The following is a 144,179-nucleotide window of genomic DNA, read 5'->3' as shown; positions in this document are numbered from 1 at the left end:
CAATTTGAGCCGTTTGAGAGGTCGTACCGGGCCGAGTTTCTTTTTCTCCCGGTTTTTCTATCACGCGTCCGAGGTCATTTCAGAAGTTAACCTATTCGATTCAGCCCCTAAGAACGAGCATTAAACGAGCATTAATCCATTTTTCATGATTATCCAAGGTTTGAGGAATGCTGGTTTATGGCATACCGGCACCCGCAAATGTCTTCCGTTGCTACTCAAATTTTGTGTGGCTGCTTTATCTGACCCGAGTAACTTTCTATGTAATTTCCGGAGAATTTTGTCCCGGGACCCTGGAATCCCGAAAAACCGTGTATTATACACTTCAATTTGACCGTTCGGGAGATCGTACCCGACCCAGTTTCTTTTTCTCCAGGTTTTTCTATCACGCGTCCGAGGTCATTTTAGAAGTTAACCTATTCGATTCAGCCTCTAATAACGAGCATTAATCCATTTTTCACGATTATCCGAGGTTCGACGAATGCTGGTTTATGGCATACCGGCACCCCCAAATGTCTTCTGTTACTACTCAAATTTTGCGTGGCCGCTTTATCTGACCCGAGTAACGTTCTATGTGATTTCTGGAGAATTTTGTTCCGGGACCCTGGAATTCCGAAAAACCGTGTATTATACACTTCAATTTGAGCCGTTGTTCGGGAGGTCATACCAGACCCAGTTTCTTTTTCTCCGGGTTTTTCTATCACGCATCCGAGGTCATTTCAGGAGTTAACCTATTCGATTCAGCCTCTAATAACGTGCATTAAACGAGCATTAATCTATTTTCACGATTATCCGAGGTTCAACGAATGCTGGTTTATGGCATACCGACACCCCCAAATGTTTTATGTTGCTACTCAAATTTTGCGTGGCCGCTTTATCTGAACTGAGGAACTTTCTATGTGATTTCCGGAGAATTTTGTTCCGAGACCATGGAATCCCGAAAAACCGTGTGTTATACACTTCAATTTGAGCCGTTCGGGTGGTCGTACCGGACCCAGTTTCTTTTTCTCCCGGTTTTTCTATCACGCGTCCGAGGTCGTTTCAAGAGTTAACCTATTCGATTCAGCCTCTAATAACGAGCATTAATCCGTTTTTCACGATTATCCGAGTTTCGACGAATGCTGGTTTATGGCATACTGGCACCCCCAAATGTCTTCCGTTGCTAATAAAATTTTGCGTGGCCGCTTTATCTGACCCGAGGAACTTTCTATGTGATTTTCGGAGAATTTTGTTCCGGGAGCTTGGAATCCCGAAAAACCGTGTATTATACACTTCAATTTGAGCCGTTTGGGAGGTCGTACCGGACCCGGTTTCTTTTTCTCCTGGTTTTTATATCACGCGTCCGAGGTCATTTCAGGAATTAACCTATTTGATTCAGCCTCTAATAACGAGCATTGAACTAGCATTAATCCATTTTTCACGATTATCCGAGGTTCGACGAATGCTGGTTTATGGCATACCGGCACCCCCAAATGTCTTCCGTTGCTACTCAAATTTTGCGTGGCTTCTTTATCTGACCCGAGGAACTTTCTATGTAATTTTCGGAGAATTTTGTTCCGGGACCCTAAAATCGCGCAAAACCGTGTATTATACACTTCAATTTGAGCCGTTCGGGAGGTCGTACCGGACCCAGTTTCTTTTTCTCCCGGTTTTTCTATCACGCGTCCGAGGTCATTTCAGCCACTAATAACGAGCATTAATCCATTTTTCACGATTATCTGAGGTTCGACGAATACTGGTTTATGACATACTGGCACCCCCAAATGTCTTCCGTTGATACTCAAATTTTGCGCGGCCGCTTTATCGACCCGAGGAACTTTCTATGTGATTTAGGAGAATTTTGTTCGGGACCCCGGAATCCCGAAAAAACCAAGTATTATACACTTCAATATGAGCCGTTACGGGAGGTCGTACCGGAGCCAGTTTCTTTTTCTCCCGGTTTTCTATCACGCGTCCCAGGTCATTTCAGGAGTTAACCTATTCGATTCAGCCTCTGATAACGAGCATTAATCCATTTTTCACGATTATTCGAGGTTCGACGAATGTTGGTTTATGACATACCGGCACCCCCAAATGTTTTCCGTTGCTACTCAAATTTTGCGTGGCCGCTTTATCTGACCCGAGGAACTTTCTATGTGATTGTCGGAAAATTTTGTTCCGGGACCCTGGAATCCCGAAAAACCGTGTATTATACACTTCAATTTGAGCCGTTTGAGAGGTCGTATCGGGCCCGATTTCACGCGTCCGAGGTCATTTCGGGAGTTAAACTATTCGATTGACCTCTAATAACGAGCATTAAACGAGCATTAATCCATTTTACACGATTATCCAAGGTTTTAGGAATCTTTGGTTTATGGCATACCAAGCACCCGCAAATGTCTTCCGTTGCTACTCAAATTTTTTTGTGGTCGCTTTATCGACCCGAGGAACTTTCTATGTAATTTCCGGAGAATTTTGTCCCGGGACCCTGGAATCCCGAAAAACCGTGTATTATACACTTCAATTTGACTGTTCGGGAGGTCGTACCCGACCCAGTTTCTTTTTCTCCAGGTTTTTCTATCACGCGTCTGAGGTCATTTCAGGAGTTAACCTATTCGATTCAGCCTCTAATAACGAGCATTAAACGAGCATTAATCCATTTTTCACGATTATCCGAGGTTCGACGAATGCTGGTTTATGGCATACCGGCACCCCCAAATGTCTTCCGTTACTACTCAAATTTTGCGTGGCCGCTTTATCTGACCCGAGTAACTTTCTATGTGATTTCCGGAGAATTTTGTTCGGGACCCCGGAATTCGAAAAACCGTGTATTATACACTTCAATTTGAGCCGTTCGGGAGGTCATATCGGACCGATTTCTTTTTCTCCCGGTTTTTCTATCACACGTCCGAGGTCATTTCAGAAGTTAACCTATTCGATTGACCTCTAATAACGAGCATTAATCTATTTTTCACAATTATCCGAGGTTCGACGAATGTTTGTTTATTGCATACCGGCACCCCCAAATGTCTTCTGTTGCTACTCAAATTTTGTGTGGCCGCTTTATGTGACCCGAGGAATTTTCTATGTAATTTCCGGAGAATTTTGTTCCGGGACCATGAAATCCCGAAAAACCGTGTATTATACACTTCAATTTGAGCCGTTCGAGAGGTCGTACCGGACCCAGTTTCTTTTTCTCCCGGTTTTTCTATCACCACCCGAGGTCATTTCAGGAGTTAACCTATTCGATTCAGCCACTAATAACGAGCATTAATCCATTTTTCACGATTATCTGAGGTTCGACGAATACTGGTTTATGACATACCGGCACCCCCAAATGTCTTCCGTTGCTACTCAAATTTTGCGTGGCCGCTTTCTCTAACCTGAGGAACTTTCTATGTGATTTCCGGAGAATTTTGTTCCCGGAATCCCGAAAAACCGTGTATTATACACTTCAATTTGCGCCGTTTGGGAGGTCGTACCGGACCCAGTTTCTTTTTCTCCCGGTTTTTCTATCACGCGTCCGAGGTCATTTCAGGAGTTAATATATTCGTTCAGCCTTTAATAACGAGCATTAATCCATTTTTTCACGATTATCTGAGGTTCGATGAATTTGGTTTATGGCATACCGGTACCCCCAAATGTCTTCCGTTGCTACTCAAATTTTGCGTGGTCGCTTTACCTGACCCGAGGAACTTTCTATGTGATTTCCGGAGAATTTTTTCAGGGACCCCGGAATCCCGAAAAACCGTGTAATATACACTTCAATTTGAGCCGTTTAGGAGGTCGATCTTTGGACCGTGTTACTTTTTCTCCCGGTTTTTCTATCACGCGTCCGATGTTATTTCAAATAGTTAACCTATTCGATTCAACCTCTAATAATGAGCATTAAACGAGCATTAATCTATTTTCACGATTATCCGAGGTTCAACGAATGCTGGTTTATGGCATACCGACACCCCCAAATGTTTTATGTTGCTACTCAAATTTTGCGTGGCCGCTTTATCTGAACTGAGGAACTTTCTATGTGATTTCCGGAGAATTTTGTTCCGGGACCATGGAATCCCGAAAAACCGTGTGTTATACACTTCAATTTGAGCCGTTCGGGAGGTCATACCAGACCCAGTTTCTTTTTCTCCGAGTTTTTCTATCACGCGTCCGAGGTCATTTCAGGAGTTAACCTATTCGATTCAGCCTCTAATAACGTGCATTAAACGAGCATTAATCTATTTTCACGATTATCCGAGGTTCAACGAATGTTGGTTTATGGCATACCGACACCCCCAAATGTTTTATGTTGCTACTCAAATTTTGCGTGGCCGCTTTATCTTAACTGAGGAACTTTCTATGTGATTTCCGGAGAATTTTGTTCCGGGACCATGGAATCCCGAAAAACCGTGTGTTATACACTTCAATTTGAGCCGTTCGGGTGGTCGTACCGGACCCAGTTTCTTTTTCTCTCGGTTTTTCTATCACGCGTCCGAGGTCGTTTCAAGAGTTAACCTATTCGATTCAGCCTCTAATAACGAGCATTAATCCGTTTTTCACGATTATCCGAGTTTCGAGGAATGCTGGTTTATGGCATACTGGCACCCCCAAATGTCTTCCGTTGCTAATAAAATTTTGCGTGGCCGCTTTATCTGACCCGAGGAACTTTCTATGTGATTTTCAGAGAATTTTGTTCTGGGAGCTTGGAATCCCGAAAAACCGTGTATTATACACTTCAATTTGAGCCGTTTGGGAGGTCGTACCGGACCCGGTTTCTTTTTCTCCTGGTTTTTATATCACGCGTCCGAGGTCATTTCAGGAATTAACCTATTTGATTCAGCCTCTAATAACGAGCATTGAACTAGCATTAATCCATTTTTCACGATTATCCGAGGTTCGACGAATGCTGGTTTATGGCATACCGGCACCCCCAAATGTCTTCCGTTGCTACTCAAATTTTGCGTGGCTGCTTTATCTGACCAGAGGAACTTTCTATGTAATTTTCGGAGAATTTTGTTCCGGGACCCTGGAATCCCGCAAAACCGTGTATTATACACTTCAATTTGAGCCGTTCGGGAGGTCGTACCGGACCCAGTTTCTTTTTCTCCCGGTTTTTCTATCACGCGTCCGAGGTCATTTCAGGAGTTAACCTATTCGATTCAGCCACTAATAACGAGCATTAATCCATTTTTCACGATTATCTGAGGTTCGACGAATACTGGTTTATGACATACTGGCACCCCCAAATGTCTTCCGTTGATACTCAAATTTTGCGCGGCCGCTTTATCAGACCCGAGGAACTTTCTATGTGATTTCCGGAGAATTTTGTTCCGGGACCCTGGAATCCCGAAAAAACCAAGTATTATACACTTCAATATGAGCCGTTACGGGAGGTCGTACCGGAGCCAGTTTCTTTTTCTCCCGGTTTTCTATCACGCGTCCCAGGTCATTTCAGGAGTTAACCTATTCGATTCAGCCTCTGATAACGAGCATTAATCCATTTTTCACGATTATTCGAGGTTCGACGAATGTTGGTTTATGACATACCGGCACCCCCAAATGTTTTCCGTTGCTACTCAAATTTTGCGTGGCCGCTTTATCTGACCCGAGGAACTTTCTATGTGATTGTCGGAAAATTTTGTTCCGGGACCCTGGAATCCCGAAAAACCGTGTATTATACACTTCAATTTGAGCCGTTTGAGAGGTCGTATCGGGCCCAGTTTCACGCGTCCGAGGTCATTTCAGGAGTTAAACTATTCGATTCAGCCTCTAATAACGAGCATTAAACGAGCATTAATCCATTTTTCACGATTATCCAAGGTTTTAGGAATGCTGGTTTATGGCATACCGGCACCCGCAAATGTCTTCCGTTGCTACTCAAATTTTTTGTGGCTGCTTTATCTGACCCGAGGAACTTTCTATGTAATTTCCGGAGAATTTTGTCCCGGGACCCTGGAATCCCGAAAAACCGTGTATTATACACTTCAATTTGACTGTTCGGGAGGTCGTACCCGACCCAGTTTCTTTTTCTCCAGGTTTTTCTATCACGCGTCTGAGGTCATTTCAGGAGTTAACCTATTCGATTCAGCCTCTAATAACGAGCTTTAAACGAGCATTAATCCATTTTTCACGATTATCCGAGGTTCGACGAATGCTGGTTTATGGCATACCGGCACCCCCAAATGTTTTCCGTTACTACTCAAATTTTGCGTGGCCGCTTTATCTGACCCGAGTAACGTTCTATGTGATTTCCGGAGAATTTTGTTCCGGGACCCTGGAATTCCGAAAAACCGTGTATTATACACTTCAATTTGAGCCGTTCGGGAGGTCATACCGGACCAGTTTCTTTTTCTCCCGGTTTTTCTATCACACGTCCGAGGTCATTTCAGGAGTTAACCTATCCGATTCAGCCTCTAATAACGAGCATTAATCTATTTTTCACAATTATCCGAGGTTCGACGAATGTTTGTTTATTGCATACCGGCACCCCCAAATGTCTTCTGTTGCTACTCAAATTTTGTGTGGCCGCTTTATGTGACCCGAGGAATTTTCTATGTAATTTCCGGAGAATTTTGTTCCGGGACCATGAAATCCCGAAAAACCGTGTATTATACACTTCAATTTGAGCCGTTCGAGAGGTCGTACCGGACCCAGTTTCTTTTTCTCCCGGTTTTTCTATCACCACCCGAGGTCATTTCAGGAGTTAACCTATTCGATTCAGCCACTAATAACGAGCATTAATCCATTTTTCACGATTATCTGAGGTTCGACGAATACTGGTTTATGACATACTGGCACCCCCAAATGTCTTCCGTTGCTACTCAAATTTTGCGTGGCCGCTTTCTCTAACCTGAGGAACTTTCTATGTGATTTCCGGAGAATTTTGTTCCGGGACCCTGGAATCCCGAAAAACCGTGTATTATACACTTCAATTTGCGCCGTTTGGGAGGTCGTACCGGACCCAGTTTCTTTTTCTCCCGGTTTTTCTATCACGCGTCCGAGGTCATTTCAGGAGTTAATATATTCGTTCAGCCTTTAATAACGAGCATTAATCCATTTTTTCACGATTATCTGAGGTTCGATGAATGCTGGTTTATGGCATACCGGTACCCCCAAATGTCTTCCGTTGCTACTCAAATTTTGCGTGGTCGCTTTACCTGACCCGAGGAACTTTCTATGTGATTTCCGGAGAATTTTTTTCCGGGACCCTGGAATCCCGAAAAACCGTGTAATATACACTTCAATTTGAGCCGTTTAGGAGGTCGTACTGGACCGTGTTACTTTTTCTCCCGGTTTTTCTATCACGCGTCCGATGTTATTTCAGCAGTTAACCTATTCGATTCAACCTCTAATAATGAGCATTAAACGAGCATTAATCTATTTTCACGATTATCCGAGGTTCAACGAATGCTGGTTTATGGCATAGCGACACCCCCAAATGTTTTATGTTGCTACTCAAATTTTGCGTGGCCGCTTTATCTGAACTGAGGAACTTTCTATGTGATTTCCGGAGAATTTTGTTCCGGGACCATGGAATCCCGAAAAACCGTGTGTTATACACTTCAATTTGAGCCGTTCGGGAGGTCATACCAGACCCAGTTTCTTTTTCTCCGAGTTTTTCTATCACGCGTCCGAGGTCATTTCAGGAGTTAACCTATTCGATTCAGCCTCTAATAACGTGCATTAAACGAGCATTAATCTATTTTCACGATTATCCGAGGTTCAACGAATGTTGGTTTATGGCATACCGACACCCCCAAATGTTTTATGTTGCTACTCAAATTTTGCGTGGCCGCTTTATCTTAACTGAGGAACTTTCTATGTGATTTCCGGAGAATTTTGTTCCGGGACCATGGAATCCCGAAAAACCGTGTGTTATACACTTCAATTTGAGCCGTTCGGGTGGTCGTACCGGACCCAGTTTCTTTTTCTCTCGGTTTTTCTATCACGCGTCCGAGGTCGTTTCAAGAGTTAACCTATTCGATTCAGCCTCTAATAACGAGCATTAATCCGTTTTTCACGATTATCCGAGTTTCGAGGAATGCTGGTTTATGGCATACTGGCACCCCCAAATGTCTTCCGTTGCTAATAAAATTTTGCGTGGCCGCTTTATCTGACCCGAGGAACTTTCTATGTGATTTTCAGAGAATTTTGTTCTGGGAGCTTGGAATCCCGAAAAACCGTGTATTATACACTTCAATTTGAGCCGTTTGGGAGGTCGTAACGGACCCGGTTTCTTTTTCTCCTGGTTTTTATATCACGCGTCCGAGGTCATTTTCAGAATTAACCTATTTGATTTGACCTCTAATAACGAGCATTGAACTAGCATTAATCCATTTTTCACGATTATCCGAGGTTCGACGAATCTTGGTTTATGGCATACCAGCACCCCCAAATGTCTTCCGTTGCTACTCAAATTTTGCGTGGCTGCTTTATCTGACCGGAGGAACTTTCTATGTAATTTCCGGAGAATTTTGTTCCGGGACCCTGGAATCCCGAAAAACCGTGTATTATACACTTCAATTTGAGCCGTTCGGGAGGTCGTACCGGACCCAGTTTCTTTTTCTCCCGGTTTTTCTATCACGCGTCCGAGGTCATTTCAGGAGTTAACCTATTCGATTCAGCCACTAATAACGAGCATTAATCCATTTTTCACGATTATCCGAGGTTCGACGAATACTGGTTTATGACATATCGGCACCCCTAAATGTCTTCCGTTGCTACTCAAATTTTGCGCGCCGCTTTATCGACCCGAGGAACTTTCTATGTGATTTCCGGAGAATTTTGTTCCGGGACCCTGGAATCCCGAAAAAACCAAGTATTATACACTTCAATATGAGCCGTTACGGGAGGTCGTACCGGAGCCAGTTTCTTTTTCTCCCGGTTTTCTATCACGCGTCCCAGGTCATTTCAGAGTTAACCTATTCGATTGACCTCCGATAACGAGCATTAATCCATTTTTCACGATTATTCGAGGTTCGACGAATGTTGGTTTATGACATACCGGCACCCCCAAATGTTTTCCGTTGCTACTCAAATTTTGCGTGGCCGCTTATCTCGACCCGAGGAACTTTCTATGTGATTGTCGGAAAATTTTGTTCCGGGACCCGGAATCCCGAAAAACCGTGTATTATACACTTCAATTTGAGCCGTTTGAGAGGTCGTATCGGGCCCGATTTCACGCGTCCGAGGTCATTTCAGGAGTTAAACTATTCGATTGACCTCTAATAACGAGCATTAAACGAGCATTAATCCATTTTTCACGATTATCCAAGGTTTTAGGAATCTTTGGTTTATGGCATACCGCACCCGCAAATGTCTTCCGTTGCTACTCAAATTTTTGTGGTCGCTTTATCGACCCGAGGAACTTTCTATGTAATTTCCGGAGAATTTTGTCCCGGGACCCTGGAATCCCGAAAAACCGTGTATTATACACTTCAATTTGACTGTTCGGGAGGTCGTACCCGACCCAGTTTCTTTTTCTCCAGGTTTTTCTATCACGCGTCTGAGGTCATTTCAGGAGTTAACCTATTCGATTGAGCCTCTAATAACGAGCTTTAAACGAGCATTAATCCATTTTTCACGATTATCCGAGGTTCGACGAATGCTGGTTTATGGCATACCGGCACCCCAAATGTTTTCCGTTACTACTCAAATTTTGCGTGGCCGCTTTATCTGACCCGAGTAACGTTCTATGTGATTTAGGAGAATTTTGTTAGGGACCCCGGAATTCAGAAAAACCGTGTATTATACACTTCAATTTGAGCCGTTCGGGAGGTCATACCGGACACGGTTTCTTTTTCTCCCGGTTTTTCTATCACACGTCCGAGGTCATTTCAGGAGTTAACCTATCCGATTCAGCCTCTAATAACGAGCATTAATCTATTTTTCACAATTATCCGAGGTTCGACGAATGTTGGTTTATTGCATACCAAGCACCCCAAATGTCTTCTCGTTGCTACTCAAATTTTGTGTGGCCGCTTTATGTGACCCGAGGAATTTTCTATGTAATTTCCGGAGAATTTTGTTCCGGGACCATGAAATCCCGAAAAACCGTGTATTATACACTTCAATTTGAGCCGTTCGAGAGGTCGTACCGGACCCAGTTTCTTTTTCTCCCGGTTTTTCTATCACGCGCCCGAGGTCATTTCAGGAGTTAACCTATTCGATTCAGCCACTAATAACGAGCATTAATCCATTTTTCACGATTATCTGAGGTTCGACGAATACTGGTTTATGACATACTGGCACCCCCAAATGTCTTCCGTTGCTACTCAAATTTTGCGTGGCCGCTTTCTCTAACCTGAGGAACTTTCTATGTGATTTCCGGAGAATTTTGTTCCGGGACCCTGGAATCCCGAAAAACCGTGTATTATACACTTCAATTTGCGCCGTTTGGGAGGTCGTACCGGACCCAGTTTCTTTTTCTCCCGGTTTTTCTATCACGCGTCCGAGGTCATTTCAGGAGTTAATCTATTCGTTCAGCCTTTAATAACGAGCATTAATCCATTTTTTCACGATTATCTGAGGTTCGATGAATGCTGGTTTATGGCATACCGGTACCCCCAAATGTCTTCCGTTGCTACTCAAATTTTGCGTGGTCGCTTTACCTGACCCGAGGAACTTTCTATGTGATTTCCGGAGAATTTTTTTCCGGGACCCTGGAATCCCGAAAAACCGTGTAATATACACTTCAATTTGAGCCGTTTAGGAGGTCGTACTGGACCGTGTTACTTTTTCTCCCGGTTTTTCTATCACGCGTCCGATGTCATTTCAGCAGTTAACCTATTCGATTCAACCTCTAATAATGAACATTAAACGAGCATTAATCAATTTTTCACGATTATCCGAGGTTCGACGAATGCTGGTTTATGGCATACCGGCACCCCCAAATGTCTTCCGTTACTACTCAAATTTTGCGTGGCCGCTTTATCTGACCCGAGGAACTTTCTATGTGATTTCAGGATAATTTTGTTCCGGGACCCTGGAATCCCGAAATACCGTTTATTACACTTCAATTTGAGCCGTTCAGGAGGTCATACCGGACCCATTTTCTTTTTCTCCCGGTTTTTCTATCACGCGTCCGAGGTCATTTCAGGAGTTAACCTATTTGATTCAGCCTCCAATAACGAGCATTAATCAGTTTTTCACGATTATCCGAGGTTCGGTGAATGCTAGTTTATGGCGTACCGGCACCCCCAAATGTCTTCCGTTGCTACTCAAATTTTGCGTGGCCGCTTTATCTGACCCGAGGAACTTTCTATGTGATTTCCGGAGAATTTTGTTCCGGGACCCTGGAATCCCGAAAAACCGTGTATTATACACTTCAATTGGAGCCGTTCGGGAGGTCGTACCGGACCCAGTTTATTTTTCTCCCGGTTTTTTTCTCACGCGTCCGATGTCATTTTAGGAGTTAACCTATTCGATTCAGCCTCTAGTAACGAGCATACACGGTTTTCAAGATTACAGGGTCCCAGAACAAAATTTTCCGTAAATCACACGGAAGGTTTCTTGGATTAGTCAAAGCAGCCACACAAAATTTCAGGAGTAACGGAAGATATTTGGGAGGTGCTGGTATGCGAAAAACCAACATTCAGAGAATCTCGGATAATATTGAAAAATGAATTAATAGTCGTTATTTGGGGCTGAAATCGAATTGGTTTATTCCTTAAATGACCTCGAACACGTGGTAGAAAAACTGGGAGAAAAAAAAAACGTGGTCTGGAACGACCTCTCGAATAATCCACGGTTTTCGAGATTACAGGGTCGCGGAACAAAATTTTCCGTAAATCAGACGGAAGGTTCCTTGGATTAGGTAAAGCGGCGACACAAAATATAAGGAGAAACGGAGGACATTTGGAAGGCTCCGGTATGCGATAAACCAGCATTCATCGAATCTTGGATAATCTTGAAAAATGGATTAATACTCGTTATTGGGGGCTGAAATCAAATTGGTTAACTCCTTAAATGACCTCGAACACGTGGTAGAAAAACTGGGAGAAAAAAAACGTGGTCCGGTATGACCTCCCGAACGGCTCAAATTGAAGTATACACGATTTTCAAGATTACAGGGTCCAGGAACAAAATTCTCTGGAAATCACATATAAGGTTTCTAGGATCAGGTAAAGCGGCTACACAAAATTTGAGGAGCAACGGAGGACATTTGGCGGTGCCGGTATGCGATAAACAAACATTCGTCGAACCTCGGATAATCGTGAAAAATGGATTAATATTCGTTATTTGTGGTTGAAATCAAATTATTTAACTCCTGAAATGACCTCGAACACGTGGTAGGAAAACTAGGGGGGAAACGTGGTCCGGTACGACCTTCCGAGCGGTTAAAATTGAAGTGTATAAATACACGGTTTTCAAGATTACAGGGTCCTAGAACAAAATTCTCTTGAAATCACACAGAAGGTTTCTTGGATCAGGTAAAGCGGCCACACAAAATTTGAGGAGCAACGGAGGATATTTGGGGTTGCCGGATTGCGATAAACCAGCATTCGTCGAAACTCGGATAATCGTGAAAAATGGATTAATACTCGTTATTTGTGGCTGAATTGAATTGGTTAACTCTTTATTTGACCTCGAACATGTGGTAGAAAAACTGGGAGAAAAAGAAACGTGGTCTGGTACGACCTCCCGAACGGCTCAAATTGAAATGTATGAGACACGGTTTTCGAGATTATAGGGACCCGGAATCATCGAAAACTGTCAATTTGAGTCGTTCGGGAGATCGTACCGAGTCACATTTATGTTTCTCCTGGTTTTTTTATGACCTGTCCGGGCTATGTTCAACAGGTACCTTATCCGATTTCATGCCCAAAAAACAAGTATAGACCGCTCTTACACGATGATCCGATTTTCGGTCGCGGCTGGTTTATCGAATAACGACCCCTTCAAATAACCATCGTTGCTTCTCAAAATTTTTGTGACCTTTTTATCTAACTCGAGGAACCCTCAATTCAATTTTTGAACATTTTCATTCCGTGACTCTGGGTCTCCCAAAACCGTTTACTCTTTATACAATTCAATTTGAGCCTTCCGGGAAGTCGGACCGACCTAAGTTTCTTTTTCTACTTGATTTTCAACCACGTGTCTCAACCACGTGTCCTGGGTCGCATAAGGAATTATGCTATTCGATTTATGCGGAAAATAAGATGTATCACTCCCTTTTTTTAGCGATTATCCGATTTTCGGTCGGGCCTCGTTTTTCGCAGAGAGACACCCTTAAATCACCTTAGTTTCTCTTCAAAATTTGTGTAGCTGCTTTATCTAATTTGAGGAACGCTCGGTTTTATTTTCGGACATTTTTGTTCCGGACCCTGAAATCATCGAAAACTGTGTATTATACAATTCAATTTGAGCCGGTTGGAAGGTCGTACCGAGTCATATTTCTTTTTCTCCCGGTTTTTTATCACGTGATCGGGGTCTGTTCAAGAGGTACGTTATCCGATTTCATGGCAAAAAAACAGTATAGATCGCTTTTACACGATGATTTGATTTTCGACCTAGGCTGGTTTATCGCATACGTGCACCCTCAAATAACCATCGTTGCTTCTCAAAATTTGTGTGGCCTCTTTATCTGAATCAAGGAACCCTTAGTCCATTTTCTGAACATTTTTATTCTGGGACTCGGGGATCTCCCAAAACCGTGTATTACACTTCAATTTGATCCCTCCGAGAGGTCGTACCGGCCCACGTTTCTTTTGCTCCCGGTTTTTCTACATGTGCCTAGGAGTCTCTTTTGCTCCCGGTTTTTCTACATGTGCCTAGGAGTCGCATTAGGAATTACCCTATTTCATTTCAGCCCAAAATAACAAGTATTAATCTAGTTTTTACGATTATCCGATTTTCGACCGGCCCTCGTTTTTCACATGTAGGCGCCCTCAATTCCTCAAATCAACTTAGTTTCTTTTCAAGAATTGTGTGGCCGCGTTATCTGACCGGAAGAATTCTCAATTAGATCTACGAACATTTTTGTCCGAGACTCGGGAATCTCCGAAAACTGTGTATTTATATACTTCAATTTGAGCCGTTCAGAAGGGTTGTAACAAATCATGTTTCTTTTTCTCCCGTTTTTTTTTTACCACGTCCCTGGGGTCGCTTCAAGAGTTACCCTATTTGATTTCAACCCCAAATAACAAGTATTAATCTGTTTTCACAATTATCCGAATTTAGCACCATGTTGGTTTATCGCATACCGACCCCGTCAAATGTCATTCATTACTCTTCAAATTTTGTGTTGCCGTTTTATCTGACTCGTGGAGCCGTCTGTGCGATTTACGGACATTTTTGTTATGGACCCTAGAATACCGAAACCTGTGTAGCACTTCAATTTGAGTCGTTCAAGAGGTCGTACCGGGTCACTTTTTTTTCTCCCGGTTTTTATACCACGTGTCTGCACTTCAAGAGTTACCTAGTCGATTTCAATCCCAAATAACAAATATTAATTCATTTTTCACGATTATTCGATTTTTGACCGAGCCTCGTTCAACGCATACCAGCAATCCGCAAATCACCTCACATACGAATCAGATCGGGTCAAGCCAGTCGACCTGCGCCATCGTCTTTAAGTCACGTGAAAACTTTATTTCAAGCATGTCAATCCCTCAAAAGTTATGGGTGCAAGGTGAAAACACAAATTCTCATGTATGACTTGTCACAAACTTGTAATGTCTCACAATCAATTAAAATAATATTAAAAAAGAAAAATTGTTGTGAAATGTCGTAAGCACATGTTCTTCATAAACAAGAATAGCCGGGTGAAAAAAAAAACTTATATGGAGAACAACCATTCTTATATAAAATCATTTTATATAAGCATAATTGAAAATCAAGTGATTACCGATTATTTACCTAAAAACTTCCACTAAAATAACTTCCGTCAATCTCTACTTCCCATGACAAGAGTATTTAGGTCATATTTTATACTTCCTCTGCCCCGGTCATTTGTTGTCCTTTTCCATATTGGGGTGTCTCGATGAGTTGTTTTCCTTTCTATTTTAAGAATGAACTTGATGAATAATATAATCATTCACCCTCAATTTGTTCCACTTGTCATTTGGTAATTGGCTCCTTCCTCTTTCCTTGGTCTTTGTGCCAAAACCAAAGGACAACAATTGACCAGAACGTAAAGAGTATGATTTTGTAATGCGATATTGTAAAATCGTTTTACAGAAGACTTAACCCTTAGACTATGGACAAATACACTCAATTGAGGAGCCGCCATTTCCATGTCCATGCAAACAATTAACGTCGAAACTATATAGGACGCGGTTTGGCTAAGATTGTACTAATTAGTCAAATTATTATTAGAAAAACCATTATTATTATTATTATTATTATTATTGTTGTTATTATTATTATTATTATTATTAGTAGTAGTAGTAAGACAAATGTATTCAATGTACCCAATAAAATCAAACAATTCCAACGTGCATGCCTTCACAAGAATTAATCAACAAAATTCATATAAATACAATTATTACAAGTATTATCCTCATCTATAAAAGACATTATTGTATATTATAATCATGTATTCCTCGTATATTCCATGATACTAATTACTATACTTTATACTCCATCAACGTCATTTCACACGTAATGATTCTTCCTTTTTTATTTTTTTTTCATGTTTTGAGAGCCTACTTGCATATATACTTCTCTTATTTCTTCAAAAATGTATGTGTTTTGGTCTCAATTTAAAACTTAATGCATAGTTATTTGCATTATTATTATTATTCATGGTTTATTGTTGGGTTTTCGATTTGTGGATATGACATTTTTACATGTCCACATTGTATGTTAGACCGTCTTACACATGTTCAGTATTTTTCTGCTTTCAGAGACTCAAAAGTCGGGTAAGTATTTATTTTCGCATTAAGAGACTTTATGTCATTTTTCAGATTATGTGAGAGGAATTTTGAAAAAAGCGAGTTAATAACATGTTTAATTCATTTGCATTGCAGTGCGATATATTTATTTTTGTCCAATTTTTGAGGATTATTATCTAAGAAAGAAATAATGGAGCAAAAAGATGATGGAAGACGTGTTATTGCAATAGCATTGAATGGAGGATCAAAGAGCTTACATATTGTAAAATGGGCTTTGGAAAAATTCAATAATAATGTTGAAATTCCAGTCAAATTCAAGTTAATACATGTTTTCTCTAAGATTAATGGGGTTCCAACACCAAGTAAGTCTCATTTTATTGGCTTTTGTTGTTTGATTGTTGGTTAAGATTCAAGATTAAAGCTGACAGAATCTAACTCGACCTGAATAAATACCGTACCGTAAGTATAATTGATATAATAACCGATGTTATTGTATCATTTGAGAGTTCAAGGACTCTAGGTGACCCGTGACTAGGTATTGATATGGTCCGGTTGATTAATTTTGATTATGATTCGAATGATATCAATCGGACATCTAACCTAGACATGAAATAATAATCAACCTTATTTCCAGTGAGACTACATTGACTCGAACCTAACATTTAGCCTAGTACCTATGATTATAATCGCAGATGTCACCTAGCATAGCTGATAAAGTTATAAAAGGTGGTACTCATGACCTAGGTTCAATTCCCGTTAACTAAACTAACATGATTTTTGTGTCTACTTTGATTGATTGTAGTGGGAAATTTAATTCCTTTTTCACAAGTAAGAGATGATGTGGTAGCTGCTTATAAGAAGGAAATAGAGTGGCAAAAAAATGAGTTGATTCTACCTTTCCAAAGAATGCTCACTCGATACAAGGTTAAACTCATATATCTCGTTCATCAGTTCTTTACGTTTACTTTTAATATAAAACCGAGAATAGAAGATACATATTCCATATGTTTCGAAAATTGAGAAAGGCGAAAAAATAACATGCACTTTAGATGGAAAAATCAATTATGAGACGCCCAAATAAGGAAAACGTAAAAAATTGACTGAGACGGAAGGGGTTCCTTTATGCAGGTTTTAGCAGAAGTGGTGTTGCTTGAGTCAGATGAAATATGGAATGCTATATCAATGGAGTTAGCTAAAGGAGAAATAAAAGATCTTGTGATAGGTGCTTCTTCAAACAGCTTGTTTGCTAGGTATGGAATAAAGTAAAATGACTCGTAAATTGTTTAGGTTTTAATATTTATTGTGAAATAAGAGTCGGGTGATGTAACTCACGACGCAATTTAAAATCTAGGTTGTCCAAAAACATCTTTTGCATGTTTTAATGCAAAAGGGTAAGATTGTATACGTCTGAAATACTTTGTACCCGTTTCTGACACACGTAAAAGATTGTATATATACCTGTTATTAGACGGCCCTCCTAGGCTCCTATAGCGAAAGCCATCGGGGAATTTGGCTAACAAGGAAGAAAAATGCAGGAAGTTCCGGGGACAGTCACTGTCCTCATTGATATCGGAATCAGCGCCGGGTTTCTGCACAATCTATGTTGTTTCCAAGGGAAAGTTGGAGGCTTTGCGTCCGTCACAAACTGATCAAACAAAGACGGCTTCTGTTGAATATGATAGTAGTGCTCCTGGATCTACATTCACTTCTGCAAGATTCACAAACAGCTCCTTAGGTAATCTACTTAAATATTACACTCTGTAGGTAAATAGAACGAGTCGTTCTTAGGGGTCAGATGTATGCAGTCTTACCTCTGCTGAAACGGGCAGATCAGTTTTACCTAGTTACCTATGCATTAAAACGAGGGCATTGTTTTAGGGGGGTCGGATGTAAGCAGCTTTACCCTGGTGTCGGAAAAAACAGACTATTCTTAGAAGTCAGATGTAGAAGTTTTATCCAGTTATATAGAAGTTTCTAATGCTAAGCTAATTTGACAGAATCTAATTCAACTTTCTCGGAGTCATCATTTGAACCACTTCCTCGTCTGTCAGAGAAACTTGAATCGGAATCTTATGTGAACAACGTTGTTAAACCCGGTCATCCAAGCAAAAATTCACCAGTGAACACTTCTTTTAAACCAGGTAATAATGCAAAGGTTGTCGATGATTCTGCTATTATTCTGAGAAGCCGAAGTCAGGACAGTTCTTTTAAACCAGCAGGTAATAATGCAAAGGTTGTCGATGGTTCTGCTATTATTCTGAGAAGCCGAAGCCAGGACAGTTCTTTTAAACCAGGTAATAATGCAAAGGTTGTCGATGATTCTGCTATTATTCTGAGAAGCCGAAGTCAGGACAGTGAATCGAGGTTTAATGATCAAGCATCTACCTCGAGTTGTCATTCGATTTCCTCCATTGAAGAACAGCAGGTCAGCCTTGTATACTTAAGCGTACACAAATTCTTGTTTAAGTCGACAATACTTTTGATATTTACTATTTAGACGGATTTTGAAGGAAATGCTTATGTTTCACAGAAATGTATCAGTTCAGAGCTAGAGAAGCTCAAGATAGAATTACGCCACATACGCGGGATGTACTCATTGTCTCAGAATGAAACCGAGGATGCTACACGTAAGCTGAGTGACCTAAACAGGCTGCGTCAAGAGGAAGGACTGAAACTCAAACAAATAGAAGAGAAAGAGGAAATAGCAAAAGTATTAGCAAAACTCGAAAAAGAGAAGTTTGAAGCTGCAAAAAGGGAAGCTGAATGCGCTCGGGAATGTGCCCTTAGAGAGGCCTTTCAGAGACGAGAAGCAGAACTGAAAGGCGCTCGGGATGTCAAAGAGAAACTGATGCTTAAAACTGTGTTTGACAGTCCTGTAGAGCAATATCAGACATTTACATGGGAAGAGATAGTTTCTGCTACATGTTCATTTAGTGAACAACTTAAAATCGGCGAAGGATCGTCTGGGACGGTGTATAAGTGCAGGTTAAATCATACTTCAGTCGCCATTAAAGTTCTTCACTCGAAAGTTGGTGTGAAAAGCAAGCAATTCCTTAAAGAGGTATACCTGTTTTCTCTGTTTAGTATCCTTATCCATATTTTTTATCAAAGGGCTCCCGTAAATGGCAGGGTAACGAGCGTTGGATGTACGCTAGACCTGGCAATACCGACCTTACCTGAATTGACCTGTCCTGACCAGACTGATAACCAAACAAACAAGCTTAAGATTACCTTAAACTCGAATTGATCTAATCCGACCTGAATTTTGAATGTCCCAAACTGACCCATACCTCTAAACGACTTGATAGTAGACCTGGCAAATCAGGTTAATGGGTCGGGTCGGGTCGGGTCATTTCGGGTTTCTGAAATTTTTGGGTTTGCTTGGGCCGGGTCGGGTCATTTCGGGTTTACGGGTCTATTTCGGGTTTGCTGGTCAGGTCTGTTTCGGGTCAAGCGGGGCATTTCAAGTCTTTTGGTGTCAATTAAAGTTATGTTTTGTCGGGTCATTTTCGGGTTGAGTAGTTTCGGGTCGGGTCATTTCGGGTCTATGAAAGTTGGGCCCATTTTCTGGTTGTGTCGGGTCAATTCGGGTTTCAGGTGTCATTCGGGTACGCCAGCTCGGGTCGATTTCGGGTCTCGGGTCAGTCTTTTCGGGTCGGACTGATTTTGCCAGGTCTACTTGATAGAAACACAAACACACACGGAACATACATCATGCAATTAACGCACTGATCTATTTTCCGTTATTCCATCATAATCCAAAACCAAAGAATGCTATACTTTCGACTCATTTGACTTATGGTTCTTTGAAACTGTAGTTGGAGATGTTGAGCAAGATTCGTCATCCCCATTTGCTGTTGCTTCTCGGAGCGTGTCCTGAACACGGCTGCCTAGTCTACGAATACATGGAAAACGGTACCTTAGAAGACCGTTTATTTCAAAAAAACAACACACCTCCAATACCATGGTATGAAAGATTCAGAATAGTTCGGGAGATAGCTTCAGCCCTCGCTTTTCTCCACAACAACAGATCCAATCCAAATACTACTCACGGGGCCCTAAAACCCGCTAACATCTTTCTTGATCACAACTTCATAACCAAGATTCGCGATGCTAAGTCCAAATGCATCAATCCAGAGCATCAACAGTTTAAAGCCTCAGTGAAAGACGACATTTGGGCTTTAGGCATTATCATATGGCAACTCCTGACTGCAAAACCAGCTCTGGGAATAACTCGGTTTGTCGAGAGTGCAATGAAAGAAGGACGACTGATGAATGTATTGGATAACGATGCTGGACGATGGCCGTTCAGAGAGACAGCTGAGTTGGCTCTATTGGGAGTGAGATGTGCCGATGTTAAGAGCCGTGATCGGCCTGATCTTAAAGATAAGATTCTTCCATTGCTTGAAAGAATTCAAGAAGTTGCTGATAGGGCTCGAGATCTCGCTGCTGGTGTTCTGGTTGCACCTCCAACCCACTTCATCTGCCCTATACTTCAGGTATTTCCATAATTGTAATATATGCACGGTATTTATAAATTTTTATTTTTTAGTGTATTATTTATAGAATTTAAATTGACAATCCTTAATGTATTTTGATTATAGAAATAAATAAAAATTTAATTCGTAAGAAGTAATAAAATGAGTTTTTTTTTTTTTTTTTTTGATTTTTTTTTTTTTATCGAGAAATTTATGATGCTAATTTACAAATATTTACTAATAACATATTTTTAGCTGCAAATTTTTATCATAAAAAGTCAATGAATTTTAACAAATACTAATACCATATTTTTTTAGCCGCAACTTCTTATCATAGAAAGTCAAAAAAAATTTATCAATAAGTTCTTTAAAAAAAAAAGAATTTTCTTATCCTACTTATCCTAAAAAGATCGGAGATAAATTTGTGCAGAATGTGAAATATTAAATGTTATAAATATTTAAATACAAAAAATTATATCCATTTATAACTTATCATGCCCACATCTATACTATATGCTAAAAATACCAAATACTATTCTAGGAAATATGTTTTAGGCGGGAAAAGTTGGAGTTTCGCTTATTCATTTACAAAAAATTATCTTGTGACTTTACCAGCTAAGAGACTCTTAACCGGTAAAGTCACAAAATTTGTCTGCTAAATCGCTTTGTCTAGGATTAATGTTCTCTATACATCAAAAATTGTTACAGGATGTGATGGAGGATCCTTGTGTAGCTTCAGACGGGTACACCTACGATCGTAAGGCAATCGAGTTATGGATAAAAGACAATGATACGTCTCCTACGACGAATTTCCCATTGGCAAACAAACACCTTATTCCAAACAATTCTCTTCTTTATGCAATCATGGAATGGAAGTCGGAGAGAAAACTACAAACTCGGAAACACGGAAGTGATTCGAGATTTTAGTGTTACAATTCAATTTTGTAGGATAATCTAATCTCTAATCTATGAAATGTTATACTCAGCAACTGACAGATGATCCATGATTGTGCATGGAGATGGTTGGATATTATAGTAACATGTTCTATGTATATTTTCGACGTAGATATGTTTTATACAATAACAAAATTGTACTCCGTATTATTTAGAGTTAAGTATGTTAATACAGTTACAAAATTGATTTAGAGTTCGAGCCTCTCTCACCCCCATTCTTTTTAAGAATGATCATCGTCCCACGACACAAAATTTCGACTTATCATCATGTTCATCTTGAATGAGGTTGAGAGTTGAGACGATATTAGACCTGCCGAAATTTGGTTCGGCTGAAAACCCGATTTCAATGTATTAACAGTGAAACAATCAAAGTAATAAAAACTACAGAAAATCCACAAACTGATTGCTAAAACAGAATTTGAAATAGGTAATCATTAATCAATTAAAAAAAAAAGAATGGGGTGAGAGAGGCTCGAACTCTCGACCTCAGGATCACTCAACAAAGCTATGAGACCTACGCGCTAGCCAACTGCGCCACCACCCCATTGTTGAAAGAACATCATGAACAATAATATTGTAATATTTAACAAGAAGTCTTGCTTAAAACGGATTTAAATACTAGCAAGAAGTCTTGCTTAAAACGGATTTAAATACTAGCAAACTAGTTTGAATGCCCGTGCGTTGCAACGGGGTAATTAACTTATTTATAATGCAAAAAAAAAAAAACATTATAAGAGTTTAATGTTTACATTTTATGTCTAATAATTTGTTTACATATTATTAAAATATCTCTTTCAAAGAAAAAAAAGATTAATATATACGTGGGTTAACTCTTATTTATAATCACATAATCACCCCACCTTATACTAATCTTTCGATGTGGGACAATTCTACTATTTATAAGTAATATATTCACCAAACTTGGATTATTTATGATGATAATAGACATAACTTTTGGAATTTTCTATGCAACTTTTCATGTCATTTGAAATCTATTTGACCCGTCTTAAACAATAATTTGTGAATATTTATTACTCGCTTGCTAGCTTCAAAATTTTCATATTCGCAAAGCAAAAACTATAACTCGTTTTATGATGTGCACGGATTAAATTTCGGGGATCCGTCATTGGCAGGTCACGTTACACATGGGAGTTAAATTGAAGGTACTATGGATAATAGCCAAATAGAGCCATGGCTAGCATTCCCTTCCTCGGTGTACTGCTCTTGCGACTAATTTGACACTATAAACATAATACGCATGGATGGTGCAACTTTGCAAAACCATTATATTCCGAATTCATCAGCTTATGATAAAGAACATCATGTTGCTATCCACGCCCGCTGATTTTGCAACGTCTTATGTTCGATTGCTCAAAAAAAAAAGGATCATCAAAAGGGGAGTGGTTAGCTCCAAAGTTAAGATATGTCGGCATTCCAACACGTCTTTTTTTACTCAAATAATCGGCTGAATTCTGATTGTCGAGCCCAACATTAACGGCCATAAATGTTTATATATATACCCTACTCGCTAAATCCCAACATGATTTGATCCCAAAAAAAATGTTGATCTACTCATGACGAGTAGTCGTGATTTATGAAGAAGCTCTCAAAAGAAAACAGCATTCAGAGCAAAGACTGCTAGTTCTTTATAACTTCTAACAGGCAAAATTACAGAAGTTAAAACATCGACGACTTGTAGTGCAGAAACTAAAAGATTGTAAAGAGTTACTATGGAATAGCAGGGGAAGCTCCAGCTTTGCTACTTACTCTACATAGCAGGGGAAGCTTCAGCTTTGCTCTCCGTAGCAGGGGAAGCTTCAGCTTTGTAACTTAATTCATCAATCCTCTCTGCTGATAATGGCTGGTATATACGTGCTTTCCTCAATATCTCAGCAACCACCCAACGCTTCCGCTTACTAAGAGGCCTTGAAGGATCCAACCTCACCTGCAAGCCAAGACATTTTCATGTGTAAGAACATCGAGTATTGTATGAGATAATCTCACATGTGAAACCAGCCTAAATACTAGCGGTTTCTTATTCATTTATACTAGTATTGGTGCCCGGCTTCTCCCGGGCTACCTCTATTTACCATTAAATTTTTTTTTCATTAAATAAAATTACTTAAAGTTGCATAACCCATAAATTTATCATTAATATATTTTTCTATGAGTCTATGACATCCTAAAATTACGATGAAATAAATTTTGAGACAAATTCACTACTTCCGCTATTAATATTTTACTCTTATTAATGAAACAATAGTAATAACATTTCACTACTTGCTCGTAATCATTATTACTTTCACTACTCATGCTGTAATTATTTTATTTGAAGGAAATTGACCATCTTAATTAATTAATTATTTTATTTTAAGGAAATTGACCATGTTTTAGTCTTTTACAAATGTTTAGGAAAATTACCAAGCTTCTATATAATTTAATTTTAACCCAAACTATATAATATTTGCATTGAGATCCCTTAATCGGGTCCATCACGCGGTGCTATTGATTTAAAACTATATAGTATAATTAATTTATATAACTTTCTTTAATTACATTGAAGTACCTTGGTTTCTGGATTTAATATATAGTATTGATTGATGGCTAATGGGTTGATCTCAAATATTGAACCGTCTCGTATAAGTTCTTGTGGATTAAAAGACGTACCATATTACTATGTACTCCGTAGTATTTAGTCTCATTATCTAACTACGGATTTAGGGAGTATAAGCACTTGACTGTTTGTTCATAAGGAAGAGGATAGTGATCCTAATTCAGTGCTGACTACTAGATACCACGCTACCATCAACTGATAGTCACACTGCTCGCAAAAAAACGCAGGTTGATTGTTGGAGAGTCAAGCAAACAACAACAGTGTCATAAAGCTATAGCTGAGAACAATGTAACCTAGAAGCAAGGGCAAGAGAGTCTTTAACATAAACACACCTAGTAGATCCTAACTATGGTAAGATCACATACAGCAGAGGCAAATCATGGGCATCTTCAACTAGATTTGCACCTTCTGAAGGTGACGATTGTCAACATAGGTACCTAGGTGGCTAGGATCAGAGCCAATGTATACTTGTGACTTTTTCATGCAATTTTCTCAATTAAGATGATCTCCCTGGCTCATATGCGGTACTGGAGGGCACTAAATACTAAATAATTCTTCCCTCGGCCTTGACTCCTAAGCAGTCCATTATGTGGTACCAAGGATCAGCGCCGATGTATACTTGAGACTTTTTCATGCAATTTTCTCAACTAAAATGATCCCCTTTGCTCATAATGTGGATACTAAAGGGAACTAACTACTAATGAATTCTTCCCTCCGCCTTGACTCCTAAGCAGTTCGTAATGTGGTACACCATTCATTTATTCACCATTGTGCAACCACACCCTAATTCACAAAGCAACACCTTCTGACTCGCTTGGGCGTAATTGTTACAGACTTACCGATAATAGAGAAAAACTAAATATTAGGAGGTCGTGATGGATAGAGATCAAGAGAAAATTATCGTCACTCAATTCCTAGGGTCTAGGGGTAACAATAACCCACCTCTCCCTAGGGTAATGCTTCGCCTTTATATGAAGGCACTAAACCTTCACCTTCCTTCGCCACCCCTTCATCTTCCTACACTGCCATTATTTTGCTTCTTTTCTCCTTCATATTTGAGCCTCATTTCCCCAATAAACAACTATCCCAAAGCTAAGTAAGCTCGAAGATGGGACAGAGGATTAATCCAATTAAGGAGCATATTAAACCCACTCCATGAAACAAATCAAATAACTGGGCAATGATCAGGACACCCAATTCAATTATTACAAAAACAAAGACAATTGTTCAACTAGCAATCCAATCCTTTTAAGACGGAAAAAGGATTAAGGGCAATGATCGTAACACCCAATTCAGTTATTACAACAACAAAGACAATTGTTCAACTAGCAAGTAGCAATCCACTCCTTTTAAGATGGAAAAAGGCTTACGTGCGATGATCATGACACCCAATTCAATTCTTACAAAAATAAAGACAATTGTTCAACTAGCAACCCACTCCTTTTACACAAAATCTCATTATAGACGGCACATATCCGTCTATAACTAAAGACGGGTCAAATACAATACCACATTCCTAATAGGACAAGCAACAAGTGGGGTGGTGGGGTCAAAAATGTCACCACTTTCAAGCTATTTGACCTGTCTTTAGCTATAGACGGATATATCCGTCTATAGCAAGACTAGCTGCTCCTTTTAAGACGGAAAAAGGCTCAAGGGAGATGAGCATGACACCCAATTCAATTCTTACAAAAACAAACACAATTGCTCAACTAGCAATCCACTCCTTTTAAGACGGAAAAAGGCTGAAGGGTGACGATCATGACACCCAATTCAGTTATACAAAAACAAAGAGAATTGTTCAACTAGCAATCCATTCCTCAGACGAAAAGAGGCCTAAGGGCGATGATCATGACACCCAATTCAATTATTACAAAAACAAAGACAATTCTTCAACTAGCAATCCTCTCCTAAGACGGAAAAACCCCTAAAGGGTGAGTGCAACAACAAGCATAACAATCCTACTAATTTATTTGGAGAACAACACAGCGAACAAAATCACCAATCATTAATCAAAACAGCCATTTCAATCATCAAACGACAATCAAGAAATACAATAAAGTAAGGGCAGGGAGCATACCCTGTCGCCAATACTGCACTCGTCTTTCTCATCATGAGCCATGAACTTGCTGGTTCTCTTGATGTATCGATTATACAGCTTATGATGGTAAAGACGGTCCACCGCCACCACCACCGATTTCTGCATCTTGTTCGATGTTACCATTCCTATTACCGGCTTCATTATTTCTCCTCTCTTCCTATTCTCTATCAATTCTACCAATCATCAAGCCAAAATCCTTATCACTATCATTATAACCCGTAAGTCTCCCTTAAGACAGCACTATCCGTCTTAAGCTGAAGACTATCCTTACAAAACCCGTATGATGATACTTGACCCGTCTTAAGCTTAAGATGGATAGTCCCGTCTTAGATGAGAATTTCAGAGTGAGTCTTGTGTAAGGCGGTTCTACACTAATATAACTGTAAAACGGATGCAAACACAACCCTTTATCCCCTTTTACGATAAATTTGAGTAAAACCGCCTTACAAGAGTATTTTTTGCACAATTTAAAATTAACATTTCAGGATCATTGAAACTAATTACTCCAATTTTAATTGAAACATTAAAATAAATATTAACAAATTTACAAAGCCAAATCAGTTTAATCACAAGCAAAAACACAAATCTATAATGAAAACGAAGAATGCGAAAGATCGAGAGAGACGAAATTACCTGGATAGAAAGACGATTGTACTGAGTTGTTTGGGAAATTAGGGTTTATCTGAGGAACTGGGTTTGTCTGTGGTTTATGGTTTATTTGCTTGACTTGGATGGACCGGACACGTTTTTTTTTTTTTTTTTTTTTTTTAAATTGTCTTTCTAAATTCTAAGCGTTTATATCTCTTCTGAAAATGTCATTTTATTTTGTTTTAAATGGGATCACAAAAGACAATTTTGATGCTGATGAGATTTGAACCAATGTCATGAACATCACCTTTTATTAGAGTCATTATTTTACCCACTAAACTAGTTGACAATTGTACTGTGGCGGGGTAGGAGAGTGCTTTTCGATCCGAAACGGAATATTAGTCTGGACTGAAATTGACGGTAGTGGAATCGAATTAAAAGTTTTTGGTCTATAGCCCAAGATTTTAAGAGATTCCGGTTTCCGGTCCGTTCGGGTTCAAACCTCATATTTCCCGGTCGGTCTCAGGTCCATCATTTTTTGCCATTCCGGTTTGGGTCCAATCCAGTTCTTGTCCAGTCCAATCGATGCACAACCTTAGCACCGGTCTGTGGGTACAAGTGGGTTACGCATTGCACCCGGCTGAGTTGGATGCGGGTACTGTCATACTGGTAAAGTTTTTGCGGGCGGTGTTGTGGTTATGAGAATAAAAATTGCACCCGTCATGAATGGTGGAGGGATGTATTTTGCATCATATTCATTCCACATTCGCCTGCCCGTCAACTATTAAAATTTTATACTATTATGACTATTTGATGACTATTATGACTATTTGATTAACACTTTTATTTACATCTTGCTGACAATTTATAAACATAAACCCAAAACTTTTGGAATCTTTAGTGAATAGAACTAATTTTTAGTGAAAAAAGTTACTCGTATTGAGTAAAATTATGGTATAATGAACTTCGAATTAGGTTTTAAATTTTCACCGGTGGAGCCATGGAGGTGACTTTTATCTGAAAATTTACATGTGGCATAGCTAATAAGGCGAATGAATACTAGATATGAGTTTTAATTGGTGGATCATTGTGGAGCACCCCGTCCCACCCTAATGACATTTTATTTCCCTATTTCTTTCATTTAAGGGGATCACAAAAATATTCATGGTATTAAAATTGTGGGATACCAAGATGGTGATTGTTTGGCTAAGCAAAATGTTGTGTGGTGGTTAAGTCAAGAGGGACTTGGAAGTTGGAATCCAAGTAATATTCGTAGCATCAACTCGTAAAGCTAGCATGGAAAATGGATAGCAAAATTAGCAATCCATCATTATCATTATTCATGCCAATATGACATCCATATGCTAGTCAAGTTGAGAAATTTCTTATTCATTTTAGAGGGCGTTTGGTTCAAACATTAGGTATGGAATGGAATGGATTCTAACTCCAAAGAGGTATGGAGTTAGAACCCCATACCTATTTAAAGTTGTTTGGTTCAATCCGGGAATGGGAATAATAATGTGTTGGATGGAATGGAGTTGAAACCTTGGGGAGAAAGATGGGTATGGGATTCCAAGGGGTTGGAATAGAGTTAGAATCCATCAGGTATCTAACTCCATTACAAAATGGTCCAACCAAACATTGGAATGGCTTAAATCCATTCCAATCCATTCCAAAAGCTACAACCAAACACCCCCTTAGTATATAGATATTCATATTTATTTTCTGCTCGTATTTTTTTGACAAATTACAATACAGAGTAAATAGAATCGATAGTATTTTTGCAGAAAATTATAGTTAAAGTATTGTCAAGCAAATCATTTAAAAGTAAAGTAATTAAATTAAATAAGTTGAAGTCCTCTATTTCATTTTCGTGTCTCATTTCATGTTGTTTATTATCCTTTTCACATATAAACAAATAAATATATATATACGGCATATTCGTCTATTTTCTATTTGATATTCTAGAAAGCAACTAAAGTGGAACTCAAGATGAGACACCAAATAATACGGATGATCTCCCCTCGAACTTAAACTATATCTTATTAATTCGCTTATAAAAGACCATTCCGAGATCTTATTATCTTATTAATGCTAAATTTAATTCATACTCATGTACTCATCTACAATTAATGAATTCGCTGTCTCTAGACAACATTATTTTATCATAAAAATGCACATAATTTGCCAGTTAATTAACATGCATGAGTTATGACTTATGAGTTATGACATGCCTATTGTTTAGTCATTAATTAACAATATATTCCGTTTAAACATATATCCTTGTGTTAATTTAATCTTCCCTCGTCTTTCCTTCATCCAATTGAATTGATCCATTGCTTCACTCCTAAGAATTCTTCAACAAAAGCTTTTCCAATCAAACAACACAAAGAAAACCCACCAAAATCTCCTTATTTATTCTCAGAAACTGCCACCGACCTTCTCTTTTCCAGTTTCTCCAAACATTTCCGTCTCACAAAATAAAAACATTACTTAAAAAATATATTCTATTTAATTGTTATATCGAAAAAAATAGAAAATTTCCAAAGACTATATCAGAAAAGAGAAGATTCTTAGCGAAACTCGATTTTTATTTATTCCCAAACAGGAAAAACCAAACAAACATCTCTTTTTTGTCTTTTACAAACTAATTTTTTTGGGTTTTCAATACCCAAAAAAATCCATCATTTTCCCTTCAAATTTATTCAATTTTTACAGAATTCTAATTACAAAAACAATAATCTAAAAAACCCATTTCCCAAATTGATCAAAAATGAAAACTTTATTAATTTCTGCCCTAATTCTTTCAATTTTTTCTATTACATTTTCTTCACAAGATTCATTAAATCATCACCAATTTCCAAGACCATTAATTTTAGAGTATACAGATGGAGGAATTCAACAAGATGATGAACTTTATTTAAAGTGTACAAGTTGGAGATTTGGTGTTGAAGCAAATAATTTAAATCCATGGAAATCAATTCCAAAAGAATGTGGTGATTATGTTAAGAATTATGTTTTGGGAAAAGGGTATAAATTAGACCTTGAAAATGTTTTTAATGAAGCTTCAATTTTTGCTAAAAGTGTTCTTGTTGGTGATGATGGGAAAGATGTTTGGGTTTTTGATGTTGATGAAACTTTGATTTCTAATCTTCCTTATTATGTTGATCATGGTTATGGGTAAGTTACTATATTTCCGTGTCAGTCGTTTGTTTACCTTTTATATTCTATGTGATCTATATTTTAGTCAAACCTAAACAAATGTTGAACATGGCTAAGGGTAAGTCTAAGTCCTTTGTTTACCTTTTATATTCTTCGTGAACAATATTTTAATTAAACCTAAACAAATATTGACTTTATATGGCTAATTGGCTATGGGGGTAAGTTACAATGTTTTACTTGGTCTATCCCAGTCGTTTGTTTACCTTTTATATTGATTGTGACGATATTTTAATCAGAGCTAAATAAATGACTACGGAGTACATTACAAATTACAATTGTTTAGAAATTTATGTTGTTTGAATTGGCTTAGGAATTTTATGGCATGGTTGCTTGTAAAGTGTAATCAATAGAATTAGAGTTGTTTGAAGGAATGAACATTGTACATTTAGTTGCATTAGACTTTGTTTTAGATAAGATCATCTGAATTTGAAGATGGGTGACTTTGGTATCTCATACACGAGTTAGTCTTGTGTGAGACGGTTATAAGTTTATGTATGATTAAGTCAAAAGGCCTGTTATGAGTTGAAATATGAAGCGTAGTAAGTGGATTATACATCAGATGTGATCTACCACATTAGATAGTGATAAAGTTTTTGAGTTTAGTTTTAAAAATTATGAGTTTTATTAGAAAGTTTTTGATCGACATATTTCAAAAATAATACTAGTACCTCCGTCTCATTCATTTGTTTACCTTGAACGGAGGAAGTAGGAAAAATCTAATCTAATGGGTGTTATAGAATTAGATTAGTCAAATTTAGTGTTGTAATAGGTGAAAGATTGCTTCTTTCCGATTTATTGATGATGGTAATGTTGTTTACGAAGAAATTGCTTTAACACCAGGCAAATATGTTGCATGATAATTGCAAGACTGTTACTTTCTGTTTCATTGATCAGTAATGTACTTGTTGGTGACCAATTGTAGTTTGGAGGTGTTCGATAGCACGGTGTTTAACAAATGGGTTGAAAAGGGCATGGCTCCGGCTATTGAGACAAGCTTGAAACTCTATGAGGAGGTATTGAGTTTAGGATTCAAGGTTATTCTGCTGACAGGACGCAACGAGAAACAAAGAGATGTTACAGTTCAGAATTTGATGAATGTGGGTTTCAGCAATTGGGACAAGCTTATATTGAGGTATGTAATGATCGGAGAAATTTATTAGAGCTTCATTCTCATTTTTATGCATCGTGCATTGTGATAGTTTGAATTTGTTAACTCGGTAACTCCCCTCTCGACTCCAATTTTAAACCTTATAAGTTAACTGCCTTTTGTATTATGTTTCACTCCCTTTTTATTTTTCACTTTTTCTTTTATGTATTTTTTCGCTTTTTGAGGTTTGCGTTCACCCATGGACGGTTCTAAAGAATGATTCATGTCAGCCGACCCCAAATCATTTTGGGATTAAGGCTCTGATGTTGTTGTTGTTGGTAACTCCCCTCTCGCTATCGTACTGCATTCTGAAGGAGACTGCCAACGGCCCTAGTTGTCGGTAGAGGTTTTTTACCCCAAAACAATGCTTAAATGGAACTGTCTCTAGACTGTCAACTCACTGGTAACATTACTCCAACCGGTATCAATGTCCCAGTGGGTGTTGGCCAACCCGTGTCATGGAATTCACACGCAGAACGATCAGAATTTTCTAATTTCGATTGCATTGCAGGGAAGCGGGTGATAATGAAAAGACAGCAACAACATACAAGTCAGAGAAAAGGGACGAGATGGTGAAGGAAGGATATAGGATAGTCGGGAACTCAGGCGACCAATGGAGTGATTTGTTGGGTTCTTCAATGTCGTTCCGCTCTTTCAAGCTCCCCAATCCCATGTATTACATTCCCTAGCTAAAGCCCATTACATAAACCCTTCGGAATAATGACGGAAATTGTACATTGTGGAAGTAAATGTATATGTCCATTTATTTGTAGTATACCATTTATACATGATATTTACTGACACAATACCTGAGTCGAACTATCAGATCTCGATTCTCATAGACTGAATACGTGGCTAGCGATTTCTGAACATTGTGAAGGTCGCTTCTGATGTAAAATGGTTTATGCACGTACGGCCACACTAAAAACAATTTCATCGTGATCTGTCGCTCTTTCATTAGCAATGGTTATTAATGTAAGGGGGCGTTTGGTACGGGAAAGGGTAAGAGAATGAAATCAAGAAAGGGTAAGAGAGGGAAATGAATGGGATCACCCATGTTATACTTGGGTGTTTGGTTGACAATTAGAGTGAAAGGGAATTAAAAGCCAACATTCACCACCTCCACCACCATTACCCACCACCTGCCACCATTATCTACACCGACACCACCACAAGTAGTGGCGCCGACGATCTTCCTCACGGTACCCCACGGCGAACCTAATCACCGCGCCTCACGCCCTCAACAAACACCACAATCCCGACCCCAAACACCTTATTCATTCTAAAAAATCCACCACAACCCTTCGAAAACCCCTCCCCCACCCCTTAAAACACCAGATCTGGTGTGGCCGGCGTCGGGCGGTTGCAGTGGTGTGGCCGAGGAAGGTGTTGGTGGTGGTTGGTGGGGTGGGAGAGTTAGTGAAGGTGTTGGTGTGGTGTTTAGTGGTTGAGGATATGAGGTAGCGTGGACATGCGGCGTCGCTGGTGGTGGTTGTGTCGGCGTCGCTGGTGGTGGTTGTGTCGGTGTGGTGGGTGTAGGGTGTAGGTGGCAGTGGTTGACGGTGTGAGAGGGTGTGATGGGTGTTGGTGGGAGTGGTGGAAATAGGGAGTAGGAGGAAGAAGGGATTATGGGGTTATGGGCTTACCCAAGGGGGGGAGGAGGGGTATGGATGAGAATGATTTTGGGGGTAAGGGGGGTATAGGTTACCCTTTCTTTGTGTCAAACAAACAACCACCAAAGGAATCAATCATTTTTATTCTCTTTTCCTTTCCTTATTTCCCCCAACCAAACGCCCCCTAAATGAAGAAACTTCAGATTATTTGTTTGTATTTCGTTATTTCGTGTACAACTAATAATGTACTTCGTTTATCATGTTTGAAATCGGAAGTAATTGTCTCAACTCTATTATTATTAAAAATATAATAATCCGTACAACATTGTTTAGGCGAATACAAAAATCTCTAAAGGATGAATAACAAACAGCGCCATCACTCTAGTATGCTTTCCGGCTTTTATGAATGAGTCTACAGAAGAAATTTAGCTGCGGCGATATCATTCAAAAGGTGAACGGGCTAACGTATGGAACCATGATACAACCAATTAACCCAGTAATAATACGCGTGGACAACATAAATGCCGAAAAACCCTTTGACATGGTGGGTAATGCTTTACAGGAGCAAAAAATAAAGACGGTTCACAGAACGAGCATTATGATCTGTAAACATGTCGCAACTAGATATCGAGTATCGACCATATCACATAAAGGAAATTGTGTATGATAATCAAACTAAAACCTAAGACTGATCAGGCCACGGTCTTTCCAAGAGGAATCTCGAGTGGCGTGAACATGAAGTTTCCAGAGAGCATGGCTTCCTTATCTGCAAAACCGGGCAATAAGCTCATCAGAACTATGATTGCTTAAATGAGTGAAAATTCATGAATTACTGAACATAAGATCACCTACCAGTTAGAGAAAGACAATTAACTTCATGGCGAACATACCGAGCCATAGCCTGTAAAAGATGGAAAACTTGGGTAAGAAATCAACCATACTGATTAGAGTCGTGCCAATCAGAAAACAACCATACTGGAGAACTACTGTAAGAAATTTGGCGGAAGTGATGCATCTAAAGTAATGACAGTAAACTGATTATGGGTATTAAATTTGGACCGGCAGTCGTCATAGCCCAGTTTCAAACCAAGTCTGAAATTTGAGATTTAATACTGAAATTCAAGTAGACGGGATCAATCATCTGAAATCTAAACCACTTTTGTCACTGAAAACCCAAAAGACTACTCGTATAAAGTATGAACCCACCTGAACAACATGTCTGGCAGCATCACTTGGCTCTGATTCAGGATCATCAGTAAACACATTCCTGCAATGCACAACAGCCCAAAATATGCAGAAATTAGAAATCTTAAACGTCAAGAATATAATCAAAGTATACCAGAGAGCAGTAGAACAATCGAGTTAGCAAGGGTTGTGCATTTCCGAAAAATTTAGATGACACAGTAAAATGAATAAAATGGAACCTAGAGTATCAACCTAGAAATTCAACGTAGAGTATCTAAATTTAGATGACACAGTCAACAACAACAACAACAACATCAGAGCCTTAATCCCAAAATTATTTGGGGTCGGCTGACATGAATCATCCTTTCGAACCGTCCATGGGTGAACGCACGCCTCAAAATGCGAATAAAAAAGGGAAGATGAAAAACAAAAAGGAAGAACGAAAATGTAATGGAAAGTCAAGGTAAACTTAGGGGTTTTAAAATCGAATTCCGTCTTTCTTTTATAAAAACTTAAAATTTAAATCGAGAGAAAAGATTAAAACGATTTAGATGACACAGTCAAATGAATAAAATTTAGATGACACAGTGAAATGAATAAAATGAAAAGTAAACTAGAAATTCAACCTAAAGTATCTAACTCGCATTGCACTCCATCCCAGATTATCTGTCAAATTCTTATATAAGAAAACAAGAACTGTCCAGCTTTAAATTTAAGGGTAAAGAGTAAAGACTAATGACCCAACGAAAAGTGTAATAGCAGACATTATCCCCGGTACTGGACAATCGCATTTTGTATGTGGCCCAAAGTTAGTCAACTACCTCCACAGCACTTTTACAAGATCGTCCTTTCCAGCTTCTGGAAGCAAGGCAGCATCATAAGCAACAATATTCCCGTAGAAAATTTTCTCCAAATCTTTCATCCATTTTGTTAATAGCAAGTTAACCTGCAAGAAAGATAGTAATCGAAGGTTTAATCAATATGGCGAAACTCCCTTTGTCCGTAACTAAACTTCCCAATGTCTTATGCACGAGAATTAAGGACTACACTAACTGACTAAGGTATGGATGAAAATGGCAGTTGAGTAAAGATGTTGGGTCACAAACCATACAGCCCACAACCAACACATAAAAGGAAAGATTTCAAGCAGAAACCTTATTCCATGAGGTTCTTATTCACGGACACCTCAAAAAGGAAACAGGAAGTTATTCATAGAAAGGCATGAACAAAGGCTAAAACTACTTATTTTCATCCTAAAAAGTCTTGGATGACTGTTTTTATAGTAAATGCACATTAATAGTAGATATCATAGACGTAAGATGACACTAACCCCAGCCTTTGATACTCTCAGCTCCAAGTCATGATTGTAAATCTCATACACGTATTGTCCAAACTCAACACCTTCTTCGCCTTCGCCTTTCAGCCGTCGCAAGCACAACCACATGTGAAGCACAAGAAGGGAATATGTAGTTTTGAAAGTCTTCTCCAAATTAAAAACTGCAGGAAATCACCTATTAAGCATCCTATAACAAAAACTTAACTGTTCTTTCAAAAAATAGAACTTTAACTGAAATTGAGTTACCTCAAGAAAACAAAAACACAAAAAAGGAGAAACAAGCAGGTGCAAAACCTTAAAATAATTTCCTAATTATAAACGAATCTATAAGACACAGTTTCCAACAACAATAAAGAGATGTCTGCATGTATCACCCACCAGCTTCTTCCTTTCTAGACAGCACAGATAAACCCTTAAAGTCAGAAACTTACAACACTACTATCCAAATTTCAAACATGGGCGTCGAGATGACGTACACATCTACAATAGCACATACAAGCGTGCAGGATTGAATCATGAAGTTGTTCCACAAAAAATTGCAAGTTCAAGAATCAAAATAATTCTTGAAATCTACATGACTTCTCTGCCAAATAATTAGATCAACCTAGGACTCTAGAAATGGTTGAACCCGTAGCTTTACAGCAGTATTATTGTCTAATGGCATTTGAACTGTTACTACGATTGTAATTTTCACCCCCAATCTTTCAAGATACAGTTTTTCTAGCCTGCAAGTGCCATGATATTTTACCATTTCACATCTTATGATTTAATATTTACAGAAAATCTAATGGCCATCTTTTGGGTTGTCAAGGTCATCAACACCACTGGAATGTATAAAAGAGTAGCTCTTATATAACCACCGTAACTTCACGAAAAAAGTGGACCTTTTCAAATAACAAAACTCCTGTCCTATAAGACTGATGAAAAGTTGCCATCAGAATTATTTTCAAGAGCTCTTTGTGCACAAAAACATGGATTTTTGAACACTGTAGAAACCCTGAAACCTGCGTTAGTTTCACTTAATTCGATCACTTCAGTTTGGCTGCCTGTCATATGTCGACGCGACATTTTCATCAACATGACACTTATCTACTTTTTTTAGGCTACAAACTTCAAGGATTATAAAAGAAAATGTCGGACACTCCAACACACAGGAGGTTTTGACACTTTCAATCAAGCATGACTCTATCTGTGTAATATAGCCCTAAAGAAACATTCTCTTCATTCTAAGTCTTGTCTCCAAAAAAGTCATCTATCAACAATGCAAAGTTAAGTTGCAAATATGAAAAATCATTTTTCCATAAAGCGCTGAAATCGAAAAAAGCACTGTAAGCTTACCATCATAGATAACAGGTCTTTCCACTTGTGTAAGTACACGTTTATAAACCACATTGGCACAACGAATGGACTTGCTTTGCTTACTATAGAAGAGCATCAGCTTGAGCATGAAACGCCGTATCCCCTCATAGTGTGGTTCCTCAATTCTCAAAGGTGAATCCTTGGCCAAAGCTAATGAAGAAGGGCTAGACCAAAACATCTTGTCCAGCTTAACCTGCATAAATGATTCAGTGACAATTTAGAAGAAACGAATCAGTAAAACCAGCAACAGTACACCATACATTATTCTAATAGCTATAGTTTTGAGGATAAATGCTTGCAGCGTAAACAAGCTCAAATAGAAGGTACAGTGCTTGGTTTTTTAATATAAGATGAGCAGCAGCTTTTGGCATACAAAGTATCTTCTGTTTTGAGCAAAACTTTCATAATGCTTACACTTCCAAGAAGTATCACACATCCAATGATGAAATCGTCCTCATAGTAGATGCATATCATAACATCCCCAAATTGTGTCACGGACAATCCAACAAGGCGCTTCCTAATAACTTCCTAATACTTGAACCCTACTATCTAAACATTGATGGACCTTTTTGATCAAGTACCTTGCATATTGCTGCCAACTAAACCTGAATTTTCTACTTTGCAAGTTGAAACATCAACCCCATATAAATTTGTCAAGGTAACCAAAATTCTTCAATCCCAAAAATTCACAAATACACGGCACCACATAGCCTTTAATGTCAATATGACAATGGTTGACACACTCATGACAAAGTGACAAACTAGGTTTATGTCAGCATAATAATATATGCAATAGCTTATTACTCCCCCTGTTCCGATCATTTGTTGTCCTATTCCAATTTGGGGTGTCTCGGACAATTGTTGTCCTTTCTATTTTAAGAATGCATTTGATGAAGAATTTGATCATTCACACTCAATTTGGTCCACTTGTCATTTAATAATTAACCCACTCCTCTTTTCTTGGTCTTTGTGCCAAAAGTCCAAAACCAAAGGACAACAATTGATCGGGACGGAGGGAGTAGTTGCCTAGATCTTCATTCTTCAGCCTGGAAAGCTTGTTTTGTTTCATGACAAAACCAGGATGCTTGCATTCCCAAACACTATTCCAATATTTTAAAGCACTCGATCCCTACTATCCTATACACAAACTACCTTTCAATATTACGCCCTATTCTTTTGGACTAAAACAAATGAACCAACATAAACAGAGTTGAAGTCCAAAAGAACCGGGCTTTTTTTTCTGTTTACCCAAAATGTACCCAAATATATGTAAACTCTACCAACTTCAACGAATAAAAGACCCTACCGGATCGTAAACCCTAACAACTATCATAATTTCCTAACTAACATCATCACTAATATCGAAAATCATAAAAATTTTGCTCTTTCGCCTGCGATTCCTGCAAATTCAACCTATGCAAATCATATACTACAGCATTTTACTCACCAAATTTTCAACAATTACAAATCAATTGCCAAACAAAACTCATACAACTATAAAAAACCAACAGAAATTCCTGCTTTTTCACGCGAATCCCACAAATTCACATATGCAAATCATATACTACAAAATTTCACTCAACAATTTTCCAGTAATCATAAATCAATCACCAAAACATAACACACACACAAAAACAAACAAACAAACAAACAAACAAAATTATACCTTGGGAACGCCGCCATTATCGAAACCTTTATCAACAGAATCAACCGATTCAAACGCTGCAACTTTGGCATAATTCCTCTTAATCAACCCACTTTCACCATTCATAAACCCTAAGATTTTACCTCGTGATTCCGCAGTAGAAATTCGAGCTACTACTCTACTCCATCTCGACAACATTGCTTAACCCTAAATTAATAAAAACAATGAAATTGCTAAAATCAATGAATCTTTAGTTTAGTTTCATTCCGCAATTAACAAAATTAATAGAAATACAGTAATTTGCGATAAATAGTACCGGAAAAAGTAAGGATGATCGAGAAATTCGCCGGAGATTTGCGCGAATTTGATGAACGAATAGTCGGAAATTTGGGGATGTTACTGATTTGAGAAGAGCACGACGGAGGTGTGGGCACTTCTCAGCCGGGCAATTAGATGAGTAATTAATTGTTTAGTTAAAGGTTTTCGGGTTCTTTTATCCAGTATCCACGAGTTTTTTCGAATTCTACTTGATATCGAATTCTACGTGATATTGCTCGTTTGATAAAAACACTGATATCATTAAAATTTAATGAAAATTTCTTAAAATAGCCTAATCAGGTAAATATATCTCTTTCAAATGTTTAATTTATGTACGTTTTATAGATGTTTTGTGAATAATGTCTTGAACTAGTAACATATTCAATGATAAACATGTTTTAATTACAAAATTTCAGTGTTTGAAACCTCGAATGTTTATAGTTTGGGTATTTCAAATGCGAGTACTGTTTATTGAGTTTAGGGGTATCGTTGATTTTGTGAAAAAACGGGTGGTACCGTATAGAGTTCCAAAAAAAAAATACGAGGATATAACGTAGAAAAATCTAATATTCTTTTAGCACAATTGGAGGATAAATTGGTAATTTAGTTAAAGAAATTGATGTACTTGGTTGTGAACTTTTTTAAATAAATTACTTTTGAAATATAACAAAGAGTTAATGTTTTGGTGAGACAAAAGTACATTTGTTAAATTAGGGTTGATGTAGGACATGAAAATTCAAATCGAGTGATTGTTTTAGTTTAAGATTTTTGAGCACATTTTAAGGGTAAATTTGAAAGTTTAGTTAAGGAAATTTGGTGAGAATTGTTTGAAATATATTGTGTTCAATATAAAAGGAGTTAGTGTTTTGGATCAAATTAGAATTAAAATGCGGCTTTTGGAGGTCAGGACATTGAAACCGCATAAAGTAAGACACATTATATTAGACATGTCTTATTAAAAAAATGAGATCAAATCATTTGTCTCATTTCTATCCTACAAACATACTAAATATTCCCTCTATCCCGGTCATTTGTTTGTCTTTAGTTTGGCACGAAAACCAAGGAATTGATTCAATCTAGGTAGCACCGAAGCAAACATTGACATGAAACGAATACTTGACACGACATCCCATAAAGTTTAGGACATAGGACACATTATTTAAATTTAATAATATACTATATATTTTATAGTTATATATGTACGATTTTCTTTTTGAAAAGTGTTTGATATTAAATTTAAATAAGTGAAGGTAAAACTTGACATTGATTATAAGTTATAACTCATTCTCATTTCCAAAACCAAAACCTAGCTTATGATCAATTTCTTTCAACAATTCATTACTCGTTTAAAGAACATCATTTACCCTCAATTCAACTTATTCCCCAAAGAATTTCACCATAAAACAACTCACACCATTCACCTTAAATTGAACTTGATTCCGTTTGAAGGTGTGTCCAAAATGTGTCCAAATACCATGGACATGTGTCCAAATACCATGAACACGTGTCAGACATGTGCCCAAATAATAGAATAAAGTTAGACACGACTTTATAGGTGTCCGACACGTTTTAACGCGTGTCAGACGAGTGTCGTGTCGGAGTGTCAAGACATGGGTATGTCGATTAGGAGGAGTGTCCGTGCTACCTAGGATTATTCAATTGCACATCAAAGACATTCCGAAATTAGAAAGACAACCAAATGATTCAAACACTCTAAAATGGAATAAGCAAACAAATGAACGGGACAGTAGGAGTATAGTTTTTTATTTGTTAAACACATATATTTGAACATCAAAAAACTTATTTATTAGGAGTTTTTTTTGTCATAAATTATTTATGACTAATAATTTTAGTATCATTATATGAATGTGTTTCTACTCGTAAAATGAATTTATGTTTTATAAAGATATTATATAGAAATTTATATATATTTTTTTTACGATAGAACTGGGTCGTAAGATCATAAGATAGTAGGGTTCTATTATGATCTCACTTCTGGAAACTTTCAAATGAATATGACCGTGACTCTACAACCATGAATAAAATTGTAGGATTAGGATCGATTAAGCATTTTTGGGTTGTAAAATTATTACATTGAAGAATCGGATCGAAATTATGATCACCGTGTTTAGAAGGATATATTTGGATCCTGATACATCTGCATTTATCGATTTTGAATATAACCGTTAGGTGTGAACTAACATATTTTTTTCCCCAGATCGTCATAAAAGCAATGTCAAACTTCAAAATTTCACGTTAAACTTATCCTCATTAGGTAAGAAAAACGTGAATTTGTTACGTTATTCCTTAAAATCTTAAGATATCAACACCTGCCCCTATACCCCAAAAGAAAAAAAAAGGAAAATAAAGAGAAATTGGTTTAGGCCATTAGTATAAATAGAGGATCAATGCAATCAAGGAAACACAAACTAAAATAAGTCATGAATACAATTATATCCTCTCAATGTTAATCTATATAATTAATACTTAAATCTTGGTCATCTTAAATTTGTTACTTCATCCCTTTAACAAATCTGTTCTCCGATTAACATTAGGCACATCAAAATAATTAACATTAAGCACAACATCCGGCAATGTCGAACCATGGCCAACACTTGTCCACAACCAATGATGTTACTAGTGCTAATAGTAGTAGCATTGATGGTAGTGGACAAGGACAACGTTCTTACTCTCGCCTCCAGAATGCGGATTGTTTGCACAATTTAGAACTCAATCAATTGGTGGACAGAGAACCAGACCAGACGAGTCCACCAAGTACTCGCGTGACAAATTCACGTTCGGTGCATGGCAAGAAGGAGTCACTACTGGAACAAGTCATGTGCGAACTTGAAGAGATCATCTTGTGGGCAAGACCCGGGTGGGCCCCGCCCTCAAGCTCGCGTTCCCATGTAGGTGTAAGTACAGATGATCCAGTCATGGACTCGATTAGGCAGGCATTTCTTGATCTTGACAGTGGAGAGCCAAGCCAGAACTCATCTGACCCGAAATCTTCAAATTAAAATTTTCTTGCCATCAAGAATTGGGTTTGGATAATGGTGGTTTTGGGTTTTGTAGACGTTGGTTCATTGTCATAAAATCGATGTCTACCTTAAACATGTTATTTAAGTTTATCTAAGCTTTGTTATCGAAATTAAAATATGTACTAGTTTAATAATAAATAAATCATGGTTTGAATTTAAACTAAACTGTATATGTTAATTCAATATCGATAAGCACAACGTTTGTTCAACCTTGCCATTTAAGGAATTATCAACAAGTTAAAATTCAACAAACATAGAATGTAGCAAATTTTGATCAAGATATATAATATAGAATGTAATGCAAGATCAAAGGAAGCGCGACGGGGTTGCAACATTTTGTAGTTGTAATAATTCTTGTCGACTTTCCTATCTACTAAAAGAATAAATAGGTGATCTCAAAAATTCTTTTCAAATGCATTTTCTTAAATAAGAAAACTAATGACAACTATGGCCATTAACAAAAATAAATAAATTAATAATTACAATTTAACAATGCTATTATTAGAGAATGAATTGACCTATACTCCGTATAAAACAAAATTGTACACTGATATTATTAGTTCCACGACAAGAAAATTGAGAAAATTGATAAATTGAAATCGCTAGATTTGTGGTATAAAAAATATTTTTATTAAAATATATTTCAACACATTACTCAAATTTCTTGATTAATTTTTAGTTTTAACTTTTTTTTTTTCTTCAAAGCAAAATACAATGATGGGAAATGTGAACAATTGATGAGCTACCAATTTTGTATAAATTTAATAAAATAAAAAATTCAATATTACCGTGCATGTATTATTAGTTCCACGGCAAAAAAATTGAGAAAGTTGATAAATTGAAATCATTAGATTTGTGGTGTAAAAAATATTTTAATTAAAATATATTTCAACACATTACTCAATTTTCTCGATTAATTTTCAGTTTTAACTTTTTTGTTTCTCAAAGCAAAATACAACGATGGGAAATGTGAACAATTGATGAGCTACCAATTTTGTATAAATTTCTTTAAAATAAAAAATTCAATATACCGTACATGTATTACACGGGGTCTAAACTAATTAAATATTAATTGAGAAAAAGAATTATAAAATAATACATTGCTAAATATAGGAAAATGAGATCACTCGGCCAATATTATACCATTCATTAAACACAAATTTTCATTTGTGACGGTCGATATCCGTCACAAACTTGTGACGGGTCAAAGTAAAACCACATGTGGGTAGATAAGGCAAATTATTTGTAACTCCATAGAGTATCTCCAATGGTTTTCTTTAGGGACTTGCTTGCAATATTTATAAAATTGCAAGCAAGTAGCTTACCATTGGAGTAGGAAATAATTGATGTAGCTTATAAGCATTGTAGCTCTACCAAGCATGTAGCTTGGTTTAAAAAAATAAAAATAAAATAAAAAGTAAAATTTTTCATTGGTGGAAATTTTATTGTGGGACCCATAAAGTTAGAAAATGTTGTAGCGAACCATTGGAGCGGTATGTAGTTGAAGAGCAAAATAGCTTAAAAAACCGAGTTGCAAAATCAAGCTACAATGCGTTGTAGCTGTCCACTGGAGATGCTCACTTTAATATTTGTCTTATCTACCCATGTGGGTGATACTTGACCCGTCTCAAGTTTACAACGGATAATACTATTTCTTACCCTTACGCTTCATCGAGATGACCAACATATATTTATTTATTTTACATGTTAAATAATTACTTTTTTAGTTTCATTTATTTATTTACCTTTTATATCTTTATGAATGATATATAAATCAATGATAAATAAATGAATCGGAGAAGGGCGTAAGTTTTCAAAAATATGCAATTAAGCCCAAATCAATTTTAAGGGTTTTAGATGTCAAATAAAGTTATTTTAGACTCATTGAGACTATAATAACGCCTATTCCACCAGTAAAATTTGAAAATATATTTCCATTGTGTTATCATAATTTTATACGGAGTATGATACAAAACTATGGTATTAAAATTAAGGAACTATTAGGGGGTTAAAGTTCAAAAACTTTCAGCAGTTAAAACTCAAAAGCTTTGGTTGGTTAACTGAACAAACCTTTTCACGGATTTTCATAAAAGTAATGTCAAACTTGAAAATTTTTACGATAAACTCGATGCAATTAAGTAAGAAAAACGTGAATTTGTTGCGTTACTCCGTAACATCATGAAAAATTGACACCTACCTATACCAAAACAATAGAAAAAAAGGAAAATAATAGTAATTGCTATCGAACATTAATATAAATAAAGGATCAATCCAATCAAAAAAACACAAATTAACAATAATTAAATCATCTATTCATTTACTCTATCTCAATGCTTATATTATCTACAAAATTAATACTAAAATTTAGCTCACATTTGCTACTTCAACTTTTTAACAAATCTTTTACCCAATCAATATTAGGCTCATCCAAATAATCTTCATTATTTGTGTTAACCTTGCCATAATTGTCACTAATCCTCAACTTCTTTAGACTCTCCAAAAACTCCAATCTTAATTCTTGAGGCCTTTCACGAATGATAGTACTTGTACCACTACTGAAGGGTTGTAATAACAACAGGTTGGACGGGTTGAACATCTGACAATGTTCAACCACGTTCAACCCTTGTCCACAACGACCTGTGCTTCTACTATTAGTAGTAGCAGCAGCACTGATTGTTGTGGACACTGTTCTTACTTCGGCCTCCGGCTCTAATAACGGATTAGGCTGGTTTGACATCCGACAATGTCCAACCAAGTCCAGCCCGTGTTCATAATGACTAATACTTCTACTATTAGCAGTAGTAGCAGCATTGATCGTTGTGGATAACGTTCTTACTTGGGCCTCAAACTCTCTTTGGGCGGAAAGGTGGGCCTAATTTGGAACGCGATTTGTTGGCACAATCCGAAGCTCATGTACTTCATGGGCAAAGAAGCAGACTGGCCGAGTACAACGGGTATCTGCATTGCAAATTTGTGTTCGATACTTGGCTAGGTGGAGCCAGTACTCGAACACACCATGCGCGTACTTACACGTCTCACCCCGTGGGCAAGTCCCGCCAGTCACCTGATAATCTTTGCAGGACACTGCGATGTAAGGCACCAAGCGTGGGTCCCGCCTTCGAGCTCTCTGTCCTATGTGGGTGTAGGGACAGATGGTCCAATCATGTGCCCGGTTAAGCGGACATTTCTTTATTTTATAGCTGTACATCTGGAACTCATCTGACGGCCAAAATCTTCGAATTCAAATTTGGTGTCATAATGCGGGTTTGGATATCGGTTTTCAGATTTGTAGACGTTGGCGCATTGCCTTAGAATGTTATTATCGACGTTCACCCTAAACATCTTATTTAAGTTTTATTATATTTTCTCTTTATCAAAATAAAAACATGTATTAGCTAGTAGAATATCGAAAGAACTCTAGTTCGAATTCAGACTAAAAAGAATATATATGTAAATCTAATATGGATAAACTCATCGTTGATTCGACCTTGACGATTGAGGAATTATCAACAAGTTGGAAAATAGATTTATATAGAATGTTATGTAATAAAATGTGATGAAGATATATAGAATGTAATATAAGGTATTATAATAAATGAATTTTTACTAGTTTATTTGCAAGTGGTACCTGAAGTAAGAGTAGACGGGTCACATTATATAGGTGGTGCATTTTTTAAGCTTGCGTTATCTTGTTACATCTGGACGTACACTACATATTATTTGACCAAAAAGAAGGATAAATCCATAAAATGTGGATGTCTTTTGCTTGGTGAAATTAACTTGATCTCTAATTTGGTTAGTGTTTGTCTTTTGTTATCTTTTAGCTTTTAATTCATGAGAAGCATGCATGTTAGCCTTAGAAGAGTGTAAGAGTGCATAACATAAAAGATGCATAAAAGCCCTATAATCTTATAAGTCATAAGGCATGTTGCTTTGATCAATTAGGACTTGTTATTTGGGATTTTAAGTTGTTGAATTGAACTGGAATAAATTTATAGGAGCTGAACTGAACTGAACTTAATTTATAGGAGTTGAACTAAATTTATAGGAGCTGAACTGAACTGAACTGAACTGAACTTATAAGAGCTGAACTAAACTCAACTGAACTTATAGAAGCTGAACTAAACTTATATGATGAGCTGAACTTATAGAAATCGAACTGAACTTATAAAATTTTTGCGTTTTATATAAGTTAATTTTTTATACAAGTACTACAATACATTACAATAAAAAATAAATTACATATTACATTTCTTTTTTCTAACCATCTATCCGGATTGCGAAACGTCGTCGACGTTTTATAACGAATCGTCGACGCTTTTCATAAAAAAGACGTAACATACCCTTGTATCTTTCTCCCTCTCTTGCTCTCTTTTTCACTCTTACCATTCAACCACCACCAACCCGGCTGGCACACCACCGTACCACTGCCACCCGCACCACCACTGCCCACCGCACAACCCTGAACCACCGCCGCACCACCGCCGCACCACCACCACCTCTCTTTCCCCTTTGCTCTCTTTCCTTTTTATCACAATTTCAAAAATCCCTTACCACTGCACCACTGCCACCCTGCAACACCACCGTCCACCACCACCACACACCGCACCACGAACCACCACCACTGCTCCTGCCACCACTAGTCCGTGCCATAACTGCCCCTTAATTTGTTATTTTATTGCTTGTTGTTCGATTCCAATTGGTTATTTCGAATTATACGAAAAAGTATGCTTTGTTTGTGACGGTCTTACTGAGATCGTTTGGTGGGTCAAACGATAATAAAAATAGGATTTCTTGGATGTTTTGGAATCGTGAGACTGCAAATTTTGTTAATATGGGAAGGTTTGGGGTCAAAGATGATCCCAAGTGGTGCTAAAATGGACGAGAAAGTTACTGGTCAAAAACTGTGTTTTTGCGAAAACAGGGGTTGGTTTGGACGTTGAATGTTCAAAGTCGACCTTGGCTTGAACGTTGGTATTCAACGTTTGTACATGGCTGGAACGTTGCTGTTCAACGTCTACCATGGCTGGGAACGTTGATGTTCAACGTCGTTGTTGGTGGTGGACGTTTTTTTTTTCAATTCTTGGGACGTTGATACTCAACGTTTGATGGCGGATGGAACGTTGATGTTCAACGTTTGATGGCGGGTAGGACGTTGAAGGTGAACGTTGGTGGTGGTTAGTGACGTTGAAGTTGGACGTTGATGGTGGTTAGTGATGTTGACAGTGGTTCGTGGTGCGGAAATCTGCCAAACAATGCTCTTTCCTTATTTCTCTCTCAATTTTTGCTTTTTTTCTTAAATTATTTCTCACCAATATTTATATCACACAATGACACAACCATATATTATTCAACAAGATTCATACACTAATTATGACATTAAATCTCAGTTGGGTAAAAAAGAAAGAGGAAGAGAGAGGAAGATAAGGGTAATGTTGTCTTTTTTATGAAAAACGTCGACGATTTGTTATAAAACGTCGACGACATTTCGCAACCCCCTTTCCATATTATCATCCTCCTCGCCACTTTCATCTTCATCTTCATTTTCACTGACATCATCGAATCCATTGTCTTGCCATGTCTTTTACTCCTCCATTCAACTTCACTCGAGCACTTTACTTTTTCACGTTTGTTAACGCGTGTTTTATGCGGTAAATATCGTTAAATACGTATTTGCAAAAATTATAAAAGTTAGATATTTTTAATGTAATCGTAAAGACGAATCAAACAAGATCCCACATGAATATATTTTCACTTATGTATTGAGAGAAAATCGAAATTGAATTCTCACATGTAAATAGTGTACAAAATAGAAAGTGGTAGAGTGGAGTTGAATGGAGGTAGTACTATGTTATTTCGTACCTTGTACATAGCTTCCTTACGCTTTGTTTCAAACATGTCTCAATCTGTTGAGATTAATGAGGTATATGTGAAATAAGGGTAAAAATATTAATGAGATAGGTGGACTTGTGAATAAATAATGAGTAGGCGGTTTACCATAAAAAAAACTATAAGGGTAATTTTTTTTTATTTAAGAATAATGTGTATTGTATAGTTTTAATATTGGATTTTTTTTGCATTGATTTAAATGAAAAGCGTACTATTTTTTTTTAATTTGTCAATATTAGAAAACGGGTATGAATTTGTAGTTAATATAAATTGTATGAACTTGTCTAAGCTGAGCTTATAGGAGTTGAACTGAATTTATAAGAACTGAATTGAACTTATAGAAACTGAACTAACTTATAGGAGCTGAACTGAACTTAACTTATAAAAGCTGAACTGAACGGAACTTATAAGAACTGAACTGAACTGAACTTAAAGGGGGTAACTTTAAGTCCAAAAGAACAGGGCCTTAGTCCCCATTAAAAAGAGGTATTCGTCTTAACTCTTAACATTAAAAACGGATTAAATATTATCCCAGATAATTAAGCATTTAAGACAAATATTTTACTTTTTTCTGTGCATTTTACTTTTGTTTTATTCATACTATTTGACCCGTCTTAAGATTAAGATGAATATGTCCGTCTTAAATAAGAATTTGTCCTTGAACGACAATTCCTACCGGAACAATAATGTACCCTCACTATGAAAAAGATGATCGATCAATCATTGGCGGAGTTAGATTTGATTTCAGCGATGGCGAAAAACTTTATGTGATCATTTATATAATTAACCTTATACTAGTATAGGACCCGTGCTACAACACGACATTTTTAAGATTAGGTTTATAAAGAGGAGAATTCAATAAAATTGTTTTTGGCATAAAATATATGATATTTTTAAGTTAATGTTATAATATAGTAGATATAATATTAGCAAGGAGGAAAAAAATAAAGTTTATTACTGTAAAAGTATAGTTGAAACTAAGTTAGTCTTGTTCAAACTATTAACAGTAATACTATAATGTTAAATCATTAAGGAGAACTAATTTATAAAATTAAGTTAGATGTAAATTATAATTAAAAAGACCTATTATCATTATAAAAAAACGGTAGAAATAATATACTACGCGTTTAAAGAGACGATTTAAAAATCAAAGGGAAATCAATTTGTTTCTAACGTTAGAATTGTTAGTAATGAGATCTGCCAAATCAAAGGGAAATCCATTTGTTTCCATATAGGATTGTTAATTATCAACGTCAGAATTTTTTTGGTTATACGTTAGAATGTTAGTAATAGATCTGGCAATCAATGGAAAATCAATTTGTTTCCATATAGGATTGTTAATTAGAAAAGTCAAAGATTATTTTTAAATAGTGGGTTCAACATAGAATGTGATTGTGGTGTTTTCAATCCATAAAGCAGGCCCATTAAAGTAGGGAGCACTTGGCGGGAAAATACTAAGAGAATTTTATTCTCTTAGTAGTAGGGGAGATTTGGGTTAATCTTAATGATTAACACCATCACGAGTTCTTTTCTCAAATTTAGACATTGGAGGTATGACAATAATTTTGTAAATATTTAGAGGTTGTTTGGTTGATCAAAGAACTTAATTTTCCTAGGAAAATACAATTCATGGGAATTAAGTTCCTTCATCCAATTCGGGTGAATTTCGGAAAAGTGTTTGGTTGCTCATGTAGGAATTAAATTCCACATGAACTTCCAATGACAAAGGGGAGAGTAGGTAAGCAACTTCCCACATCATGTAGGCATTAAGAGTTTTCTAAGTGACAACCAAATGACCTCTTACTGCAGATCATGCTTGATGCATCTGTGGCACTGGTATTGAATCTCATAGTCATCTTTTTGTTCAGTTCCCCTACACTCAGAAGTTGGTACTGTTGCTGAGTCGTAAATTGAATATCAGATTGCCTGCTGTTAACTTCTTGATGTGGATTCAATCCAAACCTTGGGCACAAGTGAAGAAAAAGGTCTTTATTGCTTGGATTCAAGTCTTATACTATGCTATTTGGCATCAGAGGAACAAAGCTAGCCTTGAAGGGTTGCTTGAACAACCGGATGTTGTCCTTAAACAGATTGGTAGCATGCTTAAAGTCGTTCTATTTTTTGGTTCAAATGTATTAAAAAGTGTAGTGATGAAGCTTGGGTTAAGTCAATTAAATATTGATTGACTAACTTAAGTTTCATGAATTGTACCATATATGATAGTGTGTAATTGATTATTTATGTGCTTAATGGAAATTACTAACCTTTCACCAAAAAAATAATTTTGTAAACAAAATCGTTTTTAATTGCACCATTACGTGATTTGTTTACCTTTAAGTCTAAAGTTTTGGCATTTCCCTTTTCAATAACCAATTGTAAATCTATCCTCTCTCTATTTCTTAACACAAATTCTCAAAGTTTTAAAATTAATTTCTACTCTTTGCCTCAATAATTAAGCTAAATTGGTGAATATTAGACTAAAAAAGTTTTTAAAATGATTTGTACATCTTGATTTTTTTATTTTCCAGCTTTTAATCATAGTTTTGAAAAGATAAGGGGATTGATTACCCCAACCAAAATTTAAAGAATTTACAATTAATCAAAATTAAGGGGTTAAATTATCACTTTTGAAAGTTACGTGCAAATGGAAAAGTAAAAAAGTTAACAAACTCCCTCATTTTACTTGATGCATAACAAGTGTAGATGGTACATTTTTATGAAGAAAAAATGGTTGGGGAATTGTAACTAAAAGACACAAGAAATTAAGAATCGATGGAATTATGAAAAGTTGAATATTATTGAGTTGAGAATTGCATGAATAATTGTACATTATAGCATGGGCGAACGGGTAATGGTTTAAGGAAAACCTGAAAAAAGTTGGAAAATTTTAAATAAAAGCTGGTAATTTCTGGTCACTAGCAGTGGAGACGATCGTCCCTACTAGTCTCCCTAAATCCACCATTGATAACACCTACTAGTATAACACAAATCATAGAATAAAATCGTGTACAATAGCATTAGATAATAAATACTGTATTTTGACTCCGTTAATGTGTGGGGGTAAGTTAATTGTAGATCAGTGTTGTACTGTTAATGTGTGGGGTAAGTTAATTGTAGATCAGTGTTGTACACAAATTCTCATTTGTGAGGGGTATATTCGTTGCAACGGGTCAAGTACTATTCATGTGGGTAGATAAGACAAAAATAGAGTGTCTAGGGAGTAGCAATCTGTTGAGTATTGAAGCACATCAGGATTGTTTGAACCTAGCTTTTGAACAAGTCAAAATCATCTCCATTTCCTAAAAAGAAATGGAAAGTCCATTTCCTATCAACGGACGAGATTGGATTCTATTAATATCGAATGGTTCACGATTTATGCATAGAAAAAAGGGTCAATAGAGTATGGAGAGGATAATATTATTATATGGGTTTATAAGAGTAAATGGAGAAAAATAAAATGGAGAGGATTCTAATTGCTTTTGAACCTAGCTTTTCAAGCTGGACTGATTGTTTGAACCTAGCTTTTCAAGTTGGAGGAGCTATTGAAGCACATCAGGATGTTCGTTCGGATTATTTTACAACTTGGGACTAGTAATGTGAAAGAGCGAGTGACGAAAAAGATAAAAACTACTAATATTGTGTTCTTTTAAACTTAAAGTAATAAAGTCTCACCTTTTAAGTTTAGTTCAGATTGTATAATTTTAATTTAAAAAAATTCAAATCTTATAAATTTAATATAGATTCAAAAATTTCAGTACAGATCTTATATATTCAAAATTCATACCTATATCTTATAAGTTCATTTCAAAAAAGTTCAAATTTATAAGTTAATTTCAGCTCTTATAGTTCAATTCAAAGAACTTATTAAGATCTTCTAACTTCAATTCGAAAAATTTAATTAAAATTAAGTCCAAATGAACAAATCCTAAAAGTTTCACATGGTGGTTTGGCGAGGTGAATGAAGGTATTATTCCCTACTTCCACCACTAATTTTACGATTACCTAATACCTACACTTAGAACAAATTTTTGAGCCTGTAAGGCTTTTCACCACGGTGGCCACTATAATTTTGATTATAAATCTTTTGTCTAATCATAATTGTGTATCATGTAGGAAGTTCAAAAGAAAATGTTTTTGTTAGGTAACTGAACATACTTTTTCACGGATATTCGTAAAAGTAATGTCAAACTTGAACATTTTCACGATAAAATTGTCCCAATTACGGAAGAAAAATGTGAATTCCTTACGTTACTCCGTAAAATCTTGTAAAATTAACACCTACCCATACCAAAAACAATAAAAAAAATGAAAAATTATAGTAATTGCTACACAACATTCATATAAATAGAGGATCAAGGCAATCAAAGAAACACAAATTAACAATAAATAAATCATCTATACAATTATTTCATCTTAATGTTTATATTATCTACATAATTAATGCTAAAATCTAGCTCATATTTTCTTCTTCAACACTTTAACAAATCTTTTACCCAATCAATATTAGGCTCATCCAAATAATCTTCATTATTGGTGTTAACCTTGCCATATTGGTCACTAATCCTCAACATCTCTAGACTCTCCAAAAACTCCAATCGTAATTCTTGAGGCCTTTCACGAGTTGTGGTACTTATACCACTACCAGAGGGTTGTAATAACAACGAGTTGGATAGGTTGGACATCTGGCAGTGTCCAACCATGTCCAATAACCCTTGTCCACGACAACCAATGTTTCTACTATTAGCAGTAGTAGTAGCATTGGTCGTTGTGGACAACGTTGTTACTCGAGCCTCCAGCTCTAATAACGGGTTAGGCTGGTTGGACATCCGGCAATGTCCAACCAAATCCAATCCTTGTCCACAACGACCAATGCTTCTACTATTAGCAGTAGTAGAAGCATTGGTCGTTCTGGACAATGTTCTTGCTGGGGCCTTCATCTCTCTTTGGGCGGAAAGGTGGACCCAATTTGGAACGCGAGTTGTTGGCATAATCCGGAGCTCATCTATTTCATGGGCAAAGAAGCAGACCGGACGAGTACATTGGGTACTCGCATTGCAAATCCGTGTTCTATACTTGGCGGGGTGGAGCCAGTATTCGAACACACCATGCGCGTACTCACACGTCTCGCCTCGTGGGCAAGTCCCGCGTGTCACCTGATAATCTCTGCAGGACACCGCGATGTAGGGCACCAGTCGTGGGTCCCGCCTTCTAGCTCGCTCTCCTATGTGGGCGTAGGGACAGATGGTCCAATCATGTGCCCGGTTTAGCGGACATTTCTTGATTTTATAGCTGTACATCCGGAACTCATCTGACCCAAAATCTTCGAGTTCAAATTTGGTGTCATAAAGCGGGTTTGGATATGGGTTTTCCGATTTGTAGACGTTGGTGCATTGCCTTAGAATGTTATTATCGACGTTTACCCTAAACATCTTATTTAAGTTTTTATTAGCTTTGTTTATCAAAAAAAAGAAAAAAAAATCTGTACTTCGTACTAGTATAATACCGAATGAACTCTAATTCGAATTCAGACTAAACTGAATATATATATGTAAATCCAGTATGGATAAACGCAACGTTGATTCGGCCTTGACAATTGAGGAATTATCAACAAGCTAAGTTGGAAGAAATATATAGAATGTTATGTAATAAAATTTGATGAAGATATATATATATATATATATATAGAATGTAAGTATTATAATAAATGAACTTTTAGTATTGTATTTTCAAGTGATACATGAAGTAAAGGGTAGTAGAGGTCCAATTTATATAGGTGCCATTTTATGCATGCATCATCTTGTTACTCCATGTGGACGTACACTAGCTATTATTTGACCAAAAAGAACGAAAACCCCATAAAATATGTAATTCTTTTGCTTGCTAAAATTAAATTGATCTCTAATTTGCTGTCTTTTTCTTTTAATTCATGAGAAGCATGCATGTTAGGATTTGAAGAGTGTTAGAATGCATATATAGCATAAAAGATGCATAAAAGCCATATAATCTTCTAGTCGATAGTTAGGCCGAACATAATGTATCTTCACTATGTAAATAAGATGCTCGATCAACTACTGATAGAGCCAGGAATTGACCTTAACGAAGGCAGAAAATTTTAGATGATCATTCATTTATTCATTACGAGCTATTTTGTTATTAGCCATCGACGATAAGACGTATATGTCAATAATTTTGTAAGCTAAATCTTTTTTAAATTAGTTTTACATTTTGATTATATATTTTCCATGATTTAATACTCCATAGTTTTGAAAGTTACATGCAAATAATGGGAAAAGAAGTTTTAACAAACTCCCTCATTTTACTTGATGCACAACAAGTGTAGATTGTAAATTTCTATGAAGAAAAATGGCGGGGGATTGTAATTAAAGTCAGAAGAAACTAAAAAAAAACTTACTACTTTTATCCGGACGGAGAGTATGTAAAGCCAACATTATTGAGAAGACTCATAAGAGTAAAATTGATTGGTTACGGTGTAGACTATAGACGATCCTCTGATTAGTTAAATACTCATTAAAATTACTTTCTTTTAAAATCAAGCTTTTTAAAATCAAGTTTTTTTGAATCAAGACTTTATGTTATTTTATTAAGAAAGTAAACCATAATTTAATTATTGTGTGTAACGGTCATGGTAAGACTTACAAAAATAAATAAAAAGAAAAAAAGACGAGCTCAGATGCGCACAATGCTTCCTCTCAAAGAATCAGAGAGCAGTGGCGGACCCCAAGGTGCCACAATTGGCGCAGAAATATCATTCACTGCTTGTATAATTGCACCAGCCGGGAATCGAACCCGGGTCTGTACCGTGGCAGGGTACTATTCTACCACTAGACCACTGGTGCTTGTTGGTTATGTTACCTATGTTGCTCTACTTATTTAAATTCCAAAACTGCTGCTTTCACATTTCAAGTTGTAAACTGGTAAAATACCGTAATTACTAATTAGCACCTTAATTAATATGGTTTGATTTGATGTCACTAACTCACTATGTTTTCCATCACATTTTTTTTTTTTTTTTTTTTTTTTTTTTTTGAAAAACGCCGAATAGGGTTACGATATTATTGATAAATCGGCCTTCACAATTTCAATGATAAATCGGCCTTCACAATTTCAATGTAGTACTTCACTAGTTTAGATCTCATGCAAATGCCTAGGTATTTTAGTTAGTAACTAGGTTTGTGACCCGTGAAATTCACGGGTTTATTTGTTTTAGTTTTGATATTTTTATCGTATTGTTAATATTTTTATCCAATTAAAAATATACAGTCTTGAAATACATAGAAATTAGTTAGTTAATACTTTATTTATTTGACAACTTTGGTTTATTTTTTTTAAATCAAATCCTGCAAGTGACAATGTGGTAATTTTGAGAAACTTGACAACGGAGCAATGACAAAGACGACTCATTATATAGACGACTCACCATGAATCATCTCCTTGAAGCCTTTGAGAGTGTTTGCACCATAAGGATGGGATGCTTGAGTCTGGTAGCGGTCTTAACGTCGGATTACTTTGTATAGGTATGTTGTTGTCATCATCATCGTCTCCCTTGATTTCAGTTTTGGTTATGGTAGTAGTAATAGATGGTTATGCTGGTTGTTATAGGTGGAATCCGCTGCTGTTTGCTAAAGGTAAGTTTTCCTACTCGGTATTGTTGATTGTCTAGAGGGCCTACTGTTGTTGTATAGTTGGTTTGGTGTCATTGTTGATGTTGGTTGTGGTCGATTGATTATTGTGTTGGAATAAGAATTGGTGATTGTTGATTGTACAACTGGTTGTGATTGATTGTCTGTGGTTCTCGAGGTGCGCCATCGGCTGAGTGGAGTCACTTGCGGGAGTGGCTTCACGCCATTGATTCGCCTTCTATGGAACCCGTCACAGAAGGGATGTGCACATTAAGAAACATGGGTTATCGCTCGGATAGATGAACAAGGCTTAGGTGGGAACGGCTGCGGTCCCCCACTGGCAGGACTGGACCTTCGGGCAGTCAAAGATGTGTGGTTGGTTGGAGAAGGTGGTGTGTATACATTGCTATAATTGTGTTGTGTCTACTTTTGTATTTGTTATCTCAGTGATTGACCTTGTGTGGTTTTGTTGTGTTGTCCTTTCTGTGTTGTGTCTGCCATGATCCACTATGGTGAGCAGTCAGTCTTGGCAGGTTGATGTATGGATCATAGCTGGGTGTTTGGAGGGACGAGTCTATCATGAGTCATGGCAGAGATAGTTTCACCTAGTTGATAGTTATCACGAGCTGTATCTTTTGTAGCAGTTGTTTGGTTAAATCACTTGTAATTAATATAATTGTTTTTTTATCGACATTTGATTATTACTGACCTCGGGCAACCAAGATGGTAACGCCCTTATCTACTAGGGAAGGTCTTGTTAAGGCTCATTAATAGATGAGGGTGTTACATTTGAGTCGAATTTAGCACTTGTTGACATCCAAACGGTGGATGGTGCTGGTAGCATCAACGTCGACGCCGTGGATCTGGATTCGAATCCAAGGAATGTCTATGTATTTATTTTGTTTGGAAAGACGAGAGGAACTGCGACGGTTAAGGAGCGAACTCTATGTGGTGACTGGTCTAAGTACATTAGGGCTGCCGACATTGTCACTAGGACGGGAGTTGAGTTCCGATTAGAGCAACATAACCGCCGCCTCACGCTGCAGGTTTATCACCGCCCGCAGCCCCACCAGCCGCCGCCGCAGCCTCACCACCCTCAGCCGCAGCCGCCGCGACCTCTATTGAGTAGATTGAATAATTTAAAATATCAAGGTAGTTGTGTGTGATTGGATTTCATGCGGGTAATGGTCGCCCAAAGGAAGTTCATTATTTGGTAGTTAAGGGTAGGGCTGGGCACCAGTCCAAAACCGGACCGGACCAGACCGGAACCGAAATCGTCAAAAATCTCGGACCGGGACCGAATTATAAAAATTCCGATCCAAAAATCTGGATCGGCTTGGACCTGTTAGACCGGATTAAGTGGGTCTACAATGTATTTTTAATTAATATTTTAAGGGAAAAAAAATAAAAATAATTTCGGTCTTTCCGGCCCGGCCCGGAAAATTCCACTCCAAGATCGGATAGAACCGGAAACCAGAATTTAAAAAAATGGTGTACCGGGGACCGGACCGATATGTTTAGTTTTGGTTCCGGTTCGGTAAATTCCGGTCCCGGTCCATTTTTCCGGTCCAGACCGGATGTTGTCCACCCCTAGTTGAGGGAGTGTCATCACAATTATGACACTCATAGTTATGCCCATAAAGTTTTTTAAGATGAATAAATCAATTTTAAGGTGTGGTGTGTGTAGTTCATGCGAAAAATGGTCGGTCCAAAGTAAGACCATTATTTGGTGAATTGATATACACTTCGGGTAATAAATATGTGACGATTATTTGGTTTTCATGTGATTACTAAGTCAGCCCAAATGAAGACTTAGTATTCGACATGAGTTTTTCGTCAATATTTGATTACAATTATTGAAGCCCTAGTTAATATTTATGTCTAACGAGTAACGACTAAATATTAATTTTACAAAGACATAATTGTTTGAATTTATTCAGGATATAGAATATTGTTTTGTTCAGTTAGTTACACACACATTTATGGTCGTTATTATATCTGTTATATTCATTACATTTTTCATTCGGATGAAATCATTTATTAAATGAATGGTAATTTGGTCGTGATAATTTTAGCTTGGCATTGAGAATGTATAACCCTACAATTCATAAGGATTAAGGTGTCGCATGGACACACGTTGCTTTGTTGATTAATTATCTAAGGTAACATTAAGGAAATGTTTAAGGGCATTATTTCAGTTAATTAAGGAGCTAATTAAGAAGTTGCAAAAGTCAAATCTCAAAAAAGTAATAACAAACATAAGGTTAGACTTTTTAGTCGTTAGTTTGTTAAGAGTTTTGACACATAAGAAAAATCTAGAGCCATTTTTAACGCCTTGCGTGTCGGTAAGGGTACACTTCTCATTTTGGGTTTGTCTAAGGTTGAAATTATTATATATCGAATCATGTTTAGTGGATAGATTTGTTTTCACAATGGAAAATGAGATGGCGACACCCGGTGTTATTCAAATTGAGCGACACCCGGGGTAATATTGTAATTTATTTGTGTATTTCGTTTTACCTCCATTAAAATCCAAATTTTAAACTAATTAGTGTTAAAGGGCAATTTAGGTATTTGACATTAATTAACCAAATCCAACAATGATGAGCGATTTTTGGCATGCGATTTTCGTGGAACGAACTGTGAAAGAATATACTCCGTATTCATCATCAGTGATCATTGTTGAAAGAGTTGTTGAGTAAGTCTTGCTTAAAACGGGTCGGATTTTAAGACGGGTCGTTGTGTGAGAGAAAATGGGTAGAGGGGACAAGGGTAGGACCCTCCATGTGCTTCTCCACTCACTCTAAATGGGTATTTTGTGAGAGAATATGGTATCCGTCTTATTAATAAGACGGATACCTTGGTCTGAAATAAGAATTGGGGTTGTTGAAAAATTATAACACACTTTTCCCATTTGTTATTTGTGAATACATCTTCCAATTTGTCAATACATTTTTCCAGATGTGAATTAATACATGGTAAATTCAATGAAAAATTCATCTTTTGTGTGTACAATTCAACTTTGAACATACCTTAACAATTATGAATCCAGTAGAGGAAATTTGTCGTTTCACATTTGACAATAGAATTATCTCTTTTATTTTTGTTAATTGGTAAACGTATGATTTGATGATGAAGATAAAGTGTCATAATTTTGATGTATAATACTCCGTATATATTAGAGCCGTTGTGATATGCACTGATGTATAATATTTGATATAGTTTTAATTAGTATTTTTTATTATATTTTATTTTCTTAATATAATAGATTGTGAATCACGGTTTTATCCTTATGATATTGGCACAAAAACGAAAATCAATTTTTTATTTTTTTTCTATTATTTTATTCGGGTGTTACCGAAACTCGGTAACACCCGGTGTTGCCCTAGCGCTTCCCTTTTTCAATCCATATCTAATAAATAATATGGAGTACTCTGTATTCTATTTTGAATAAAACAAATCTATAAATCCATCGATAACCAATAATTTAATGGGAAGTGTTAGGACGATACCGAATGATACCAATTTAAATAAATGAGTTATTTGTATTGGAAAATCTAACTCTAACTCGAACAAAATAATTTTTTATGCGTTCATATCAATCCAATCACTTATAAATTGATTACAATGTTATAGGTTTATTACTAATCCAATGATTTCGCGTCCGATTTTCGAGTTCGGATCAAATTATCGTCTCTTATAATTTGTTTAAAAAGTTGATTAGTGAGAACGCACGAGTACCCATTACACAAGTACATAACCATACGAAAATAATTAAATGCCAAATTGACATCATTCTATAATCATGCTTACGCAACATAATATAATCAATAAACCCACTATTTTGTACTGTTGGATTTGATCTACAACAGTGAAATAAAAATGAGGCATACACCACGAAGTAGATCATCTTATACAATAATTTATAAGCGAAACGGATACCGGGAGTAGTTAAAAGTCGAAAATATAAGCTAAACTAAAATAAAAATATACTCCGTATATATCAATTTGATAAAAACTCAAATAAGACCATTGTATAATGTAGACTGTTGTATGTACAACTGTCTTATCATCATACAACCATTCAACGATTTTACATAAGACCAAGTGATTCATTTTAAATTCTTTGATTTGATTGTATTTCATATGAAGGTCTTGAATCGACTCGTAAGTGAGAATTGAAGCAATTTTAGGACACATTATAATATAGTATTCGTTTTAATGATAAAACGGATTCAAATAGGTATCATATGATAAGGGTACATGTAGCTGTCTAGGTTATAGCAAAAGTTTAATGACTTAACCTGATGATAACTCTTTGTGCTTGAAGTGTGGATGCGACTGCAGGCTGGCTGGAGCTAATATTTCACTTTAGAATTGTTTTTTTTTTGTCTAAACCATCCGGTAATCCGAACCACATTGGGCCGACTAATCCGGATTTCGGGGTGTGTCCAAGGATTACGGTATTTAAACCCCTCCCAATCGCAGTTGTAGGAGATCGATCCGCAGACCTCCCTACCAAGCGCAGCCCCATGCTACCACTGCGCCAACCAACCAATTGTAGGGGGTGGGAATCGAATCCGTGACCTTTTGGTAAAGTGGCTCTAATACAATATCAAGAAACCATCTCAACAAAAAGCTTAAGCCGATGATTGGAGTATCAAGATCGATTTTTATATATATACTCTAACAGAATACGATGAGGTTTTACGAACCATTATAAGTTATAACAGATATTGTCGTTTTAAGCAAGACTTGCCGATTTTAGGAAAATCAAAAGTAACATCATAAGGGGGGTTTTGTGTTATGATGACAGTCAAAACGAGTAGGGTGAAAAAGAGGAAGAGTTAAGTCATAGATATGCTTTGAGAAGAAATTCAATTATGAAAGTGAAAGTTTCTTAAAGCTTTGAATATTCTTTGTTACTTCTTTCAAGTAATCTTATACTTCTCCCTTTTTATACATGCATCAACATGTTACACATTATTGTGTCACTATTTGCATGACCATGCATATATACTTACAAGTTTCATGCATGAAATTTGACTCATATACGGAAAATAAAATGGTGTCACCTTGTGGTAGACCTGGTAGCGAGATCGGTTTAAAGATATAATTTGAAGAAACAAACTACTCCCTTTATTCATTTCAATACTTATATGATGATGATGAAAATTTAAATGGCCGAATTGCAAGCTTGCATGCTTAGAATGCTAGTACATGTAATAAAATAAGTATGAAATGAATTGTTATGAAAATATGTACGAAATTAAAGAGTCATAATAGGCCATGGTCAACAATATATAAAGGGGTAAACCTGTAAAGAAAAACACACAAAGGGGTACATAGTGGTCTTTTAATAACTTAGAATGAAATCGAGAGAATTTGATACCATAAAATCGTCAAGTGAACTCTTGCTAATATCTTATCATATGACTCGATATGATATTATATTGCCTAATACGAGTAGGACGCAAGGTGTGCCCAAGACGAACTTTAACTACGAGGCCAAGGGTTTAAACCTTCAAGTCGTCACACATTATTGAGACCGATTTGAGATGGGCAATGATAATGTATTTACTACTCGTATTTCCTTGCTAACAGTATGCACATAACAACATAGTACAATACAAAGCACATTTATATACAATAATACAAGAGAAATAATAGGAATAGGAATATATTACATACCTAAACAATCTTATTATCACTTACAATAATGCGAAAAATTCGAGTCCTTGAGTGATTGAGTCGAACTCTATATTTGTTGAGGGGAATGAAGCCTGGTCCGAGATCAATCCTTCATATAAGAATGGTCTCGAACCAGACAGCATACCCCTCAACTATTTAGAACTTACATTAAAGAAATGAAGTACTTATACAGTTATACTTGTAGGCATACAATTGAAGAATGTGTGGATTTTGTTTTTTAATTTTGCCATGCAACATTTTCTCATGTTTCCCTTGTATATATACATACGTGTGATTGTCTGAACATGTACTAAGATTTTCATTTTGTGGGTCATGATTTAGGGGACAAAGGGGCAAATTCAACTTTTTGATAAACTAGATACACGTTGTAACTTTTTTTTTTTTTTTTTTTTTTTCTTGCTTATATAAAATCGTTTTACCTTATTATCGGAATTTTTTGGTTAATGAGCAAAATAATTAGGTAATAAGCGTTCATTTGAAACTATTTGGGTCCACAGTGTCCACGTCATCACTTTTTATTTTTTTCCAATTTTTATAGAAACCGCTAAGAAACTTAGCGGCTTCACTTAGTTTTTTTTTTTTTTATATATAAAAGGCAAAACCGCTAGGAATCTTAGCGGCTTATCATATCAGTACGGTCATTTTGTAGGGTAGCTAATAGGAAAAGTTGAAATTGTTGGAAACTTTGTAATAAGCCGTTGAAGTTCTCAGCGGCCTTGCTCTTCAATTTTTTTATTTTTTTTAAATAAAACAGATACAAATATTTGGACGATGACATTTTGTAAAGCCGCTAAGTTTTTTAGCGGTTTCATATAAAAATTAGAAAAAAATAAAAAGTGATGACGTGGACACTATAGACCCAAAAAGTTTCAAGTGAACCCTTATTATCTAATTATTTTGCTAATTAACACTCATTAACCAAAAAATTCTTATTATCGACCAGGATCCAGTATTTTATAATTCATCGCTTATAGATGCATCATAGTGTTACTTTTTCGACTGAAAGAGAATTCATATGTCAAGAATTTCGACTTGTAGATTAAACAGCGAATTAAGTTGATCCGATCATTACGAGTTGATCTTCCTAGTTTCACTACTACAAAACGCGTTATAGAGCAGTACAATAGTACATACATCACTTAATAAACATCAGATGTTATCCTGAGGTATGAACTTTAGACATCAGACTAATTATTAATCAAAGAAGACTGTTTTAATTTGGTTATGATTTTATGACTAATTTGCTAAAAAAAAGTGGAGAAATTATACCATAAATAACAAAACCTAATAATTTCCAACACCTTACTTTATGCTTTATATCTATCTTTTTCTTTATAGCTTTTCATTATTGGAGTTTACCATAATTAACCTAGACAAAGTTAAAATGAATACTTATGCTGTGTCACTTCATATTTTACACTACATTTTGCAAAAAAATAAATAAAAAAATGTTAAAGAATATGACTTTAATTCACTGACAATTAATCAGAAACTCAAAACCAAATCTTCATCATGCAGATATTAGTACTCCCAAATCATTGAGTTGTATAACTCAGCCACTCTTTAAGGCTTTTCTTGCCTTATCAAACAAAGTAGATCTCATTTTGACTAGACCTAGCAAACGGGTCCATTAGGTCAGGTTCGAGCCAGTTCATTTTCCGGGTTGCAAGAATTCAGGCATCAGATCAGATTGTCGAGTCATTTCGAATTCAGGTCATTTTTTGAGTTTTATCATTATCAAGTTCTTTAGGAATATTAGTTAGCTTGCAACAATAAACATTCGGGTCAGGTCACTTCGATAACGGTTCATGATCCGGTCCTCAGTTCGGATCTCGGGTCGTGTTATTCAAGCCTAGTCTACTTAAGACGAGATGATTTGGACACGTTTCACAGTAATAACCGTTATAACAGTCTTAAACGAGAATTTGTATAAATAGTTTCAGTCTTCAATTCCTAAAGAAGCTGAATTCAGTACAGTATAACTTTGAACTTACTGACCATAACGAAAACTTGCATAATAACTTAAGAAATCGAGTTACAAGAGATTTACATTTTTCACAACACACCAAACACTTGAAAGAGATGTCACACACAGATGTTAAATAACACATTTTCATTACAAATTCACAAACAAGATAAATAAATAAATTTAAACTTCAACAAAATCGTCACACCGATGCTAGTTCTTAAGTTAAAGTAGCAGATCATTCACCAAATTAATTACCAGTATGGTAGTAGCTCAAGACATGACAGATATCTCCATGTTCTTCTCTCCATTCACTGACGGTAAGAGTCTTGCATTGATTGGTTCTTGTTCTCGTTCATGTTCCTCGTCATCTTCATATGTACTAACAGTAAAAGTATTAAAGCTAGAACCGGAGTTGGAATCAGAGGTGCTAGGATCCTCCTTTAGAGTTGCAAGACTATGGCGATTTGCTTTGCTCGTTCTCTTCTTTGATAAACCGACAGCATCACTGCAACTCTTCCTTCTTCCAAGCTTTGGTGATTTTGCACGTGTTGGAGGCGACTGCCACCAACAATTGACATTAGAAATCCTCATGCCATTCAGTTACTCAGACGTATCCACGGATGTCATGCATGTATCCGAGTGTTAAGACTCGACCTGACTCTAACTTTTTAATCAACGAGTCTAGGAGACTTTATCGTAGAACAAAGATGGGGTTGCAGAAACACGTCTTCTAACACAAACTTGATTTATTTAGTGACAACTGAATTAGTCATATGTTCATCAAATATCGAATAAAATGATTCAGAGAATATATTCTGCAACTTTTGTCAAGCGGCTCCCCCTCGTTTACTCTTCAAAATGAGTAGTCCAATTTATCATCTTGGAGATAGGTAGAGTCCTAGAAGTGAAGACTGAAGAGTCGAAGTAATATAGCCCATGACATACGGTTTCTAATTTTCTATGGCGAATCAAATCAAGCATGTGAATAACAAGTGACCAGAATCAAGTGTTGTGAGATACCTTCTTAAGCTCATGCTTTGCAGGCTGTTCATGATAGAAACTCGGCATTGGGCTGGCCTTGAATATCATGCTCCTTCTTAGTTGCTTTATGGCTGCTTCTATCTCTTCCTGGATATACAACAGGCAATGAGCAAAAAGATAAAAAAAACGACAGAACTTTAGCATTCTAGTGCTATGTTGCTCGGACTCTTCAATATTACCTCACGTACCCCTATCGGATACTGGACACTCGGGCATAGGTAGGACACTTGAGACATTTTATTTTAGAACAAAAACATGCCAAATCCGACACTTGGAAACCTGCATGTGTCGGATACTTCTAAGTTCTAACGAGTCCGAGTAACATAGTTCAGTTCTAGTGTTTACTTAAGATACTTGGCACTGCTGATGCCTACAATCCTACATTCCTTGGAAGGGAAGTTTCTTTTATTCTTTTCCCGATGGCCTAACCGTCAAAGTTTGGGGGCCCAGATCCGGGTCATGCCAAGAGAGTAAGTAAGGTTCATGTGAAGCTCAGAGACCATTTTACGCAAAGAGATTGCTGGTAAGTGGTAAGAAAAAGTACCAGAAGACACCAAAGAAACACCATACCTTTGTCCTAGCTTCACTTTGAAGTTTCTCAGCCTCCAGAGCTTGTTGTTTCTCCTCTAGTTTAGAGTAAAACTGAAAAATGAGCATACGCCACGTGAGTAAAAGTTACTATTTCGCTCTGCTTTTACTGCAAAGATTTAATGTTACAGTCTTTCTAGGATATTAATTTGACATCTGATGTAGCAAGTGAGATACTGGTTTGAGAGGGAGGAAGAACTTTTTTTTTTTAGATACTCGTTTCACGAAAATATATAGAAAAAACCCAAATACTTGTGTAAGGTGGTTTTACGCAAATTTATTGTAGATCGGGATATTTTAGTAACCACTTTTACCCACTAATAGGGTTGTGTCTGGATCCGTTTTATAACTATATTAGTGTAGAACCGCCTTACACAAGACTAACTCATAAAAAAATATCTAGAAGCAAATAAGGTGAGCAAAGAGTACTAAAGTACCTCCTTCCGCTTTTCTGCACGTTCCATGGATTTAAAAACAGGAGCTGATGCAACAGTCTTCGACCTAGAAGCCCTCACTGGAGGTGAAGCGCTATTCATGGTTAAGGTCACCCTTTTCCATCAACAAAACATGACCAGAATATATGAAACCATAAGTTGCACAAAGACAAAGATACATGAAAAATATATACATCAATAAAATCATGTTGCTTAAAGTCTTAGGATACTCAGAAGCCACGGAGCTTGACTCTTCCTCATCAGAATGCTTTTTGTTTGCAGAATGCCTTGGTTTCCTTGTCAGATTTTGCTGCAAAGACATAACAAATATAAAAATGTTGATACACAATACCATACCCGAGTCGGCCAAGTGCCTTAATGGCTCCCGCCTATGGAAGGGTAAGGGGGAAGGCACAACCATAGAAGAAATGTATTAAATGACTCCTACTTCACGATAAAAATAAGCGCAACAAATTCATCGGGTCATATTGCTCTACTCCGCATATTTAGACGAATAGAATGGTAAACTATCCATGTCATTGGATGACTAAAAGTTTTATCTTTCATCTCATCAGCGAGGTAAGAGTTAGTTGCTGATAGGCTTACCTGATATCTCTTGCCACTGCTGGGTGCCAGGGTTGTCTTTGATTTTTGTGATGACTTTTTCACAACAGTTTCAATCTCTAGAGGTCGAGCTGATGCTCGCTTTTCAGTTGCCAAAGAAAATGGTTGTGGAATAGTGCAGCTTAAACGGCCTTTTGGGCTAAAGGTTTTTGAAGCGGATTTTGGTGAGACTTTCCCCCTTGTTTCACCCTCTTTTTTTATGCTTAAAAGTTTAGTCTTCTCCTGCAGATGATCATTTGCAACATTTACTCTAAGACAGCTTTGCTCCTCACCATTCTCAGCCTGGGAAGCTTCAGAAACCTTTACCGCATTTTCTAAGGTGCATTCCTTCACATCATTATTTTCAGGTAGTGCAACCACCTTTGGATGCTCAAGCGAATCCATGCCGTCACTACTAACTGGGGATACGCCATAGGAGCACGTTACGACATCATCAGGCTCTTTATCTGTACAACATTCTCTAACCTCCATTCCCATCGCACTGGAGAAGTACAAATAAGGCAATTTAGGAAACATTACACATTCTGTTTTGAATTTGTCACAAATTCCAAAAAAGTTGTCTTAACAAAACAAATTACATATAAGCATTTGCTTGAACATATTATTAGTAAACAACAAACACTACAAAGAACATTCGAGTTAAACGTATTTTTTAACAGGCTCTTCATATTATTAAATGGCTTATATTGTCAAATTTGGATCACACCATTATCACTGGAGGCTCAAAAAATATTTACGCAGTTTCTCATGATTTACATAAACACATTGCGCCTTAACAGCCTTTTTTCAGATGAGCAGTTGTTAGCCAGTGTTCATCTGAAACAAAAAAGACGATTTTTTTCTCCTCCTCTCAATTGATATTTTCACATTGTTACTTAATTACTACCTTCGTCCCAATCATTTGTTTACCTTGTATATTCCTTGTGAGGAGTATAAAGGTAAATATCTGATTGGGAGGGGGAGTATATCCCTATATTCATAACTCTCCTATTATGATTTTAGTAAGATGTTCTCTCGCACCCTTATTTTGAGACAAACGATCTCTATCTACAGCCCTACACCAAATTTCCTCCCAATAAACTGAAAACAGATATGGATTTTGCTTTAAGAAACTGCAAATTAGTGGTTAGCCCGAGATATATCATAGACACAGTAGATAACCATATATGGGGCTGACATAATTACGCAAACTGGGCCACGACCTAATTGTAAAGACTAAAAAATAAAGAACATAAGGATAAAAAATGAATTACTACAACACCGTTATCCAGCAAATGTCAACTAGCTTAGTTAATACGGAGTAGTTAGTAAAGTCATGAGCGGTGGTACTCATGACCTGCGTTCAAACCCATCAGCATCAAAATCGCCCTTGTTTCTCCCTTTACACCAAAAAAAAAATACATTATCCCAAGTCTCCTACCAATGGTGAAGGACTGGGCCATGGGGAGGGGATGAAGGGCTGATGTACGCATCTTAAGCCTGGGTTAACAACAGAGAGAGGTAGTATACACAAGTAAAATAAGACACAAAGATCGCGTTGTGCCTAGCATGAAAGATTTTACAGCTAGACAGATTGAAAATCACAAGGAAATGAATCTAATGTTCATCACTGTGCTTTATCAGTAAAGGGAGGATAATGTACTAAGCACAGTATTTAAAGTTTTAAACTGTTGAAACTTCCAATTAGTTCCTTCATTAGCGATCATTTAAGGTTTATAAACTTCTGACTGACCTTTTCAACCATCCAGGCACCCACTTACAGAAGGGATACTAAAGGCAATGAAGCCAGATACTCGAAACAGTAAGATTATTATTACTGCCACCATGGTGTGTACCGAGACATCTGTAGCCTTAATCCTAAATCAGTCTAAAACTGATAAACATACTCATTTCACACCTAAATTCATTTCTAACAACAACCAGTATCACTATTGGCAATTTGCCATCCCCATGGTTTAGGAAAACCATGGCTAGCCATCAATATGCACACCGCCTTACTCCTCCTTCATTCAAATAAAAACAGCATATACTAATTCCATTTTCAGAATTACCTCTACCAATTTCATCTCAAAAGATAACAAATTTATTACTGCCACCATGGTCTGTGGCCTTAATCCTAACTCAGTCTAAAACAGAACAACATACTAATTTCACCACTAAATTCACCCCTACCAACAACCACTATCACTATTGCCATTGACACGGTCTAGGCATACAATGGCTAGCCATTAGGATGTACGCCGCCTTACCCTTTATCCATTCAAGTAACCACAACATGCTAATTCCATTATTAGACTTACTCCTACCAATTTCATTCAAAAGATTAAACATTTACTCTATAAGATTTCGTAGTAGGCAAATTAGGCCGAAGTTATACTAAAAAGATGAATGTATCAACAACACTACTCCAAAATACCCACTATTTACTCCCTCCATCCCGATCATTTGTTTACCTTTTTTACTGTCTGTGAGACGGAGATTGAACAAATGATTGAGACGGAGATTGTACTAAACAAAAAAAGTCCCAGCTTTCCATAAGTAGAGCATGCAAATTACAAATTTCTTCTAAAATCCATAAACACCATACAAAATATGACAACTTTTGAATTCAATCAACATAAACAACAATTCAAAAAACTAAATCATACCCAGAAAACCCAATTCACCAAAAATCAAAAGGGTACTCTTAGATTAACATTTCACAATCACATAACCCAAAAATTCATCATCATCAACAACAACAAAAACAACAATTTAAGCTATAAATTAAACTACATTAACAAAAAAATCAAATAAAATGTGAGAGATTACATACATAAAGAATGTGGATTGATCAAAATCTTAAGAATTAATCTTAATTATACAAAGGTTTTGTGATTAAGAAAATGTAATTATGTAAGTGATGCTTATGTTGTGTTGAGTACTTGTGTTTGGTAAGGTTTTACAATAAATGGAGTGGTTAATATATATGTGATGTTTTAACGCCGTTACTTGACGGCGTATCTTTATTTTTTGAAAAAAAAAAATAATAAATATTTTTTTGAAATATTTAACCCACCATAAATGGAACATTGGAACCTTGTTGAAGTAGGAACCTACCTTTGTTGGTAGAGTTGGTCTTGCTTAAGACGGGTCGAATATTGAAACGGGTAGTTACACTCACAAAACAAATAGAGGGGACAAGGTGGGGACACCCCCATGTGCCTCCCACTATCCTCCAAATGGGCATTTTGTCTCACAAAATGGTATCCGTCTACAATTTCAGACGGATACTGCCGGTCTTAAGTAAGAATTTGTGTTGTTGGTAAAGGAAAAATTTGCCTTTTTGGTAAATTGTCTTTTGGAAATTCTTTGCTATAGTGGTTTCTTGATGTAGCTATGTACTCTGGATTGTAATCTATGAAGAAAAAGATTGGAGGATGAAAATGTAAATTAGAAGAAAGAAAACGAGTTTTATGTTATCGGATGTCACTCTTTTATGTGTACAATATAAGGTTTGTAATCAAGTAATTTGGTCGGTGATGTGTCGTGTTAAAGCAGACCGAGTCATCTTGCTTGGGCATAGATTGTGCCGCATTAATAATGGGTTGGGTCATTGTCGGGTCAGGTATCTACCGGGAGATAAATCGAGTCTGGACGATCATCATCATTAGTTCAGATTATCAGCATATACTTTATCTATATTTTTGAGTTTGGACCAGTAAATTATTGTTAGGAGCATTTATTTTATAGTTTTAATTAAAACAATTAAGAAAAATGTCAATGTGATCTTATTTAAAACACTATTATGGATGGGCTTGAAGAAGCGGCGCGGAGGGGTGTTCTTAAGGTGGAGGTCGAGAGTGATTGTCTTCTCGTCATCGAAGCTATCAAACATCACAAAAAAGGAAGGAGCATGTTTCATTTGTTAATTGATGACATTCTTGCGTTTAGTAGTAATTTCCTTTCAGTTATTTGGTTACATGTAGGTCGTATTAACAATTGTGTAGCGCATGAACTCGCTCATTTTGTTCCACGTATTCCTGGCAAAGTCGTTTGGGAGGATTCTTTACCCCCTTCGGCGAATGTTGCTGTAAACTTTGATCGTTTATTATTTGAGTAATGCCTTCGGGCTTTCCCTTCAAAAAAAAAAAAAACACTATTAAGCTAATCCCCCTACTACTAAGAGAATAAAAATTCTCTTAGTTTTCCCTCCAAAAAGCATCTAGCTAAATAAGGTAATAAATAAAATTTTCTTTCATTACATTATTATCTTTTCAATTAATATATTCTTATAAATAAATACTAATTTTTTAAATAAATTCATAATTATGATTTTTTCATTAAATAAAATAATTGATATTAAGTTATAAAGTAGGAGTATAAGTTGCTAAATTTTTCAGTAATGCAATAATTATTACTGTAGAGAATAACTTGACACATGCTTACTATTAACTTCGTGACAAAAAAACATTCACTAAAAAAAATTCACAACTTAAATAAAATTTTTTATTAGTTTTCCATTTCAATTTTTTTGTTTCATATCAAAATACAATGGAGTGAACTGATGAATATTAATGAGGTGCAATTTTTAAAAGTATAAATCATCCTATATACTAAGAGAATACAACTTTTCTAAAGTTTTCCCTCCAAAGTGCTCAAACGGAAACAAATTAGATTTTCATTTTATTAAACTTATTTTCCATTTAAAATAATATATACATAAAAACGGTATCTCCTATTATTAACTTCGTGACGAAAAAAGTTTTTTGTAAAAAATTTGTAGTTAAAATATTTTCATAAAAAAACACAATTCATGGAATTATTCAATTCTTTTGATTAATTTTAATATTAGTTATTTTTTATAAAAATTCGCGAGATATAAATCTAAAATCTATAACTAATACACTAAAAATTAAAAAGCCTATATTTACCGCGCATTTGCGCGGGATCTACACTAGTGTGTTATCAAATTATTAATAGGCTTAAGTTAATATCGGGCCACATGTCATCTCAGGTCGATTAATAACATACGTGATTATTATCGATTAACGGCTTAACCTCGAGCCAAGTCAACTTCAGCTCACCATATTTTCTTGTTCTATTTATCAGATTGGTTTGAATGGTCGGGATCTGTCAGTTCGATTTCGATTCATCATATCCTTTAGTTCTACCAAGCTGAGTATTTGATGATTTCAGTTGGATCAACTTTCGTCAGCTCTATCTATACATATACTTTCTTTTTTGGTATTGACCAGGAGTATCTCTACCAATAATTGAGACAATCTGGCCACTTATTTAAGAGATAAGAGCTCTTACCACTCACATCAGCCAACTTTGGTATCTATACAGATACTTTGACAACAACAACAACAACAACAACAACAACAACAACAACAACAACAACATTATCTTAGTAGTGCCTCAATCGCTCCCACAAATCATAGGGTAAGAGAGTATCGGATGTACGCAATCTTACCCTTTATATTAGCAACACAAAGAGTATGTTTCCGAATCTATACAAACTTTGACCTCGAAAAAAAAAGCAAGAAAAGCAACGGATAATAAATAGTGTAAAGAACCCTAATCATCAAAATTATTAGCAAAAACCCCGTTGGAATGAAATAATCCATTAAACTAGCCAGTAAGCTTAATGCTCTTTTACATACTTTGAAAACAACTAACAACATTATCTCAGTAGTGACTGGCCTCAATCGCTCCCGCAAATTGCAGGGTAAGAAAGGGTCGGATGTACGAAGTCTTACCCTTATATTAGCAACATAAAAAGACCGTTTCTGAATCTATACATACTTTGACCTCGAAAATAAAACAATTATAAAAAACTAAACACAAAAGCATGAAGAGCAACGGGTAATAAATAGTGTAAAGAACCCTAATCATCAATTATTATCAAAAAAACCCCGTTAGAATGAAATAATCCGTTGAACTAGCCAGTAAGCTTAATGCTCATTTACCTACTACTATACTATAGGAATCAAACACTTATTATTATTGATCAATCATTGTTTTAGGTGTATGTGTATGTGTATCATATCACTGATTATTCTTGCTTAACCCTTTTGATAAAGCCCTAACACCCTTTCATTACTTTATTAATTATTCCACCTCCTCTCAATTTGTCAATTTGTGTGATTTTTAAGTAATTGATGCTAAGGATAATGTTGTTTTCTTATGTAGGTTCTTATTCTATAAGACACAAATTAAATTAAAATAAATTATTATTCAAAAAGAAGAAGTAGCAATTTATCGTGGATACTATCAATCATAATCATTAGTGAGATTTTTATGGATTTATTATTATTTATTTATCTAATTATTAAGTACGTTGGTGGAGTGATGTTGTGTTGGTTGAGAGCTTCCTAAAAAAGGTTAATTGGCCAAAACTATAGCTTAGCTTTCTATCTCAAAATGTCACAAAAGTCCGGTAACCATTGTTATCAGAATTCCGATTCAATTCTACAATTTTCACGATTTTATGATCCAAAAAGGCTTGATTGATCTCGATCGCACGATTCTATTCATCTGAAAATTTCTAGAGATAATCATAATACAATCTTACGATCCTTTCTATTGAAAAAAAGTTAAAATTTTTATTAGTTATTAATATCTTATGGATAAATATTGATGAATAAGTGTGTTGATCTTAAATATATGCGCTTACCAAATAAAAAAAACTATATATATTTAGTAATCCTAACTATCGATTCAATTTTATCCCCCTCATCTATCTAAAGTAATACAGAATATGTCTTAGCTTAGTGGTTCATTAAGCTGCATTCGAGGTATAGTGGATATTAGGTCCTAGGTTCGAATCCCACTTCATTTATTGTAAATGGTAATTAATGTCATTGCAACTCATTGACACCAAAAAAAAAAATCCGAAGTAATCCTAACAACACTGTCGGGAACAATTAGAATAACATATAGTATTAATTACTCCCTTAGTTCCGGTCATTTGTTGTCCTTTGGTTTTGGCACAAAGACCAAGGAAATGGGAGGGGGGCAATTACTAAATGACAAGTGGAATAAATTGAGTGTGAATGATCAAATTATTAAATTCATTCTTAAAATAGAAAGGACAGCAAATGACTGGGACACCCCAAAATAGAAAAGGACAACAAATGACCGGGACAGAGGAGTATTTGCAATGAAAGAGTATGGTTTAAGAGTTAAAAACCTCCATATATAATAAGTACCATAAGGCAAGGAAGTAAATCAAATTGATTTGCCTAGTCATAACATTAACAATCAAGGGTGTAATTTGAGCTATAATTGGATTATGACTTGGTTTTGAGTGGGATAATTAAACTTGAGTGGAGTGCAAGAAAGGGTTGTAATTTGTATTAAAATACTTAAAAGGAAATAAAGGAACTAAAGAGACCCATTTCTTTATATAGGACCTTCTTGGATTTACTATGAAAGTATGAAACTCACTTATTAGTTATTAGGCAAGAGCTTTAGGACTTGGGTAAGTCACCTTTCTATTATTGTGAAGTTAAGACACGTAAAGAAATCCAATGTACGTGGTTTTGTCAAACAAATAAGTGTGCACTTCTTAGAAATACTGAATCACTAGTTTTATACCCGTACAAAAAATGCACGGGTTATAATAGCAGGAGTTATCATTAAATACGTGAACATATAATTGAACGTGATTAATTATTTAATATCATGACAATATAAATAATCCATATATGAAGATTCGAATATTTGATAAATATTATATTTGAATATCAGGTAATAAACAACCGTGTTTTATTATAATTATATTAAAGGTATTTGACATGTTAGACCCGTTGAATGTATGTAAATTGCAACATTTTATGTAAATTGTGACATTTTAACTTATATTTTAACATAAGTAATTAAAATATGAATAGGAGAATATGAGTTGAGTTGAGGGGAGAGGGTAATTAAATAGAATAGGAAACATGGAGGGACTCATATGTAGAGACTCAACAGCCAATCAGAAACCAAGAAAAAACTTGGCTTTTATACTATGTAGATTACTCGTATAGTCGTATTATACAGTTTTATCGGTTTTCAAATATACATATACCCTTAAAGCAGATATTAAAGACACTTAAAAAAATTTTGATAAAGAGAAAAGTTCATTGAACATTAAAATCTCTCTTTTCAATTAATTTTTCATTGAGATATTTATTATTGTCATATTTCTTTTTAAATAAATGTCTTTCACGTGTGTCCTAAGAACACATATTAAAAAAACATGTGTATTATAGAGTTAATTAAGTGACCATTGATTACGATAACAGATTGTTAATTTTGTGTCTTATCTAGTTATCTATGTGATATAGTTTTAATTCAAAGAACTCTTAATTTAGTAGTTAAAATGAATGTTTTATGAACAAATATGTTACAAGTTTTGGAAATTGTTTTATGATTTTGGTCCTAATCTCCTAGTACCATAAAAACAATGAAAATTGTATATATATTTTGATGTTGTGTCGAGAAAATGACATAAAACCTAGAGCTTTCAATTCTACTTTATGACCTAATGGAATTCCATTATCTCAAGTAAAAAGAGACAAGGCGGTTGAGGAAAAAAATAATGACATTCGATTAGAGAAAAGGGAACAAATTAAAGTAAAAGTTGTGTTTAATATAATACTAATTTAATTTCCACCTTTTTAATTTAGCCGTTATGAATAGCTTAGTTCAATAATTCAACTAATAATATACTCATATATACATAGCATTTCGAAGTAGCTAGGAGAATTCTAGATGGAGTATTCATTTAGCTTTCCAATTAATAGATCGTTAAGTGGTTTGTATGTATGTTACTATGTTAGTATACTAACATAGTATATCAATTCTATTTAGTTCAATTTTGTTTAACTTTAGTTAGTTCGGTTCAGTTTATCTCTTCATAAAACTAACTCTACTTAAGCTGTATTACTCCGTAATATTCAGTTCACCTCATTTCTATTCAGTTCATTTCATTTCAATTCAGCTCGACTACATTTCATTAAGTTCAGCTTGTTTCGGCCGAGAAAAACAGGGATTATATCACGTATTATGCGAGATAACTCAATAATATAGATGGATAACAAATTTTCAAGCTACACCACTGCTTTAGCTTATAACCATTTTCATTGAATGAAACTATCTCGATATTACTCACTACATATCTCAACTGATTCTTTATTTACGTTTTTATTTATTGATAAAAATTGAGAATTTATTGAATTAAACGTAAAAAATCAGTTGAAACGGAAAAAAGTAATATATAAATCCTCTATGCATTAAATGTTGATACACTAAAATGTCCTTGTAGACTGTAGTATCATACAAACTTAGTATCTCAATCATTTGATAAATGGAAGTAGCTAGGAAACAAAGAATGAAGGGCACCCTAGTATTTTATGCACGTGTGACGTAGAAGTATTAATCATAGTTGAAAGCAATTGTAATAATTATTAGCACAAACCGCCCATATCTTTTAGCTTAAAGGATTCTTATATACATTAATAAGTGGTATGATATTTTACCCGTCTTAAATTTAATTAAGACAGATGGTGTTGTCTTAAATGAGCATTTGTAATATAAAATATAGATAGATATGGAATATGAGTTGTCTTAGCTTGTTTGGTAGGATGCTAATTAGACTTGTTATACAATGCTTAATGACTTAATGTTAGGATGTTAGGGAAGTTCATAAAAAATGGAATAAATAAATACATTTTTAAATTGGAAGAATGTCAATTACGCCCTTCTTGTTTGTTGGTATTATTGTTTTTGCACCTACTTCTTCACTTTAGGTTTGTCCTTGGACTCTTCCGTGTTTTCAATGACCACAAAATCTCATTATAGACGTAGATATCCGTCTATAACTAAAGACGGATCAAATACAATACCACATTCCTAATATAACAAGCAACAAGTAGGGTGGTGAGGGCCAAAAATGTCACAACTTTCAAGCTATTTAACCCGTCTTTAACTATAGACGGATATATCTGTCTATAGCATCCATATCTGTCTATAGCAAGACTAGTTGTTCAATGACGGCTTTATGAACGAGAATAAAATAGAGAAATGGGAGTTTAGAAGTTGAATTGTCGGAATTTGTTTCAAGATGATTCAGTATTCTTTCCCATTCACTGAAATCCTACCACTAAGGTCCTGTTTGGCACGATATTTCACGTAGTTTATTTGACCAAAGTAGCTTATTTGACCAAAATTTCAGCTACCTGATTTTTTTGCAAGTGTTTGGCAAGTAGCTTATTTGGTCAAATAAGGTACCTGAAATGAAATGCTACCTCGGGTAGCATTTGAGAAATCAGGTACCTGAAATGACTTATTTTCCATTTTGTACCCCTTTATTCTATAATATTAAATAATTTTCATATCCTTTTACGGCATTTTACCAAAATCGGCTACCATTTCGGCTAGTTTGCCAAACACATTTTTATATAATCAGTTACCTCATCAGCTCCTAATTTTCAGCTACCTTATCAGTTATCTTTTCAGGTTTTAGTTAGTTTTTCAGTTTTCAGCTACCTTTTCAGGTTTCGGCTACCTTTTCAGTTAGTTTTGCCAAACAGAGCTTATGTCTCCTTCGCGCACTAGAATTTGTCTCCTATAAATACCATGCAATGAACAACGGAAACCGATGTGAATATAGATAAAATATTCATCAATCTTTTTTTGTATTATTATTGATTTTGTATAGATTTTATGAAAGTCATCATCCCTATATTATTTTATTGTAGGTTTTATTGAGATTTTATGTATTTCATGAGCTTCTTGATTTTGCATATTTGTTATTGTATTACTCCGTATTATTTATGTCTTAGTTTCTTTATTTTACGCAAATCAGAATCTTATTATTGTTGCTTGAAAACTACGGAGTATTATTTAGATCATGATGCTTCTATTCTTTTGTAGAAAATTTCAACGTCCATTGACATAAAAGAAAAATAAATCATTACTACTACAGTACTACTTCACTATCATATATCGTAAGTTTCATTGACGTGTAGCACAACGTCGCCAGGGAGTTGAATCAAAGTGCTTAAGGCGTCACCTCAATGTAATTAACTCGAAACCCTGACAGTCGCATCTCTTTACTTGCATTGGTTTTAGTCGGAATTTACTGATTAGGATTAGGGCGAAAATAAACTGTATTCTCATATGTCCTCTTCGCTAAAGTTCAGATGATGTAATAAGTGTACGAGATCATAGCATCGATGAAAAGTGTATAACACGAAAAACTTCGAAAAGTCACAACACATGTGATTGTGTGACACACATAGTATATATCATATCAACATTATGATTAAGTTACTAAGAGATGCGGTCTTTTACTAAATTATTATATAAAGAGGCCACTTTTATTTTATCATTTTTGCCTATTCTTACCATGAATTAGCATAATATATTTTCTATACTTGCATATTTTTTAAAGTACAAAAATATCGCTCCTTCCTAAAATTTCATCTGAGCTTCGTCCCTACACAAAGTAACACAAAAGGAGCCAAAAAAAATTGTTCACAAAATATATGCCTTCTCTACGATCAACCTCATGATAATTATATACTTAGAAAAACTTTTTGAGCGATATTAGTAGTCCAAATTTTGTATCATCCCCACTAAACTAAAAGAATAAGAAAACTCTAATATTTTCCCGCCTAAATAAATATTCTATATTTGGGCTTCATTATATCCTATCTACAATTGGGCCAAACTGCTTAATTCCATATAATTTTATTCCATTTACACATTTATATGTCTACAACTGGGCCAATACTGATTAATTACATACAATAACTGTTGGTGTATTGGGGAGTATAGGAAGCAGAGTGGAGATTAGTTGTTTGTTTAGTTTATTAGTTGAAGGTTGATTAGTTGGAGTTTAGTTTGAAGGAATTAGTTTGTGTATTGATTTGTTGTGAATTTGTTGGGATACACTTGGTTACACTTAGGTTCATAGAAATGGAAGGGGAGGTCCTCTATTTATAGAGCTCCTCCTCCTTCTCATACATCCTAAGAACACTCTAGATTAGGACATTCTAGAGTAGCCTAGACACGGAACTCTCTAGAGTTCCTTACCACTTATACACACGTCTAGAAGGTTCTAGGTTGTTCTACATAAATCTAGAACATACATAACTCTTCTAGGTCCTTCTAGACTCTTCTAGACTCTTCTAGTTGTTTCTACATTATTCCAGGACATTCCGGATAAGTCTAAAATATTCCGGAAATTTCTAGAATACACTAAAAGTCTCATACTTCAACAATAACTAACCTACTACAAGATAAGAGCATTATTATATTGTTTTTACTTCTAATTAAAACGAAAAAATTGCGAATAAATTTTATTTTTTTACATTTTAATTTAATACTATCTATTTCTACTGTATACAACGTGAACATTTAAATTTTGGTTATTTTTTTGATTTAATATATACATAAGTATATTTATTACAACACAGATACACACAAAATAGTTTCAGCAATTGTATATATGGTAACAGTGTTGAACCTTCTTTTTTCTATCTCTTAATATAAAACATTATTAATATTAAGTTTTATTCTATACTAAAATTTCAAATGAAGTTAAAATAAGTTAAATATAATTAGATAATTGTTAAATGCTCTAATGCCCTATCTAAAAAACCGCGTGTGCGCGGGATTTATACTAGTACTTAAAAGAAATAAATTAAAGAAAAAAAAAATTTATACGGTGTATAATTTTGATAAGTATATACTTATCTTAGATGATGAATTTGTTGTCTTCTCCAATTCCTATATTCTACCTCTTAAGTTCTACTATTAGAGTATATGTTACAATATTTATAATGTTTCATCTACTTCAAATCAATAGCAGAATTCTCAGTATGCATGTAGATATAGATACTAATACTTCTACGTATTGTTTTTTCTTTTTACGGCAATTCTTGCTCATGGCTTAATGAGCTTAATAAACTTATAAAAAGGGAAAAAAAACTGAAGTTCGTGTTTCGAGGCCATGATCGTAACATTCGTAACAGTATAATACTCCCTCCATTCAACTTTTATCACCCCATTTCAATATAATACCCCTCACATATAATAGAGAAATGGGGTGATAATTGTTGAATGGAGGGAGTATGTGTTGATATGGTTCTAATCGACAAAGAGGTAAAACAACCAATTATCAAAGAGCAATGTTTATGCTTTTGTTGTATATATTCGGAGGTTGGGCTATACTAGGCCCGGCTACCATTAGAGTTGGCCATATTAGGATTAGGGTTTCATTAAGCTGGGAGTTATTATAAATACCCCACCATATCGATGAAACCGGACAACTATTATCAATACAATTCCTTTATGCAATCTCCCCTCTATAATCTTATCAGTATACTTCATACGAAGTACGAGTATATGTTGCTTGCTTTTATTTATTTATTTTTACGGTTTTGCTGATTATGAATGCCGTTGTTTATACATTTATTTGTTTTTTTTTATTAACTTATATCCTAATTCTCTTGCAGTCTTGCATATCATTGTTACTTACCAGCTATTATGCCTAGCCTAATCATATACGAATCTAAAATAGTCTTAATATATGTATTTGTCTTAACATTAAAACGGGCCATAACATTAACCCACTTAGTGGCCAAGTGAAGCCGCCGAGTTCTAAAACTTTTGTGCAATGAAACCCAAGTTTTATAAACCACTTAATATTTTTTATTAGTTGTATTTAATTAAGATAAATTAAATATTACAAACTTCAAAAAAAAAATTAAATATTGTTATTCAATTATGATAAAATTGATGCAAATTTTAGTTTAACTATAAATAAGAGCAACTCAATTAATTAAGTATTTGAATTTTCAGATCGCTCAAATTGAGCTTATGCATGCAAATATTAAGGAGTTTGTTGGTAACATCATGAAAAACGGTACCCATGACCTAGGAATTTAGGATCAATCCCTTAACATCAAAAGCATCCTTGTGATTCCCTTTAAAAAAGCCAATAGCAAAGAAAAGGAGAACATACAGAAACATCTTGATGTTGTTCTTTCACTTGATTAGCTTCCTTATCAGCATCCTTACCAGCATCCTTACCAGCATCAGGTTGAAATTCTTCATTCAGTTGATCGGAGTAAGCAAACTGCAGGGGTGTTATTCCACCCAAAAAATCACAAATGTTAAAAAATTAACTTTTAGTTTAACTATAAGTAAAACTCATTGAGAGTTTTACAGAAGAGCAACTCAATTAATTAAGTATTTGAATTTAAGATCGCTCAAATTGAGCTCATGCATGCAAATGTTAAGGAGTTTTTTGGTAACATCATGAAAAACGGTACCCATGACCTAGGAATTTAGGATCAGTCCCTTAAACATCAATAGCAAAGATGATTGTGGATCGTGGATCATATTACCGAGCATCTTTCTCTAAAACAATGCAATAATAGATTGTGGATCATATTACCAATTATTTTGACTTCTAAATCATACTTATTCGTAACAAATGGTTTTATGATAAGTCGATTCAACTCAATTAAAAATGTGTTAACAAGAGTTTTTTTAATGTCAGATCATCTTTTACATGCCCGACGCCATACATCAAGCAAAATAGTCTACCCAAAAAAACAATCAACCTCATGGTCGTGTTTTTTTTTTTTTTTTTTCTTTTTTGGTACGATTATATGGTGTTCTTTGAAGAGTGACAATTATTATGATAATGACAATGAAACCAATGAAACAACTGAAAAAAAGGTCTCAATTGACTTATTTCACACAATTCTTCTGGTCATGTCTTTTTTTTCTCTTTACTTTCTATATTCTAATATGCAATGATAGAGATGGAGTACTTGGGATCAGCAGAATTCTAAAACTACGAAATCAACTGCTTTCACACGGCGGAACGACATCCAAAGCAAGGACCCCAGCAGTTTGGAAGATATCACACGGTTTGACCGAAATATAGATATATATTCGTTATAAATGCTTTCAAAGCAATTAATTTATGATATTAATCGGCCGGACAAAAACAGATCAAAGGAAAGAGAAGGAGAACATACAAAAACATCTTGATGTTGTTCATTCCCTTGATTAGCTTACTTATCAGCTTCCTTACCAGCTTCCTCACCAGCATCCTTATCAGCATTCTTACCAGCAGCAGGTTGAAGTTCTTCAGTCACTTGATCGGAGTAAGCAAACTGCGAAATTAAGGGTGTTATTCCACACAAAAAATCACAAATGTTCCAATTTAAAAATAAAACATTAATGCGTACACAAAATGCGAAACAAAACTATACCAGGGTTAGCCGGAGCCGGAAAGGGTCGTCCTCCTCGTGAGAAGGGGAGACTAGAGCAGGGGCGGCTGTAGCAGGGGCGGCCGTAACAGGGGCGGCAAGGGTGGCCGGAGCAGGAAGGGGAAGAGCGGCGGCGAGATTCGGCGGCTCGGGAGCTGCATCAGTACGGTGCAGAACCCAAATCACCAACGATTTTAAGATGGACCTATAATGCAAAAGATTATAACTCTCCTCTAGAATACAACCTTAGATATGCTCATATACATACACCTCCGACATACCAGCTTATTTAATGATTCTAACTCAAACGAATTCCAAAAAAATATAGGTGTATACGATGAGGATTTAGAGTATATCAGGGTTAACCGGAGAGGGTCGTTCTCGTCGTGAGCAGGGGCGGCAAGAGCAACGTCTCGGGAGCTGCATCAGTACAGTCAAAATATATTTCCCACAATTTACTAAATGTTTGTCACGGATTATTAGTATTTTGCCACGAATATTGTTATTTTTATTAGTGTTTTATCACGATTATTGTTATTATTATTATTATTATTATCTTCAATTTTTTTAGTTAGAGCATCCACAACAACAAAACGTTTATGTTGTTTTTTGTGGATCATCAACCTCTCTCTTGGGGTAAGTAGCTTATTTGACCAAAATTTTAGGTACCTTATTTTTTTGTAAGCGTTTGACATGTAGCTTATTTAATCAAATAAGCTATCTGAAATGAAATGCTACCTAGAGTAGCATTTGAGATTTCAGGTACCTGATTTGGTTTGATTTTCCGTTTTTACCCTTTAAATCTGTACTATTAAATAATTATCATATCCTTTTACGTCATTTCATCAAAATCAGTTACCTTTTCAGTTTGTTTGCCAAACATTTTTTTTATATAACCAGCTACCTTATCAATTCCTAATTTTTAGCTATCTTATCAGTTATCTTTACAGGTTTCAGTTAACTTTTCAGTTTTCAGCTACCTTCTCAAGTTTCAGCTAGCTTTTCAGTTAGTTTTACCAAACAGAGCCTAATTGAATATAAGCGGAAAGTATGTTGTTCAAATGGTTATGTTCGAATCAATGTTACGGAGGAATAAATAAAAATTATGTAGACGTTGAATAATCTTGATTTATTAAATTTTATGTGTTGGTATTAAGGCCATGTTCTTTCCGGCTTAATTTCAGCTCAGATTAGTTTTGCTTAGCTCTATTCCACCCAATTCAGTCTATTCAGTCAATTCTGTTCAGCTTATTTCTTCATAAAATTTAATTTTAATCTAACTACATTCACTCCGGCTTAATTCCATCCAATTTAGTTCAATTCAGCCGGTTTCAGCCGAAAAGAACCGGCTCATGACCTAAGCTCAAATCTTGGAACACTCTCAATGTGAGAACTAATCTTATGACTCCTTTGGTGAAGAAAGAATACAGAGTAATAGGATAGTGAGAATTATGGGATTCGATACGTCTTATTTAAAGACCTAAGTTAAGGCGTCTCATAGCTCCCATTGCTTTTTGTCCGTATTTAAATCGTCTATGAGTGCATTTTAAATTAAAACGGTCATAAGCAAAAATTTGCGTATATTATTTAACTCCGGCTCGCCAATTTCGATTATACTTATTTGTTTTGTCTAAGGAATTCCAATTGCTGGCTACTAACTAGCACCAAATCACAAAAACGAGGCCTAAATTTGTGAAATAAAAGCTTACATGTATTGTACTACTGTAATTACAAAAGACATGTGCATATCGGGAAGCGCAGTCGTTCAACATGACAACAAACAGTGTGGCATCACCTCATTTCCCTTGCGTTTGGTGAAGCTAGGAAACTTCCTCAGACGAGCGTTGACTCAAGTTTGTGCCCTCAAACACGAACAACAAAGGCAGCCAACCTCTAAGCTACGCGTCCCACAGAGTATAACCACTGGAGCATCGTCAGGATAGAAATATTTACACGTTTTTTTCTCCCAAAATTTATCTTCATAGAAAGATTAGAAGCCACATCTTGGCACTGGCACTCATTGAGTTATTGCCCCACCAATTTTGTGCATTTGAACTCGTTGTCATTCTGTATGTTGCCTGAAAATGAGTTGCACTCGTATAAAAAATCTACTAATGATTACGGAGTAGTAATAACATGATCTAGGGAGACTAGGACATCTTAACTAGGTATATACCTACCACTCCAAGTGTCGTTGGTCCCGAAATTACATTCAGATTGAGGTACATCTACTTGAATCCAGAAAAGAAGTCTAGTATCCTTCTTATCCTTGCCGCTCGAGCGTTCCTGCAATTACACTCCGTGCTTGATCGTGAATAACTAACTACTTTAACAGGACCCTGGGTTCGATAACCCCTCTTTTCCAGAAGGCTTAATACTACCTGTTCCCATAATTGTCGTAGGCACCACTGATACTCCGGTTTCACTGCAACACTGAATGCATCTTTCTGCAACAACAAGAATGAAGTTTGCTTAAAACTTCATCTACATGATACATTTGACCGCATGTCACATGTCCGACATGACACAGCATGACACTGCATCTTGGGCCAACACATGACAGTTTTTCAATAAATAGCCTTTTTCTAACGGCACGTGTTGAATATGACACTTGCGACCGGGGGAAAGAAACCTTTGATTTTCAAATGCCTCAATAATTTGATGGTGTTATCCTAGAGAATAGAGACACAGAAGAACTGCAGGATACTGATCTTCTGGTCCATAAAAGATATTGCACTCACCTTGAACTCTTGAAGGCACCTAGCTCTCCAGTTTTACTTCGTGTTCCTTCTGGGAAAAAGAATACAGAAGCACCTCCACGGATAAGATCCATGCACCGCTTAAGACAATCCTACAGGAACAGAAAAAAGGTGATTTTCCAAATTTTATGATCCAGATTAAGCAGGTAAAATAAAACTCAAATGTGTCTTATAAAATTCGGTTATCAGTCGCCTCCTCATCATTAAACTGAAGCCGTAAAACATAATGCCGGACTCCATACTCCGGAGATTGCTAACATACAGAGCCTAGGTCACAAAACATCATGGCTGGACTTCATGACTAGAGAATAGAGATTACCAAAATCGCCAATTCAACATGAAAACAGATAAACATGCTTCCTCATAGAAAACGCCAAGATCTATGTAGGCCATCCACATCACTCAGTCTTACAGAGTACTATGGAACATCAACTAAAAGAGCCAAAAAAAAAAAAAAAAAAAAAAAGTAACCCCACTCTGAGACTCTTCCCCAAGGCTCGAGAAAACAAAATATTTCTATGCAGAAACAGTTGAGGCTTTGACTATCAGTGTAATACTTGGGAGTAAATAGGTTATATGAAAGGACGGAGAGGGATCGCTATTTAGATTTAATCTCTACTTTTTTCATAACAAAAACAAAAACAACAGAAAAAAAATCACCAGTTGGCTTCGACTATCCATCCGTTTCAATGGTATGACTCCTAAGAGTCCTAACAGAAACATGGCCCAGCCAATGATGGGGTAGATGAAAATTCAAGTTTTGCTAATAAACTTCAAGTCCCGCTCAAGACTAAGCAAAGTATAGATATCAAGGAAGCTCTGGTGATTCTACATATACAGCAGGTGAATCTGGTCCAGGCAGATTCTCCAATCCCTCAAACCAGCATCCTTAACTTGGCCTGCCTCACACAAGCTATCAATTAGGATATTGTAGATGACAATATTAGGAGCAACTCCGTTAGACACCATCGCCTTCGGGAAAGCCACTGCCCTCGTCAAGTTGTGCGTTCTTACATAGCCCATTTTAGCCAACTCATAGTTGACCAAATCATGAATCTTCAAGTCGACAATTTAGCCTCTTTCGGAGAAACTTTCTGGTTTATCATGGGATAAATGGTTACAGAACAAAGAAAGAGTGGTAGCATCAGCCTCAAAGCCCTCGTTAACCATTTTATCACGGAAACATAATGCATTTCGCAAATCGTTGTTGATAATGAATCCTCGGATAAGTGTATTATAGGTGACATCATTAGGAGGGCATCCAACTTGCTTCATTTTGTTAAGGAGCTCAATAGCTCTATTCATAAGACCTCTTTTGCAATACCCCTTAATCATTGTCGTATAAGTTATATGATCGGGAACCAAACCCTTTGACAAGAGATCAGAGACTAGGTTTACAGCATCTTTAAATTGGCCAGCCTCACACAAGCTGTGAATTAGAATATTGTAGATGAATAAATTGGGAGCAACTCTATTAGACTCCATCTCCTTGAGCAATGCCTTCACTTCATCAAGCTGTACATTTTTACATAACCCGTTTAATAAGGAACCATAAGTCCAAACATCTGGCTTTATTCCATAGATTTGCATGTCACTGAACAGCTGACGTGCCACTGGGATCCTATTAGATTTACACAATCCATCTATGAGTGTGTTATAGCTCACAACGTTAGGAGAGCATCCAATTTGCTTCATTTTGTTTAGAAGCTCAATAGCTGTATTCACAAGACCTTCTATGCAATATCCCTTAATCATGGTATTATAAGTTACACGATCGGGTACCAAACCCTTTGACAAGAGATCAGAGACTAGGTTTTCAGCATCTTTAAACTGGCCAGCCTCCCACAAGCTGTGAATTAGAATATTATATATGAATATATTGGGAGCAACTCTATTAGACTCCATCTCCTTGAGCAATGCCTTCGCTTCATCAAGTTGTGCATTTTTACATAGCCCGTTTAATAAGGAACCATAAGTCCAAACATCTGGCTTTATTCCATGTATTTGCATGTCATTAAACAGCTGAAGTGCCCTTGAGATCCAATTACATTTACACAGGCCATCTATGAGTGTGTTATAGGCCACGATGTTAGGGGCAATCCCATGCTCAAATATTTCTTGCAACAAGTCAAGGGCTTTGTCAATGCTTTTATGTTTAACATATCCATTAATCAGAGTATTATAAGTCACAATGTCAGGTTGCAAGTGAGTTTGTACCATTAAATCAAAAACCTCTCTTGCCTTGTCCATTTGGCCGCACAAGCAATACCCATCCAATAAAGTATTATAAGTAAGTACGTTAGGAGCCACACCTTGTTCAGTCATTATCTGTATAAGGGCTTGTGCTTCATCAATCATCGTGTCCTTACATTGCATGTGAAGCAACATGTTATAAGTAGAAACATCGGGTGCAATGTTACTCTCAATCATCCCAACCAACATATCCTTAGCCTCCACCTTCCAACCTAAATTGAACATTCCTCGAATCAATGTGTTATAGGTGATAACATCTGGATTGATGCCCTCGGTTTTCATGGCTGAAAAGAGGTTCAGGGCCTCAGTTAAGAGTTTACCATTGCAGAGACTATGGATAATGGTGTTGTACATGATAAGGTCAGGCTTACAACACGAGGGGCTAGAATTCATTTGGCGGAGGAAATGGAGAGCACGGGCATTGTCCCCGACCCTGCAAAGACCTTTCACCATGGTATTATAGGTAACTATATTTGGCCGAATGCCTAGCTTAACGACAGCTACATCCAACAACTCAACAGCTTGTGGAAATCGGTTATCGTGCACAAGGCCGTTAATTAAGGTGTTAAACAAACCTAAATTAGAATCAAAGCGATACCCAAGCTTAAGGAACTTGGCAACGAGAGAATACCCGAAATCAACACGGCCTAAGTGACAATAACAATTAGCAAGAATCTTAATAGAACACGAATCGGGTCGAGTACCGGATACTTCAAGCTTCCTATAGAGGGAAATGACAGTAGAGTGAGGATGCAGTCGTTTGAGTTTGAGCATGGCGGCAAATAGTCTACTAAAATCGATAATCGAAGGTCGGCGAACAAGATACATCATTTGGTGGAATAAATTAAGGGGAAATTGGAGATTAGTAAACCCTAATTGACATTGTTGTCTAACATAATCAAGAAACATTCGAGAATCATCAATAGCAATAGCCTTAAAATGAGCAGAATTGCAGAAATAACGGAAATTAAATTGAAATTGAAGTTGAAATTGAAATTGAAACCCTAATTTAGAAAAAGGGGGAAACATTTTCCAGAAAAGAGAGAAAGAGAAGAAGAAATGAGTACCAGGAAAGCAGAGCAGTCGGGGTTTAGGATCAGCAACTTGAGCAGTAAGGCAGTAAGTCTTGATTATTGTCTTAAGGTTTAAGTCGAATATTTCCGTCATTTCCGTCTTAGACAAGAATTTGGGTAGGGCGCGAGGTGCGTACTAGTTATGAGATACTGGGATGGGGTTTTTAGTTGTTAAGGCAATAATGTTTCCTTTGTTTTATAGTTGAAATTTGTTTCAAAATGATTCATAATCCCTTTAATTTACTGAAATCCTACCGCTAATTGAATATAGGCGAAAAGTGTTTGATTCTAATAGTATGATTCCAATAAATGTGAGAGAGTAATAAATAAAATGATGTTCTAATCTTGATTCTTGATTGGTTAAGTTTTATGTGTTACTCCCTTTTACTTACTAGATTCATACTATTTGAATAAATAGTCCTTACGGATATTCAAATAATGGTATAAATCCTGTAAATAAAATAAAAAAATTAAAGAGTAATATGAATTATAGGATTCCTTTCGTAAAAAAATAAAATAAAATAAAAAAATTATAGAGTAATAGGAATTATAGGATAGTGAGAATTATATTACTCCCTTTGTCCCGGTTAATTGTTGTCTTTTGGACAAAGACGGGGAAAGAGGAAGGGTTCAGTTATAAGATGACAAATGAGCTAAATTGAGTGTGAATGATCAAATTGCTCATCAAATGCAATCCAAAAATAGAAAGAATAACAATTAACTGCGACACTCCAAAATGGAATAGGACAATAAATGCCTGGGACGGAGGAGTATTAAACTAGGTCTGCCAAATTTGATTATACTTCTGTTTATTTGTCTAAACATTTCCAGTTGCTGCCTACTAATTAGCACAAAAACAAGGCCTAAACCAAGGGCCTGCATGTACTGTACTACTGTAATTACAATTACAAAAGACATAAACAACTCTAGTTTGTCCCCTCAAACACGAATACCAAAGCCAGTCCGCCTCTAAAGTCTAAGCTATGTGTCTGTCCCACATCCCGAGCATAACAGCTGGACCATCATCGGGATAGAAATATTTACAGAGTTTCTCTACCAAAAATTATCTTAGGAGTCGTGTCTTGTCACTCGCTGTCCCACGAATTTTGTGCATTTGAACTCATCATTCTGTACGTCGCCTGAAAACGAGTTGTATAAAAAATGTAATTATCGCAATATGGTTCTAGGGGTAGTAGCACTAGCACAACATAACTAGGTATATACCTTCCACTGCAAGAGTTGTTGATCCCGAAATTACATTCGGATTGAGGTACATCTAGTTGAATCCAGTACTCTTCTTATCGTTACCGCTCGAGCGTATCTGCAATTACACCCCGTGCTTGATCGCACAATGCTTGTGCATCGTTGCCTCTCAAAATTGGGTGAATTACTACTTTAACAGACCCTGGGTTCAATATCCCCTCCTTTCCAGAAGGCATAATACGACCTGTTCCCATTATTGTCATAGGCACCACTGGTACTCCAGTTTTCACTGCAACACTGAATGCGCCTTTCTGCAACAACAAAAATGAAGTTTGATCAAAACTTCTTTTACATGAAACTTCCTTTGGCCGTGTGTCACATGTCCAACATGACAGGGCACATGCACGCTGCATACAGACACTTGCAACTGAGGGAAAGTAACATAGGTTTAGACAGAATGAAAAGATAGCATACAGATTTTCTGGTCCGTAAAACATATTGCACTCACCTTGAAGGCACCTAGCTCTCCAGTTTTACTTCGTGTTCCTTCTGGGAAAAAGAATACAGAAGCACCTCCCCGGATAAGATCCATGCACCGCTTAAGACAGTCCTACAGGAACGGAAAAGGGTGATTTTCCAAATTTTATGACCCAGATTAAGCAGGTAAAATAAAACTCAAATGTCCCTTGTAAATTTCAGTTATTCATCGCCTCCCCATCATTACACTGAAGCCGTAAAACATAATACCTGACTCCGTAGCACTGAACTACATACACTGGAGATCACCAAAATATTCCGTAGCCAATTCAACATCCAAACAGAGATAAAAAGGCTTTCTCTTATACAAAACTCCATCACTGCCAAGTGCGCCTCGGGTGAGCCTCAAGTGCGCCTTTTAAATCACATGCGCCTTGGACACACTAAGGCAACTGTGCTAGCGCCTCAGGCGGTTTTTTAAGACTATAAAACACTATGTAACATCAAATAAAAGAGTCTAAAAACAGGCAACCACCACTCTTCCCCCAAGGCTTGATAGAACACCTATCTAAGCAGAAACGGTTGTGGCTTTGACTGTTAGTGTAATACTGTTAGGAGTAAACAGGTTATAAGAATGGACGGAGAGGGATTGCTAATTAAATTTAAAAAGAAAAAAAATACTCACCAGTTGGCTTCGACTATCCATCCGTTTCAATGGTATGACTCCTAACAGAAACATGGCCCAGCCAATGATGGGGTAGATGAAAATTGAAGTTTTGCTAATAAACTTGAAATCTCGCTCAAGAGTAAGCAAAGCATAGATGTCAAGGAAGCTCTGGTGATTGGAAACATATACAGCAGGTGTATCTGGTCCAGGTAGATTCTCCAATCCCTCAAATTCCACTTTTAGAAAAGGTGTGATGGTTAAAGTTGCCCACATTCTAGCAACAAAATGCTGCGCTCTTCTTCTATAACGGTCAAATAGAAGAACAAAAGGATGTGCCACAACCATTAGACCAAAGAGTAAGATAGCGGCTGCAGCAGTGACGGCATAAAAACAAGCTCCGCGCACCTTGGGCCCAACGGAGACATCTGCACAATAAAATATTGATTCGTAAACTGAAGTTGATGAAAACTTTAAATATATAAAAATAAAACGAAAATTGAACAGGCTCCGAACCAGGAAAAGGAGAAGCAAGATCAGGAGTTCCACTTCTTGCAAGATCTGAGTGTGCAGATATATCTCTTAATGATCTAACTCCCAAGCGAGGTAGGTTGCCAATGTAAGAGCTGTTGCTTCTCTTAATGGGGTCAACATGGTCACAGCACGAAACTTCTCCGAAGAAGCATTGACTTGTGTCTGTAATAAATCAAGCTAAATAATTAGCTTTACAACATCATTACCAGAAAGGCTAAGAGGACACACAGAGACACTCTAGGAGTGAATCAAACAACATTCAAATCACTCACTACCACCACCAGTCCACCAATGATTCCAAATAGGATTTTGTTTTTTCCTACCGTGTACATTTCTTTCAAATTATAACGAGCAACATCATCAAGGGTAAGGAAAATGCAATATAGTACCGAATGTGCAAGAAAGGCAGGGTAGAAATTCCCAATTTAGAAACGGAAACATAAATCTCTCCTTGATCCATACACTACAAACAATATCGAGGTTAATGAGGATGATAGGTCCCAGGTCCAAAACTCCGAATCCCCCTCCCCTTTATTCAACTGCCCGTTGTCGCTCATTTAACACACAAAAGAAAAAAAATAAAGGAATTCTTCAAGATAGGAGATGAAATTTTGCTTACATTTCATTGAGCTCTTCATGTAAGGTTGACCTCCTTTGTAGACCTCTACCTGCAAAGTAAGAATAAACACAATTTTTGTGAAGCGTCCATCAGGAAATCAATAGCCCAGAGATGAATGCCTCCTATCAAATATGCAGTATATTCTACATCTGATTTCTCAAGCCACCCAGGGATGACAGAAAGAGCAAATTTTAATTTGATGCAAAAATGGCTGCATCAAAATACAGAAACTCAAGCATATATGCTCAACTCTCCATGTAAAAACTTTTTTAGCCGAACTTATCAAGTACACACTGAGTAAAGATGATCATGAATTTCGAACAGATGGACCATTAAAGAGAATATCTTTGTATCTGGGATTGTTGCAGATCCCAAGGAAATACCATTTCATATAAATTAGGCCTGAATGAAAAATCACTGTGTATTGACTGCTTACTGGTTTGGCCATGTGAGAAGGAGACCTATGGACGCACCAGTTAGGAGGCTGGAGACTTGGAGAACAGAAAAGGTCCCTAGAGGTAGAGGAAGACCGAGACAGACATGGTTGAGAGTGATAGAGCACGATATGAGATTTCAAGGGCTTGAGGAGAGTATGGTAACGCAGGGGGCACAATGGAGGGAAAGGATACATGTGGATTTTTAGTATTTGATGTTTTTTTGACATATTTAGTGTTTTTTATTTAATTTAAAGAAATTAAATTACTTATTCTTCTCTCCTTTATTACACTTTTTTACCAACCACTTTCTTATAGATTTTACTTGGTTCATTCCGGATCCTTAATTCTATTTCTGTTTTTAAAAATCGTTTTAATCTTTTCTCTTGATTTAAATTTTAAGTTTTTATAAAAGAAATCCGGAATTCGATTTTAAAACCCCTAAGTTTACCTTGACTTTCCATTACATTTTCGTTCTTCCTTTTTGTTTTTCATTTTCCCTTTTTTTTATTCGCATTTTGAGGCGTGCGTTCACCCATGGACGGTTCGAAAGGATGATTCATGTCAGCCGACCCCAAATCATTTTGGGATTAAGGCTCTGATGTTGTTGTTGTTGTATTGACTGCTTACTGGTGGTTCAAGCCATTGTTTTAAACAGTATCTCCATGAATGATCAGCTATTAACCCTACACATTTTTAAAAGGTACACTGATTTACTCTGATTTATTTAACGAGTGTAAAGGCTCCAACTTTTGCAAAAAAACCCTTTAGGGGTTGTTTGGATAGAAAAATAGTAGGGAAAGGGAAGGGAGGGGGATAGATGGAAAGGAAAGGGAGGGGAGAGAAGGGGAAGGAGAATGGGAAGTGGTTGTTTGGATACATTTTCCCTCCAAATCTTTCCTATTATGGAGAGATTTTAATTAGCCTTGTAAAAGGGAAAATGGATCCCTCCAAATTACCCCCCTCCTCTTTATTTGCTATCCAAACAAAGAAATTTAAATCCCTTACTCTCCCTCCCTTTCCTTTCCTCCAAATCCCTCAATCCAAATACACCTTATTGGACAAGTAAATATTTATGAAAAAAATTACCTAGTGTCTCAAAGTTATGTATAATCTTTACACACAATTTAGTGCGATCATCTTCTCTTTGGCAAAGAAAAGATGTATGCGACAACCCGGAACGAAAAAGGTGCCAGATATTACATCAACATGTTTCTACTTCACAATTCAAACAAATAACGTGTATAATATAGCAAGTATTGCTTTATTGCAACATACCCTAAGGGTGTGTTTGGATAGCAAAAGTGGAGGGAAAGGGAGGGGAGGGAGAAGGAGGGAAGAGAAAGGGATGAAAGGGAAGGGGAGGGAGAATGGAGGAGGTCATTTTCCCTCCAAATCTTGCCTTTGTTGGAGAGGAAATAATTTGGCTTGGAGGGGGGAAATGGAGGGATTCATTTTCCCTCCCCTCAAAATCCCTCCACCTCCATTTTGCTAACCAAACAAAGGATTTATCATCCCTTCCTTTCCCTCCCCTCTCTTTCCCTCCAAATCCTCCTATCCAAACAGACCCTAAAGCCAAAGAATTGTGCATCCCGAGTTCCATTCAAAATGTAACTAAAAAATTAGAAGAAAAATTATCATTTTTCATGGTTAAAAAATACTCTTATTCTGTGGAATTACGCGCCATATTCTTTACTTAGCCAATTCCAGGGAGTCACCCCATTTGTAAACTTGGCAACTTTGTGACTACAAAATCTCTCTTATACCCTTATTATTTGAAGTAAAGCAACATACCATATCTTAGCCTCCCAAGTCCCAAGGGTACTACTACGTCCAGAATGTGTAAGTGAAATATTCATGCACAAGCAAGCAAGAACAGTTTTGTGACTATTGTGAGATTGACGGCTAACCTTTGTTACACCGGTTGAGCAGAGAGGTCGTACATTAACAACTTTGAGGAGTCCACTCCTCCGAAACAAGGGAATACTAGAGCTCTTGCTCTCAGAAAGTAACATGTTTCCTCTACCATAGCTTGAGCCAAATAAACCTGTTCTTTAAATGGATTGAAAAGAGAACAGATAAATAGAAAGCACGGGAACCCGTCCAAAGATCTAGCCCATCTAGGTAACAAAGCAGCACATAAACATGACAGGGAGAAGACAAACAGTGACCAACACTTGACAAATGAAGAACTCGGAAGCATCTACAGAAAGCTAAACAGTTGCACACTCCAAGCACCATATAGAAATCAGAAAGATTTGTAATTTAGTTCTAGATGATGTTTAATGTAATATGCAAACATGAATATGTACCTTTGCAATATAATATCATGAAAAAGTAACTAAGTGTGAAATTAATGTCATGAATTTCAAATTACTTGTTCAAGTGTATGACAAAAGCCAGAAGCATATGCTCCAATGCACCATGATATCGATTTATCTCAAGCTGATCATCAAACACATGGTAGAGGGAGCTTTGTAAATTATAAAACAGAAACGACATATATTACATATCCGTAAGTCTCATCAGACTAATATAGGCATGCAGCCAAGAATACAAATTATTAAGGAAAGTCGACAATCACCGAATCTTACATACTTCAACTTATACTTCCTTAACATATTTTCGACAAATCTTGTCAACAAACTAATAAATTAAGCCTTGTGTTATAGAGCTTACCTCCCATGGTCGAAATTGGCGGAGGTAGCTGCAGAAAGGCCGGTGACGCCATGAGTTAATATATCTGAAATAAACAAAGCATCACCACATCACTCCACGAAAAAAACAACCTATTGTCAATTGAATCCTATCATTTACACTCCACCACAACTACAATACTATAATCAAATTCCGTCGAAAAATCATTCCGCGAGAAAGATTAACCTAGTGTCAATTAAACTCTGTCATTTACGCTCCACGAAAAAATCAACATATTACTCCTTCCACATATTACTCCTTCCGTCTTAATCATTTCTTCAGCTATGAATAAAATATTCCTCATATTCCCTACATCTTAAACATTTCTTTACCTTTGAATAAAATATTCCTAGTATACCGCCTTCGTTTTAATCATTTCTTTACCTTTGAATAAAATACTCGTCACAAGGAATAAAACTTGTAAACGATGGAATCAAATTCCGCCATTCACTCCATTAAAAAGGTCAAAACCTCCATTTCTACGCACATCAATCTCCACAATATGAATTTCTACATGAAATTCCCGCCATAATTCGTTGACTTACATGTTGCGCAAATTACATCAGCTCCATTACTCGATAATCTACAAGTATCAATCAATTAGAGATAAATCTACAAGAACGAACAATTATCAATAACCTAGTGTCAATTATATCCTGTCATTTCCGCTCCGCGAAAAAATCAACATATTACTCCCTCCGTCTTAATCATTTCTTTACCTTTGAATTAACTATTCCTCACAAAGAATAAAAACGGTAAACAAGGGAATCAAATTCCGCCTTTTCCTCCATTAAAAAGGTCAAAACCTCCATTTCTACGCACATCAATCTCCACAATATGAATGTCTACATGAAATTCCCGCCATAATTCGTTGACTTACATGTTGCGCAACTTACATCAACTCCATAACTCAATAATATACTACTAGTATCAATCAATTATGAGATAAATCAACAAGAATGAATAATTAACAGCTTCAATTAACAATATTGAGTTCACAAATAAATGACTGATTGAAAAGATATACACAGTGAATAAGCGATTGAACTATGAATTGAAAAAAAAAGTGATGATGGAGGAAGAGAACAATACCTCTGTCAATGGTGGTGGATTGAAATGGAGGATAGTGAATCGACAACCGTAGCGGCGGAAATTAGGGCTTCGGTGATGCGACGGTGGCGGAGACGAGGAGATATATGGAGCTTCGTGAAAAGTGGAGTGTTCGAAGAACAGATGAGATTGCGAGATGGTGAATGCGCTAAGACGGTTGAGACTTGAGACTTGAGACTTGAGACTTGAGAGTAAGACCTGTTAAACCGGTCAACCGAATCGAATAATTTTTGAGTTTAATAAAACTCGGGTTAGTTTGGGTTAGGGTCATATTTTAATATGTGGAGTATTATTACGTTATTTAAGATAATGGTTATTCACGAGAGTGTAACATTTGACTATTCGAGTCGAATCATAGTGATCTCTTTAATTTAACCATTCATGTTACAAGTCAATCTCGGATCCTTATTTTATATGTTGAGTGAGGTTATTCGAGTCGGTCATTTCAGCCTGATTAATTTGCCATATCTACCCGTCTAGTTGATGCTTAAGAGTCAAAACGATAAATTTATTTTTAAAAACTGTCTATTTGGACTGGTGTCTGGTAGTCTTTTTGCCTCAATTATTATAAGCTCTTATCTAAGATAATTACATATAAAAAAATGAATTAAAATTAAGTCATATATTTGATTTATAATACACAATTAACTAATGATTAATTATAGAAATATGTTCAATCTATTTCATGTATAAGAGATGATAAAATAAATTTTTTTAAGTCTGCTAAATTAATTTAATAGTCAAATTTGCTAATTGTATTATGCTAACGTTTTTTATAAATCAGCTTTTACCGTTTGTCACACAGACTAATAAAATAGTTCCATACAACCTCTTTATACCAAATTTTTACATGCATTAATTCATATATGAGACGATTTCAATAAACAATAAATCTCCCTTGTGACGGGTATATCCTTCACAAGTTTGTGACGAGTCAAGTATCACTCACTTGGCTAGATAAGACAAAAGTAAAAGTGTCTAGAGAATCACAAATGATTTGTCTTTATCTACCCAAGTGGGTTTTATTTAACCGGTAACAAATTTGTAACAAATGAGAATTTGTGTTCAATGAATAAGCGTATTCTATTTTCACCATATTATCTATATCAATGTGAAACGGTCTGTTACTCCTATTATTTTCTTACATCATACGGTTAATTAAAAAAGCACCATGCATGAAGAACGGTTAATTTAAACCAGTAAAAACCACCACGTGTTAATTGACAAAATTTTCCCTCCATAACAAAATGTCAACCCTCTATATAACCTACGTTCCTCCAACATTTCATGACACCCTTTAAAAATTTACTCTCATTTTTTCTTCATTTTATTTTAATTTTACATTTCCATAACAAAGAGAAACAATTGCAATAATGGCGCAAGCGGTGTTGTACCCGGAACAACCGAAACAAGTCGATGTTGTTGTCGAAAACCCGGTGGTGGTATCGACTGTGGCATTGTCCAAGGTTGGTGATGATTCCCATAAGAAGAATCGTATTCAAGTTTCTAATACTAAGAAACCTCTTTTCTTTTACCTTAATCTCGCTAAGGTACTCATATTTCTTAACATATTTATGTTTGTCATAAAAAAATAAAAATGTATGAAAACGTAAAATAAATTAAGGGCAAAATGTCGTTTTGAAAACCGTGAATTATAAACTGGAAGAAATGGATGTTGTTTAAGATTTTTGCATGTTGGTACGTAATGTAAATGCAAATTAATTAACAAAGTTTTTACGTTAGTTTATCGGTCTCTGACTCTCTGTCTATTCATACTGTTTTCGATCAAAAATGTTGTTTTAGCATCGAATTTGTTGTGTCTAAACTTTTATGTCATTTAAAAATATAATGTTTTTGTAAGTGACATTGATATGTTTTTTTTTTTTTTTTTTTTATTTTATGTTGAAATCGGAGAAAATGGCTTATGTATAATTTGTTAAGTATGTCAATTTGAATATGGACGGGTCATGTTTGGGAAAAAAAGTTTTTTTTTTTTTTTTTGCATTCGTCCAGAAGGTGTTGAAAAAAAAATGAATATATTCCGTAGACGTTTAAATTTTTTTCTTAGACGGCCTTGTAAATAAATTGTTCTTATTCATCACACACCTTTCAAAAAATAAACAATGGTTTTACCGTGACTGCGAAAATTTAGGATGTAAGTGAAAATTGACATAGAACATATGGCCTCTAAAGATGTTTCATACTTGACGTTTTTATCTGATTGTGACGGTCTTAAATATATAAAGTCGGTTTTAAGTATATAGTTTTCCTTTCCATCTAAAGTTTCAATTTCTTCTAAAATCACGTTTAAAATTTCGTCTTATTTTTTATGTTTTACGTAATATCTTTCAGTGTTCTTGATTTTTTGTGGTTGATGTGAAATGTTTTTACTGCAGAGGTACATGAAGCAGCATAATGACATTGAGCTTTCTGCTCTTGGCATGGGTAAAATCCTCGAATTTTACTATTTTATGACAAATATCGACAATGCATTTTATATGAGTCGGTATCACATGTGAAACATACTCGGTTAAGTTTTTGCGTTCTTTATCGACATTATTATTTGTTTGGTTGATGCCTGATGGTGCTTAATATCGTCGTTCTTTCAGCTATTCCAACTCTTGTTACAATCGCCGAGATTCTGAAGGCAAATGGTGTTGCTGTGGAGAAGAGTAAGATTTTATTAATCTCATGAATTTTATTAATATCATGACAATTCACAATTACGACGAAATTAATCTGCTTTTGTCAAACAGAGGTTTTAACATCAACTGTTGATTCAAAAGACGAAAACAAGGGCCGGGTGGTTCAGAAGGCCAAGGTTACTTTCCCACATTTCTGCTTTATATGAGACGGTTTCTTGATAATACGAGTACCATGGTAAGGCTGTGTTGACTTGTTTGTTACTGCTCTTTTCGTGCAGCTTGAGATTTTTCTCGAGAAGAAAATTCCTGCAGCGACCAGTTCAGCGGAAGCAAAGCCCAAAGAAAATGCAGCGGCTGGTAAAGCGGAATCTGAAACTAAGTCAACAGTCGATGAGACCAAACCTGAAAACAAAGCTGCAACAGATGTGGTGAAAAAGGAAGGATGAACATGTCTGTTCCGCGGAACACCCAACAGACGGTCATTTATATTATTCTATCAAATTTCCTGATATTTTAGTTATTTGCAAAAATTAGATTAGGGTACGTATAATTATGTACATTAATTACAGTTTAGATATTAGAAAGTAGGTGAAAACGCGGATTTATCCTTAACCTATGGATCTTTCTGTTCATGTTGTTGTAATATGTCTAAAATAATACTCGTATCTTGTTGTATCTTGTATATCGATCTGTTTAGGTCAACAAGTCGCTGTTGTAACGGTTATAACACCACTATACATGTAATTTTTCTATTTAAGCAGTAAGATGCACTATATATTGAGAAAATTTCATTCTCCTCGATAGTTCGATTTTTTTTTTTTTTTTTTGATGACGAGGGGGTTGAATCTGTAAGAGAGGGATATTGAATGAATGATGAATGATACATTGCACTGAGGATTACATTGATTTATATAAGACTAGGTTACCTCTATTTTAGGTTAAGATAAAGATCATATACACATGAATAATATACTACCTATATTTACATGATATGTATTATTTACTTTGCCTATTTGTGAAGATTTGGAGATATGGAGGATATGTGAGGATCACGGTTGATACGCCCCCTCAAGATGGACTTCGGTGGGAGAAGACCAATCTTGTCTCGTAGTTCTTGAAATCGGAGTTTGTGGAGTGGCTTGGTTAGAGCATCAGCGAGTTGGTCTTTGCCGGCGATATGTTGGATGCGAATGTGACCAAGCTGAAGTTGTTCGCGAACAAAGTGAAAGGCTAGAGCCATGTGCTTCATTCGTGAATGAAAGACTGGATTTTTGGCATAGAGTGTGGCGGACATATTATCACAGTAAATGGCCGGTGCTTTGGTGGTGACAATGCCTAGTTCAGTAAGTAGGTTGCGTAACCAGAGAGTTTCAGTAGTGACAGCAGCGACAGCGCGGAACTCAGCTTCGGTTGTGGAAAGTGCCAATCCTCGTTGTTTTTTCGAGGACCAGGAGATGGGATTGCGTCCGAGATAAATTAGATAGCCAGTGGTGGAAATGTAGGATTGCTTGTCACCTGCAAAGTCAGCATCACAGAAAGCATGAAGACAAAGAGGTGAGGTGCGATAGAGTTGTAGGCCGTGGGTTTGAGTGCCTTGCAGGTAGCGTAGTAGCCGTTTCAGAGCCATCCAATGCGCGGAAGTAGGGTGATGGAGGAACTGAGCGAGCCGGTTGACCGTGAAAGCGATGTCGGGGCGCGTGAGAGATAGGTATTGAAGGCTCCCGACAATGGCACGATAGTCCGAGTGATCTTGGACGGGTTTTTCATCTTCACGGATAAGTGGAGTGTCCGTGGCAATAGGCGTGTTGATGGGTTTAGCTTCGGACATTTTGTATTTAGTTAGTAGGTCATAAATGTATTTAGATTGGTTGAGGTGTATGCCAAGGTCATTATGTGCGACCTCAATGCCAAGAAAATAGGAGAGTGGTCCTAAATCTTTGATTGAGAATCGTTGAGCTAAATTGGTTATAAATTGTTGAATATGGTTTTGATTTGGACCGGTAATGATGATATCGTCAACGTAGACGAGCATGTATATACAGGTTGTGTTTGTTTTTAGAAGAAATAATGAGGAGTCTGATATGGATTGTTTAAAACCATAGTTGACAAGATACGTTTTTAATTCGGTATACCATGCGCGTGGGGCTTGTTTTAAGCCATAGATGGCTTTGTTTAGCTTGCAAACAAAATCGGGTTGTGTGGCATCAACAAAGCCATGCGGTTGTGCCATGTATACACTATCGGTTAAAGTACCTTGTAAAAATGCATTGTTAACGTCGAGTTGTCGAAGTGCCCAATTTTGGACTACCGCAAGAGAGAGTATGAGGCGGACGGTTGTTGGTTTAATTACTGGACTAAAGGTTTCATTGTAGTCGATGCCGGGTCGTTGATGAAATCCTTTAGCTACAAGACGTGCTTTGTGCTGCTTGAGTGTTCCATCGGGGTTATATTTAATCCGATATACCCATTTGCAGCCAATAACGTTGTGTGAAGGTTGTCGAGGGACGAGAGTCCAGGTATTATTTCGTACAAGAGCATCATATTCATCCTGCATAGCGTGACGCCATGGAGGAAGTATGAGTGCCTGCTTAACCGTGTTTGGTAGCGAATGAGTAGTGGTTGAGACGTGAGCGAGGTTGGCATATCGAGGATTTGGTTTTCGAATGTTGTTTTGAAGGCGAGTAACAACAGTGCTGGACGGTTGATGATTCGGTGTGGGTGTGGTGGATGGAGATGGTGTGGCGGTGGAAGGGGAGGGCGCAGCAGATGATGAGGGAGTGGAGGAGGGAGTGGAGGAGGGTGTGCGACGGGTATAAACTTGGTGAATAGGGTGTCGTGATTGGTGAGCTGCAGGAGGGACAGTGGTCGAAGTGGTAGATGGAGGTGGTGAGAGGATAGGAATGAGAAGGTTGCACCAATCATCGGGATTGGTGTGGATGTCAGTAGGTGATGTGGTTGTAAGGAGACTCTTGTAGGCAAATTCGTCTTCAATAAATTTAACATGACGAGAGGTGTAGATGCGATTTGTCTTAGGGTCGAGACAATGGAAGGCACTTTGGGTTGTCGAATATCCTACAAAAATGCAAGGTGTGGATCGATAATCAAGTTTATTCTTTGTGTAAGGCCGAAGCCATGGGTAACACAAGCATCCGAAATTGTGGAGTTTGGTGTAATTGGGTTCGACATTATGAAGTAAAAAATATGGGGTTTTGTTGTTTAATGACTTGGTAGGTAGACGATTAATTAGGTAAGTTGCAGTACTAAACGCAAAGGGCCATAGGGTCGTTGGGAGTCCGGCGTGAGCTAGTAAAGCAAGCCCGGTTTCTACGATGTGACGGTGTCTTCTTTCCGCGTATCCATTATGTTCGGGGGTGTGAGGCGGAGAGGTGGAGTGACTGACGCCATTATCGAGTAAGGTAGGTGTTAGTTTTTGAAATTCTCCACCATTGTCGGAGAAGAAATGTTTAACGGTTTTGTTAAAGTATTTTTCTACGAGAGCTTTAAATCGAAGGAAGACTTGCGCGGTTTCGGATTTTTGTTTTAACGGGAATAACCAAATGTATTTGGTGTAATGGTCGACAAAAATAACATAATATTTGTATTGTTCACGTGAGAAAACGGGACTAGTCCATAGGTCCGAGTATATTAATTCGAGTGGTGAGGTTGTAGTGAGCGACGATGTTGCAAATGGTAGTTTCGTACTTTTACTAATATGACATGAATTGCAAAAAGAAAAATTATGAAAGGGAAAGGTTGCATTTTTATTGATAATTTTCATTACATCATAAGTTGGGTGGCCTAATTTATGATGCCATGATAAGGGAGTTGAGCTTTTCTTGGTAAAATAAGCACTTGGTTGGGACGGGCTCAACTCGTAAATCCCGTCTTTAGCTCGGCCCTGGAGTAGTGTCGTTCCCGTCGAGATTTCCTTTACAATAAACGAAGACGATGAGAAAATTACACATGCATTATTTTCACGACATAATTGAGAAATAGATAAGATATTACGAGAAATGCGAGGCACATGTAAAACATTGGTGAATTTAAGAGACGAGAAAGGTAAATGAAGCGAACCTATATTAGCGATATCCAACGAGGAACCATCTCCAATGAATAAATTGTCTGGGCCGAGGTAAGGGGAGTGAAGGGCAAGGGTGTCAAGGTCGTGGGTGACGTGGTGGGAGGCCCCACTGTCGAGGAGGTAGTTAGGGTTGGGGCCGGGGTGGTTGGCAGTGGCCGTATGGGCCTGAGGTGGTTGCGGGTTGGTGCGAGTAGGTGGTGATGGAAACACAATATTAGGAAATAATTTGCGAAAGAAGGGGCAATTCGCAATGACGTGCCCGGTTTGCCTACACCACTGACAACGACCCTTAAAGGGACGTGGGTTGGCGTTGGTGGAGGCTGAAGGTTGTTGGGGCATAGGGTTGTAGGAGGTGGTGGACGGCTGGTAGTAATTGCGGTTGCCGCGGTTGTTGTTGTTTTTATAGGATAGGTTGGCAGTGGGTTGAAACAAATTGTTTGTTGGTTGTTGTTTCAATAACAATTCATGGTGCAGCAACTTCTCGTGAAGGAGTTCAAAAGAAATTGAGTTATCGCGGTTGCGGACGGTGTCGATGACGGGTTTATATAGGTTGTAATCTAGCCCACGAAGGACTTTCGATATGATGTCATCGAGATCAATGGTTTTGCCTAGCAGTGCTAGTTGGTCAATACAAGTTTTAAAAACATTGATATAGTCACTGATCGATTGATCAGAGGTTTTGACTATTGAGTCTAGACGATCTTTTAGTTGTAAAACGTGCGCTCTAGACGGGTTTGCATAGGTTGAAGCGAGGATATCCCAAGCTTCCTTGGCCGAGGTTGCTCTCACAATTAGAGCTTGGACAGTAGCATCCAAAGTGCCCATGAGAGCACCTAGAATGAGACCATCCTGTTTAAGCCATGAGAGGTAGGCCGGATTCGGTTTTTCTTGCTTGTCCTCACCGGTGATGGTTGGTGAGGGTGCGGGTTGGGTTCCGTCAAGAAACCCGAAAAGAGAATATCCGAAGAGGATATTCATGAGTTGGAATCTCCATGAGACATAGTTCATGGGATTCAACTTAACACAATTATTGAGATTAAGAGAAATCAATGGTGTGGTGGTGTCGTGTGGGTTAGGGATGGTGGTTTCAGGGTTGGTCATGGTGGCGGGTTGAGTGATTGTGACGGAAATAGGGTGGGATCTTTTGAAGGAGGTTGGCTGCCGAGTTGAAAGAGGGTTTTTGTGGGATCGGCTGTGACTCTTAGATACCATGTAAGAGAGGGATATTGAATGAATGATGAATGATACATTGCACTGAGGATTACATTGATTTATATAAGACTAGGTTACCTCTATTTTAGGTTAAGATAAAGATCATATACACATGAATAATATACTACCTATATTTACATGATATGTATTATTTACTTTGCCTATTTGTGAAGATTTGGAGATATGGAGGATATGTGAGGATCACGGTTGATAGAATCCTCCCCGGCCCATGCATTCCCGCACCACCACATGGACCATGTAAGTCACCTCCTTCAGGGACTGCAGTGGCCAAGTAATCATGATATTTACTAAAACCGTCTTTGTAGGGATGTTTGAGTCAATTAGGAATTTACGCAAGTCTATAATAGAATAGAAGAGAACAGTAGCCGAAACTGACCTCTCAGGAAACGGACAACTTTGCTAGGGTAAGTGCCAACACCTTGACCCCATTCTCTATATCTTTGGGAGCTGCATACTCTTCTGGTTTGTGACTGTATCCTGCAGAATAAAAGGTAATTCTAAAGGAAGTCAAATCTTGTCAGTTATCGATATACTGGCTTTAACATTTAGTGGACACTGGTTTCCAAATCGACTAGATTACGGGATTTAGAGAGAGACGGTGATAGAGAAACGAACCTTTGTAACACGGAATAAAGATCATCCCCATCGGAGATACCCTGAAAAAAAAAAAGTTAATTAATCAGTGACATGTCATATATACCCAGAGAATCACCGTTTCAACAGAGCGAAATACAAATTTCATATTTCTTTGCAAAACCGAAAGATACGTAATTACGCATGCAGATTTTTGGTATAACAACTTACCTGGCCATAAATAGAGAATCGTGGTACGCTCTGCTAACCATCAACTTGTAATCCAATTTTAACTCACGCGAAGCAGCTTCCATTGACTTGATTATATTACTGTCAGCAGAAGCTGGAGGATCTTGATTTACTATTTCAAATCCTGAAAGCTTGACATTACGCTTTTTGGCTATTTCGACAGCAGACTGATGGATTTTATTTACCACGGTGTTTCTTCGTGTTTCATTTATGTCTCGCGTATCTGGCAAATCCAATGTTTCATATCAGTATATTTTACAGAATGCTGCAATGTGAGTTAACTGTGAGTTGTCTTTTACAGGACGTGATATCATGCTTCGCACAATAAAAAAAAAATAGGAAGAGCGGGAAAGGCGGAGAAAAAATGCTTAATAAATGCTAATTTACCGATCTCGACATGTGCCTTGCTTGGTATACTGTTGATGGCTCTAGGATGCAGGTCAAGAATACCTTACAGAAAGATTAAAAAAAAATGATTAATGAAACTAAAGTTCCTAAATAATATCTCAAGTCTTAAGTTGTTTCAAATCAACAGAACTAGAACATTTTCAGAATCAAATAGGAGTACTTCTTACCGACAGTGCCGACAGTATCAATAGAGCCAGTATCTAAAACATGCTTCTCAACAGCTAGAGATAACTCTGCAGCAGCTAATCCTGCATCATTCCTGCAAGAAAAACAATAAAACTTCCCCTAAAAAAAAAAAGAAAAACAATGAAACTAATATTTCTTAAAACGAAATGATTGCAAAAATTAAACAATCCCTTTCACCGTGAATATTTTGGTTCTCATTTTGGATGTCCATGAATAAATTTCTTGGTTCTCATTTCGGGGTGTCCATGAATAAACTTCATACTTGTGATCTTTCTTTCCATTTTTTATGTTTGTTTGTGGTCCGTGCAAAACAAACCGGGAAGTTTATTGATAGACTTCAGCGATATGGTTGTTCAGTGCTTCACCATAACTAAATCAGTTTAGGTCTACGAGATTGGTAAAAGATAATCTTCACCTGCTTGGCATTAGGGCAGCACCTGCATGACCTCCATCTCCTTCAAAGTCTACTTTGATGCTTGCTGGTGCAGCAATCGCAGTTACAATCCCGATAGAAATTCCTGTAAGTATAAATAATCATTTGCTTCAGATACTGGGCCTAAGAAAGATTAATTATATTCTTAGTTCAAAGTTCTGAAGGAAAAGGCACCTTCAGCTTCCAAAATAGGTCCTTGCTCTATGTGCAACTCTACAAAACCAGCGTAACTTCCTTTCTCCAAGAGAACACCCGACAAGTCATCCTGATTTCTTGCATATCCAGCATACCGTGCAGCATCTAGAAACGATACATTTTGACTATCAAATGTGCTCTTCAGAGCTTTCTCAAGTGTCTCACTTCCTGCCATCAGGCGACTGCAATTACAAAGAGACGTGTTTTAGGTTAGAACAGATGTACATCCAATATAGACAAAGCCAAAAAAAAAAAAAAAAAAAAAAGTTATATACCTTCCCAAGCAGCTGATTCCAAATCGGGTAGGCTCTTCTGAAGTGAACATTATTACCTCCAATGACCGCTTCGGCTTAAATCCAGCCCTGTAAGATAAGACTTAGCATCCACTACCTTCATAAAGATGTTCCTACAGGACAACTAGATAAAAGCAGCTTAGAGGAATGGAGGATAAATTCATGGAAGTCATATCAGATGAAGAATTGCATGGTTTACTGGCACGGTCTGTCTATACAACAACAACAACATCAGAGCCTTAATCCCAAAATGATTTGGGGTCGGCTATGCACGGTCTGTCTATATTAGCGTAAAAAAATAGATTGGCAGTCCATGCTTCAGCATTAGGGGTCTGTCCTAGATAAATTATTTGTTCGGATATTAGTTTGTATGCTAAAAATAACTAAGATACATAACTTCTGTATAATAATTGCTCCATGATTAAATAATATTTTTACCAATATCGAAGATTTGATCTCTAGCCGTCACCAGGGGTGGGGATGCATTATACTTTGTGTCCTTCACAAGAACTATTTTATGATTCTCCTCTTCGGTTTTGTTACATCCCGACTGTGGTGCACTGCTTGTTGCATCTAACGACTAACGTAAACCTACTATTTTTCGAATACACCAAATACTTACTTTTTCAGCACATTAATGGCTTCTATTGCACCTAAAACGCCAACAACTCCGTCAAATTTCCCAGAGTACGGAATAGCATCAATGTGAGATCCTGTTGCGACAGCAGCTAGCTCTGGTTCATAACCATCCCTGTTAAAAAACGGTGTCAAGAGCCTTGTGTAACATACAGAATGTAACTTAATATTAGACTCTAGATCGAGTTATGGGTTTTCAACAGAAATGTTGTTACTCAATACGCAGAATCTTGTTTCTAAATGAACCATAATGAAAATGGACCGACAAATTGCATAGACCGACTCGGTCTATGCTGAACTTACATTTTATTGAACCATTTTGCTTTACCCATCATATTCCAAAGCCAAATGATTTTAAAAAGAAAAAATGTCATTGGCTCCACTGGGTATGGATGGGAATGGGGATGAACAATGAATGAACATTGTCTATACCGTGAACATCAATTTGTGACGTTTGAGATCTTGCGACCTGTGGGTACCACGCTTAGTCCCAAGATCGGTTTTATACTCTAACATGTACATCACTTTGTGACGTTTGAGATCTGTATTTACATCATTTAAGGGGCATATCAATAAAGTTGCACTGTTTCGATGACAAAGAATACATATTTTCTTTTCGGTTCCCTAACTAAGGAATCTATACTCTGCATCGAGCAAAAATGTAGCTAGGCTGACTAGTACCAACAAAGCATAGGTACTTGAAGGCTTCAACACCTTACCATCGACCGAAGATGTTACCGATTGTATCCTCCCTAACGGAGAGGCCAGAAAGTCCCATCAAGTTTTTGATATACCTGCATCGAAAAAGTACTATGAAGAGCGTGGACAGAAATGGATGTACAATTGCAACAAATATATAAATATGCTGTTAATCAGAGTATGCCAAATGGTAAAACATCAATCACAATGAATTGCAACATTCCTAATTATGCAAGCGGGAACGAATGTTAACTCTCTTCGAAAAGGTGACTGCACTGATCAGTGTGTTTAATCACTTTTGTAGTAAACCAGAACAAGAAAATCTTTTTTTCTCGCAAATACTGTTAGTAGGCAGTGCTGTAAGGGAATAGCTTAATGTATGATGAGACGAGAACGTCAAAAAAAAGAGTAAGGGAATAGCTTAATGTATGATGAGACGAGAACGTCAAAAAAAAAGAGAGAGATTTTCATTCCTTAATCACCACAACTAAAAACCACTTCGACAGTCTTAGACCAACAAGTAAACAATCAAGATGGAGTCCCATACCTTCGAGCAGCTATATCCTGGTCAGTGTATAGAACCCTAGTAACTGACGGCGGAGGTGAATCGGATAATGTTGCCAACTCATCAATCTGAAGAAATAATTGTATCATATCAGTCACACAGTTTATAAAGTATGTTATTCAAAAGAAGCAACGCCTCTAGTCCGTCATCTGATCATTATCATCCCAACATAATTTGCTTAAACAAAATCAAACTCATAATACAACAACATTACGCAAATGCCTCAAGAGCTCGCGTATGTGGCGGGCTAAGGGGGCTTGGATGTATGCCTCCTCACCCCTTATGAAGACAGTACACACAACACAAGTTCTTTCCATATGACAAAATATTAAAACTGCTTCGAGAATTGTATCAAATGACCGTCATTTCACAAAATATATTCAAACATAACTCAAAACCAAAGAATAACGAGTTTTTGGCTCCACCGAAAATTAGTACTCATAATACTTTTATCAATTCATTGAGACATAAAGTAGACCTGCAATTCTGACAACAAACACACAATGATTTGTGTGATATTCACTGCATTTAATATATCACATTTAAATTAAGCTTTACTCAGATACATGAGTTCAACACTTCACAGTAAAACATCTAATTATGTTCATATAATCACCATTTCATCTCTGATCAGGTAAAAGCCTCTCCCGCCATAACTCAGTCTCAATCATTTGTTTACCTTTAATTAAATTCCGCTTACAAAGAACAAAAGAAGTAAACAAGTGATTTGGACAGAAGGAGTAGATAACTAGATACCATTTCAGAACATTTATACACCAATGTAACAGTTACAGTACCTGTTAAGCTGATCAAAACAAAATTGTTAGGAAAAAAACCAGCTTTGTATTGAAATTTCAGTACTTAATCTCTAGTAAAAGAACTTATCTTTATGCTAATTTATTATATATGAATTACTACACATGCCAAATAATCTAATCATTATCTCTTATACTAGATTAATTCTTAAACACAAATTATAGAATAAGACGGTCTTACGGGGTCTTAAACCCTTACTGTATTTGTTACTCCGAAATGATCATCTCACACAGTAACAGTGTAACACCGTCTTACACAATAATTATCGATTCTAAAAAATTTCAACTACCCAACATTACAAATGTATAAATTCAGCAATCCCAATTCACAAAACAATCAATAAAACAGTAAAAATTACAACAAAAAGTAAACAACTTTACAACCCATATAATCAAATCATCAATAAAATAAAGGGTAATCACCTGATTCATCAAAGATTGAACATCAACTGATAATAATGAAACATAATCCAAATTTGGTTCAGAAGTTTGGTATCCAGAAAACTGATGCATAGTTTTGGTAATTGGGTCATCATTTTCAATGTCATAACTTGATTCTAATGCTTTGATTTTAGTAAAACAGCAAATTAATAGCAGAAAAAGGGAGTATTTTGGTTGCATTTTTTTGTTGTTGTTGTAGACTGTAGTAGGAATTTGGGGAGTTGGTTTGAGTGATTGCTGTTAGTGTTTTGTACAACACATCATCTACATGGAAATTGAAATACTTTAAAGAATTTGTGTTTGATTAAAGTGGAGGGATTTTGTTTTGTTGTGGAGTAGTGGCATGTGGAAATGGAATATGGAGGGAATGTGGGATGTGTAAATGGGATTTGGGAATCTTTGATAACACCAATTTTTATTTAGGATCGTGTTAATTTAAGACGGTTTTTACAGCCGATTATAAACTAAAAAAAGTTTTTTACATTTAAAAAATAACTAGTTTTAAACCCGTGCAAAATTGCACGGTATGTATTAGATCGATATGAATATTTTTTTGATGAATATTTAAATTTGCATTTCTATTATAATAATTGGGCAATAGGTGACATTCTGTGATGTACATGATTAATGTGTAATAGATAATGTTTAACATTAACAATCTGAATTAACAAATATTAACATGAACAATTAGCAATTAACAATTCAATCTCATAATTAAATGTAATTCCTTCTCGTAATTATGTAATTTTATTATTATTTAATTTTTTTTTAAATTATGTAATTCATTTATTTGTAATTAGTTTCATTTATTCCGATTTGTAATTCATTCTACTTATATGCCATTAATTTCATTTATTCAGAATGTATAAAATTATTTCATAGTATTATTTCATAGTATTTGTTCTAAGACGGAATTTGTCGCATGTTTGTATAGCGGAATTCTGAAGAAATAAATACATTGCACACTAACGGGTCCCACCATAACATGAATTTCCAAAAAAAAATGCTGAATTAATGACGTGCCACGCCTTGGATTGAGTATTGTCTTCTGAATTAATAAAGATAAGATTATTTCATAGTATTTGTTCTAAGACAGAATTTGTCGCATGTTTGTATAGCGGAATTCTGAAGAAATAAATACATTGCATACTAACGGGTCCCACCATAACATGAATTTCTAAAAAACAAAAAAACTGAATTAATGACGTGGCACGCCCTGGATTGAGTATTGTCTTCTGAATTAATAAAGATAAGATTAGTAGATTAGTAGATTTCATGAGAAACCGTTTCCCACTAATTTAGTGGAAGGTATAATAGGGAAAAAAAAAATAGTGAGTCCCTCACTTCATCAGGTGAGAGGTCTCTCAATAATGTTATTGAGAGACCATCTCTCTGGAGTTTGTGAAAAATAATTTATTAGAAGGGTTCCGAGTTAAAGTTTTAAAGAAAATTTGATCGTAGCCAATAATGTGGGTGATCGTGACTTGTGACTGGGAGGTTTTTATAGGTTTGTGGACCATGGTCGATATAGTCTCCTCTCTTCCCTCAATTTAGAGCTGGTAGTGATTATAGCCTTATGGGTGTGGTTGTAGTTTGTGTGGTTCCGCTTAGCTGTGGTGGTGTCATTGCAGAGGTAGTGGGGGTATTTATGGCGAGTGGCGGTGAATTGGTATAGTGTGGTGTCATAGTGGTAGTGAGAGTGGCTTGAAGTGGTAGTCGTGGTGGTGCATAACGGTAAGGCGGACTACTTCTCCCATTAGATTATGTTTAGTTAATTAAGATTTTTGGTTTGCATTTGTTGTGAAGTACTTACATGTAAATATCATTTAGCATGCCAACATGATATACCCAAACAAACAAAAGATTGGACATGTGGTGTACTAGTAACGAGTTTCAGTACTATATTTTCACACATTATTAAAAAAAAAAAAAAAAAAGGGTTAATTACTTTCTCCCTGTCTCGGTGAATAATTTAAATTTATTTTATTTTTTTACATTTACTTTATTTTATGAGGAAAAAATAATACAAATGTAAACTATTAACTGAGATAGAAGAAATACAAAAAAAAATAGCATTTCGAAAGCAATGGCTTTATGAGATGGGCCGAACCATGAATACTTGCGGGGTAGGTCATTGGATTGGGCTGTAAAGCAACAATATTAGTGAACAAGAACGAAATAGTTGGAATAGATTTTGCAAGATAATCCACAAGAAGTTGAGCCATGCCCATCCAGCCCCAAGCCACTCCACAATGGGAAAAGAAAATCTGGCTAGACGGTTCTTGTATGAGACGGTTTTATATAGAACGAGTTATATATAATTATATATTTATAATTGCAAGTTCTTATTTTAAAATGGCATTATTCGTTTTAAGCTAAAAACGGGATAAATATGGTAAATGAGATAAAAGGAAAATGCGTAACAACTAAGGTTTCTGTTATTATATGCAGTGAGACTATAAGAACATATTTGACTTTTTCATCTTAAGACGACAATTGGTTTGCAATATTTCTACATTTCCTTCTTTTAGATGTCAAGAAGAATTGAAAATTTGAAATGCTTTTGGCCCTTTTAAAACCCTCAATTTCAAATCGAGTTGTTGTATATAATTATCTAGGAAGTATTTTATATAAACTTGTCTAAACATATTTCTCAAAAAAAAAAAAATGTTTTAAACATAGCTAGAATGGTTTATCTGCTCTCGTTTATTGCGCTCAGCCCGTAAAATACTTATTAAGATCATAATCAGGTCGTTAGTGTGCGATGTAAAACTATTTACGAAATAAAATGTTTTTTTTCCCCTAAATTGCAATTAGGAGGATGAAAAAGTTTTAAGGGAAATGAAATGCGTAATGTCGTCAGATCGAAAAAATTGCTATAATCTCATTAGAAATTTTGAATTTTTCTTTTTTTTTTTTAGCAACAATTTTAAAATTTTCATTATAAGTAAGGACGAGCGACGCTACTAAGGCTATGTTTGATAAAACTAATCGAAAAGGAATTTGAAAACGAAAAGGTATTTAAAAGCGAAAAAAGGAATCGAAAAACCGAAAAGGAATCGATAAGGTAAAAGTGAAAATTAGGAACTGATAAGGTAGCTGATTGTATGAAAAAATGTTTGGCAAACTAACTGAAAAGGTAACTGATTTGGAAGAAATGACGTAAAAATATATGATAATTATTTAATATTATAGATTTAAAGGGTAAAAACGGAAAATCAAACCAAATCAGTTACATGAAATCTCAAATACTACTCCAGGTAGCATTTCATTTCAGGTACCTTATTTGGTTAAATAAGCTATTTGCAAAACGTTTACAAAAAAATAAGGTACCTAAAATTTTGGTCAAATAAGCTACTTTGACCAAATCAAGTAACTGAAATGTCTTGCTAAACGGAGCCTAACCCTAACTCTACCGACGGTTAGTAGACACCTAATACGTAATAGGTGATGCAAGCAAAGATGACACAATAACCTTGTCAATTTCCTAGAAAACTCATATTATTGCTATGTATTGACATTTCCATGAACCAACGAACGTAAATCATCCAATATAAAATAGACCCCTCTTGTTGTTTTATAGTTTGATGGACGATCATTTTTGGGAGACATGCTTGCGTGACACATAAATAAAAGACAACTATATATAATTGAATAAATCCTAAATTAAATGTTACGATGTCTCATTTTCAATCGCTTTTGCTCCATTAACTCTACTCTATCATGATTAAAATTTAAGGCGGCTACAAAATTTTTTCCTGAAATAATTGTTTAAGACGACAATATTTAATTTAATGGGAAACTAATTTAAATATGTGCGGAGTAACCTGTAATATATAAATCATAATTCCTTTTTTATAAACATTTTACTTTTTTATGAATACGTTCTACTTTTTCATGGACTTTTTTTCATATTTTTTTCATAATTAGTCACTTTAATTCCACTAACTCTCTTCTTAACCACTCCACCATTTATATATACAAATACTTAAAATTAATTTCATAATTAGTCACTTTAATTCCACTAACTCTCTTCCTCACTACTTGAGGAAGAAGGGGACCCAAAAAAAAAAAACGCAATTAAGATAGTAGTACTCCAAATACTTATCAAAATTAGTTGGCAATATGTCAATTGCAAGCCATCTCTATTTGTATTATCTAATTATCATGTGGTACCAAAAAAGGAGTTCATAATAAATACTTCCTCCATTTTTCTATGTTTGCCCTTTTTGACAAGATATTTCATGACCCATTTGACCAAAGTCAACATATGAACGAGGTCAAAGATATCCACAAAGCAGTTCAACGACTTAGACATCCCGCCCGATGCGGCCTTTTCGGCCCTGCCAAAGATGGGTCTCGGATGGCAACCTACAAATGGGCACATACCCGCGCACTCATATCCAAGAACCCCGGCATGGAGTCAACTGGCTCACGGCCGCCATAGGTCCCCCGAGGGTAGAACGATTTTCCACCGCTTATGCCACTTGGCCCACTTGCCACTACGACAAAAGGTGAAAGTTTATAAATACTCCTCAATCCTCGTTGAGGAAGGGATCCGTAATCTAACCTAAGAACCCCTTAAATGCAGATTATCTCTCTCATCTCTACAATACACGTCATCAAGCAACATTCCACTTAATCACAATAAGTTTATTGACTTGAGCGTCGGAGAAAGACGCTGGCACAAAGCCAAGCCCTCGCTTGCTCATTGTCGCAGGAGAGGCCGAGAGAGAGCAAGGTGGAAGAGGCATTATTCGACAAAGCTAGCGTGGTAAACAAACCTGCTTCGGAATTCATACCCGGAACAATTGGCGCCGTCTGTGGGAAAAAGATACTAGAAGCTAGTCATTCCCAAACAAAAAAAAAAAAGAAACCCACCCAAAAAGCTAAGAAGATGTCAAAAGAACAAGAGGTATTCAGAATCAAGAGCCCCTCCACCTGATGACACCGTCCACACTGCGGAGTTGTGCAGCCCACCACCACCGGATAATCCAACCGGAGTTCGGGATGCCAATAATGCCGATACGTCGCCGTCCTCGCCGACCAGGTCACCGTCATGGGCGTGTGGTTGATGCAAAGAAAGCCGGGCGCTCCCGGACTCGATTGTCGGCCGCGCCGGCTCACACTGTCACACCGACAAGAGCGGCGGGACCCGTCCAGGAAGCTAGGGCCCAAAAGGTGACTCCGAGAAACCTGAACGAAGCACTAGGAGAGGCCGCGACTACCAAGACGCCGGGGGAGCCCAGAGTGTCAGTGGTAGAACTAAGCCCTTCCCGCACTCGCGGAAGGACGACGTCGCCGCGACGCCCACGAGGCATACCCCAGACGAGCGAGAGGAGCCCGACTCACCAGAGTCGAAGAAGGAGTCCGACTCACCAGAGTCGAAAAAGGAGTCCGACTCACCAGAGTCGAAGAAGGAGTCCGACTCACCAGAGTCGAAGGAGGAGTCCGACTCACCAGAGTCGGAGAAGAAGCCCTTCCCGCCACGGGGAGAGGGACCGGACTAGGGATGCGAGGAGCCGATCGCCGCGTGTCATTAGACACGTGGTCAGACAGCCCCTCAGTGCCTACGTCCTAGAGACCCAGGTGCCGCCAAAGCTAAAGCTACCGTCTATATCATACAAAGGAGAGGGCGACCCAACCGATCATGCCGAAGCTTTCGAGTCTCACATGTCGGTGTGGGAGCAACCTGACGAGGTCTGGTGCCGAGTTTTCCCAACGACCTTGGTTGGAATGGCGCAAAGCTGGTACAAGGGACTGCCCGATGGGTCGGTATACTCCTATTCCGACCTAAGAGACGCGTTTCTGGCCCAGTACTCCACCAATAAAAGGAGAGCCGTCGAGACATCGGACCTCCTGACCATCAGGCAGGAGGGAGGCGAGTCACTCCGAAGCTATGTGAAGAGGTTCGATTCCAGGGTTCAGCAGATTAGGGAGCTGAACAGCGAACTAGCGGCCTTCGCGCGATGAAGGGCCTCCCCAGGGGACTTGAAAAACGAGCTCATCAAGTGCGGTGGCTCGAGCCTTGAGTCCGCCAGAAATTGGCCGACCAAGCCATTAAGGTCGAAGACTATCACAAAATATGGATAGGCCACGGCGAGGCCGGCACTCGAAAGAAAGAGTCACCGGGAGGATAAGCCGGATGAAGGGCGCCGTGACAATAATAGGTCGCGGGCCGACAGCCCGCCAGAAGCGAAACCCGGACGGACGGGGAGTTCAGTCCGTACTACCATAAGAAATACAAGGATCACACCCCCCTGGTTGTATCGGCCGCCGAGGTCTTCTCCCGAGCGTAAACGAGGGGCGAAGTGGGAAAGGCCCCCAAACCTAGGGGGGACGGTGACACGAGCTGCATCTTTGTGAGTACCACGGCCACACCCGGTCACTTAACCAACGATCGCTAGGCATTTGAAGAATGCCATCAAGAGCCGATCCGAAAAGGGAGCCTCGGCAAGTATATTGCCGAAGGCCAAAAGACTAACACCGGTGGCTCAGATAAAAAATCCGTCTTTCAACGGATAGGAACAATTCATGTTGTCATCGGGGGAAACGAGAACGGCGGATCCGCTCACGGGCACAAGCGCACTCGAACGAGTCGTATCGGCCGTCAACTTCGTGCCCACTACACGGCCCGCGCTTCCAACATCCCGAACATAACTATTGGGAAGAAGGACTACGAAGGAGTCATCGCCCCACATAGCGACCCGCTCGTAGTCCACTTAGACATAGCTAACCACCTGGTCATGAGATGCCTGATTGACACGGGTGCTTACACGAACATCATGTTCAGGGAGTGCTTTCTAGGGCTCGGCACGAAAATTGCGGACCTTAGCCCATGCACCAACCCATTGTACGGCTTCTCCGGGCGGGCTTGGTCCCCACAGGGGACTATCAAGTTACCAAAGTGATGTTCGGCCGATCCGACGCGGCCAAGAATGTGATGTCCGAGTTCGTGGTCATCGACGGCTCATCCGCATACAACGTTCTCATCGGTCGTGTCACCCTGAGCGAGGTCGATCTTTGTAATGTCCATCCGGCCCCGACATCGATGTATGTCTCGGACCGCGGGAGGTTCATAAACTCGTCTCAAAGAACGAAAAAGACGAGGCGGTCAACGTCCAAATATCGGCGGAGGATGCAACATGCAATCCTTCAAAGTGGCAAAGAAAGAGGAAAAAGGGAAGAACCCGTCCTTAAGACAGGAGGACGAACCGATGAGCACCAACCACGTCGCCATGGTCGAAGGGGCGGAGACCGAACAGATAGAGATTGATCCGGGACGCACCGTGATCGCTTGTCGGTGTCGAACGGAACCAAAATTCAGGGCCGATCTCCTAGACTGCCGAGAAGGAACAAAGACGTCTTTGCGTACTCAGCCGCCGAGATGCCAGGTGTAAGCCGAGAAGTCATCGTTCACAAGCTGAACGTACTCCCCAGCGCTCGCCCTGTGAAGCAGAGGGTGAGAAACTCCTCGGCCGAAAAGGAAGATGCCATCAAGGCCGAGGTTGACAAGTTGTTAGATGCAGGCTTTATCATCCCTTGTACATACCCCGAATGGCTAGCTAATGTTGTAATGGTTAAGAAGTCATCAGGGGGGTGGAGGATGTGTGTTGATTTTACGCAACTTAATAAAGCATGCCCGAAAGATTGCTACCCCTTGCCTCGGATAGATAGCCTAATAGACGCAACGGCGGCAGCTACACAATGCCGAGCTCGCTCGACGCCTTTTCAGGATACCATCAGGTATTCATGGCAGAGGAAGACATGCCTAAATGCGCATTCATCACCATACACGGCACCTACATGTACAAAATGATGCCGTTTGGTTTGAAAAATGCCGGCGCGACTTACACAAGACTGGTGGACAAAGTGTTCCAAAATCAAAAAGGGCGAAACATTGAGGCTTACGTCGACGATGCTATTGTCAAAAGCAAGTCCGACGGCGAGCACCTAGCCGATTTACACGAGACATTTTGTTCACTAAGGAAATACAAGATGAAGCTTAACCCGACAAAGTGCAACTTCGGTGTCCGGGCCGGCAAATTCCTCGGCGTGCTTGTTAGCGCCAGGGGAATTGACGCCAATCCAGAGAAAGTCCAAGCAATTCTCGACCTGCCGGAGCCGAGGAACCGCAAAGAGGTTATGATACTGACCGGAAGGATGGCAGCCCTTGCCCGTTTTATCTCTCGGTCAGCCGACAAGAGCACCCCTTTCTTCAAAGTGTTGAAGGGGAATAAAGACTTCTGCTGGGGGGAGGAACAGAGCACGGCTTTCAAACAACTGAAGGCCCATCTGCAAACTCTCCCGACCCTGTCCAGACCGACGCTGGGGGAAACGCTATATCTGTACTTAGCAGTAACCTCGGCCACGGTCAGCGCCGTGATCGTCAGAGAAGAAAACAAGCAGCAGCACCCAATCTACTTTATCAGCCATACGCTGTTGCCCGCCGAGAGGAACTATCCGCTGATTGAAAAAGCAGCCTTTGCCGTGGTTGTTGCCGCAAGGAAATTGAAACCCTACTTCGACGCACATCCCATGACGGTCTTAACCGACCAGCCGTTGGAAAAAGCATTGGAAAAATTCGAACAGTCAGGCAGACTCATCAAATGGGCAGTGGAGTTATCTGGCTTCGGCATTCAATACAAACCGAGGCCTTCGATAAAGGGGCAGGCGCTAGCAGACTTCTTGGCCGAGTGCACGTATCAAGAAGAATCGTGTCCCGGCATGTGGGAGGTATATACTGATGGATCCTCCACAACGAACGGCTCAGGAGCCGGCATCCTTATCATCAGCCCAAACGGGGACGAGTTCGAGTACGCTTTGAAGTATACCTTCTCGACCTCAAACAACGAATCCGAATATGAGGCGGTGATAACCGGAGAGTTGAGTTAGCGAGAGCGCGGGGCGTAACACATCATTTTGAAAACGGACTCTCTCTTGGTGACTAACCAATACGAAGGAGAGTACGAAGCTCGGGACGATGGGATGGTAAGATACCTGGAAAAGGTAAAAGCCGAGACCTCAAAATTGAAGTCATTCAAAATGCGACACATCCCTGTGTCCGAGAACAACCGGGCCGACGCTCTCTCAAAAGTGGCGTTCAACCATAAAAATATCACCGAACCGTGTCTTTGGTGGACATCGAGAACGCTAAAAGCATTGACGAAACCATCGGCATGGTGTGCGACGTGGAAGCCGAGACGACATGGATGACTCCGATAAAGGGGTATAAACTGTCGAATGAATTACCAGGGGACCGCAACCTCTCACAAAAGATAAAGAGGATCGCAGCAAGGTACTTGGTGTTTGAAGGAGAGTTATATAGGAGGTCCGCGACAAGGCCACTCCTAAAATGTGTCGGTCCACCGATGCAGAGCTATCTTGACAGAGATACACGAAGGCATCTCGTGGTCATCACATGGGGGCAAGAACACTAGCCCACAAAGCTCTCCGAGCCGGCTATACGGCCCACCATGCTTGAGGATTCCGAAACAAAACCAGAAAATGCAACAAAATCGGATGCACGCTCCGGTGATACACGCACCTTCCCGAGACTTGCAACCAGTGCTTAATCCCCTTCCCTTTGCACAGTGGGGAATGGATCTACTAGGGCCATTTCCAACGGCATCCGGAGGAAGAAAGTTCCTAATCGTCGCCGTCGACTACTTCACCAAATGGGTTGAAGCGTGGCGGCGCTGCTCGCGAAAATCGCTGCGGCGGCCGTAAGAAAGGTGATCCGGGAAAATGTCATAACTCGTTTTGGGTTACCCCAAGTCATGGTGTTCGACCATGGCCGAGAATTTTGGAGTGACACAATAATGAGCTGGTTGGAAGAACTCGGCATCAAATTTGCATACTCCTCCGTCCGCCACCCCCGAGAGCAACGGACGGGCGGAGGGACCAATAAAACGATCCTCAACGGCTTGAAGAAGACAAAGTTGAAGACCTCAAGGGAAGATGGGCCGATGAGCTACCCGGCGTTCTATGGTCCCTCCGGACCACGGAGAAAGAAGCAACGGGGTACAGTCCTTTTCACCTAGTCTACGGTCCGAAGCGATCCCGCCGATTGAAGCAACGGTGCCAACATTCAGAACGGCCACTTTTAACCCAGATGAAAACGAGGAAGGCCTAAGAACCTCCCTGGACCTGGTCGAAGAAAGCCGAGATACAGCACGCCTTAACTTAGCAGTATATCAGAGCCGAATGAAGAGGGCCTACAACCGAAGAGTCCACAAAAGGGACTTAAAAGTAGGAGATCTGGTCCTAAGGAAGTCAGCTGCCACCAACAAAGGAAACATCCATGGCAAGTTGACGGCCAACTGGGAGGGTCCCTACAAGGTAGTTGAAGAAATGAGGCCGGGTACATACCGGCTGACGGACATGGGAGATATACCTTTGATGAGCCATTGGAACACCGACAATCTCAGAAAATACTTTGTATAACAGCGGAGTTGCCCAAAACAAATTGTTGGCACCCCAATGATTATTCATATCTAATGAGGAATCATCCAAGTTTTTCATCGAAGTGTTAATCCACCCCAATCAGAAGGCATACTAACATATGTACACAGCAGACAGAGCCAAAACCTCGATCATCCCGGCCTTTAACGGGAGTGACGGGGGGACGAGCCGTTATGCTAACATACGTTCAATGGCGGTCAAAACGTAAACTCCGTTGCCCCGGTAACTGGCCGGGAAGAGACGAGTAAAACGCGACTGCCCTCGGCAAATTAAGACCGAGTTTAAAGACGTTAAACACAGTTGAGACACGCATTCTAACTGCCCCGGCCAAGCCGAAGGTACAAACGAAAAAGCGCTCAATTAATTAACGCAACTGCCCTCGGCAAATTAAGACCGAGTTTAAAGACGTTAAACACAGTTGAGATACGCATTCTAGCTGCCTCGGCTAAAGCCAAAGGTAAAAACGAAAAGCGCTCAATTAATTAACGCAAGAAGACAAGTGAAGGAATAAATCAAAAGGCCTCGGCCAAGCCAGAGGCAAAGCAAGCAAAATCTCATTAAAGAAAAGATAACAAGGTTACAAGAAGGAGAAATACAGACGACGGCCGTCCCCTTTGGGATAAGCCAAGACTCTACCTACCAAGGTCTTACGAAATACAAGGAAAAGTAAGCAAAAGGTTACGGACTGGTTCTTTGAAGCGCCAAAAGGATGGCAGGGAGAAAAGGCTTAATAGTTGGCCCCCGAATAGCTGAAGCTATCCGAGACGCCGGGTGAGCCTGGTGACGACCGCCCGTCTCCCTATGCCTGTTGCTGCTTGCCCTTACCGCCATCAGCAGCGTTGCCCTCGGTGAGCGACTTAGATGCAATCTGGGCAGCCTTAGCATCCTCAGCTTCCTTGGCAGCCTTAGCATCCTCAGCTTCCTTGGCAGCCTTAGCATCCTCAGCTGCCTTCTCTGCCAGGGCCGCCTTTGCAGCAGTCTCCTCCTCCTCCTTCTTGGCCCTCGCATCCTCGGCAGCCTTGTCCGCCGCAGCCTTCTCTTTAGCCTCGAGCCTATCGTCGAACAGCTCGTCAAATTTTGTCCACAAAAAGGAGCCATCCGGATAGACCTCATCTATCACCTCCCTGAAAGCTTCTTCGGTCAGGTCCCTATACTGAGCACACATACGAGGAAGAATAGTGCTTTGAAGTGTCTCAATATCCTTCTCCCTTTGGGCAAGGATAGCACTAGTCTCCCTGTGCGACTCTGCTTGGAGCCGATACGCCCTTTTCGACTCCTCCCTTTGGGCGACAACAACGTCGTAGCCGCCCTTATACCTGTCCCGTTCCTCCTTCAGCTTGGCGGCGGCAGAATCAGCAGCCTCTACTTTGGCCTTCTCGGCCGACAGCAGCTTCTCAACTACCTCGACCCGCGCTTGTGCAGCAAGGAGGTCAAGTTTAGCCTTCCCGGCCACCCCCTTTGCGGCAACAACATCGAGCCTCAGCTGCTCCATCAACGGTCCCGTCTCGGCCAAGGCCTTTTCTTGCTCCCTAATACGAGAGCCGACCAGGTCAGACCAAATCCCAACCTTCTTGCTCAGCTTTGTACCCTCCGCTATGAGCCGGTCGTTGGATATCGACGCGAGTACGGAGTCGACATTTTTTCCCGCCGTCTGCATAGGCCTCTTCTCAACTCGCCGCTCGTAATTGGGATGAGACGCGCCGGTTGATCTACAAAAATTCAACCAAAGAGTCCACGTCAACGTTCATGGACATACCAGAGAGCCGGTCATCGGGTATATCTAATGAGCCGGCTAAATCTGAGCCGCAAGTTAGATCTGCATGACCGGAGGGCTTGCTCTTCTCGACCGGTTGACCCGTTTCTCTCGCGGCATTAACATGAGCGACGGAAGCAGAAGCATCGGTGGCATGGGTAGATCTTTTCCTCTTAAGCCTAAGCGGAGATCCCTCAGCATCGGAATCCTCTCCATCGACAATGTTAACGACCTCCACCTCTGGTGGAGGCGGAACTGAGGTTGACACCGGCGCCGCCTTAGACTTGGCTTTTCGGACCCGGCGAGGCAAGGCGGAGCTACCTTGGCCTCAGGGGCCGCCGTCTCGTCCAAGCCCTTCAGGAGGTCAGTAGGCGACGGACGGCGGTCATTCACATCGACCTTCGGATTCTTCTCCGTAACGTTTCCGTCTTTGTCCAGCCCCATCTTCTCGAGGAGTTGCTCAGACAATTCGGGACCAAAGTGCTCTGTAAAAGAAACAAAGTAAAACTTAGACAAAGGGACATGTCAAGATACAAACAACGAAAAACATTAAAGCAGAAATGGGCCTCACACCGACCCCACTCACCCTGTGCTAGGACCGGTATGAGGCCGACGACAAAGCAAAGCGGCTCGTCCATCAAGATGATTTGCGTGGGGCAACCAAACCTTCGGCACCCCATCATCATCGACCTCGAAAAGCTTCAGTGCCTGCTTCTCGTCCTCATTAAGATAGACATTCGCGGCTTCCATTTTATTCTTGCCCTTGGGGATCATCTTCTCACGCTCCCCTTTGCTCTCGCACCGCAAGTTGACGCGATGCTCAAAGGACCGAGGCAACGGATAATCATCTGGGACCTCGACATACACCCACCGTTCTTTCCAGCCCTTGCAGGAGGAGAGCTTAGACACGGTGAGGTAGCCCGGCTCGATCCGGGACGCTATACCACCCCCGGCCGCCTTGAACATTCATTCGAAGGAAATGCATCCGGCGGAATAAATTCTGATTGGGATCACCCCCTAAAGCGACACGACCACACAAAGCCGACTATAGTCCTAACGGCAAATGGGTGAAGCTGCGCCACTGCAACGTTCATCGCTTTGTATTATGGTAGAGACGTAAATATTGAGAGGAAACAGGAGACCATACTCCGGGTGTCTCATATATACGCCGATGTGACCGGAGGAGGGCAACAGACGGTCCGATCCTCTCTAGGGATGACAATGTTGTACCCCTTGCCAAAAAAGAAGTGCTCTTCGAAAAATTCGAGAGCGTAGACGGGCGAGCCCATCAGTCCAAGCACGATTGGGGCCGATGGTACAGGCATCGTAATGATGCAAGACTGTCGCCCTCTCCGCACCGGAAGGATTCCTTTCCTCATCATCCACATCGTCATCATCCTCCCACTCCTCCAGAACTCTGGGGTCAACTTCAGGGGAAGGAGACCTAGGGCCCCTCGACCTTAACGGAATTGCGGCTACCGCCTCCTCCTCATCAAAACGCGACGGGGAACCCCGGCGCACGGCATCGGGACCGGCGTCGAGAAGACATGGTTCACAACAATTACTTAAACAAAACAAAAAGTTGAAAAGGTTTTTTGGTTTACCTTGAAGAAAAGTGCTACGCCGACGTAAAAATTCTGAAGATCGGAAGAGAGGGAAAGACTTGGAATTTTGGAAAGAAGAAAATTTTTAGAATGAATGAAATTGTTAACCAATTTCACTTCAAAGATCTAGTATTTATAGGCAAAGGCCCATAAAGGAGGACCAATCAAAACGCAGCCCATGAAGCATCAGCCAATCAACGAAGAGACACATGTCAGGCATGCGTACACGGAATGTCAATCGACGCAACAGTTGAATGTCAAATCAAAACAACAGTAACCAAGCGTCTTCAACACGCCCCTTCATATCCCTTTGCCTATTCATCTTCCTCAGCAAAACTCCTAAAGTATCTATCCTCCGCCGGCAACACGACCAACCAAGCTAGGTAGCGCCGGCCGGGGGCAATCAAAAATACACCGGCACTCTCAACCTTGGGTCCGCCGGCTAGCAGCACCTTCTCTTCCACATTTTGATGTCCATTACACATCCATGTGGAGGGGGGATACGGTACGGCCTAACAAGAACCACGCCGATGCTTCAGAAGAAGCCGATACCAGAAATTTTGCAAAAAATACTTACACAGAATATACACTCAGCATACATCGGAGCCCATACCACGGCATAGACTACGCTGGGGGCAAATTGATGGGGCATATTCTGTACCCGCTGACCAAGTCAACATATTGAACGAGGTCAAAGATATCCACAGCAAGCCAATGACTTAGACATCCCTGCCGATGCGGCCTTTCGGCCCGGCAAAGATGGGTCTCGGCATGGCAACCTACCACCGGGGCACATACCCGCGTACTCATATCCAAGAACCCTCGGCATGGAGTCAACCGGGCTCGCCGGCCTGCCATAGGTCCCTCGGCCGAGGGTAGAACAGATCTTTCCACCTATGCCACTTGCCACTTGGCCCACTTGGCCACTACGTGACAAAAGGTGAAAGTCTATAAATACTCCTCAATCCTCATTGAGGAAGGGATCCAGAATCTAACCTAAGAACCCCTTAAATTGGTATTATCTCTCTCATCTCTCTACAATACACGTCATCAAGCAACATTCCACTTAATCACAATAAGTTTACTGACTTGAGCGTCGGAGTGAGTACGCTTGGCACAAAGCCAAGCCCTCAGTTTGCTCATTGTCGCAGGAGAGGCCGAGGAGAGCAGTCAAGGCTGGAAGAGGCATTATTCGACAAAGCTAGCGTGGTAAACAAACCTGCTTCGGAATTCATACCCGGAACAGCCCCATTTCATTAAAATATACCTCACATTTCATTATTTTATGGGGCAAACATAGAAAAATGGAGGAAGTACTATTTTTATCCACAATCACTAATTTACAATAAACCAACTTATTTAATACTCCATAAGAATCTTGATGAGACCTTATAATATAAAATCAATAATTAAATCAAAATGTTTGTACTTGTCAATATTTATTTAAATAATGATTTTTCTAACATGTATTTTAAGGGTTTGTCTAACAAAATAGTTGTTCTTTAGACGTGTATTGAAATCATATACAGAATATGATTTATACATAAACATAATATTGATTTATGATTAAATTAAATGAGCTGATTTTATATACAAGTATAATCATTATTCATTATAGATAGTACGTGGCATTATGATTCAATAATTAACACTAGAGACAAAGGAGTGTAATTAACTATGGGAGGATAAAATGATAAATGGATAAATCGGTGAAATTATAAGGAGTATAAAATTTATGAATATCATTTTAATTAACAGATTAAGCTAATTTTTATACCCTAATACGTTCTCTGATAATTCAAACATCGGTTAGAGTTGAAAATTAGATATTGCACATATATATTCTCCATACCATTGTGCAATTGACTAAAATTCCATTTGTGAAATTTTAGAGACTGTCATTATTGGAATTTAAGGTCATCATACTTTCCATTAACATTATATTTTTTTAATTAAAAGTTTAAACTAACAGTAAGACACAATCGGTAGTTTTATACCTTAAAAAAACTATCATGACTCAGAAGATTATAATCCGTGTAGAATATCACCAACAAATTCATTAAGTCATATTTTTTTACCACAACCGTACATATAATTGGAATAATCTTATTCTGAGATAAATAAATCTTGTTTAAAACTATACTCCCTCTATTTTTCTATATATGACTTTCTCACATTTCGAGACACACACTTATTTCTTCAATATCTCTCAAATTATATGCTTAAATATAGTGATATGTATACTCATATGAAAGAGTTTTTCATAAAGAATTTAATGGTATAATTTTTATAATTTTTTACCAAATATATTTTTGTAAATATTAAAGTCAAAGGCTCGCCTCGAAAAAACAAAACGTCATATATTAAAAAATGGAGGGAGTATTAAATTAAGACTCTCATAATATTCTTCTTCCATCTTTACTCTATACAATTCAATTATAAGTGTCGTCTTAATTTAGAACTGTATTTACCTAAGAAGTTGTGTTTTGAAATATCGAACAATCTTATTTTGGAAGTCGTCGTCACTCAAACAACTATGATAGAGTGCCACTTGTGATTTTTACTTCAAAGTCTTGAGGGTCATTGTGTCAAGCTGACTCCACTTTCTTGTTGAATCTCCAAGAAAGCCTCCATTACGTGAACCTAGCTACATTTTACATTAATGTCATAATCATATATTTAGATCCACGATCACTTAGATCAACAGATAAGGGGTTGTTCTACCCTAATCAGAGGTCTTGTGTTTGAGCTCTGGGAATTCGGCAGACAGTGATTGAGGCAAAATTTACGGTTAGGGAGTGCGAGAAATTTCAGCGGGGGCGAACGAGTAATGATATAAAGGAAACTTGATTTTTTTTTGAAAATTTAACTAAAATCTTTGAACTTTTCATTTTTCAGCGGGGGCGACCGCCCCTGCTAGCCTCTCCCTCGCTCCACCACTGGCAGCAGTGTTAAAACTCATGAGAGAGAGCTTTACCTCCCTAGTAATCCTACCCGACTCGAATCCGAACTAAACCGAATGGTTTAAAAAAAATCATATATTTAGTGGACCCTTGTTTGGTTTAAGAATCAATTAAATTATGTTCTAGTGGTTAATGAGGATAACTTTTACCATTAATTTGCAAAGATTTAATTTGTACGGAGTATATTATCATAGATTTGATGAAATCTTATACTTAATCCACTTTAGTCTCGTGTAACTTTTGCTAAACTAAAGTGTGTATAAGACATCTCATTTATTAGGTATGTTAAGTGATTAGGTAGATTCACGATTGAGCATATAATGGATTAGTATGAAACACTTACTCTAAAACATTCACATTGTGTTGATATTTCGCAAACTTAAATAAAGAATGAGGAATTGGGTATTCGGTGATAGAGACTAAGCTAAGCACATGTCGACAAGGTCATGGCTGAGATAAGTTTTTTTAGGAAAATAATATACACAATAACTTTATTTTCAATAAGATAATATGATCAGAAATATAGATAAGATTGATGTTTCAGGCTTAGATATAATTTGTACCTAATTTCATCTCTGGTAGTCAGGATGGATACTATACACTGGGTATGTGATGGTGGTATTCCCGCTAAGAATGTAGGTTAACTGGTCGATTGTTAATGCTAATAATAACGGTGAAATTAAAAGTGAAATTAACTGTTGCCATAAATTATGGGAAAAACTAGATAATCAAAATCCGTCAACCATAAAACTGTTCAAGTAAAATTTCACCAAAATTATCAATAATCCAATTAATTATCAACTAATTATCATAATCTAAAACTTAATACCCCACATATATCCACGTATAATACATCAGTTAATGTATTATACAACCGGTTGTATATACAACTTATTCAGTGTTGTGGAGCTTTGTTACAAAATTGTCGAGCTCTATTGACAAAATTATCGAGTTATGATACAAAGTTGTTGAGCTTAACAGAATAATTATTAAGCTCAATAACTTCGTAAAATATCTCAATAACTTGTAAAATAACTCAACAACTTTGTGTTAGAACTCAATAACTTTAACGCAGTTGTACATATCTATTATACAACTAGTTGTAGAATAGTATTTGTGCACATATATCCATCCATCCACATCCAAATCCCCACATGATGATCAAATCCATACCCTATCTTTAATAATTTTCCTACCCCTTTCCCATTTCACTCTCCATCACCTACTTAATTACACCACGTGCTCTTAATTTAATCCTTTTATTATAAATATATTAATCACTTCATTTCTTTCACAATTAAACTCTCTCCAAAAAAAAAAAACTTTCATCAAACTAAAAAAAAAAAATGGCACTTGTAAGAGAACGTAGACAACTTAACCTCCGCCTTCCTTTACCTCCGGCCACCGCCCGCCGCCCTTCCTTCCCCCTTCCACCACCACCGGCCGCCGCCACAACCACCACCTCCACCGCCGGAACCACCGCATCATTCGCCGCCAAATTCTCTCTCTCCGATTTCACTAACCTCGCCGTGATCGGCGCCGGCGCCGGCGGCACCGTCCACAAGGTGGTCCATAAGAAGACCGGCGTCGTTTATGCACTCAAGACTGTTACCTCCGCCGCCACCGATACCACCACCCGCCGTCAAATCCACCGGGAGAAGGAGATACTCCGCCGTGTGGCGGGGGATTCTCCTTTTGTTGTGAAGTGTTTCGGGATTTTCGAGAAGGTGGATGGGGATTTGGGGATATTGATGGAGTACATGGACCGCGGAACACTGGATTCCGCGGTCCAGTCTCAAGGGACTTTTTCCGAGAATTTGTTGTCCAACGTGGCGGGACAGATTCTCGAGGGACTTAAATATTTACACTCGTGTAAAATTGTACACCGTGATATTAAACCGGCTAATCTTTTGGTTAAGTCCGGTCCAACCGGATGGGAGGTGAAAATTGCTGATTTTGGGGTGGGCCGGATTATGGGCCGGACTCTTGACCCGTGTAATTCATATGTGGGTACTTGTGCGTATATGAGCCCGGAGCGATTCGACCCGGATACTTATGGTGGGAATTATAATGGGTATGCTGGTGATATTTGGAGCTTGGGTTTGACTCTTATGGAGTTGTATTTGGGTTATTTTCCATTTTTAGGGCCCGGTGAGCGGCCCGATTGGGCTACTCTTATGTGTGCTATTTGTTTTGGGGATCCGCCTAGTTTACCCGCGGGTCGTGGTTCGAAAGAGTTTAGGAGCTTTGTTAGTTGTTGCTTGCAAAAAGAAGCTAGTAAACGATGGACTGCGGCTCAGTTGTTATCGCATCCTTTTATCTGTAAAAAGAAATAAATAAAACGAATACAAATAGTTCTATGATTTATTTTTTTCATTTCTTGAAATGTAGACAAGTTCAGAACGACGAAGTTTAGTTAGTAGCGGTCGTGATTAGCTTGACAAGTTATCCGAAGTTTGTAAAATGGTATTGAAAAGTATTCAGAAATCCTTGAAATGGGCTATCAAGTATCAACCCGACTTCATTTTCTAAATTGTATTTTACGACTAAATCATCGGGTGGGACGTGGGTGATCAGGAGTCGGTAAGAACATCGTCGGTTACGCCGAAAATGAGAGGATCATTCCAAACACAAATTGGAGGCTCAAATGTCATTTTCTAAACAATTGATTGTTCATATGCTTACAATTTTCCATGCCTAACACCGTCATCATGGAGTTCTCTCTTTAAATGGATTATTATTGATGACCGACTAATAACATCAATTCGTACTATAAAGAAACAACGGTTCATGAAGTTAAATCTTCTAGTGCTAATTTCTCACAAGTGTACAACTACATCACGTCTTTGCTCATAAACACTTATTTGATAAGGCTTTTGTTCTACCTTAGTCAGAGGTCTCAAGTTTAAGTCCTGAATTAAATGAAAATGCAGTAATGTTAAAATTCATAAGAGAGAGCTTTATCACCCTGTAACGGTCTAGGTTGCACCAAAACGGACACAACACGGACACGTGACACGGCATCCCATGAAATTTAGGACACGGGACACGGCATTTAAATTTAATAAAATAAAATATATATTTTATAGTTATATGTGTGTGATTTTATTTTTGAAAAAGTATTGAATATTAAATTTAAATAAGTGAAAGTAAAACTTACGTTAATTATAACTCATTCTCATTTCCAAAACCAAAACCAACTTATAATCAATCTATTTCGACATCTCATTACTAGTCTAAATAATATTATTTGTCTCCAATTCAACTTATTTCCCATCAAATTTAACCATATAACAATTCTCGCCATTTAACTTAAATTCAACTTGATTCCGTTTGGAGGCCAGGTGTGTCCAAATATGGACACGGCTCAAAATACCATGGACATGTGTCGAACACGTGCCGAAATAAAAGATGAAAGTTAGATACGGCTTTACAAGTGTCCGACACGTTTTGACGTGTGTCCGACAAGTGTCGTGTCCGACACGGGTGTCCGACACGGAAACGCCGATATTCCATTGCTTGTCACCATCATAACGATGAGTACTGGAAAGCAGCAAGTACTATGTTATATAATGAGGTGCCATGATTAATTGGAACATCTATTATATTTTTTTTTAATTGAGTTATGGAGGGTGCGTATTTGGTAGATACCTGTGTAAACATAACCAATAGGTTAACAAGCGCCCCGGGGCGCTCATTATCAGCTTCCTTATAACAATTATACTTAAAAAAAACTCTCCATCACGATTCACGACGTTAGTATCTCTAAGGCTTGTTAAGATGAATTAAATCAACCTAGATGAAATTTGAAGATACTTTACTTGTAAGTTGTAACAGATAATATTATGGGTAGGGACGGGTGGGGCGAACAGACGGGTAAAGATCTCTAATAAAATGGGTAGGGAGGACAAGGTGGGGCACCCTCTATATGCTTCCCACTTTATGGCAAATGGTTATTTTGTGAAGGGAAATGGTATCCGTTTATACGTATAGACGGATAGTAAACGTATAGACGGATAGTGTCCGTCTATAATGAGAATTGGTGATCTAGATTTAGGATAAATTTAAATGAAATGACACGGATTTAATTTAACACAACATCCACCTTTTGAAAGATATGACAGATCAATATTCACGATTTTAAGGATAAGATACTTTGCATTTGGCACTCACTTTAGCAGAATCAAACGGAAAAAGGGCAGCCAACTAACTTGCTTTGTCAATGTTAATGTCAATGTCCAAGTAGTTTGGCATAAATCACAGGACAACGATCTTACTTGGAAGTTGGAAGTTGGAACTTGGAACCATGGATGATTCACGCAGCCCCATAGCAATACCGTTTGCGAACAACAAAGTGGCTTGAGTGTAGTGGAGCGCGGGAGTGCCTCAAAGCATTGTAATAGCAATGAATTGAGAGGTCCCGGGTTCGACTCCCTACACGGGAGTGCTGCGAATACATGTCATCCTAAATAGGATGTCTTACATGGCACACGTGATTTGCAGGGTATTGCATGTGCCCGGGGGGATTCAACCCCTCGTCACCCAAAAAAAAAAAAAAAAAAAAAAAATACCGTTTGCGAACATTTCCGTCAACACCAATTCTTCTCTAAGACCGTCTTAACTTATGGCTCTCAAACCAGATTAAAACAGAGGTGGAAATAAGAGGTGGTGAGAGGACTTAAATTAAAACGATTTTAAGCAAGACTAACTGGTCCGTCAATGGTCCAAATTACACTCTGGATTTAAACATAAGAGCAGCGTACGTTCAAATGAAGAAGTCCATTTCCGTCGATGGTCCAGATTACACATTTGATTTAACACGAGACCCGTTATTCCCGAATGGAAACCATTGATGGAAATGAACATCTCATTTGTTTAATGGAGAAGATCTTGACTCCGTAAATATATACAGTTACCAGAATTTGTGACGGCTTGGTAAGAAAAATAGTAAAATCTTGAAACACGGTCAGTGCTAATTTAATGTGAGAGGAATGAGACTAAAAATGCCCAGAAAAGTGAAAGAAAAGAAAGCCTCATGTATACGTAAAAAACTAAAAGCTGAAAACCAAAGAACCAACATCACTCTTTACAGAATGCAGTGTTTTTTTTCCAAAGACGCGTTACAGCCTCCCAATTCCGTGACCATATGAACTTATTACAAGCCTCTTATAATAGCCCAAATCAATCAATGTCCATTTGAAGGCCGGAACATGGCATAACCATTTACGCCACATGCCATATTTGAGTACTCGGGAACGTTATATGAATAACCATCCGCTCCCGAGTTCCTCATGCCTAGTAATGAAAGATCAGGGCCTAACAGCTGCCATTGATTGGGGGTTAGGTTATCAATCTGACCGTTTAAATAGGGGATTGAATTACCTTGGGTGTTGAACTCCCTCATTGAATCGTACGGGCTATTAGGCCCATAATCCTGCCGGAAGCCCATCGAGGCCTCGTTGCTTGAAAGGCTTATATCTGCTGGGTAGGTGAACTGCCGATTGAAGAGAGTTGCACTTGGACCGCCATTGCCCGTTCCCGGGAAAGCCATTCCTCTATGACTTCGTCCGATGACCTGCTCATCATCAAGTAGGTCATTGATGATATCCAGGTGTGGGAATTCATCTGCCAATGGGGTTTGGACCGAACGGCCAGAAGTCCCGGCCAATAATTCAGATGGGAAGTGGCTATTATACCCGTTGTTCGCCGGACGATACAAATCGAAGTGGCGAATACTATCATTGCCCATGGATGGAGAATCAAACATCGAGCTCCTGCTAACATCCCTCTGTGGACTGTCCATCCATGTTTGACCTCTAAATATATCTTCCTGAGGAGGTGCATTAAAAGTGGTTCCGTTCCTTTCAGATGTGTGGGAAAGAAACACAGGATTCGGCATATTGACCGTCGAATTCACAGACGGAGTAGGAGCATGAGTGAAACCCCCTGAGGTTGGAGTAAATGAGTTACCAGCGATTGCATTCCGGTAAGACTGCGGAACAAATGCAGGAGCTGTGGCTAGAGACGGGTCCTGAACCAAGCGACCAGTGGCACTGACCGAACGGGGAATTAAGGGACTGCTAGGTGCTGACACTTGCACCATAGAGACAACTGGAGTAGCTGCGAGAGTCGCAGGGATTAAAGGAGCACTTAATGGTCGCGATAATCCCACAGATTGTTGCACAGTAGGTTTTTCAGTAGGTTTGGAGATGGTAACCATTGTAGAATTAACTCTTGAACAATTTGCAGTGACGGGTGTATTTGAAGATGAGGTGGCCTTGTCAGTTTGTTGTTCCTCATTTGAGGGTGTTTTTATCGGAAGTGGCATATCAGCAGGATGAACAGTTTTCAAGTCCGGCTTTGGCTGAAGTGCTGTCACAGAGGTTGTATTTCGGGGAGGGCTCTTAGATGTACGAATCGTTGCTGCTTCTTTTCCCTTGGACCCTGTCTTAATATTCTCCTTGTTTTGCTTCCTTTGCGACAAAAGAATCTCATCTTCCTGGCATAACAAACCAAATAAACTTAAGATGGCAGAAAAGACCCAAATTCATAGAATACATAAAGGGAAAGTCAAGACGAGAAATAAATAGAGAAAATAACAGAAAACAGAGTTCCTAAAGTGAAGATTATAACAGGCGTGTGGCGATTGGGGGATCACCATGCCAATACTCATGCAAGGACGAAGACATGGATAAAAGCAAATAACAAAAAAGTCATTCAGAGAGGCAACTAAAAACTACTGATCTAAAAATAAACAAGAATGACAATATAGGACACTAAAACAAGAGAGAACACACTAACTTTCTTGATTGCGTTCAACTCTGGCCACTTCGTTCTATCTTGTAAGGATGTAATGGCACCCACGGACTCGTTAGCTTCAGCTATCTTGCGCCTAGGAGATGCATCATATTGTAAATGGACTTCAGCAGGCTGAGATCGCCGACTATCTGCTTCATTTGGACCACTGCAATCCTCAAATGTGCTCTTACCTCGCTGGTTTTTACCCCTACAATATCAAATCAAAGTCAATTGTCTTATTTCTCAACTCTTCCATCCTCTGATTTAAGACAGGTAAAGCTGTAACACTAACCTTGCCGGAGATTTCCGGTTTGAGTAATTTACGAACGAATTTGATCTGTAGGAACCATTCGTTACCACTGAGGGAGTAGAATCGGTAGAACACGTTGAAGAGCTATCATCCATAACAGATGAATTCCGCTTATCCATGCCTCCATTATGCACAGTCGAAATGCTGCTAACTTCACTCCCACTGGCCTCTGCTGGGGGTTGTACCTCTGATGTGTCTGTATCCCAGTTTATGGGACTTCCGTCCCTATCCTCGGAATCAAGCTGTAGTGTATCAACAGCGCACTCTGCGATATCAGATACGTCAGACACGTCTTCAAGCACATCATCCTTTAATTTGTCTTTTCCTCCAGATGACAGGTTAGCATTCAGCTGTTTGTCATGTACTGTTACAAGAGGCTTCTCATCTTTCAATTTGTCTTTTCCCCTACGATCGTTCCGCTTTTTTTTACCCTTTCGATCAAAATTAGCAATCAATTTAATCAGGACATGTTAAAGTATAGCTCAAGCTGGGCAACAATAAAATATGATACCCAGGCAGAAAGGGACTTCTACACATCATGTGCGATATCAGACACGTCTTCAAGCACATCATCCCAGCAGATATAAGAAGTTCCTTTATAATCCCTCCCCAAAATGAATGGTGAAACAAGAGCACAATGACCACAAAGTTTATCAAAATGTAATGCTTGTCTCAAAATCACCATGAGGCGGTAACATATTATGTTGGGTTGTCGGCTGATCTTTCAGCAGTTTTGGCTAGTTGACCTTACTACAAAAAAAAAGTAATAAAAAAAGCGTCTTGGTTGGCAAAATTTGAGGGCTTTTACGAGTGAAAGGCTATTCAACTAATTACAGCTTTTTAGCGTAATACTCATAGAACCCCCACTATCTCTCAACCCCAAAACCTTGAACAAGCATGGAAATTAAGAGATTCATATGCTCAGAGTCTACTAAACAAGGTCATAACTACTAATCCTAAATGTAGGCTACATTAAGAGTAAAACTGAGAGCATAAATCCAAAATTCTATAATGATTTGACAAATGCATGCTAGCGAACATGACAGAATTATTCCATAAAATTCCATCATAGCATAATGCAAATTTTGGATTGCTTGAACATCTTTCTTAGTGCAAGAAAACAGTAATTCCACAACATCCTAAATCCTACATCAAAAACTGTTTTCCATCTTAGGAAAATCCCAATATCAAGGATATAGTCAAACAATTTAAAAATCTTATAAGACAAGAAAATACGACTGAACTGAAAATTACTCCAACAAGAATAAGTATTTGCAAGCCACCTGTTTTTTCTTTGATTTCTTGTCCTTCTCTCCAGCACCACGCTTTGCTTTCTGCTCACTCTCAGCCAGCCATGCAGCCTCTTCACGTATAAGTTCCTCTTGTCTCCTCAATGCAACAGCCTCCTGATAGGCAACTTCAATTTTGTTGCTGTTACATCATAAAGGTTTCAGGGATAGCCACGAAAAGAGAAATAGATCAAGTAAACAAGCACAGATGCACAAGTATTACGACCTGAAGATATGTGCAAGCACAAAAATTTCCACTGTCCTCCGTCCTAATTCTGTTAAACGCTTCTCATCACGCTCAATCGAATCCTTGGTGAAATACTCTCCACTACCTCCATCCTACAGAATTCAAGAGCCACTAGGAGATTAAATCATAAGAGGGAAAGTACAGAGATCAGCATCAGTAAGACAAAATTGATCAAGTCCTAACTCCTAAGTACCCAGAATTTCTAGTCTTCTCCCCCATAACACAACTCTTTGCTTCCCTTGTCCTAAGTAAAAATTCATGTTTCTCCACAAATTTTAAAAGATACTAGGATCCCTAACATATTAGACTGATATAAAAACAGAAACAGTTTGATATCGGTATCAAAGAGTGCACACCGCCCACAGAATTTCTCTACCTTCAAAAACAATTTCTTTGGCTAGTCCAGACATAGATCAGTGCCTTTCCTACTTACAAAACCAAGATCTTTCCAAGATTGGACAACATGTAAACCTCCACCTAAGTCCAATATGAATCTACGGGACCGTCCAAATGAGTGAAAACAATCACATCAGCAGCAGTACTCACTATGTCACCCGGCAATAAAACATCAGAAGCCAACAGAGAAAAAAGAGAGGTACCAAAAGTGAAGGAGAAAAGAAAGTAGAGATGCATTGAAAGTCATAAACAGGATTGCGGTGAGCAGATGGATAATAGATATATCCAATCCAGATAATCAAAGGAATCCATTTTACAACTAGAACAGTGGCCTTGTGCATACAATTAGACAATCAAACAATTCTGAATCCTTCCAAAGACAAAACCCAAAAGTCATTGTTTTAGTAATTTTTACTTTATACTTAACAATAAAGAACTTGTAAAATCTCTGGAAGCTGGACGCTATAATTCTATACATTGTTTTAGAACCATAAATTAATGAGATGAAAGGCACTACATGACAAACCTCTGGCAATACACCTCTATAGTTCATTTACAACCTAATGCCATGATAAGAAGATATTTTTTTTTTTCACATAAGATGCCATCCTTAAGCATCACTCCACCAAGACTTTGCTTTAACATTGTGGTATCGGAGTCAACTAAGTCTGAAGTAGCTATTCCGTTAGTATCATGCAATCCAAGTTCAAGCATTCAAGTAGGAAAACAGTCAAACACACAATTGTCTAATGTGATGCCAACAGAACAAAATTGCCACTACACTTTACATTGCATACAAACTTAGTTCCCCAAAGCTAACCTTTGTGCGATTCTGAGGCCCCTTATCATCCTTTGGAGGCAACGGCTCCATTGCAGCCTTCTCAAGTAATAACAGTACATCATCTACCAAAACAAAAGTGTCCTTCTCAGTCTGAATGATTGGAAGGGGCATCTCCTCACCCTCCAACAATTTTGCTGTCCCTTTCATGCTCTGGCCTTCAAGAGCTTTAAGCCCACTGTACAGGGAGTCCATAACTAGAGTAGATGTGACTTCTTTCTCGACGAAAAAATGTTTCACAACTACTTTCAGTATAGTATCCTTCTTCTCCCTGGACATGCGACGCCTAGTATTTTGATCCATTCCTAGCCAAAATGCACGAAAACTGTCATAGAAAACATCAATAGTCAGCAAACCAACTACTGAACCAGTAAACAAGATATGACAAATTTAATAAGCCAAACAGAGTATATCAACAATGACATCTTATTCTGTCCAAAGTAAAAATAAATAAATAAAAATAAAAATCAGGAATTAACACGAGAGCACAATTTTTAAGCGAAATATAATAAAAGCTGAGAGGGCATAGCAATGCAGATACAAGAGGAGCTGGTCCAAAAAACAAGCGTGCACTAAACTCAAACTTCATAGATGTTTCCTATGCAGAAACAGCATAAAACTACCACTTACACAGATTGATATTCAAGTCTACACTAGACCAAGAAAAGACACATGCCACCATATTTGTTGTTTATGGTCCACAATGCAGTCATCAATGAAAAAAAAAACCAGAGTTCACTAGCATAAATCCCTAATACCTTGACCACCTAGCTTTGTCCTCAATCAGTTTTTCCAGCTTCCCTCTTCTTTCTTCAACAAAACGCCGGCATATTTGCTCCACATTAGTTAGATACACTCGGACAAGTTCCCTTCTATACTGACAGTCAAGGCAGCGAAATGGCCGATCTGCTTTCTCCCTACAAGCAAATGCAACATTGTGACAAACAGAAGAAAAAATCTTGAAATCATCCATCAGTAGCACATAAGTGATAAAACAGAGTATTAAATGGAAATTCCACCAAATTAACTTGGCCTCACGAATTCAAATAGACAGCTTAAATGGGCCTCACAATAACAACGCTTTGTGGGTCAGCCAAATCGAATCGTATGGAACCACCAATGTAAAATAAAACAATGAAAAGAAAAGGGAAAAGGGATCACACAATAATAACGAAGCAAGGTAGGTAAAAAAGAGTACGAAGGGAGGAAGAGGAAATGTATGAAAAATGAGGAAGACCTTAAGAGTGAAGAAAGCCAGGAGAGGTAATAAACAATATAAAAGATGACAGAAAATAGATTCAAATGAACTGAAAAAAGTTGAAAAAATAAACAAAAGAAACAAGACAATAAATGAAGTCATCTCCGTCGCTGACACAATTTATTTCTCGCCACTCAGAGCTGACGACAAAAAACAATAGAAAAAGATAGTACCTCAATTCCATCTGTACTCGAGTGTCACGAGAATGAAAGTTAATAAACCACAATTGTGTTTTAGCCAATAATCAAGGCATTGTTGCGATCATAAAATGCTAAGGCAACAGATCATTTTCAAACCTTAACCAAGCTAGAAAGTAAAAAATAAGCAAAGTAATCATAATTCCTAGAACAAAAAGATCAAAGTAAATCATAAATTCATACTTCTGCACACAACTCTACAAAACCTAGAGAGTAATGATATGTTCAAATGATTTCCAGAAAGGATAATCAGTATATGAACAATTTGTAAGTTACTTTGACATTCTCCAACCACCTCGGAAAAACAAACACCAAGACTTTCCCATCCTTACAGCCAAAAAAAGAGGAACAAAGCAAGAGTTAAGTAAAAAAAGATTGTATACCTGATCACTTGAACTTGAGCCTTTATGATCAACGTGTCAGCATCCACAAAGCCATCTGACACTTTAGATAGCTCCATGAACTTTTTCCAGCCCCAATCATGCTCTTTCTTCCAAAAACGGTGCAATGTATCTACATTGTTTGTGCATCTCAAACTCAGGATCAAAGACATCATAGAGAAAATCTGTCTCATCATAAAGTTGACAGCCTTATTGGCTAAAATTGAGGAGAACAATAGAGCAATATGCAAGAAGGCACAAGTTACAGGGAAGAAATGAGTAAAATAAGTAGCATTTCTTGTAAAAGAGGAATGAGGGGTATGCAAGTGGTCATAGCCCATAATTGGGTGATATTTCTTGTAAATGACATTCTCAGTATTACAAATCGACCAAAATTTTCCTTGAAAAGGGCACGGCAAATTGTAAGCCTTATTGTCATAACTGATAATGCCTAAATTTGAACCTTAGAAAAAGGCAGTACTAATTTAACATATTCACTAACCGGAATACTTCGATTTCTTTGGGTCTTTATTTACGACTGCAATAGTGAATTGAGCAAAATGACTCCAACCTGCACCGCAAAATAAGAGCAAAGGAGGGAGTAGAAGAATACAGAGTTCAGGCTATCACCAATCGAAAGAATATGGGCCAAAAGGCATGAAAATTGCAACTTGACATTTGATGCTAATCGAACCTGGGAGAAGCTTATCATGATTTGCTACACAGAGAAACAATGAGAGATGATTACAAACATCACAGCCTTGAGGGTAGATCAAGATGTACCTGCAGAAAAAACAAAGACATCAGATTCACAGAATGTCTGAATCAATTTTGATGATTCTCAAAATCAGCAAAACATCACCAACCCTACAGAAAATTTCATATTAACTAAAGAAGGTTGATACAAAAACATGGTATATGATACGTAAACGCACTTAATAGAGTATCTCATACATAATCAAAAGCCATTATACGATATGAACAAACCAATTTGCAACTTGCTGTGGATTGAGCAAATTCAACAACTCCGTGACAAAATTGAACTCAGTGCACTGAAATAGGTATATTCACTCTATTTATCAAGCTTAGCAATCCTTTGAGAATCTATATTTTACATGAGTCCTAAGTTCATACTCCCCAACGACACACCATATTTACTTATGACTAGGAAAAAAAAAAGGCCAAGGTCAGCCTGGTGGGACACAGAAATAATTCAAGCATCGGAATCAATGTACTAGTAAAGACCACACATCAATCTGTATCACATAAAATAGCAGGGAGGAACAGAGAACGAAATGCAAAATAAAAGACCAAGCCATTCCTGGGATTATGAGATGGAAACGCTTAGGCAGGCAACAACGCACATGCCATGACGCCATCCAAAACAGTAAACGAGAGGCCTCACCATTTATAGCCGCCCACTTCAAAAGCATTGCTTCGAAGTTCTCTCTTAGTGATCTGCGAGAACTTTTCGATCTTCCATGTGTACTTCCCATACAGCTCAGCAGGTTTCAACCCTACAGGAAATGAAAATAACAATAAACTAACGCATAAAGATGTTGCAAAGGAATTAATGTGATGTAATGGATGTGCCACTGATTCTACTTTTTCCTGAAATTTCAAAATCTCCCATAGAAGAATGAAGAAAATATGGCCTGAGAGGCGGCACGAAATATCTTACTAAAGACACAAAATCACCATTCACAATGAACATACAAGTACATAGGGAGCCAATGACAAAATTTGGGAAATTCCAATCAGTGAAATTATGTAGTGTGTCAGTTGGGAGTATTGGACCATGACAAAAATCTGACACTAGATATAAATTTGATCACTAATTAGATAAAAATAATGAAAGTCAGCTGTGTTTACCAGAGAGAATTGGCTGTCGGTAATGTTATATTTGTACTCGTTTATTAGATGTTCATTTTGCTTTTTCCAAGAAAAAAACTTCCCCAGAGTTCACATAATACCTAATTTCGAACCACCACAACTCAAGACCCACCATATCTCAAAACATTATGCTATCACAGTATCACACTTACAAGGTTTACAACAAATGGCCAAAATCACGCTCTAGAAGTAGAGAGCATACATAATTTCTCGATTTTTTGTGCAAGTGAAACTTTTAGCTAGGACGCACTTGGTGTTTTCATGATACCTAAAGTCTACTGTCTCATCAAAGATGTATCTTTCCACAAAGCAACAGCCATGTAGCTTCCCCATACCTTCTTTCAGTTGAACCCCAAATGCAATCATACATAAGTTATTGTGCACATCATAAGCACCCACTACAAATTGATGCTATGGGCATATTGAACAACAATTAAAACAATTCTCGGATTATTGGATTTTCAGTGAGAACCCTATGTCCCTTCCATCACGACAAAATCTCGTAGAGGAAGGTAGCCCAATTAACAGAGAAACCTCTATTACTCTGACACTTCAACGGTAACGAAGTGTCGAACACTTCATTTCTTAAAAAATTCTACACCTGGATAAGGTCAGTGGCATATCATGACCGCAATTATGGACACGGATACGATACGGTTCAACAAAATATTACTACCTCCAATGCACACCAAACTACCCATCAACTTTTTAAAGTCAAACTTGCTAGATGTTGACGTTCATTATATTTAGTCAAATTTTAAAAATTTATATATAGAATTGAGTATTGACATTTAACTTTTTTTTTATAAAAAGAGGTTTTGCAAAGTTATAATTTCGACACGGAAAAACAATATATAAATGAAGAAAAACGTGGTTAAAGTATCGTCTCGTAGACCGTGAAAAGTCAAATGGGTAGTTTGGTGTGGATTGGAGGTAGCAATAAATTACAATTGAATAAAAGTATTTAAAATGTGAAGGGTTATAATTATGGAGTAGAAATCAGGCTTTGTGAAGATAAAAAGAAACAAAAATCAAAGGTAAAGAATTCAAACAGCCTTACCATTAACTAAAGTTGAAAACAGTTTGAAACTTCACAAAATATAAAAAATAAAACAGATGAGAGAGCTGGGAGTAAACACGTGTTTATGTGTAGCATTAAGAAAAAACGAAAAATAAGAATTAAGGCCCACTCATCAATACTTCACAGAAACATAATAGAAATGGGGAACCACTAAAACCTAACTCCGATCACTCTCTCCACCGCACTTTAGAATGCTCCTCGATGGTCAAACAGATGGTACATCGAATCCCTGGTACGGTTTTCAGCAACCCACTAAACTGAGTACATTTACCATAACTTTTCCTTCACTTTGATCATTTTCTCGGCTTCCACCCATGGTTGTCGACCGTATCAGAGGATGTCCTGTCCGAGGTGTACTTCGTATCGTATTCTGTGTCGTGCCGACACGTGACACAGCCCAAAACTGCCGTGTCAGAGTAACGTACGAAGGAACACCATAGATGAGACAAATTCAGGACAAAAACACAGTCCTATGCAACGAAAAACCCAGTAAGACACTAGAAGCATAGATTAAAGGGATTCAAATTCTTCACTCCTATAACTCTATAAGTGGTCCATGATAACAAATTTAGGAGCACCTGCACACAATGTACTTTACAACATTTCCTAACTGAAATAAGTGACCACTCACTAGTGACCACAACATCATTACTCCACTGCCTCAACTAAACTTCATACAACAACATCATTACTCATGCTTCGAGGGCTCTTTCAAAATGCCAGATAAAGAGGAGGTCAAATCTACACAATCTTGCATTTTGTTGCTAATACATAGAGGTTGCTTCTGAATTACCCAACATGAAAATTGTGTCTATAATCGCACCAAATGACAACTACTTCATAATGAATATAAGCACAACCAGTTAAGTGTGTCATTTTGCTTATAAAATCGTAAACAAAATATAGTGATAGCCCGCGCAGCTGCATAGAGTGAAATTTGAGCTAAAGAATGATAGTACAGCTGAATAAGAGACAGATTATAGTAAAATTAAGCAGCAACTATTCAAATTTACCTCCATCATCATCACTGTCATCAGTATCCCAATACGGCGGCGAGGTTGATGGGGTACCAGTCTCAACTTGCTCTGAAGACCGCCACTCCGTCAATGCATCACTCGACTGACAACGACTCCCACTCGATAATCCGCCCGCCACTCTTCCACCACTTGTTTCCTCACTCGCAACAGTCCCCGCCATATCCAAACCCTAAAACCCGTATCTCTACACCCTTTTCCACTCCTTTCACTGCACCCACATTAACAACATCACCATTAAAACACAATTCAACAATTACAGTCTCCTTCACCACAAAATTAATCAATTCTCATATACATATATACAATACACACATCAAAACAACAATTAAACGATATTAATTGATTAATTAATCAGTAACGAAAAACCCTAACAATTGAAATAAAAAACGCGACAAAATCAAGCATCGTATGTAACGAAAGAGATCGTAATAAGGAATTAGAGTACCAAAACCCTAAAACGCGGAAATTAATTGAATTGAATTGAATTGAATTAAAAGAGGGAAAATCTGGGGAGTGTAAGTGAAAATAGATCGAAGGTGAAGAAGAGACGAACCTGAAGAATTAGGGGGAAAATAGATAGAAGCAAAAATAATGAGATGGATAGGGAAATGAAACTATGGGGGTGGTGGGTTTGAGCACTTGATGAGGTTGATTAATGAAGTAATTTGGTGAGTTTAAGGTTGAGGCTAAAATGGGAAACAATTTGTTCGGAATGGGTTGGTTAAAATACGAGTCGTTAAAAAATTACCGTTGATTGATTTCACTGTCTCGGAAAACCGAGATGGTAACATTACCCAATTTTATTGGTCGGGAAAGAAGGGGGGGGGGGGGTTACATATCGGGCCAGCATATCCTTTCAGGTCGAGTCAGGTCGGGTTCGGGTCTTTCCCGAATAGGCTCATTTCGGGTTGACCCGAATAAATTGATAATGTTGTTCGGTATTTCAATCATTTTCGAATTGCTTTCCCTCGTAATTTTCATTAATATACGATTCACACATGTATCAGAGAAATGGGTTATCGTCACTCATTTCCGAGTCAAGATAATAAAAAAATGCGTTTAATAGTTTTTAAAGAGAGAAGGGCAAATTTGTCAAAATGAAATGAAAATAGGGACGATGGTAAAAAATGCTACACATACACGAGGTGTATGAAAAACTCATACACAACCAATGACAACGCGACACGTGGCAAACTAGGGTTATTATCTATTGGTTAGTGTAGGGTTAGGTTAGTAATTTTAGATGTGTGGTTAACTTGTTAAGTTACTCTAAGTAAATTATCAATTCAAAACTCGAAAATGTTGTTGAAGAGTGTTGAATCCCTAACCTCTTGATGCATATCCACTTGCTATTATCATTGTGATACATTCATCTCTTTGTTAAATTTGTAGATCTTTTGTTATATGTATGTGTACAATCTGAGTTAAAACGCAACACGTGGCAAACTAGGGTTATTATCTATTGGTTAGTGTAGGGTTAGGTTAGTAATTTTAGATGTGTGGTTAACTTGTTAAGTTACTCTAAGTAAATTATCAATTCAAAACTCGAAAATGTTGTTGAAGAGTGTCGAATCCCTAACCTCTTGATGCATATCCACTTGTTATTACCATTGTGATACATTCATCTCTTTGTTAAATTTGTAGATCTTTTGTTATATGTATGTGTACAATCTGAGTTAAAATAATAATTATCTATAATAACTATTAAATATATACTTTTAATTTATATTCAATGTAATGTATTTGCTGAGTTAATTAAATGTACTACAAAAAAAATTGAACAAAATATTTTATTTACTTATAATAATTATTATTTGTACCTGTAGTTTACATTTAACTAGGTTTGTTGCCCGACCTCGCCCGAGCTACCTATATTTACCATTTAAATTTTAATTTTTATAAATCATAATCGCATTAGATTGTTTTAACACATACATTTACGATTTATAATATATTGTTCTATGCTATAACTTGAAATTACGATGAAATGCAAAATTTATCAACAAATTATGAGACACATTCACTTATTCTCCCGCTGTTGATATTATTACTTCCACGGCATCTCCCTTGTTAATACTATTATGTTCACTACTAGTTCGCTTACTGTTGTATCTTTGACTATTCCCGCTATTTTTATAGTTAAATTCACTATTATCATTAATTTTATCAAACTTATACACGGAGTATTAAATAAATAAAATATTTTCTTAAATCAAATGTTAGATAGTTTTTCATACTCTGTTCGTTGTTACTTGTTCCTACTCTTACTTATATAACATTTGTTTCACTACTCGAACAGATCGACCTGTTGGCTCAGAGATAAATCAAAATTTTTATTAAAATATTAATATTTATATATTATATTTGAAAATTAGTTAAAAAATACTTTTTTTTATTACTTAAAAAAAACACAACTAAAAAGTCAATTTTATACTTTTATAATATTTAGTAACAAAATAATTATTAAAAAAAACTTTATTTTAATAATTATATCAATATAATTAATGTGAACATTGACTATGATTTAATTATTTTTAAAATATTTTACATTTTTAAAAACATATTTTTTTTTTAATAAAAATATCGTTAAAAAGGCGTTATGTATTTTGGAGATACATAAAATGTAACTATAGGTACATATAATAATTATCATAAGTAAATAAAATATTTTGTCCAATGTTTTTCAAGTACATGTAATTAACTTAGCAAATACATTACATTAACAATAAACTAAAAGTATAAATTTAATAGTTATTATAGAATTATTATTTTAACTCAGATTTTACACATACATATAACAAAAGATCTACAAATTTAACAAAGAGATGGATGTGACACAATGATAATAGCAAATGGAGATGGATTAAGAGGTCATGGGTTCGAGACTCTTTAACAATAGTTTTGAGTTTTGATACTTAACTACATATGTAAATTTACTAACCTAACCCTAAACTAACCACCTAACTCACTCAGCTATTAGCGGATACTTATACGGTTTTACCCGTCATTATCTCACTGTAACCCTAATCACACATCTAAACCCCATCTCACAATCTCAGCCGTTTCAATATGGACCGCAAGATTTTATCGGAGAGTGACGTCAGTCAAACCAGATGTGTCGTAACCAAACCGTTATTCCTTCATCTGTTGACGCCGGATGAACGAGCCAAGGTTGAGTCTGGTACAATTCTGCATTGTATTTCTGTCTATCTTAAAAATGATTCTCACTATTTCATGAGGTTTCAAGCGAACTTCTGCAACAAGTCATCAACAAAGGTTAAAGAAAGGTGTCTTCGAGGCGATTGGGGTAAGTTCGTTAAAGATTCCGGCGTCGTCGAGGGTTCGACGTTGATATTTGTTCGCCTCCCGGGCCCGTGCTTATTCTTCTCGTTGGATACGGTTGCTCCGAATGAGGTTGGCCCTATCGTCGTCGCCGACCCGGCAGACCCTATCGTCGTCGCCGACCCGGCAGACCCTATCGTCGTCGCCGACCCGACAGACCCTATCGTCGTCGCCGACGCGACATGCCCTATCGTCAAGGCGGACCCGACAGGCCCAAATTTCTCACCCAAACCCAACACTCCCCCAACCGTCTTTCCATTTACTCTCCTTATCTCACCCTCACAAAACCCTAAATCCTTCTTTCTCTTCAACATTCACTCAATCAAAACGTCGCTGTTCTTCGATGGCTGATCGTAAGAAGTTAACATGGAACGATATTACTAGCCGATTTGTCATCCCTGCCGACCTCCTCTACCATCTCCTGTCGGAAGATGAAATAGCGAACCTTGATGCTGGGAAACTCCTGTCTTTTAATCATATAACCTGATTT

General features: G+C 37.6%; 11 protein-coding genes and 2 non-coding genes across 20 annotated transcripts; 4 read left to right on the top strand and 9 right to left on the bottom strand.

The window, feature by feature from the left end:
* Positions 1–15,990: 15,990 nt before the first annotated feature.
* LOC141608727 (U-box domain-containing protein 35-like) lies at positions 15,991–21,295 on the top strand. The gene is made up of 8 exons (XM_074428071.1): positions 15,991–16,162; positions 16,603–16,724; positions 16,929–17,050; positions 17,336–17,535; positions 17,798–18,225; positions 18,298–18,861; positions 19,619–20,299; positions 20,987–21,295. The coding sequence occupies exons 1-8, from the start codon at positions 15,991–15,993 to the stop codon at positions 21,203–21,205; spliced, it is 2,508 nt and encodes an 835-aa protein (XP_074284172.1). The 3' UTR covers positions 21,206–21,295.
* A 394-nt stretch (positions 21,296–21,689) lies between these two features.
* On the bottom strand, positions 21,690–21,776 carry TRNAM-CAU (transfer RNA methionine (anticodon CAU)). Its single transcript is given in 2 exon segments — positions 21,690–21,725; positions 21,739–21,776. It is a non-coding gene; the product is annotated as a tRNA-Met (tRNA).
* A 978-nt stretch (positions 21,777–22,754) lies between these two features.
* LOC141606556 (uncharacterized) lies at positions 22,755–26,722 on the bottom strand. 2 transcript variants are annotated; one of them, XM_074425727.1, is made up of 3 exons: positions 26,581–26,722; positions 25,927–26,120; positions 22,755–23,177 (listed from the first exon to the last, which is right to left on the bottom strand). In XM_074425727.1, the coding sequence occupies exons 2-3, from the start codon at positions 26,086–26,088 to the stop codon at positions 23,001–23,003; spliced, it is 339 nt and encodes a 112-aa protein (XP_074281828.1). In that variant the 5' UTR covers positions 26,089–26,120; positions 26,581–26,722; the 3' UTR covers positions 22,755–23,000. The 2 variants fall into 2 exon arrangements, with proteins under 2 accessions (XP_074281828.1, XP_074281829.1); XM_074425728.1 differs by having other exon boundaries at positions 25,927–26,111; positions 26,581–26,699.
* Positions 26,723–28,732: 2,010 nt separating this feature from the next.
* Positions 28,733–31,843, top strand: LOC141606555 (acid phosphatase 1). Its single transcript, XM_074425726.1, has 3 exons — positions 28,733–29,715; positions 30,680–30,889; positions 31,416–31,843. Exons 1-3 carry the CDS (start codon positions 29,309–29,311, stop codon positions 31,591–31,593), a joined length of 795 nt encoding a protein of 264 aa, XP_074281827.1. The 5' UTR covers positions 28,733–29,308; the 3' UTR covers positions 31,594–31,843.
* A 1,162-nt stretch (positions 31,844–33,005) lies between these two features.
* Positions 33,006–38,567, bottom strand: LOC141606554 (uncharacterized). The gene is made up of 8 exons (XM_074425725.1): positions 38,359–38,567; positions 38,064–38,249; positions 36,377–36,590; positions 35,033–35,199; positions 34,524–34,648; positions 33,724–33,784; positions 33,370–33,418; positions 33,006–33,283 (listed from the first exon to the last, which is right to left on the bottom strand). Exons 2-8 carry the CDS (start codon positions 38,238–38,240, stop codon positions 33,210–33,212), a joined length of 867 nt encoding a protein of 288 aa, XP_074281826.1. The 5' UTR covers positions 38,241–38,249; positions 38,359–38,567; the 3' UTR covers positions 33,006–33,209.
* Positions 38,568–54,076: 15,509 nt separating this feature from the next.
* Positions 54,077–54,147, bottom strand: TRNAG-GCC (transfer RNA glycine (anticodon GCC)). The gene has a single exon. It is a non-coding gene; the product is annotated as a tRNA-Gly (tRNA).
* Positions 54,148–62,636: 8,489 nt separating this feature from the next.
* Positions 62,637–68,234, bottom strand: LOC141606553 (protein WVD2-like 3). Its single transcript, XM_074425724.1, has 7 exons — positions 68,114–68,234; positions 65,281–65,779; positions 64,905–64,984; positions 64,678–64,768; positions 64,223–64,294; positions 63,632–63,739; positions 62,637–63,169 (listed from the first exon to the last, which is right to left on the bottom strand). Exons 2-7 carry the CDS (start codon positions 65,773–65,775, stop codon positions 62,882–62,884), a joined length of 1,134 nt encoding a protein of 377 aa, XP_074281825.1. The 5' UTR covers positions 65,776–65,779; positions 68,114–68,234; the 3' UTR covers positions 62,637–62,881.
* Positions 68,235–82,133: 13,899 nt separating this feature from the next.
* On the bottom strand, positions 82,134–86,634 carry LOC141606550 (uncharacterized). Of its 2 annotated transcripts, XM_074425722.1 has the most exons (5): positions 83,984–86,634; positions 83,306–83,415; positions 82,946–83,011; positions 82,741–82,850; positions 82,134–82,642 (listed from the first exon to the last, which is right to left on the bottom strand). In XM_074425722.1, exon 1 carries the CDS (start codon positions 86,603–86,605, stop codon positions 84,395–84,397), a length of 2,211 nt encoding a protein of 736 aa, XP_074281823.1. In that variant the 5' UTR covers positions 86,606–86,634; the 3' UTR covers positions 82,134–82,642; positions 82,741–82,850; positions 82,946–83,011; positions 83,306–83,415; positions 83,984–84,394. The 2 variants fall into 2 exon arrangements, with proteins under 2 accessions (XP_074281823.1, XP_074281822.1); XM_074425721.1 differs by having other exon boundaries at positions 82,741–83,011.
* Positions 86,635–87,422: 788 nt separating this feature from the next.
* On the bottom strand, positions 87,423–94,380 carry LOC141606552 (1-acyl-sn-glycerol-3-phosphate acyltransferase BAT2, chloroplastic-like). Its single transcript, XM_074425723.1, has 9 exons — positions 94,370–94,380; positions 93,260–93,323; positions 92,491–92,632; positions 90,147–90,195; positions 89,510–89,689; positions 89,015–89,421; positions 88,361–88,462; positions 87,874–88,163; positions 87,423–87,788 (listed from the first exon to the last, which is right to left on the bottom strand). The coding sequence occupies exons 3-8, from the start codon at positions 92,593–92,595 to the stop codon at positions 87,954–87,956; spliced, it is 1,053 nt and encodes a 350-aa protein (XP_074281824.1). The 5' UTR covers positions 92,596–92,632; positions 93,260–93,323; positions 94,370–94,380; the 3' UTR covers positions 87,423–87,788; positions 87,874–87,953.
* A 1,276-nt stretch (positions 94,381–95,656) lies between these two features.
* On the top strand, positions 95,657–97,818 carry LOC141606560 (uncharacterized protein At2g34160-like). The gene is made up of 5 exons (XM_074425736.1): positions 95,657–95,937; positions 96,784–96,832; positions 96,997–97,059; positions 97,144–97,208; positions 97,311–97,818. Exons 1-5 carry the CDS (start codon positions 95,761–95,763, stop codon positions 97,476–97,478), a joined length of 522 nt encoding a protein of 173 aa, XP_074281837.1. The 5' UTR covers positions 95,657–95,760; the 3' UTR covers positions 97,479–97,818.
* Positions 97,045–108,193, bottom strand: LOC141606557 (ureidoglycolate hydrolase). Of its 6 annotated transcripts, none has more exons than XM_074425731.1 (13): positions 107,822–108,193; positions 106,566–106,651; positions 106,039–106,113; positions 105,306–105,434; positions 104,666–104,752; positions 104,370–104,572; positions 104,178–104,280; positions 103,744–103,835; positions 103,556–103,618; positions 103,151–103,391; positions 102,962–103,002; positions 102,723–102,823; positions 97,045–97,401 (listed from the first exon to the last, which is right to left on the bottom strand). In XM_074425731.1, the coding sequence occupies exons 1-12, from the start codon at positions 108,017–108,019 to the stop codon at positions 102,726–102,728; spliced, it is 1,416 nt and encodes a 471-aa protein (XP_074281832.1). In that variant the 5' UTR covers positions 108,020–108,193; the 3' UTR covers positions 97,045–97,401; positions 102,723–102,725. The 6 variants fall into 6 exon arrangements, with proteins under 6 accessions (XP_074281832.1, XP_074281830.1, XP_074281831.1 ...); XM_074425729.1 differs by having other exon boundaries at positions 97,045–97,434; positions 107,822–108,171; XM_074425730.1 differs by having other exon boundaries at positions 97,045–97,446; positions 107,822–108,169.
* Positions 108,194–125,917: 17,724 nt separating this feature from the next.
* LOC141606549 (mitogen-activated protein kinase kinase 9-like) lies at positions 125,918–127,137 on the top strand. Its single transcript, XM_074425720.1, has one exon. It carries the CDS (start codon positions 125,970–125,972, stop codon positions 126,957–126,959), a length of 990 nt encoding a protein of 329 aa, XP_074281821.1. The 5' UTR covers positions 125,918–125,969; the 3' UTR covers positions 126,960–127,137.
* Positions 127,138–129,639: 2,502 nt separating this feature from the next.
* On the bottom strand, positions 129,640–141,023 carry LOC141606548 (TNF receptor-associated factor homolog 1a-like). The gene is made up of 13 exons (XM_074425719.1): positions 140,901–141,023; positions 140,324–140,555; positions 137,742–137,853; positions 137,031–137,119; positions 136,839–136,907; positions 136,340–136,469; positions 135,260–135,418; positions 134,484–134,826; positions 133,247–133,359; positions 133,015–133,162; positions 131,714–132,162; positions 131,425–131,629; positions 129,640–131,122 (listed from the first exon to the last, which is right to left on the bottom strand). Exons 2-13 carry the CDS (start codon positions 140,505–140,507, stop codon positions 129,809–129,811), a joined length of 3,315 nt encoding a protein of 1,104 aa, XP_074281820.1. The 5' UTR covers positions 140,508–140,555; positions 140,901–141,023; the 3' UTR covers positions 129,640–129,808.
* Between the last annotated feature and the right edge of the window lie 3,156 nt (positions 141,024–144,179).

This window comes from Silene latifolia, chromosome 10 (assembly GCF_048544455.1).
Source record: "Silene latifolia isolate original U9 population chromosome 10, ASM4854445v1, whole genome shotgun sequence".
In the NCBI taxonomy this organism is placed as follows: domain Eukaryota; kingdom Viridiplantae; phylum Streptophyta; class Magnoliopsida; order Caryophyllales; family Caryophyllaceae; genus Silene; species Silene latifolia.
Note: the sequence above shows the minus strand (reverse complement) of the source record. Positions and strands in the feature narration are given on the sequence as shown.

Coding starts and splice junctions, on each gene's coding strand:
- LOC141606556 (XM_074425727.1), bottom strand. CDS start 26,088: ATGAAGCCGGTAATAGGAATGGTAACATCGAACAAGATGCAGAAATCG. Junction 23,178..25,926: donor AGTGCAGTATTGGCGACAGG/GTATGCTCCCTG, acceptor CTTGGCTTGCAG/GTGAGGTTGGATCCTTCAAG.
- LOC141606550 (XM_074425721.1), bottom strand. CDS start 86,605: ATGTTTCCCCCTTTTTCTAAATTAGGGTTTCAATTTCAATTTCAACTT.
- LOC141606552 (XM_074425723.1), bottom strand. CDS start 92,595: ATGTTACTTTCTGAGAGCAAGAGCTCTAGTATTCCCTTGTTTCGGAGG. Junction 89,422..89,509: donor TCTTGCTTCTCCTTTTCCTG/GTTCGGAGCCTG, acceptor TTTATTGTGCAG/ATGTCTCCGTTGGGCCCAAG. Junction 88,164..88,360: donor GAGAGCTAGGTGCCTTCAAG/GTGAGTGCAATA, acceptor TTGTTGTTGCAG/AAAGGCGCATTCAGTGTTGC.
- LOC141608727 (XM_074428071.1), top strand. CDS start 15,991: ATGGAGCAAAAAGATGATGGAAGACGTGTTATTGCAATAGCATTGAAT. Junction 16,725..16,928: donor GAATGCTCACTCGATACAAG/GTTAAACTCATA, acceptor TCCTTTATGCAG/GTTTTAGCAGAAGTGGTGTT. Junction 18,226..18,297: donor CCTCCATTGAAGAACAGCAG/GTCAGCCTTGTA, acceptor TTTACTATTTAG/ACGGATTTTGAAGGAAATGC.
- LOC141606548 (XM_074425719.1), bottom strand. CDS start 140,507: ATGGCGGGGACTGTTGCGAGTGAGGAAACAAGTGGTGGAAGAGTGGCG. Junction 136,470..136,838: donor AAAGAAATCGAAGTATTCCG/GTTAGTGAATAT, acceptor CAAACAATGTAG/ATACATTGCACCGTTTTTGG. Junction 134,827..135,259: donor GACAAAGCTAGGTGGTCAAG/GTATTAGGGATT, acceptor TTTCTATGACAG/TTTTCGTGCATTTTGGCTAG.
- LOC141606549 (XM_074425720.1), top strand. CDS start 125,970: ATGGCACTTGTAAGAGAACGTAGACAACTTAACCTCCGCCTTCCTTTA.
- LOC141606555 (XM_074425726.1), top strand. CDS start 29,309: ATGAAAACTTTATTAATTTCTGCCCTAATTCTTTCAATTTTTTCTATT. Junction 29,716..30,679: donor TATGTTGATCATGGTTATGG/GTAAGTTACTAT, acceptor GACCAATTGTAG/TTTGGAGGTGTTCGATAGCA. Junction 30,890..31,415: donor TGGGACAAGCTTATATTGAG/GTATGTAATGAT, acceptor ATTGCATTGCAG/GGAAGCGGGTGATAATGAAA.
- LOC141606553 (XM_074425724.1), bottom strand. CDS start 65,775: ATGGGAATGGAGGTTAGAGAATGTTGTACAGATAAAGAGCCTGATGAT. Junction 64,985..65,280: donor GCAGTGGCAAGAGATATCAG/GTAAGCCTATCA, acceptor ATGTCTTTGCAG/CAAAATCTGACAAGGAAACC. Junction 64,295..64,677: donor GTGCAGAAAAGCGGAAGGAG/GTACTTTAGTAC, acceptor CTCATTTTTCAG/TTTTACTCTAAACTAGAGGA.
- LOC141606557 (XM_074425731.1), bottom strand. CDS start 108,019: ATGCAACCAAAATACTCCCTTTTTCTGCTATTAATTTGCTGTTTTACT. Junction 105,435..106,038: donor GGTAACATCTTCGGTCGATG/GTAAGGTGTTGA, acceptor GTTTTTTAACAG/GGATGGTTATGAACCAGAGC. Junction 103,003..103,150: donor GATTCTCTATTTATGGCCAG/GTAAGTTGTTAT, acceptor TTTTTTTTTCAG/GGTATCTCCGATGGGGATGA.
- LOC141606560 (XM_074425736.1), top strand. CDS start 95,761: ATGGCGCAAGCGGTGTTGTACCCGGAACAACCGAAACAAGTCGATGTT. Junction 97,060..97,143: donor TGGTGTTGCTGTGGAGAAGA/GTAAGATTTTAT, acceptor TTTGTCAAACAG/AGGTTTTAACATCAACTGTT. Junction 97,209..97,310: donor GGGTGGTTCAGAAGGCCAAG/GTTACTTTCCCA, acceptor CTTTTCGTGCAG/CTTGAGATTTTTCTCGAGAA.
- LOC141606554 (XM_074425725.1), bottom strand. CDS start 38,240: ATGTTGTCGAGATGGAGTAGAGTAGTAGCTCGAATTTCTACTGCGGAA. Junction 33,785..34,523: donor CTTGTAAAAGTGCTGTGGAG/GTAGTTGACTAA, acceptor TGTGCATTGCAG/GAATGTGTTTACTGATGATC. Junction 33,284..33,369: donor TAATTGTCTTTCTCTAACTG/GTAGGTGATCTT, acceptor CCGGTTTTGCAG/ATAAGGAAGCCATGCTCTCT.